This window comes from Adiantum capillus-veneris, chromosome 5 (assembly GCF_014529385.1).
Source record: "Adiantum capillus-veneris isolate H3 chromosome 5, ASM1452938v2, whole genome shotgun sequence".
Taxonomy (NCBI): Eukaryota; Viridiplantae; Streptophyta; class Polypodiopsida; order Polypodiales; family Pteridaceae; genus Adiantum; species Adiantum capillus-veneris.
Window position 1 is genome coordinate 39758433 of NC_140935.1, and position 144179 is coordinate 39902611.

Genomic DNA, 144179 nt, shown 5'->3' on the forward strand with positions numbered 1-144179 from the left:
TGTGTGCATGAAGCTAGTGTGTGTGCGCGCGCCAAAAGGGTGTGTGTGTGTGTGTGTGTGTGTGAACACACTTTTACACACACTTCTTCAAGAAAGAAAATTGGCCCTTCTCTATCAAAACCTACAGATCCCCTTCTCTATTGCATGCTCGATGCCTTCTCTGCTCACTGTCGAATTTCAGACCTTGAGTCTCTTGGTCAAGACTTATAGAAAGCATTCAATTGCTACTTTGTTAGAATGCCAACGCTGCCTATGAGCTCTCCTACACACACTTGCCTTGCTCGATTCTGTGTGAGTGTGTGTGTGCACACTCACCACCACATAGTTGCTCCAATTTACATTGTTTGACCGATTCCTTGTTCATGAGTGCTCTTGATTCCACTTGGAATGTGTGTGTGTCTGCATGTATGTACACAAGCACACACACAATCAATTTGCTTCTCGTTAAAAACAGCCACATCTCCTGTTCGATGCCCTGCTTCTTGATTCTAATTGAAAGTTTCACTTGCAAAGGGCTTTAATTTCCTCACTTTCGTTGCTTTTGATGTCGATTTTCCTCCCGTGTCAACCTGCAGATTTGCGGAGTGCATAGTTCTCCAAGGTTGATCGCGAAAGCATCAGGCTTCTAGCTATAGACGGATAAGAAATGGAGATGTAAACCTAGTGAAACGAGTGCAAATAGGGTCAATTTTAGGTTCATAAGAAGAAATAATGATGCTTAGAGAGCTAACGTGGAAGAAAACCATGACTGGGAACACAAATAAAGGCTAAACACAAATTGAAATGAGATATTAACACTTAATTGATGTTGGCAACCACTTCCCTTAAACCTCATTTAAAAATGTATGTTTTCGGATGCTTTGAGGTTGAGCTAGACTCAGCCTGCCAGTTAGGGCGAGTTTTGCTCCCAATGTTTTGTGAAACAGAGTGCGGATGCACGCTCCTAGCATCTACCTATAGTCTAGCCTATCAAAAGATGCAACCCTTTCTTTGTTTTGGAGTTTTTAGGTGCCACCACATCATTGAGAGGCTTAAGTCTTTGAAACCATGAGGACTTGCTTGCCTTAAATTTTTTATTTGATCTCTCTACCTGAAGAGTCACAAGTGGTGACTAGAACATGACCATGTGTTGAACTAGCTTTGAAGCATAGTGTAAGATGAGAAGTTGAAGGATCTAATACATTTGCCATGTCTGTAGAAGTCTCCTCTTGACACAATGCATCTCAAATCCAACTTTGCACTTCACTTGTGCGCTCTTGACTTTGGCCCTTTGATGTGCATACAAATTGTTACACACATTCTACTACCTCTGCAATGTGTCAAACTAAAGCCAATATCCAAGAATAAAAGCCAGATGACTCTGAACAAAGTTGTGTTGTTCTTGCTTGCAAGCAAAACCCTGCAATTAGCTAGTATTGATTTGATCACCTTGTGGTAGTGATAAAGAGCAGAGGGGGATTTGCAAATAAAGGTGTCTCCTACAATGGCTCTTGAAATGTAAACATTTACATTCAAGAGAGCTCTATTGAACTCCTTGCGAGATTAAGTTGTCACAACTTGCAAATGATCATGGCAAGGCTTGCTGTAGTCAAAGTGATTAGATCTCCTTCAACAGAAATGGAAACGGGGTAGAGACTCTCCAACTAGCTAATGTGTGTGTGTGTGTGTGTGTGTGTGTGTGTGTGTGTAAGTGCTTGAGTGTGTGTGAGAGAGAGAGAGAGAGAGAATTTGGTTTACAACAAAAAAAAGTGTGTGAATTTGGAGGTCACGTGGCATGAAAACTCAAAGACGCTAGTGGCACGACAATGGCATAAAAGGTCATAGCTGGCTCACATATGACACATAAAATGAGACGCAAATGCGCATGTGGGAAGTGTGAAAGGCTAGTTGTGGCCTTTGCTTTGCCCATGAGTTAATCCAGATCTACCAGCATGCACTTTATGGCAACTCATATCAGTTTTCTAAGTTGAACTTAGAGACGCACATGAAGGCTAAGAAAATTCACAGTACCTTGCTAACACTAGGTGAAGCCGTTCGTGAAACAAGGGCACGTCCATTAGGAAGAGGATGGGGTGTAGGAGGGCCTCTTTATTTTTCATGAGCTTATTATGTAGGTAATTAACATTTTGACGAATAGTGTACACCATGTGTGCAAGAATGGTGGGTGTGTAGAAGATGTGTAAGAGTGGTCAAAGGATGCACTTTTCCCCCCAAAAAGGAGGTGGAAAATCTTAAGATTTTTTACCTTCCATAACTCCCACATATGATCTTCGATTTGAGCAGATATCATAGATCTGCAATCTACGCATCGAGCTCTTTCCATAAATATGCCACATTATATGGTTTTACCCACTAGATTTTAAATTCCATTTTGGGGGGAAACTTTGAATTCACATAAACTAACCGTTTTGTCTGTTTGAATTCAAAAGCTATCTTTTGATTATTTTCTTAATACTAAAAGTCTAACTTCCTCAAATTGCCAAATAAAGAGGCCCTCTTACACCCCATTCTTTTCCTAATGCTCGGTTTTTCAGTTTAACCATCATCAAAAAATTTCCCATGGGTTCGGACAAAGAAGGCATCACAACTAGGTTGAAACAAGATTCAAAGAAACGAAAGAAAAAGGTGCAATTTCAGCAACCATGGTTGCTCATGTGCGCAAGGTATGAGTGCATGTGTGAATCCAAGGAGAGGAGGGTCACGAGTGGATGAGTGAATATGCCCTTTTTGTAGGACCCTCTTTTATACACTTAAAAAATTCCATTAGCCCTAGCTGAGTCATGCAAGCTCTCTCTGTGACGGTGCACCACTGCACCTACATCCTCTTCTGCTTGCCAGCTCTAGCCATCTCCACCTTAATGATGTATGTATGGAGAGTCCTTATACACTTGGCCTTGCTCAAAAAACCTTGCCAATAAATTTCTACACAGGCAATATAGTCTTGTGGTTGCCAATGTTGCCCCTTCTAGGCATGACTTGCTTGCAAACGATGATGATGGCCTCGATAGCAACACTCATATTTGCATTGTTGTCGTCGGTGTCCTTGTGAGCTTTGCTGAATGAAAAACTTCAAAAGTTGTCCAAACCCTCAATAAACGTTTCCTTAGCGTTGAAGACCAAGACTATTAGATTTGGTAGGTTGCCAAGCGTAAACCCTTTCAAGAAATATTCTTCCTCTAGGAGTTCTTGTAACTGCGGCAAGTAGTTGGTCTATCCTCAACATGCGCGATGCCCATCTTTTGCAAGCACATATACTGCAATTGCTTCATGTATTTGCCATTCCCAATGTGATCGTGTCCTTCATAATGAAAGATGAGACACGCTTATTCACCTTCTGCATGAAAAAATCATGGTTGATGATGGAGCCGCCCAACTTCTCCACATGAACAAAGCACCCTCTACTAGACCCATGCAACTTTGATACTAAAATTATGGAAGAACTTAATGAGTGTTAGAGAAAGACGAAGAGGCATATTTCAAGTGTACCATGCGGAGGGAAATGCAAGAGAAAGGGAGAGACAAGTCAAGTAGAAGATCAGGTTTTTCAACCATTATCTTCTGTAATTTGTCCATGCTTATGAAGCTGGTAGAAACACAATAAGTTTCGTATTCTAGCTAAGTACATTGCATTTTGCTACAACCTTAAGATGCCCATTCACCTAGATGTTTTCTAATTATTAGTGAGAGAGCTAGTGTGTTGCTGCTGTTTGCTTCAACTTATAGGGTAAAGGGTCTGGTTGCGAGACGATCACCAGAAGAAGGATGGACCCCACCCACATTCAGAGGCAAATATTTGGAATATGCTTGGAATATTATTGATGTGTTAGCCTACAATTTACTAAAAAAAGTGCCACCACTGGGGGCTTCATCCTCTCTCCTCGTTTTGCATTAAAATTTTTTATCGGCCATCGTCAACAAATTTTGTGCAGATTTCTTCAATAGTCCTCGCATCTTATGGGCCTTCTAGAGTTGTACTCAAATAAAGAGTCAACAAGGAATGGCCAACACAAGTTAATCGTCTCTGTATTGTCCCCTTTACCTGAGTTATCAATTCCATTTCCTGTCGAGAGAAGTGTTGAAAAGAGTTTCTTGAATTAAATAGTTTGTGCTTGTGAAAGGAGTGTTACCTTTTTAAATATAAGGCCAAATTTTTAAGGTAGATACCATAACAAAACTTCTACATCCCCAAACTTTCGTAAGTTTGTAAATTTTATCACTTGTTTTTTTTCTTTCCCCTTTTTTCTCTTTTCTTTTCCCCTCGACCTGCATGCGCATGCCACTTTCCCCCTTCTTCAGTTTTATTTTTGGCCTTTCCCAAAGGGCCAAGGCCATAGTGATGTCTTCCTTTTTGTTCATTAGGGAAAAGGACAATTTTTTTATTGGTTGCTTGGAAGACCATACACCCATTATAAAGATTTATAAAGATAGAGAATTGCAGACACTCATTACAAGGATGTTTTGGTTAAAGATATTTTTCTTATTGGTTTTTGGGACTAAACGCCACTCATTACGAAGACTAGTAAATCTACTCACATCCCACAGATTAAGTCCCTAGAATTTTGGATTGAATTGTATTAGGGAGAATCACGGGAGATGTTGTTATGCCTTTTTTTTGGGGTCGGGAGGGGGGAGGGAAGAGGTAACTTGTGGAGGAGAGAGGTGTGCAAAGAAAGGCACTGGAAAAAGGGGAGATTTCTTTTGTGCCAGAGCAGCATCACAATCGTGTCTACTCTCTCTCTCTATTGCACGTGGATGGGGATTGTGTTGAAGCTGGATTGGAGCAGTCTCTCTCTCTCTCTCTCTCTCTCTCTCTCTCTCTCTCTCTCTCTCTCTCGTGCTGAGAAGCATGACCATGGTGCAGAGCAAGGCACGTAGCCCAAGGGTCGGACACCCGTGTTGTTTCGCAGTGGGGTAGGCCAGATGCATGTCATGTGCATAGGATGGCAGGAGGCATTGCGTACATGGCATCCCTCTTTGCCTTCCCATTCGGACAGGAAGGGTGCAGAAGGCGCTCTGCCATGGAAGCCTGCAAAGGGTGGGGCTTGGGGTTGAGCCTTCAATGTTTGTTGAAGATGATGTCGATGACATGGCAGATCTTTTGCTTCGAAATTGGTGGATTCCGAAGAACGAAATTGATTAAGCAGTGAGGGAAGGGGAAAGCAGAGTGGACGGCCTATAGGCAAGGAGCTTCGTTTGTGGTGCGGGTAGGAAAGGTGCAATTGGGAGTGAAGGCAGGGTTGTGCAATGATGGGAGGGAAAGGGGATGTGGTGGCCATGGAGCTAGTGAGTAGTAGGTCTATGGGCGGTAGCTCTCTGTGTATTTATTTGTATCCAAGGAGCGAAGGGGGGGGGGGACTTGCTGACTAATTGCACATTCTCTCTTCCCCCCCCCCCCCCCCCCCCCCCCCCCCCCCCCCCCCCCCCCCCCCCTCTCTCTCTCTCTCTCTCTCTCTCTCTCTCTCTCTCTCTCCTTTGCAGCCTACCAGGCGAAGGCAATGGCGATGAGAACAGGAGGGGGTAAGGAGGGTGCCGATACTAGAGTGGAACATGGCCCTTACTGGAACAAGGAAGCAACGGACGCCCTCTCTGAGCACAAACTGATAAAGAGGTTCCGAGTGCAGGAACTGTTTGGTAGCCGATGGAGCTGGTCAGGAGACAAGCGAGGGTAGGAGCTGTAGGTTTGTTGCATGCTGGTGCTGAACCGAGGTGGGGGGCCTTCATCGTGATCACCAGCGGGGCTTTGGTAAAAGGAGGGGCGTGTGCATCCGAAGGGGCTATGTGTATGCGTAGGAACTAGGGCACAGGAACATACGACAAAGGACAGGCTATGCTTTTCGAAGTTATTGGGAGGGAATCTTCAAGGCAAATTAATGGGTAAGAGTAGAATGGACCGAGTATGTTGCTACGATCTTTTTCCCATTTCTTCTTAAGGGAATCAAACGAGATGTTGTTGGGTGAAAGCATGGAATGGTGGCTCAAATAGCTGTGTCCATGGACACCTACTATCAAAAACTTTGGCCTAAAATTAGACATGAATTCACATAAAATTTCTATCATGATATATGTCAATGGATAGCTCTTAAAGAATAAAATGTAGAAGTGCCATCACTTATAAATTTTATTTAGTTTGTATTCTTTTTTCCACAAGATTGTTTTTGTGACATGTTATCTAATCGCTTAAATATCATTCCACCTATTCATGCTTTCACCCTGTTTAAAGTTAATGAAGCAATTAGTATCATCTGGGTTATCATCTGTGAAATATCAGAAGACTTTGGGAATTTCAAATTTTTACATCTGTCACGATCGCGAAGGAAATGAGAGAGATAGAGCGAGAGAGACAGACGACGATACTAACAAAATGTTATATAGAGAGAGAGCCATCCTGTCGGCACGAAGGCGGAGGGGGACTGCCTCCAGCTGCAGAGGTCCAGTGGGAGCAATGGCTGATGCAGGCGCAAGAAGTGCGATCTATCTCTCTCTCTCTCTCTCTCTCTCTCTCTCTCTCTCTCTCTCTCTCTCTCTCTCTCTCTCTCTCTCTCTCTCTCGTCTACAGGGTTCTGAACGTGAGCGCCATTCATGTGGTAAATGGGAAGCAGGCGCAGACGATGGCGGAGCGCAACAACCACGGGCAAGGGTGGTTGTTTCTCTGCACTCTGAGATTGGGGTCCAGTGTTTGGACAGGTCGGAAGACTACACATCCGAGCAGAGCGAGGCGGGGCGAGAGGAGAGCGGGGGAGAGGGAGAGATGCAGTGTGTGAATCGGCTCTAGTTGAGCGATACTTTTAAAACTTACGTATAATGTGGAATCTTGCTCGGAAATTAATTAACGGATACGTGAATAGGTCCTCCAAATTTTGCAAGTGGGGTTTATTAGATGATATTGAGGCGAAAAAGGAGAGCATAGAGGCACGTGTCTATAACGTGGAGTAGGGAAAATGGAAGGACACAACACAGATATTTTGCTCTCTCTCTCTCTCTCTCTCTCTCTCTCTCTCTCTCTCTCTCGTTGCATAGACTATAGGCTATAGGTCACACTTTGTTCGTCTGTCTCTCACTGGTTGTGCGTAGGCAGGAGGAGAGACATTCTCTCTCTCAGAGTTGCTAGTGTACAACTGCCTCATGCAGCAAGGTTACTTGCATGGGGGTTTGCAGATAGTAGACAATTTTTTGATGGTGCCTGATGGCAAGTGGCAAGAGGAGCAACGGGGTCCTAAAGGATGCGAGGCGAGGCGGAGGTGCTTTGAACGCTAAACAGCAGCGATGGCTGAACGGAGTGGTTGAGTGTAATGATTTGCGCTCTGACGATGGCGTCGCAAGACCGGTCCTTTGGGCTAGTTGAGCCTTGTCCATAAGCGACACGGGTGAGACTCAAGGGATCGACGACGGAGAATGAATCCACTGTTGATCCCATCTCCGCCATGCAAAAGGGATTTCCCTCAAATTTTCCCCATGCTGCTCGCGCTGCGCCTCGAACTCACCACCTCTCCCACCGGATTCACGCAACCTATCCAGTCTACCTACCCAGTCCACCTATCGCGACACGTTGCAAGCAATGCGAAACGTGTGCATAATATTCTTGCCCCCCCCCCCCCTGCTGCATTGATCCTACGGCCCAAAGCACCCCGCCCTGCCGAAAATTCGCCTACGTCGTCGATCCCGTGAGTGACAACCCGTGTCACTTATAAACGAAGCTAGTCAAGGAGTAAGGTGGTTCGATTTTGAACACATTTGTCATCTCTATAGCTGTTGGCCTTGCATAAGAGCTGTGTCAATCTGTGCATTGCACTTCCCCCCCCCACCACCACACCCCCCCCCCCCCCCCCAACAACACACACAAACAGATGCAGTTTGTTAACAAGTGATAAAATCACAAGACCTGCCTAAACATGAAACAAAGGAAGAATTTGAAAGTGAAACAGAAAACTTTAAGCTTGTGTAATAGCACTGTCATTACACATTAGAGTATTGGCTATATAGGAGAAGAGAAGATAGTTAGAGGTTGAGTGTTTCTATGATTATAAGAAGAGTAAATGTGTCATTACACGTTAGAGTATTGACCATACAGGAAAAGGAGAGAAGATAGTTAGAGGTTGAATCTTTCTATGATTATAAGAAGAGTAAATGTCTCACTTTCAGCAAGGGTAAGCTGAGTAAAGACAAGTGATTATAAGTGAGAGGTGTAAATTACCATGTAATGGTATACGGAGAGATAAAAGAAGAAAGCACTCCATTTTTTCCTTTCAAGATTTTACTTTTTTCAAGATATTTGAGTTGTGTTATTATAAATAAGTTAGTAGGAATAATAATCATTCATGGATATATCATATCCAAAATAATTAAATTTTAATCATAAAAAAGGTGGAAAATATCATCTGAAAAATAGTGGAAAAAAAAATAAAAAAGCATTTTAAAATTTTAGGAATATTATATGCCTTCTACTTTTCAACACCACCTTGTTTAAAAAGTAAAACTTACACTAATAAACTCCACCATTAAAGTAAAATGACAAGCCCGGGTTTTGTTTTTACGACTAATCTACAAATAACCAACCACGTGACACAAAGCAAGAGGATGATGAATAAAATTAAGTTTCACATCATGTGAACTCATCCATAATAGCTCCCGCAAAGTTTCAAACATTAGTAGAATTCGCCATAGGATTAACACAAAAAAAACGGTCTTTTGATTATGGGCAAAAGGATTTAAATTCCACTCCCATTAAAATTCGGATTTTTCGATCACATAAGCTCAGAAAACAAAACCAAAAAATGGACATGAATCCATAATAGGTATGTATTACTCATCACAGCTTACACTGAATTCTATATCGTCCAATATCTAAAGCTTTTTCAATCTTCTCTTTTCATCTAAGGCATCTAAAGAAGTTTAGAAACAAATGAGACATCATCGCAATTCTCCCTCAGACACAAGAAACCAAAGCATAGCAAAAAGTTTTATTTGTTTTATTGCCTTGACTAGCAAAAAAAATACCGTTATAGGCACACAACCAATCACTTATATCTAACCCGACCCTATTCCACATCAACAGAATATGCAACAAAAAGTCCTTTTGCTACTCATTCTCAGCATATGCGACAAGTCCTAGAACGAAAGCAACAATTTATATGAGGCGTGGGAGCAAGAAAGATCTTGGAGTCACTACTGCCAAAGGTACTCCTCACCATCACGGGGACAAATGTACCACAGGATCCCGCCTGAGTTGAGCACATACCAACATCGAATGGTTGTCTACAATCTCCAAACTAGACTACAAACATCAACCTACAAATTAGTACCAATAACCTAATGCGCATTCCAATAATCTGCATATGTCATTCAAGCAAATGAAGCGGAGAAGTGTTCTTCACTTACATTGCGAGACAATGCACCACCGGGATCACAATAATACTTAGTTAACATGCCAAAGCACAAGAGATGAGCAAGAACAAAAATAGCGTCGTATACAACCTTCACATCATCCACACTGATCTAAATATATGGAAATAATCACAATGTCTCCAAGATAACATTCTCATGCTGCATAAACAAAAAATATTGCCAACTTGACCCTCAATGAGAAGGTATAATGCCACATCCCACTGTACGCACCAATAATAAAGACAAATGGGACGAAGGACCAATACCCTGCTATACGTAACTGCTCCATGAGTTTGCAGTGTAAGGTTTGCTATACAATAATAATGATGTATAAGGAAACGGGTGTGAAAGACATGGGAGAGCTTCTTCTTCTTTCCACTTAAGAGTACCTGGTAGTGAAAGGATTGCCATCAGAATCAACATCCTTTTCCTCCATTTCCAACGATGAGCAAACTGACAGCGACTCAAAAGCATTATGAGTATTTCACCGACCTTGAGACCCTAGGAATGGAAAGCTTTTCAACTTAGCACACAAAACATGTCCCACAAACAACCGGCTCACAGCTAAGACCACACCACCTGAGAGGCCAGCACTCAACAGAGCAAAGCACATGGCCAAAAAGTTCCACCATGCAATCTCCAAACAAGGCTGCACAGATTGTGAGAAATTACACTAATTAGCCTGATCTGAGTTCAAACGAGCTGCATAATCATGAAACTTCAACTGGGTAGTATGAAGGAAATACCAAACCTGCAGGATGTGGAGCCCTATCGCAATGCTTCATGACTTAAGCCTCACTGTGTCGAGGCCAGGTGCAGATGACGAGATCACCTTGAGCAAGCTGATGATAGAGCAGGGGGTAGGAGGGGGAGGTGTTTTCTTCAAGCTGGTAATGTACTGCCTTGACATCGAGGGGAGGTCTCTCCTGCAAGAGATGCAACGCTCCTCCTTCCAGCAAGTTGGCCTCCCTCGGCCCTGCACACAACCACCCTGCACATAGACGAGATCTCTCTCTCTCTCTCTCACTCACTCACACACACACACACACACAGCCCCGCCATGGGTGACTCACGGGCTCCCTCAACAGCTCCTCTGTAGTCCCCAAGGGCAGCGCCCTTCCTGTCCAGCCGCGGCCTCCAGTCGACCACCTCATAGAACATCAGCTCGCAACCGTCCCCTTCATGGTGGAGATGAAGAAGCATCAACTCAATCAATAGGTCTGGGTGAATGAGCTTCTCTCCTTCCGCAAGGAGTTCCTTCAGAGTGGCGACTATCGATCCAGCATTGGTGGCTTTCTCATTGCGCAGGCCTTGAAAGATAGCCCTTCCGCTTTTCACCTACAGTTCCATCATCAGAGCAGCAAAGCACAAAAATAACCTAAGCACACATATTATTACATACACCAAGTGCGTCTTCGACAGGAAAACCCCATCCGCCTACAAGTTCACCGATTTAGGGTTACGCTACGTAGGGGGCAGAAAAACCATTACACAGTCACAAGCCTCTCTCTCTCTCTCTCTCTCTCTCTCAGCCCCGCCATGGGTGACTCACGCATAGAGAAAGCAAGAGCTTGCAAACTTAAAAGTCGTAAAGAAGTGGAATGATGAGACTTTGCAACCCTAGACATGTGTTATCACTCCCTCCACAAATGATAAGCCCAACACATGGCCAATCCTTATCCCTACTTCTACCAACCTCCTAGGATACCCATCTTATCTTGTGCGGAGAGTGGCCACATTCCCAACCACTTTAATCATACCAAATAGTGGTTCTTCATATAAACCCACAAAATAAACAAACCCAAGTTCTTTTCATTAGAGTCAGCCCAAAATCTTTCATATTTCAAAACTCAAGACATGTCATCATTAGAGTTACACACTCTTCATTTAAATGAGTACCCACTATCTTACTTCAACCAATCAACATTTTTGGCTTAGCAAAAAATGCTTAAAAATACAACTCAATTATTTTTTCTATTTTAGTCAACAAAAAGACATTGCATCGCTATAGCCTTTGCCCTTTGGGCAGGCCAACAAAACGGGGGGAGAGAGAGAAAGAGAAGAAGTAGGGATGCAGAGGGAGAGAAGGATGAAGCCACGGGGGAAGGGGGGTGGTCTTTGTGCGCAGGCCCTGATGGTGACAATGCCTTCTCTTTTGCTTTAGAATTCCAAGATTCCTAGGAATCTTGAGAACAAATGAATTGCGTTTTTCAAAACGGGTTTATTAGCGAGAATGTGATGAGATTATCTTGCTCTAGAGAAAGGAAATGCTAATGGGAGGAGGAAGGGGAGTCAGCACCTAGCTCACCTATCAGCAAGTGGTCGTGCATGGGGAGGAAAGCATGGCTGACGCAAGTAGGGGGTTTGGGGAGTGTGTCTCTCCTTCTCCCTCTATGTCCGAGTTGAGTGGCATGCGTCAGCACTCTCTCTCTCTCTCTCTCTCTCTCTCTCTCTCTCTCGTGCTACGCACATGCTACGTTCACGTAGCTCGTTCGGCGAAAAAGAGAGCTCCACATCAGCAAGGCCCACCACACCCCTGCAGGAAATGAAACGGCTCGCCACCGCTCGTACCGCAATCACCCCCCCCCCCCCTTCATCACGTTCAACAGCCAGCCACTGCGTTCGTATGGCGGGAACTAATGTGAAGATGTTGCAGGTCTGTAAAAGCTGCAGCACAGCATACGTGGGGATCATTGATTCGTTTTATGCTTTGCACCTTGGAGGTCAGCATGACGTCAGCTCCAAGTTTGCTTGAACGGCCATTGTCATGTGCGCAAAGCAGCAGTTGAACTGAGGACGTTCATGGTACCAATGACCGTGCCACGAACGTCTCATGTGTGAGTTACACCTCTCTCTCTCTCTCTCTCTCTCTCTGCACATACAAAGCTTAGGCAAGGAACTTGGCTCTCTCTCTCTCTCTCTCTCTCTCTCTCTCTCATTTTGTTGCTTCTATGCCGAGGCCTCCCATGGCCATGCTATTGTGCACTTGCATTATCAGAGCTTAATGGTTGATATGGAAGTGCCTCTGGTGTCTCTCTTCATTACTAGAATCCTCTGAGACGCCTTGTGTGCCCTCGCTTGCCCATAGCCATTATCACATAGACCATGACATGCACTTGAGCTTTTGCCCTACTGCCCTCACCAATTGCAATACATGCTGCCCCCCCCCCCCCGTGTTGTATACTCCCCTTAGTCCCTAATTTGCATCTGAATCCCCCACAGGTATCCCCCTTCCTCCCTATATTCGTGAGTGGAGAGGTTGCCTCTCTGCAAACCTGTAATGCAAAGAGAGGAGAGAGGGTGCCTCCGTGACCCCTACAGATCTTCACAAGCGGGATTCCTCAGTCAAGAGCCTCTGGTGGTCTCGAACCTGCAACAAAGAGCGACAGAGTAAGAGCGCCTTTGGCGCCCCTGCAAATGTGCAGTAGCCAGGCGCGCGCGCGCGCACGCGCACACACACACACAGAGAGAGAGAGAGAGAGAGAGAGAGAGAGAGATGAAAATTAACTAGACATTTTTCCTGTTGATCAGTACAAACTATCAACGGTTACTAATAATATAGAACTCTCTAGTAACTACCTTGAAATTGCAGGCCTCGTGATTTTATTACTTGTTTTATTTCATGCTCACGACGTCATGACTGTTCCTTGAAGCAAAAAAAAAACATGTTCTCAACAAATTAAAAAACCTTCATCTTTTGGGCCGGCTAAGTCCCTTGGGATGTTAACTCAATCATGGGGCCTACCAAAATGGCTAGTTGCCACCACTTTGGACACTCTTCGCACATTATTTGGACGCAGTCCTTAAGTAACCACCCCTCCCCCCCCCCAAACCCGCCCAACATACATACCTCCCATAGCATTGAGAGGCACACATACATCTCCAATAGCTATTGGCTGACTTACTCAATCAAAACACTGCCAAGCACGGCATTTTTCATATCATGAATTCCATCACCTATATCAACCTCTTGTATAAGGCCAAATGCCTTTAAGGTGTGAGCATAAGTGATTGCATGTGGAAAGAGGCCTTCCCTTTACATTTAGTGAAAATGCCACAGTGCCTGCTTGACACATCCATACCAGACATACTTGCAATCACCGCAATCCAACTAATCTCATTCTAGATAAGAAAGTATTCAAGAACCCTTTAAGCTTTGTAAAAGCATCATATTTAGCATACATATTGACCCCAACACCGTCAATCATAACATTCGGCTTATATTTCAACCCAGTCACTGCCAAGTATAACTTTGACTGACATATCAATCAAAGCATTGCAAGTCACCCGATTTGCACTACGGACTCCAATTTTCCATGCTCATAATTGTTCAAAACTGCACAAAAAATCTGATCCAGTCATAAGGTGAGCACTAACATGATATCTTATCTTGCAAATGTCATGCTGCGCCAAAGTGTTCAAAAAAATTTGTTAAAGGACCTCCAAGACATTATTAGACCTATTGATATGCTTATGGTTTGTGACTCAGCAAGTGTCAGTGACAAGGGATACAGGGCATTGTATACTTGCATCACATGACACCTATGTAGCGAGGTAATCACACAATCCATACTTCCAACACCGTACAATATGGTTATGGCAAGAAAATCGGCAAGCAATGATGTTGCCACATTGGTAGGTGGCTAAAAGTTGGTTGATGATAGCATGCCAATGTCTCCATCAATTTTTTTGTCTACAACAGGTTTAACAATGTCTACATTGACGTAGAAGCAGTACAACGAGCTATGACTCAATATTATGATCTCAAGATAGAGGAGACCAATGGAAAGGATATTTTGTGCTCAAAGTATATGAATATCAAGTTGTGATAGGCCAAATATTCGAGTGTACAAGTCTCACCCTCATGAGTAGGGCATTGATGGGAAAGGGCACTGGCCAAGGCATACAAGCAACGGCAAGAGAAAATTCCATGTGATGCAAGGATACTCCCCACTCAAAGCAAAATCAACAAAATCTTTGACAAAGTGTGTGCAAAGGTAACACAAAAGGACAAGGAAGCGGTTTCTATTACTACACAGAAGAAGAGATGGGAGGCAAACTGAGCACAGAAAATTGAAGAAGCTAGAAGACTAGCGAAAGAAAGGGAAGATGCCAAAAATCGTGCTACTCCAAGTAGCAAGAAAATAAGAGAAGGTAGTGGCCATAGTGGGGCAAAGAGGAAGACAGTTCCTAAGCGCAAATACCCCCCCAACATGCTGATGAAACAAGGCAAGCATTTGAAGCGGCGGAAAAAGTACCGCCACGATATTCTTGCATGGACATGTAGAGAGTAGCCTTCACCACCCCCACCAATCCAAAAGAAGCGTAGGTGGAGGCTTGGAACTTCTACTCTCTGTAAGATACGGAAATTCCAAAAGAGCACAAAGCCAATAATTCCCAAGGCACCATTTACAAGGCTAGTAATAGAAATTATGTTTCAATACTCTAGCAACGTCAACACCCCATGAATAGAGTGCAATTGACTCCCTTAGGACCACTACCAGCAAGGGGTGGAAGACATTTTGGTTTCTCTTTTTCAAGATTGAAAGCCCAATTTGAGCACTTTAAAGCACATATTGTAGCTCTTTTCGAGCATTAGCAATCAGAACCCCATAAAACTTGATTTAACTTCAACGGCATGCATTCTAAGGCAGGTCCAAACACTAGCAGAATTGGCCCACAAAAATACTTCTACTGTGCATATCTCCCTCGTTTGGATGCCGATTGACGAGCCATAAAGACAGTCATGTATAGCATATGAAGCACTGCAATTTTGGCCTATTAAATTGCATTTTGATAGCATCACTATTTCTTGACATACAGGCATCAAACCCCATTTAATGGCCCCAAAACCCACAACTAGCATACATTTGAGTCAACCTAATGTCATGACAGATCCCGACATAAATCATCAGTTTGGAAAAACTTAAAAATACATGTAGTTTCTCATCTTTCATCTCGTGCCTGCAAAGTGGTATGACACCGTTTTCCTACAGCTCCACGAACACACACAAATAGCATTGTTCCCAAAAGCTCAATTTCCTTGCTTGATTTACTACAAAATCTCCAATTCATATTTCTCATGGTGCCAAAATGTGTGTGTGTGTGTGCAACCACACACACGAATCCCCTCTGAGCTCAATTTTCTCTGCAGACGACCTTCGATTTTGCTCCTATCCGTGAGCTGCAATTTATCAGTTTTTCCAAGTACATGCTCTATTGCTCTGCTTGATCTTGATGCCCTGCTTCAACTACCTGATTCTCTTCACTATAAGATGCCCAATGTCCGCAGATCTTTGACTTCCCTGCAGCGAGCTAGAAGGTTATATAAAGCTATGTGCCTCTTATCTTAATTTGTTTGCTACGGGATACTGCTCAAAGAGGGATACAAACCAAGAGCATAGAAGCTTCAAAGGTTGGGGGGAATTAAAAAAGAAGCTTTATGGCAGGAGATCAACAAGCTACTTGAGATAGGTATTATCTACCCCATGCAAGAGTCTGAGTGGGTTTCTCTAGTTGTCATTACACAAAAAAAGAATGGAAAGTAGAGAGTGTGTGTCAATTATAAACCCTTGAATGTTTCTACAAAGCAAAATCACTACCCTTTACCGTTCTAAGATGAAATTTTGCACCAAGTAGCACGTCATGAGAGGTATTCAATCATGGATGGCTTCTCCGAGTATATTCAAATTGGTATTGCTTTTGAAGACAAGCTAAAAACCACCTTTATTTCTCCATGGGGATGTTTTGCCTAATGTAGGATGCCTTTTGGTTTGGTGAATGCTTGTGCAACTCTCTAGGATCGCTGAACAAGGTGTTTGACCCATATTTGGGTAAGTTTATCAAGGTCTTTATGGATGATATAGGTTGCTAAAGTTCTAGGGTTGATCATTTGTCAAAGTTAAAGTTGTGTTTTCAAAGGCTCGATGAGGAAGGTGGCCGGTTGAATCCCACGAAGTAAAAGTTGGCTCAATCAGGAGCTCATTTATTAGGTCACGTGGTCTCACATAATAATATAGATTCTAATCCTGAGAAGGTGAAGGCCCTTGTATTTATGGAACCTCCAACAAATGCTACAAGTTTGACTTCATTTGTGCAAAATTGAAGTATCTATCCTGGATTTTTCAGTGCTTTCACAGTATGTGCATCCTCTTGAAAAGATGAGGCAGCAGGTTCATAGTTTTCAATGGATTGAAGATGCACATGAAGCTTTTGATAGGATAAAAGAAAACCTTTGCCAGTTGTCTACTATTGTCTGCCCTCCCAACCATGAGGATGATTTCTATGTTGCTATGCTAGTAGGTACAATTTCCATTGAGGTTGTTTTGTTGCAAAGTATGTAGATGCGACAAGCCCATCTACTTTGATAGCCAGGTGATAGGTCTAGGAGATATTACTTATATGGAATAAAATGGGTGATGACACTGGTGTTTTCTTGTAGGAATTTTAAGGTGTATTTGATTATTCACAAATTTTATGTGCTCACATCTAACAATTTGCTACCTAAAGTGGTGCTTCATCTAAATCCAAGGAGGTGTATCATGAAGTGAGTATTGGAGTTGCATGAGTTCAAACTCGAGTTCAAGGTTGGGCACACTAGTAAGTCTCATCTGGAAGACATTTTGGTTAACAAGAGTGCCGATTTTCTAGTGTATCTAAGGGTGGTTCGCAGAAGCGGGTGAAGAGCGTGATTTGGAAGGGGCTTTTTGATGTGGGCCGATGGAGCATATAGGAGAGTGGTACAGAAAGAAACAAAAAGAAAGAGGAGGAGGTGATACATGATCCACAAGGTAAAGTCATCTTTTCCAAAGCTTATGATCTTGAAGATGTTCATGAGGCCAAATACTTGGCTCTCCATCTGGGTCTAAAGCAGTGTGTAGAGTTTGCCATTTCCAAGCTCATAATGAAAGATGACGCACTATTGGTCATCAAACAACTCCGGGACAAGGGAGGGTAAAGAGAGACACTCTTAAGAATTGGCTTTTTCCATAAGCGATTTTTGAAGTAGTGCAATTCAAGCATGTCAAGAGGGAGTAGAATCAAGTGGTAGATCAATTAGCTAGTAGTCAAGTGCAAGTGGATGTAGCAGGGCTATATGTAGCACCCACCACTTATGCAAGTAGAGCTAATTCAAAGGAGATTGATGATTTTTTTAATACAGTCAGTGTTCATCATATATGTTCAAGCTACAGAAGAGGAGGATTGCTCAAAAGGCTCATAGGTTCACTTGAGTGGGTAAAGATCTGGCGTATGGTCGTTATGGGATACAAAGGAGAGTCCCTTACAAAGAGGAGATCGGTATGATTATGGAACAATGACATGAGGAAAGCAGGCATCAACGCAAAGAACAAGTACTTTTTTGTGTTTTTGGAACAGGTTTTTGGTGGCCTTCTATGGTGTGAGAAGTTCAAGACCTGCCACCATGAGTGTAAAACCAGGGGGGAGCGGAGGTTGATAGTAGAATAACAAGGGGCTATCATAGCTCAAAATGCATTTGAAAAGTGGGGTTTAGATGCCATTATTCCACTTCTTAAATCATCAAGAGATAGGAAGTATATTGTGGTGGCTATTGATTATCTCACCAGGTGGGTTGAGGCAAAAGTATAATGCTCACACATTAGCTCAGTTTGTTTCTTATTGTGCTTGTTTCTATTTTGGAGTGCCTTGGGTGTTAATTTCTACTAGAGGTCAAGGGTGTTAATTTCTACTAGAGGTCAAGGGTTTTAAAGAAAATTGGTACATGCACTAGTGGAGAAGTTGAGCATCCAAAACACTTTTTCTTCACCCTAACATCCCCAATGCAATGGTTTGGTTGAGAGTGGAAATATGCAGATTCTCAAGATGCTTACAAAGTTTGTGTACAAGTAGATAGAGAGTTGAAAACCTAACCTTGAAAAGTGGTTGTAGGCTTAAGGAACATCCTATAAGGTGGCTACCAACTTTACCCCGTATGAATTGGTTTATAGAAAAGAGGCGGTGTTGCCTGTACATGTCCAATTGGGTGCATTGAAGGGTATGTGGCATGGTAATACAACTCACCAAAATGTTTTGCAGGAGGAATTCACTTAGACTGAAGCACTGAAGATGGACAGGGAGGCTACAACAGATTTTTATGTGAATTAAAGAGAGAAGCGGATTACAAAATTCAACCAAAGATTTCCAGAGAAGAAGATAGAGGAGGGAGATATAGTGATGAAGTATGAGAACTGTCATAATAATCAATATCTAATTCTCCTAAATGATTTTCTCATATTAAACTGATCATTTAATGTGGGGAAGTGCCAGGGGAGAAAAGGCTAGAATATTGGGTAAGCTAGCAGACCGGCCTCAGTAGGGATCCAAAGGAGGGAAAATAGGGATCCAAAGGGGGGGCCATCTGCAAAAGAGCCATGTGCAAAAATGGGCTAAAAAGACCCTAAGGTTCAGCCCATTAAGACTTCCAAAATGCTAAGGTTCCAAAAATTCAAAGGTTGTGTCCAAAGGGTTAAAGCTTAGGGGGAATTGGATGCTTTGTGTGCTCTCCAAAGTCAACACATATCCCGAAATGGGAGGGGGCGAGCCCTTCTTCTAGGGGATGAGAGAGAAATCCACACACACACACACACACACACACACACACACACACACACACACACACACACACACACACAGGCTCCCTTTACACAAAGGGAATGAGGGACACATGTCAGCTCCCTAGGCCAGATGCCCACAAGGTGTGCCCAGTTTCTATTGGATGACCCTTGAAGTGGACCGATGAGAATTAAGCTAGAGTAAATCTAGTTTAATTAATTTAAAAACATTTATTAAAAGAAACCAATGAGACTTAAGTCTCCTAGAAGACTATTGGGCAGTCTCAAAGGGGTCCAATGAGCATTCAGGAGCCCAATGGCTTGCCTGATTCCTATTGGCCAGGAGGCAAAGGGCTCCAATGAGAGTTTAGTTTAATTATTTAATTACCTAAATCTCTCACAAAAGGGAAAAGGGGGACACATGTCAGAAGGCTATCACTTATTCTGCTTAATAGTCATTGGCTTGACTTGGGGAGAGCCAATGAGGGCTCAGCAAGAGCACATAGCAAGAGGGCTCGCCCAAGAGAGAGAGAGGGATGATTTTTGCAAGGCATTATCACACACACACTCACACAATCTCATGTGTGAAGAAAGAGAAGACTATCTCTTCCCAAGCTTTAATGGAGAGCTCATCACCTACTCCAAGCTTGTGAGATAGAAGCCTACATCAACACACTCTTGGCATGTGGATGCAAATCCAACCAAGAGCCAAGCTTCAATGCATGCTCATCTCCTCTACCAAGATAATTACTAAGCTAAGCTATGCTAATATGAGTGATTATGTGAGGAGATGTACATCTTTCTCGTAAGATACTCCTTCTTCCTCTCAATCTATTGTCATACCCTGCTAGCTCTCACCATCTTCGAAGGTGTGTGAGGTCTTGGGTCTGAGAACGGGGATAATTCAAGTTGTGTTTGCTAAGTGTTTTGCTTAGTGCATGAAGCTTTCATCTTCATTGCACTAGCTAGTCTTGAAGGAACACAAAGAATTGTATTGTACAATGTCTCTCTTGATGGGAGAAACCATAATACAAAGCCTTTTGGAGGGGGGACCGGCTCCATGCAAATCCGGTCCTCAACTGTTGTCATTAGCTTAATTTCTCTCTCTTTTGAAAGTATTGTCGATGCTATCTAACTAGGAGTTATGCTTTTTGTTGCTCTCTCCACCCAAGCACTCTTGTAATTCTCATTAGGAATCTATTCTAATGAAATGCCCACTATGTTCATGCTCATTTCCGCTACACACAAGTTATTAGGCCATTAAATGTTACATTGGTATCAGAGCACAAGGTTTCTCTTTTCTTGCTCAAGAAGGGAGGTCCTCAAGCTAGCTACAAATGGTTGGTATTATTAATTGCCTGTGAGTAAGTAGAATAGGGATTTTCAGCCTTGCAGTGCGCCTGCCTTTGTGCAGTTAACGTGGCATCACCGTCGAGAGCTATGGTCTTAATAGTGGAGTCCTACGGGGATTGCCTACGGCTTAACCACTATTGAGCTATTAGAAGCTTGATAGGAGCCGGTGCTGTTTTGGTGTCGAAAGACTTCTATTCCTTGCAATTAATGGTTTCGAGTCGCGGGTACAATAGCTTGAGTGCTTTTTCTAAAGGGGTAAAGAGGAGTAGCAACTAGGGTTGGAAGTGCCAAAGTACACCTAAAAAGTTTACACCTAAAAGTTGTTAGAATGGTTGGAAATAGTAAAGAGAGTGAAATTAATGTTGATAACTTTGATTTTGCTCATGAGCAAGCTATTAATGATGCTTTAATGCTTGTTAACTATCTTGTTTCTAGGCTTCAACAAGCCATGGGCAATCCATCCCTCCAAAGTGAAGTGCAACGGCAGCTCCATGCTCACGGAATTCTCCAAGCTCATCACCATGATGAGAGAACACCTAGGAAGCCTCCTTGTGAGACTACCAAAAGAGGTCTCTCTCCGATTCGGGAAGAAGAAGAGAATCCATATGAAGGGCTCAAGAATTTACTTCTTGATGATGCATCTCCTTCCCAAAGGAGAACTCAAATATCCCTACATGGGAGGGGGCGAGCCCTTCTTCTAGGGGATGAGAGAGAAATCCACACACACACACACACACACACACAGGCTCCCTTTACACAAAGGGAATGAGGGACACATGTCAGCTCCCTAGGCCAGATGCCCACAAGGTGTGCCCAGTTTCTATGGGATGACCCTTGAAGTGGACCAATGAGAATTAAGCTAGAGTAAATCTAGTTTAATTAATTTAAAAACATTTAATAAAAGAAACCAATGAGAATTAAGTCTCCTAGAAGACTATTGGGCAGTCTCACAAGGGGTCCAATGAGCATCCAGGAGCCCAATGGCTTGCCTGATTCTTATTGGCCAAGAGGCAAAGGGCTCCAATGAGAGTTTAGTTTAAATATTTAATTACCTAAAGCTCTCACAAAAGGGAAAAGGGGGACACATGTCAGAAGGCTATCACTTATGCTGCTTAATAGTCATTGGCTTGACTTGGGGAGAGCCAATGAGGGCTCAGCAAGAGCAAATAGCAAGAGGGCTCGCCCAAGAGAGAGAGAGGGGGTTGATTTTTGCAAGGCATTATCACACACACACACTCACACAATATCATGTGTGCTGAGAAAGAGAAGACTATCTCTTCCCAAGCTTTAATGGACTGCTCATCACCTACTCCAAGCTTGTGAGGTAGAAGCCTACATCAACACACTCTTGGCATGTGGATGCAAATCCAACCAAGAGCCAAGCTTCAATGCATGCTCATCTCCTCTACCAAGCTAATTATTAAGCTAAGCTATGCTAATATGAGTGATTATGTGAGGAGATGTACATCTTTCTCGTAAGATACTCCTTCTTCCTCTCAATCCAGTGTCATACCCTGCTAGCTCTCACCATCTTCGAAGGTGTGTGAGGTCTTGGGTCTGAGAACGGGGATAATTCAAGTTGTGTTTGCTAAGTGTTTTGCTTAGTGCATGAAGCTTTCATCTTCATTGCACTAGCTAGTCTTGAAGGAACACAAAGAATTGTATTGTACAATGTCTCTCTTGATGGGAGAAACCATAATACAAAGCCTTTTGGAGGGGGGACCAGATCCATGCAAATCCGGTCCTCAACTGTTGTCATTAGCTTAATTTCTCTCTCTTTTGAAAGTATTGTCGATGCTATCTAACTAGGAGTTATGCTTTTTGTTGCTCTCTCCACCCAAGCACTCTTGTAATTCTCATTAGGAATCTATTCTAATGAAATGCCCACTATGTTCATGCTCATTTCCGCTACACACAAGTTATTAGGCCATTAAATGTTACAAGAACTATCTTGACTTCACATCTACAAGAAGTTCAAGGAGAAGTGGATGGGGCCATACAAAGTTTACAAATCTTTTAAGACCTATTTAGGAATTTTGGGAATTATTCAAGTCCCATTTCTTATAACGCTATTAAAAAACTTATTATTTTTGTGTAGTTTGAGCTATCATCTATTTACGGTTACACTCTATGTTTCATATACCCCTTAAAACATATCTATAGGGATATGTGTATTTATATACATACTTATATGCATCAACTACAATGACATCAAAAGATGAGGGAAGCATGGCACTAAACTCAATTTGCATTATACAACATTATTCATGTAGAAAAAGTTCTTTGAATCAGTAGCTCAGATTTGAGACATTAACGTTAAAGAATTGGCTATATCAACACTCATAAAAAGAATCTACAATAATCAAAAACAAATTTTAGAATTGAAGGGACCTCAAAATAGTGTGGTGTTTAGAAACACCAAGATAAAAAATAAAATCCAATTCACATATTTACATGGATCCAAGTATTGTACAATTCATCCGAGGAAATGATACTATGTCAAGAGGCTCAATGACTATAAATACATCATTAAACTTTGCGTTTTCTCATGTATTGCTCCAATACGTACAAGGTTTCTCTATCACAAGATGCTTCATTTACCAACATATTGCAAGTATACTCTCGTTTATCCCTTGCATAGATCCAACCAAGTAACCATGCAGTGATTGTTCTCTCCAAAAAACTTTCAAGCGCTTCTTTTGATTGATTCCACATTTTGGGAAAAATCAAGTAGGTTCCGGGCATATTCCACATTACACTGTAAAGGGCCTCGTAAAAAATTAAGATATTATTTCCATCCAAATCATGAAAAATTCTCCATGCTACATCCAAGTTCTTGTGGTATACAAATCGATATCCAATTAGAAGATATGTCTTTTGGCATGCTGCATGTCCTGCTACATTAAATTTTTGATGGTGTTGTGGAAAGCATAACTCAAGAATACGACGAGTCCTTTGCAATCTATTAGTGCTCCAAATCCACACCTCAAACCATTGCATGCAAAAATCAAGGAAAGTGAATGCATCTTTGCGAATAAAATGCCACACATTTCTACTCTCTTCAACAAGATGCATATGTTTTCCCCAATCTGGGCATACATCACCATGTTGCATTTCAATGGTCTTAAGTAAAACACCATTGAGTTCAAGGATCAACACTCTTCTTTATTTTCGTATAGTATCTGAGGGTGGTGGAATCAATTTCCTTCTAGGCCTATGAGGCCTCAATGACATGTGCCACCTCAATAGTAAATGCTTTGTACATTTGAAATCAAATTTATATGCTTCAGAATCTCCTGTTCCAAAAAAAAGGCATGATGGTCAATGGAAGAGATATTATTTTCAGTTAACACATTGTGCACCAACATTATTTATTTTATCCATGATATATATAGACTTAAACCTTGAGAAGACAACAAAAGAAAATATTTTTCTTCAATACACAGAAGAAATCTTGTACAAAGAGCTCCAACCACAAAGATAAAAGAGAGACTTATTTTCCAAGGTTGAATAACATCTAGTTAATGAAATATAAAAGTGTACATATTTGGTTCATGTTCAAATAATTGGACCCAACACATTGTTTTGGCCGGAATACTAGAGCCCAACACATTGTTTTGGTCAAAATCTTCTTAACACATTTCCATCACTCTAGATGTATGTGAACAAATTTCCAGGTGATTGATTCAACACGCACGCCAAGCCCTTACTGGTTGTTTTCTTCCACCTGCAATAACAAATATGCAAGATTAGATAAAAATTTGATTTTATTTTTTATATTTTTTGATAAATCTAAAGTGAGTCCTACCCATAAGATTAAGTAGGCCTTTTGTAGCTTTGATATGTATGCTTTTGCTGCAACTCCGCTAATGAAATGACCACGACCATACCCCAAGCTAGTAGCATAAGCAATAACATGTTGATCACTCAAATTTTTTGTTTTGTGAGACAATTTTAACAAGTTCAGCTGGTTTGAAGATAATAGTGGCACACCAAACTTGGATGCCAACAAAGCTGGATCCTTGCTTAAGGAGTTTACTACTTTCTTGCCTCTACTTTCTTGAGCATAACTTAACTTGTTATTGCACAATGGTAGCTGTGAAGATGCACAAGATGAGCTTTCCACTTCGATTGAATTGTTGTCAAGTTCTTCCCTTAGAACTTGGACATTGAACATGCCCCATTCTTCCATAATGTCTTGAAACTTTGTAAATAGGTCATGAACCTCTGTGATTGGAGATTGTCCTAGCCGATTGAGTAAAACAACAGATCGAATGTCATCTGTATTATTTAGGTTTAAAAGGTATGGTAGAAGCTCATTGCAAAGAAGATAGTCAGGCCTCCCTTGAAAACTTTCAGGATATAAGCAATTATCGTTTGGGTTAATACATCCCTTGAAAGGGCTATCATCAATGAGCAATGTATTCTTTGTACTGCATAAATTCCTGCACTGATACCAAACCCTCACCAAAGGCTTAAACATAGCCCCAACATTAGGCTTATCCGGTCTATACACTTTTCGAAGATTATGGATGTAGCAATCTTCTTGTCCCCATACCATAAAGAAATGATATTTTTTATGTGCATGCTTTTCAAGAGTGTTCACATAAGTGCAAACATTCGTTTGTAGCATGGTGGACCAAATACCAACATGAAAGTACTGACATATCTCATCAAAAAATTCAAAACAACCCGGGCGAACAACAATTGTGGTGTGACCAAGGTCAATTTTGACACAATCTGTACATGGATGCCTCTTGTCTTCTTTGCTGAGTAAAACTCCATTAAGATCAAGAATGAGTGCATGTTTCTTCATGCTGATTGCATAAGCAATATTTTATGCATATGATACAAAAGAATGATAACAATTTAAGTTTTTGCACTTATAAATCTTAAAACAAGGGACCATATATTTGCAACACACAATTGTAAATTGCACATGTTTATTTATGTCTCATACTCCCATACTCATCTATAATGATGTCTCCTAAAAGTGATTGCATTTCTCTATTGATGTGGGAAGATTGAAAGATTAGTTTATCTCCATCTCTCTCGAAAGAATATAAGCTTTTAAGTGGCCTATGTTTTCATGCATCAGGACGTAGCTCCTCAACATTGATGTCTACTTGTGGCACACTGGATCCTTGATTTTGAATGTCAATTTCACCTGCAAAGACAACATAATAGAATTTTGTATTATCTTCCAAAAAGGTCCATATCTATACTAATCACATTGGACAAATAAGTACCTTTGTTTTTCTCACCAACTTCAATCCCTTGCTCCCTTTCTTGAATGCTTTGGACTTTGTTTGTATTTGGTGTCGCTTTTCTTGTCTCTTTGTCGGTTTTTTCTTGTATGTCCTTGGTTGCAAGAGTTGCTTGGAGCTCTTCATTGGCTTCACCCTTCTTCTCACTACCCTCTGCATCCTCATCTCTTTGAGGCATGTTGTTAGTGTCGTGTGAAGGTTTTGGAGAATTTTGCACAACAAAATCACTTTGATGCTCTACCACCACCATCTCCTCTTCGCTATTCCTAATGTCACTTTCATGAATTTGGGTCTCTCCAATTGTAGGTAGCATGTTCTCGCTCTCTTTAGTCATGTCATTTGAAGTTTTTTGAGAGGTTTTTTCTACAAGATCACTTTTGTGCTCTACAAGATCACCTTTATGAAACTGGGTCTCTCCAACAATGGTGGGTAGCACTTGTGCTGCTTGAGATATTTTATCTCCGTCTTCTATTTTGTTGTCTTCATCTGAAAGACGAAAAAAGCCAAAAACCCCTTATCTATGAATTTTTCAAGGTATCATCCAATTTTCTTCATAATCTATAAGTATTTTGTTATTTGTAACATTTTTTTGCTACAAGTCTCACTTAGAACAACTCAGCCAAGACTTTTTTGATTGAAGTTCATACACAAGTGCTTCACTATCTCTCCTTGTTAGCCTTGAACTTAAGTTTGAGCCTCATTAGTGTTTGGTAATGCTTCATTATTGTCTCACCAAAACCAAAATTTCTTACTCTTAATACACATTTGTATGTTAGCTATGCTTTGTGAATTGACACTTTAAATAAAGACATGTGCTTTGTGATGGCTCAAACTCAAGTTTGATCCCCCCCCCCATCATTTTTTAAAACAACAACAATTAAATCTAATTAAAATGACATACTTTTAGATAAAGACACAAGATAGTATTAAGAAAATAGTGTTTGAAGGACCTAAAGTATCACAATTGATCAATTCAATACACTATCCTGCCTTTTTATACTTTAGGAGTCTGTTGGTACATGATAATGGCATGCATCATTAAACCTAGTATAAAAAATACTCTAAGAAGCATTTGCACCTTTTTCATCAGCTAATACAATGTCTTGAGGGGCTCTATCATCCTCTTGTGCATCCTCATTGCCTACATCATCATCCTCATTATCTTCATCATTTTCTTTTGCACACTCAACATCCACAACTGTACTCATTTCTCCAACATTGTCTCCCCCCCCTTGATGATCAAAATTCGTAGCTTCTTGAACTTCACTATCATCCGTGTTGTCTACGTTATTGTTGTCTTCATTTTCATCAACATCCTCTCCACTGCTTTGTTGCTCATCGATGTCAAGATTGTTAAGGTCTTCTTTTTCTTTATCATCCAGCTCCACTGTTTGTCTCGCAAGTGATGCTTGACTTGCACGACACCACTCCTACAAGGATGGATTGCTCTCCAAAAGACTAGAGCATTGAGATTCTAACTCCATTGCTTCAAAATCATCTTCACATAGAGCAATTGCCCTTCTCTTCTTCGACAAGCTTTGCTCCAACACAACTCCACCGCAAAAAAATTCCAAAACATAGCTTTGCTCAGGACAAAACTGTGTGATAAGACTTTTTTTATGAGCCTGTAGCTTGAGAGCGGCTCTACGCTTTTCTGAACAAACCTTGTTCAAAACAGTTTTCAAAAAAACGACGTTTAAGGGGTCAAAAAATTCGACGAAGTTAGGGGTGGCTAGAACTAGGTTTTTGAGAGTTTTGGGAAAATAATACTCACAAGTTGGACATAGTTTTGACTTCCCTTGGCTAAAACCTCTTAGGATCAATGAGTGAGGGACCTGCCTCCACCAACCCTCTTGCTTAACCAATTTCATGGCACCTTCTTGCATGCAAAATTGTCCTGCTACAACACGTAAAACAACAGGACTATAATCACTAAGAATCGATTTACACATAAACAACTGAGAAAAAAACCTCATTGTATTTTGAATGTCCATCAAGGCTCAATTTGTCATGGCATAATCTCCAAGGCCACCTATACTCGAATTAATGTTCTATCCTAAAAGAAAACGGTATGACTAACTAGGCTCGAACTTAAGTTTGAGCCATTCATGCAACTACTTTGAAGCCTCACCTTCTTGTAAGCTCCGACTCTTTTGATAGGTCATTCAAGGAAACTTAGGTTTGATGTAAAGCTCATCATTACCTTGGCTCCACCTTACAACTCTTTAAATGTATAATGTAGCTCAAACTTCAATTTGAGTCTCCTTCCAAATTCAAGGCTACTTCAACATAGCTTGGGTTTTTTCTCACACCTTTTGTTGCTCGTAGATTTCTAACACTTGAATGTGCATCTATGCTCAAACTTGAGTTTGAGCCTTCTACCAAATTCCATGGGTGCCTCCATGTAACTTGGGCTACATCTTGCAACCCGTGTGACAAGTATAGATTTCTAACACTTGGATGTACATTTAGGCTCAAACTTGAGATCGAGCCACCTACAAAATTCCATGCTTGCCTCTATGAAACTTTGGCTTTGTGAAACTCTTTTTATCTAGGTATTTATAGCACTTAGATGTACATCTAGGATCAAACTTGAGCTTGAGCCTCCTACCGTCGTGCGTGGGTTGACTCAATATAGCTTGAGATCCATCTTGCAACTATTTTAAGCTAAAGATTTCTAGCACTTAGACCTACATTTAGGCTCCATCTATGCTCCGGCATTGTAACTTAGACACCATCTTGGACCTATTTTCAGCTTTAGATTTCTAGCACTTAGATGTACATTTAGGCTCAAACTTGAGCTCGAGCCTCCTACCATCCCCAATGGGTTGATTCAATATAACTCGAGATCCATCTTGTAACTGTTGTGAGCTATATATTTCTAGCACTTGGATATGCATAAAGGCTCCATTATCCTATCAAATTCCATGGGTGCCTCTGCAATGTAACATAGTCCCTATCTTGCAACTCTTGTCAACTTTAGATTTCTAGCACTTGGATATACATACAGGCTCAAACTTGAGCTCGAGCCTCCTACCATTCTGCATGGATTGACTTAGTGTAGATTTTCTTAATTGAATGGGATGCAAGATTTTGCCAAAATTGTGAGTGTATCTTGGGAATGCATTAAATTTTTAGTTGTATGTTCAGACGTACAATTTTACTGATATCTCTTTATTTTCTCAACGTGGTGGTTTTGAATTGATTGCACAACATGTGTGGCCATACATGTACTAGAAAGTTTTGATGACACCTTCTTGATTCCATTCGTCACAATGGATGCAAGAACCATGTCTCAAGCAGTTGGAAGCATCATCAAATGGCCATTGCATAATATTGTTATGGACAAAGGAAAATCTCACACAATAGATGAGGATTTTCTTGTTGGTCAAGAAGATGGCTTGATAGATAGAGCGAGTTGGAAAGAGAAAAGAGTCATCCTTTGGGCTGACAATAGATCTAAAAAACTTGGTAATGGAGTGGTATTGCTGGTCCACCCATATGAGGCTATAAACTGTACTGAACTAGGTGAGAGTAGTTTGGGTGTCATTGTGGAAGGGTCGATGCATCCACATCAAAGTGATATTTCAAGTTTGAATTCGGTAAGCTGGCCTATTAGGCAGCTCACACTTGAGAATGGTGAGCCCTTGATCAAAGACACTGGATCTTCTTCTGCAATTGAGGGTATTCAAGATCTCCTCATGGAAGAAACGGGAGATTCCCTTGACAGCTTATATGCTTCCAGTGATGACTATGAGGATGATGGCATAGATAACAACACTGAAACTAGTTTTGAAGAAGGTACCACCAGTACAGAACTAGGTCTTCTTCTTCATACTCAAAATGATAGAGAGCAGGATGCCATTGCCGGTGACTATGATATAAGAGATGGGACAGGTAAGAAAATGAGTTATGTACATAGAGTTAGGCCTAGAAAAAAAAAAGGTAATGCTCATGCTTTCAACAAACAATGTGATGCTGCAAACATTCACAAAGTTGCAACAATTGATTGTTGTGAGATGCGATGCTGCCAGATTGGAAACAGATCCAAAATCATGCAGGAAAGGGTAGACTTTTGGGGACAAAGCTACACTAGCTGATGCACATTTGTATTGGATTGTATGAGCATGGCTCATAGAAAAGAGGAATGCTTTGAGTTTACTTTTGATGGAAAGAAGGTATGTAGTAAAGCATGGTATGTAATGCATGGAATAGGAAAGTCAACATTTTAAAAGCTGCATAAAAAATTCTTGGATGGAGCATGCAATGGCAATCATGGAAACACTGGAATAATAAGGAAGATCTTGACACATGTTGAGATGGCAAAAGCACTCATACAAGGCTTCATAGATAATAATGTAGATCAAATGCCACATAAGTCAAGGACAACCATGCATGGCACTCGGGAAACTCAACGTGTTCTACCAACGATGTACAAACAAGTGGACATTTTGCGGGAAGTAAATGACACACTTGTCACAATGGAATACAAAACGTTGTCATAGACAACATTCTCAAGGTTGTGGAACACAGTCACTTTATCAAAATCAAGTACATTCTCTAAATGTGACATTTGCACATCCATAAAGGTCAAGCTGGAGTCTACCAAAAATCAAGTGGAGCGTGCTAGATACATGGCACAGAGGAGAGCACACATGTTGCAACAAATGAGTTGTAGAAATCTGTACTATGCTTGGAGGAACTCTTCAGAAATGAATCCAACCACGTTCTTGTACATTATACATGGCAAGATGGACCAGAGTAAGATTGCTATACCACAAATTAAACCAGTTCCAAAATCTCTCAATGGAGTTGAGAGGCTTCCAGTATCCTTGACAGGAATGCTCACTCATGGACATGGACAAACAATTTATGGTCATTTTGCATTGGGATTATTGCCGAGTGATCCCAACTTCACAATTGCATCTCTCTCAAAATGTCTAAGAAACTTAGAAAGAAGAGATAAACATATGTTTGGTGACTTGAGCTTAGAAAACTCAAGTGTAGAACCACGAACAAATCTTTTTGATTGTGTTTTGTCTACAGCTTCTCTCTATCACCATATGAAAGTGCTTAAGGAGAAAAACCAGTACTACAAGGAACAGAGTGCTCAGAATGAAGAGGTAGAGACTAATCTAATCACAAATGTGAATGTGGACATTGAGAATTTTGCTTCTAGACAGGGAAATGATTGTCCAAGGATGCAATCAATCTTTGCTACTAATGCACATGTACAGGAGGATGGCAATGTATTTGGGTTCAAGAGGTTGCCAAGAACATTGTTGTTGCAACTTGACAATTGTGGTTCAGAAAATAAGAATCGATATGTGTTTGCATACCTATCATTGTTGGTTGCACGAGGAGTATTTGACACTGTGCAACTTGGATTTCTTATGGTTGGTCACACTCATGAAGACATTGATGCATTGTTCAGTCGCTTTTCTGAGAAGCTTAGAAAACAAACCATTTTTACAGCTCCACATTTGATGAAGATCTTCAGTGAGTGTGTTAGCATGCATCCAGCACCTTTTCTCCTACAAAAGGTGGCAGACTTTAAAGGATTTGTAAAGGGGTTCTTACATGATGGAGCATATAGCTTAGTGGGTCATTCAAAGCCATTGCAATTTAGGTTCTATATGAGTGATGGAATACCTTTGATGCAGTACAAAGTACACCCTAAAAATGTGGATTGGTTACCCGAAAATGGTATAGATTTATGTAAGAAAAATGACCAAGGAGGAGCCAAGCTTCCTGAAGGTGTTCCAAAAGTATTACCACCCTTTGAGTATGTTAAAGATAGTGAGAAAGTTATGGAAGGAATAAAGAAGTATGTTAGTTCGTGGAAAGATCACTTGCAAGAGAAAGGAGATGAAAGTGAGTATGCTAGGTGGATCAACCTAGTTCTTATGTACTGGGAGAATCTCATGCAAGCTATGCAAAACCCTGGACAAAGTGAAAACACTTTATTTGATGACTTTTGGCCAAGGAGTAAGCGTGAACAAGATCATCCTCTTGAAGTTCCATTAGAAGATGGTCTAGATGAAGCACTTGACATAATCGAGGCCCACTATTGTGGTCCAATGCGCAACAAACCTGCTGAGGAGTTCAACCCAACTCTTGATGTGGCAAAGGGAGACTTTCAAGATTCCAAAGGCAATAATCCCCAAGGCCAAAGAGAGTCAGTTGAAACTTGATGAACATGAGGCACCATCAAATGTCAATGCAAATGAAGAGGAATGATCGCTTAGCATTCGCCTTTCAACTTTGTAATCTTCTAGCAATGGTTCCAATTAGTCCACCCATAGCTAGGGTCATTATCAACATTGATAATGGCATCCCACCTTTGTAATCTTCAAGAAATCTTATTCAATATGAATGGTGTTTTTTTTCACTTTAGTCACCCAAGTTTTTCTTACAACTTACATTTTAATTGTTTTATCAAATGAAGCATGTGTGGGAAGAAATTTTGGGTGCATGAGCATGTGTGTGTGTGTGTGTGTACATGTGTGTGTGTGTGTGTCTGTGTGTGTGTGTATTTGTAAACTAACATGTGCAAAAACACTCTAGTGTATAGTATGGTTGTTGAAAACGGACCATATTGGATCTTCCAGACTTATATGCATCCACTAAACATTGTATCTCAGTTTTCATATGTGCAACAACCTAGTACAATACAACCTTACCTCAAGTCCATGAGACACAAAGAATCGTCCCAAATGTGTGAATTTTTTCCTATTTTCCTAAATAGGCATTTTTTCCCAATGGTGCCTGTTGAGCCAGCAGAGGATCACACCCACATTTTTGCTCACACCCATCATTTTGTAACCATTGATTGTAATAAATGTCTTTCCGACATTAATTTTGATTTGAGCCATTCATTAAGTAACAGGACTCAATTGAGTTTCCAGCTTGTAATCCCGAAGTAATTTCACCTGTTGATGTAAATAATTAGAGATGTTCTCACCTCCAAGGCTGAGGTATATAAGCCAAAGTTTTGTAACCTAAAAGAGATTCAATTATTAATCAAAGTGAGTTTTGAGCGCCGTGACTGTGTCTGAGAGAGAGAGAGAGAGAGAGAGAGAGAGAGAGAGAGAGAGAGAGAGAGAGAGAGAGAGAGAGAGAGAGAGAGAGAGAGAGAGAGAGAGAGTCTTATCTTCTTGCTACGCGAGCTACGGGGCCGCCATTGGAGAAGCGACACCGCCATTGTGTTAGCAACGGTGAGAGCTACGCACAGATACCAAGAGTGCGCGCTATCGGCTTCTACGTGTGGTAAGTTCCTACGAGCTTCGGTGTGAGTTTTCTTCTAACTCGTGTGTTGGAATAGAGCGTGCAGCATATCTATAGAACCACAACGAGTAGAGCTACACATTAGTACCATCAGGGTCAAGTTTCGGTCACCTGTATTTTTCGGCCTGTCTTCATACGCGTTTGCCGCACGGAGTGGTTATAGGTTGATTTTGCAGTTCAAGTCTTTAGGGTGTTGTTCTTACCTAGTGTATAGACTTCCCCTTGAGTTTGAGATCGATTCAATGATTCTAGATCCTGTTTCGTATAGCATTCGTTCGTAGTACGGATTTCAGTCACTTGCGTATTTTAGAACTTAGATTTGATTTCCTTAGTAGTGATTGTCATTAGAAGGTCGAGTAGGTGATTTGAGACCCACCTAGTTGTTTCCATGCGCCTGCGGGTCAAGCTTCGTCCTCGTCTGACAAATTCTGTTGTTGGTTGAGTTCTCGCTATTTAGCTTCCGCTAGCGGCGTAACCGCCTTAACATTTGGCGCCGCTGCCGGGGACGAGAGCCCTAAGTAGGTGACCTTAGACTAATCCTACGAGGTGAGTCGTATAAACTACTTTGTATACTTTAGTTAGAAAAGATCTAGGAGTGGTGGACTCCGAAGGTCTCGAGAGATACTAGGAAGTGGGGTATTCCTGGGTCTTCCGTGTTGACATTATTTTTAGTTTAGCTTAGATTAGATTGTTTTTGATGGTGTTTAAGTGGTTGTTGACATAAAAAGCATTTGCTACTCCTTGTGTGGTAGTAAATCTCTTTATATTTTCAATTGCAAAAAATCCATTTTATGATTAGAAGTAGCTTAGGTAGGGCATGATTTGATCCTGATCTAGAGCTATCAATTGGTGTTCTATTTGCTTGATGTGTTTGATTGCATGTTAGATCACTGAAAAAGTTGCTTTGGTAGTGAAATATGCAATAAACAAAGTTCAGAAAAATTTTCTGTGTAACTGATTGTTGCTGAGCACTTAAAAGAGCTATTGGAAGAGTTCTGTGCTGAAAAACTGGAAATCTGCAACTTTAGACATCATACGCGTATGATGTCTTAGGACCTAAACAGAGACTAAAATTGAAAATTTGACATTGCCAGAGTGTTTAGAAGGGGGGTTTTACCCTAAGATCAACTTAAAACAAGAACATTAACACTCAAAGAAACCCAAAAAGACAAGTCGGAGTCCAAGAAACGCAAAGAATAGGAAATTTTGGATTCAAATCTTGTTTTTACATTCAAACCTGACAAAAACACTTGAAACTCAATTATAAACATTGGAGAAGGCTTAAAACCAAAAATAGTCAAAATCTGGGATAAAAGACATCATACGCGTATAATGTCTTTTGGCACTTCCACTGCTTATTTTTGAAATCTGACCTGACAAGATTGTTACAGGCACTGTTGGAAGCATAAATATCAAGTTTGGACCCAAATTGATGAAAAAGACATCATACGCGTATGATGTCTTTGACCTAATTTTGGACATATTTTGATACTTTGCTAACACAGATCCATTGTAATAGCTGTTTAGAGGTTATATTTCAAGTTTCATCCCATTTGGATAACAATTGACCCAAAAACAAGTCAAAAGCAGAAAATTGCCAAGAAAAGCCTGAACTAGCCATAACTTGCTCAAACAGAGTTCAAACTAAATTTTGTGAGTGAACAGAGCATAAAGGGGCCATTGAGAGTGAGCATAACCAAAATAGTCAAAATCTGTGAAAAAAGACATCATACGCGTATAATGTCTTTTTCAGCATAACTGCGACAAAATTCTCACTTGATGAAACAGAAGTTGTGCAACTGACAAGATTAAACAATTGACCAAGTATCAGTCAGTTTGGATCAATTCTGACCACAAAAACTTGGAGAAAACAAATTGCCGAGACGGAAAAGTTACAGTCCTTTAGGGGAATTGATGAATTTGAGATCGGGCAGGAATCTCCGGAATAATCAACCAAAACAAGGGGAACCAGCTCAGCCAGGTTACATGTTGATCAATATGATCAATATATTAGAGCTTATGAGGAGTCGGAGGCCATACTGGAGCAGCAACCTGTCGAGCCTTATACTGAAGAGGAAGTACAACTTTTAAAAGCTGAGCTGAAAAAGGACGACAAGGAGAAGAAGGAAGTAGATGAGTCTACTGAACTTCGAGAGAAAGACGGGCAAGCAAACAAAGGGAAAGCCAAGATGACTGAGGACAATCAGCCCTCCTTTACTGATGTACCAAGCCCGAAGAAGACGGAAATTATTGTGGAGGAGACCACAATAGAAATAGAAACAGAAGTTATGGAAAAGCCGGAGGCCGGGACCAAGGGAAAGGAGATAGATCCAGTTCAGCAAAAGAAAGATGATTATGAGGATCTGGTAGCGATCGGATACAGTGAAGAAGAGGCCCTGGAAGCAGTTTATGGGATATCCCTACGAAAACAAGATGATCGGAAAGGGACGAAGGAAAAGACAAAAGGTACAATGGAGAGTGAAGAGAAAATGGACGAACGGAACATACTAGAAGAGCCAAAGCCATTGGAGGTGGTGGCAGAAAGAGCTGTCAAGTTGACAGATGAAGATGAAAAAGACATGCACATGGTGCATGAACTGCTCAGCAAGATTAAAGAAAGATCCAGAGCAAAGGAAGTAGCAATTGAGACAGCAAAACAAAAGGAAGCAGAGTTGCAGAAGAAGTTAGAGAATGCTATGACTGAATCTGAAAGTCATAAAGCATCACTCTACGACGCAGAAAACGAGAGAGACGGCTTGATACTCCAACTAGCCGAAGCTTCAAGAGAGGTAACAAGTTCACAGGAAGCAAAGGAGCGAATAGAAGATGAGCTGGAGGCAGCCAAGAGGCAGCCAAGGATGAGCTCATTGAGCTAAGGGAAAGAGTCGAACTTCAAGAAAGGACAATCACGAGACTCAGGACCACCCCTAGAGCTAGCAGAGCAGGAACAGAACAAGAGGGAGCCCTCGTACCAGCTCTGGAAGATCAGGTCAGAAGTTTGCAAAGAGAGCTAAGGTTAGAGCAAGTGCAAAGATTGCACATGGCGGAGGGATCATTGGCTGCAGAGGAGAGGCTCACATCAGAAAACCAAACACTAAGGACAGAAAATGAGGCCCTCCGCAAACAGCTCCAAGACCTCCAAGAGCAACAAAGAAGAGAAACAGAGACACCACAAGAAGAAGCAGGGGGAGCAGCCATAGAGCTACCAGAAACTGGAGAGGCAACCACAATTGAAGATCCAGCCCCAGTTCAAGAAGTGGCCTCAACTTCAGGAATCTCTGAAGAAGAAGAACAAAGGCTCCAGGACCAAATAGAAAAGTCAACAGAGGAAAGTGCCAAGGCGGAAATGGAATGGGAAAGGAGACTCCTCATCTCCATTAGACTTCAAGGTTTAGACACAAAAGTGCTCCATGAAGAGTGGATGCAACCCAGCCTGCCTTTCCCTCTGATGAAATTTGAAGTGATAAAGACAAAAAAGAGAATAGAGGAGGAGCAGTATGTCGCTCTTTACGAAGGCGACATCACAAAAGATGAACAATCAAAGAAGATTGTAGATTCTCAACCTAGATGGAGGAAAGGTTGGCTGAACAAATACCCAGCCTACCTCATCTACTTGGTAGAGGCTCCAAAGGAGATTCAGGAGGATGCAACCTTCTGCCCGGTGCCAAGAGTCAGAAGCTAGAAAGAGCATGGCAGGATTGCAGAAAGGAAGCCAAATTGGCTTAATTACCCAAGGATGCCAGGACCAAAGGCAGGAGAGAGAATAGGTAAAGCCTACATGGTGAAAACCCTAACGGGCACCATCAAACTCTTTACTGGCTCTCCTGACCTTTCGTGTCAGATGCTAAAGAAAATCTGCAGGACTCTCTTAGCATGCATTGAAGTGTTCGCGCCAGATAAAGCCACGACCTCGAGTCTACTATCGACGGCCGACACAGTGACGGATATGATGTATGATCTTTCATTGCAGCCATCACCAAAGGTGTTACATCTCTTATACCAAAGAATTATGTTTTTGCCTAGCTTCCACATGCAAACATTCGAAGAAGCTTTCTACACCGGCTTTTTCACTCACGAAAGCAAAATATTCGGCCCAACCTTGACCATCGGCAACCTACGCTACGAATCACATTTGCAGATGCTCAAGACGACAGGACTCTATTGACCAAGCCTAAAAGTCATGTCAGGGACGACATGAACGCGGAGGGGGGGAGTGTTGAGCCAGCAGAGGATCACACCCACATTTTTGCTCACACCCATCATTTTGTAACCATTGATTGTAATAAATGTCTTTCCGACATTAATTTTGATTTGAGCCATTCATTAAGTAACGGGACTCAATTGAGTTTCCAGCTTGTAATCCTGAAGTAATTTCACCTGTTGATGTAAATAATTAGAGATGTTCTCACCTCCAAGGCTGAGGTATATAAGCCAAAGTTTTGTAACCTAAAAGAGATTCAATTATTAATCAAAGTGAGTTTTGAGCGCCGTGACCGTGTCTGAGAGAGAGAGAGAGAGAGAGAGAGAGAGAGAGAGAGAGAGAGAGAGAGAGAGAGAGAGAGAGAGAGAGAGAGAGAGAGAGAGAGAGAGTCTTATCTTCTTGCTACGCGAGCTACGGGGCCGCCATTGGAGAAGCGACACCGCCATTGTGTTAGCAACGGTGAGAGCTACGCACAGATACCAAGAGTGCGCGCTATTGGCTTCTACGTGTGGTAAGTTCCTACGAGCTTCGGTGTGAGTTTTCTTCCAACTCGTGTGTCGGAATAGAGCGTGCAGCATATCTATAGAACCACAACCAGTAGAGCTACACATTAGTACCATCGGGGTCAAGTTTCGATCACCTGTATTTTTCGGCCTGTCTTCATACGCGTTTGCCGCACGGAGTGGTTATAGGTTGATTTTGCAGTTCAAGTCTTTAGGGTGTTGTTCTTACCTAGTGTATAGACTTCCCCTTGAGTTTGAGATCGATTCAATGATTCTAGATCCTGTTTCGTATAGCATTCGTTCGTAGTACGGATTTCAGTCACTTGCGTATTTTAGAACTTAGATTTGATTTCCTTAGTAGTGATTGTCATTAGAAGGTCGAGTAGGTGATTTGACACCCACCTAGTTGTTTCCATGCACCTGCGGGTCAAGCTTCGTCCTCGTCTGACAAATTCTGTTGTTGGTTGAGTTCTCGCTATTTAGCTTCCGCTAGCGGCGTAACCGCCTTAACAGTGCCATTGAGCTAGTGCATTTAAATGGTAAACATCTCAAACACAGAGTGAATGGTGTGCGTCTCCACGTACACTTTGATAGGGAATTGGTGCAAAATTTGCATCAAGTTGTGGCTGAAGGGAATTGGGCAACCCACCTAGAGAAAAGTTGTAGGAAGCGAGAATAAAACTTTGTACATATGGTTGCAAAATCTTTTGTGTTTGCACAGGTTTTCACTAGCTTTGCAATTTCAAGGTCAATAAACACTTTTTTGGTTGAACATAAATGTTCAACAAATGGGTTGGGAAATGATGGTACATCCAAAGTATGTCAGAGCTAGAAGTGGGCACAAACCTGGCTATGGGTGTCTACATGTGCATACTCAAGTGCAAAAGCAGGCATGAAGGTTGAGGGCCGACAAATGTATCCAAATGTGTATGTCTTTGGTGGTTTTTTGGCCAAGAAGCTTTGTATTGGGGCTAATCTAGATGGATTCTTGAGGTGTCCAAAGTGCAGAGATTGTGGCCCAAAAAATGGTCTTCAAAGTTCTCTTTAGTTCGGTCTAGACTGCTCATCAACTAGAGTTGAAAGGGTCAAGATATGGCAGCTTTAAGGGAAAGATGGTTTGTAGATCCCCGTCGGAATGGACAAGTGTTACTATGGCTTGAAGTGTATGAGAGCTAATAGGGCTGAAGTGCTTGATTTATGGATCACAATGATCTTTTCAAATCTGCAATTGGAGTCCGAATGATCAAGTGATGAGAGCAAAAGAATTTTTGAAGGGGGCCAGTTCTGCACTAGCTTGACCACTTTGGAAAACGTGCCACTAAGAATTTTCTCTGGCTTGCCAGAGATCTCAAAGATAGGGTATAGCATATGGAGTATGTAAGAAGTTATATTTTGTCAATCGGAGATTCAAACACCGAGATATGGCTAGTCGAAGCTGGCAAACTGTAGCGGTGGAAGAGGAGGTCCATATGATTTTTCCTGATATTGGAGCCCTTAGTTCAAGGCACGGGAAAAATCAAGATTAATCTAGCCCTTATGAACGAGAAGCTCTATGGACAACCATGCCTATCCAAAATCCCTGTAAACCTATGAATTTGTGATCTACTATAACTAGCTCACTCGGTATTCGCATACACATACATAGAAAAAACCGTGCAAAACCATGTTGGAAATACTCTCTAAAGTAACCCATGTTGTCATACATGAGTACAATGGTTGTGCCGCATAATTTGAATTGAAAAGAATGCAACATGTGAGAAAAATGTATGGAATCTGGCACACTACTTCATCAGTTGGAAAGCTCGTCCAGAACAAAAATCAAACACATAGAACATCTAACCGCTTGTAGCCACAAAAGGCATATCATTCCATCGAGTTTTGTGCAGAAGAACAATACAATCTGGTGCACAAATCACTGTGATGTCCAAGATGTACTTGTGGTTATAAAATGTCTAGAAGTTAAAGCCGCTCACCGGGAAGATCTCTCTCAAAAATTTGTTGAAGCCATGTGTGCTGGATACACATTTTGAAACATACTCTTGTATGTCAACTTTCATGGTAGGCCAATAGAAGTATGTCTCTACTCTACTACTTGATGGACGCTAAGATTCCCAGAGAAAATACCGACATCCCAGGCAAATGTTGGAGGAGGGAAACACACAAGAGAGAGTTATGTATTTCTCACCCTCCTACTCTAGAGTCTGTATGTATACATCCAAGAAGTCCAAAATCCAACCAACACTAATTTAAAAGGAGCTACCACAGTGCTTTGTGTGCTTTCAATCGCTAGTTTGAGAGAACCTAGGAGTGCTCATGCTACTGGATGATTTTGCCAAAGTGCTTGCCTGAGACACCAAGAGCTCCAACACTGATTTTCTATGATCTTGCAATGGGCTTCTCTCCCCCTAGCTCACTCCCATGCTAACCTTTAACTTTAGCGTTGCTCAATGTCTAGTGCTACAACCTGCCAGCGTGACTATTTTGCTACCTTGCACTGCCTTTTTTTCCTATAGTAGGCACTACTGCCAAGAAATCCTGAATTGATGGCTTTTTTGGGTGTTTTGAATTTGTTGTGCTAATGGCATTGAGTTCTACCCAACAATTGGCATGCAACTTCTCTTGTCACCTCAAACTCTGCCCAAGAGCCGATAAAGATCTACACTTTCGTGCTAAAGCTCCCTAGTGCCATGCCCTATGGACATAATAATCCACAAAGGGAAACAAGCCCAAATCTTTGCAAAAAGCTTCAAACTTCTCAAGAGGCAATGCCTTTGTGAATATATTTGCAAGGTTGTTCTTGTTCAACACATAAGCCAACTTGACCTCTCTAGTTGAGACTCTCTCCCTCACATAACGATAAAGTACATCAATGTTCTTTGTGCAAGCATGAAAGACTGGGTTCCTTGCAACTGCCAATGCACCCTAAATGTCATTGTAGATGAGAATTACAAACTCTTGTCCACTTCTCTCCAGCTCCAAAATTAGAGCATTTGAGCCACACGCACTCAACCATAGCTGTGAAAGCTTCCCTGTACTTGGCCTCACAACTAGAGGTAGCCACAATAGGTAGCTTCTTGCTCAACCAAGATATACATGAACTACTAAGCATAAAATAAAAACCACTTGTGGACACTCGCGTGCCATAGCAACCAGCCCAATCCGAGTAAAAAAAAGCATGCAAATTTGGCGCCAATGATCCCCCTTGCTTGGGATAAAATAGCCCAAAATGTATAGTGTCATTCAAGTAGTGAAAGATACTTTGAATTGACTACCAATGCTTAAAGTTGGGCTATGCATAAAACTTCTCACTTGTGAGACTGCATAGTGAATATCTGGCCTTGTAATGGATACATAAATGAGGCAACCAACAACTTCTCAAGCATCATGCCGACTTGACTTCAAACCTTCGAGTCCACAAGAGTGGCAATTGGCTTGCAATCATCAAGTACAAATTTGGTTAGCATTTTGCACATACTTTGTTTGAGATAATGCAATACTTGCATCAAATTGCTTAAATTGAATGTCCAAATGATGATGCAAAAGCCCCAAATCTGAAGTATTAAATGTGGCATTCAAATCACCATTAGATTCATCAATAGGTATCTCATGACCAATGAGAAATAACTTATCTAGATACACAACAACTATAAGATATATTGTTGGGTTGTCGATCGTGTAGATTGGGCACCCGCCGCTTATCACTAATGCTTCTATGAAGAAAAGAACTGGCTCTCCCTTACCATATATGTGTTTCTTGTGCTCTCTCTCTCTCTATAATATATATATATATATATATACGACTCCGCTCTTTCTCTTCTCTTCATTGTGAGTTACTCTCTCTCTCTCTCTCTCACACACACACACACTCATTGTGTGAAGTGCAAAGTGCAAGAGCTCCATCTCCTTCTCCAAGCTTGTTAAGAAGTTGAGAGCCTACACCAACACTCTTGGCTATGGAATGCAAATCCAACCAACATCCATGCTTCAATGCTTAAGCTTGCCATCTTCTTCATCTTCATTACTATGCTATTATGCTATGCTAAGCAAGAAGAGTGATGATAAGTGAGGAACTATTTCTTTCTCCTATGAATGATATTCTTCCTCTCCCCTACCCTCATTCCCTGCTAGCTCTCTCCACCTTCGAAGGTGTTTGAGGCCTTGGGACTGAGGCTTGGGATAGTTAATGCTTTTTGCAAAATTTATGTTATGCTAGTGATGCATGAAGCTTTGCATCTTCATTGCATCACCTAGGTCACAAGGAACACAAAGATTGTATTGTACCAAGTCTCTCTTGATGGGAGAATCTATAATACAAACGCCTTTTGGAGGGGGGACCGGCTCCAAGTAAATCTGGTCCTCAACTATTGTCATGTTTTCTAATACTCTCTCTTGAAAAAGTATTGTTCATGCCAAGTTATTTAAGTACTATGTTTATGTTGCTACCATCAATTAAGTTCACCCTCTATGTTCTCAGAGTAATCTCCCAAAAATGATCACTCTAATTCTCTTAATTCCGCTATTCTTAAAGTTCATAGGCCATTTTCATTACAGGTTTTGAGGGGAGAAAGCTGGTGTTGAGGGAGCACCTTGCAGCTTTTGAAGGGGAAGTTGAAGTTCAACAGGCTTGCTTCCATCCCTTCTCCGATCCTTCATTACCACATTGCTCCTTGTGTTTCTTCGAGTCCCTTCATCTTCTTCTTCTGCATTTGTAGGCTTAGGGTTAGTGCCAACGATGGCTTCATATAGTTTGATAATGCAAGTAATTTGAATTACTCTGCAACCATTGATCCTATCAACTTCCATCGGCTACAGAAAATGCATGTCGTGACTGTAGAAGCACATGTCTAGATTTCCATCCAAAGGCGTGAGTGGCCATGAGGGCTTATTATTCGATCATCCAGGGTGGGGTAGGGCTCAGGGGTCTCTCTCTCTCTCTCTCTCTCTCTCTCTCTCTCTCTCTCTCTCTCCATCCACAGTCTGGATTTGTAACGGTTTTGCTCAAAGGGACGATGGGAAGGCCAAGATATAGTGCTACTAAACAACTTTATGCCATTTGTCATCGTTTGTTGCTGAGGTCCGTGACGAAGGCAAGCGAGTCGATGTGTAATGGAAATGACCTATGAACTTTGAGAATAACGGAATTAAAAGAATTAGAGTGATCATTTTTGTGAGGTTACTTTGAAAACATAGATGGTGAAATTAATTGATGGTAGCAACATAAACATAGTACTTAATTAACTTGGCATGAACAATAATTTTGCAACAGAGAGTATTAGAGAACATGACAATAGTTGAGGACCGGATTTACTTAGAGTCATTCCCCCCTTCAAAAGGCATTTGTATTATAGATTCTCCCATCAAGAGAGACTTGGTACAATACAATCTTTGTGTTCCTTGTGACCTAGGTGATGCAATGAAGATGCAAAATTCATGCATCACGAGCATAACATAAACTTTTAAAAAAGCATTAACTATCCCAAGCCTCAGTCCCAAGGAATCAAACACCTTTGAAGGTGGAGAGAGCTAGCAGGGAATGAGGGTAGGGAAGAGGAAGAAGAATAATTCATAGGAGAAAGAAATAGTTCTTCACTTATCATCACTCTTCTTGCTTAACATAGCATAATAGCATAGTAATGAAGATGAAGAAGATGGCAAGCTTAAGCATCGAAGCATGGATGTTGGTTGGATTTGCATTCCATAGCCAAGAGTGTTGGTGTAGGCTCTCAACTTCTCAACAAGCTTGGAGAAGGAGATGGAGCTCGTGCACTTTGCACTTCACACAATGAGAGTGTGTGTGTGTGGGAGAGTATACACTCTCTCTCTCTTGTATTATTTAATTATATCAATTGGACATGTGTCCTCTTTTTTCTCTTTGAGAGAAAGAACTTAATTATTATTTTTGTGCATCTAAATTCTCATTGGACCCCTTTAAAAACTATCCAATAGGATTCAAACACATCATGAGGGCCACATGGGGAGGATCTTAACACGTGTCTTTTATGCTTCTTAAGTTATCATGTTTGACTTGAACACTTCAAGCACCTAGTCATTTAAGCATGAAAATCGTTAATGCCTCTTGAGAGGTCATCTTTAAATTGAACACTTCAAGAACCTTAGTCATTTAAGCATCAGAAGCACCTCATGCTACAGACGGAGGCGTGGAGTTCCCTGCAAAATAGCAAAATAACACGTTGCAATCATAAAACTCACAAATCCGCATACCTGATGAGACTCGTAGCACAAAACCGAATCCATAAGCGAAACAGAGAGAGAGAGAGAGAGAGAGAGAGAGAGAGAGAGAGAGAGAGAGAGAGAGAGAGAGAGAGAGAGAGAGAGAGAGAGAGAGAGAGAGAGAGAGAGAGAGACAGCACACGTGCAGGCGCACCTCCTAGAGCGTAGTGCTATGCTAGTACGGCGAGAGAGAGAGAGAAGAAAGGTGAGGAGAAGAATAACGCAGATAGTGGGTGCAATCTCCCCCCGTGCAAGAGTGACCATTTTCCTCTTGCACGTATTTGTTTTATAGCTTTCTTGAATGGTCAAATTGGTTACAAACTGGCCGGCCGGTCATAAATGGCCAAAGCTCATAAAAGAGCACTTGAATAATAAAAATGTACAATGTATATATTTTCATTCGCATATGCCTAGCTCAATCCAATCTTTTCCACCATGGAGTTCTCTGCAAAATACCCGAAATAGCACACTACAAACTGTAAAATAAACTAATCGACATACCTGGCAACACATAGACGCATAATCACGAGATACACGAACAGAGAGGGACAGAGTGCGAGAGAGAGCAAGAGAGCGCGTGCAGGCGCACCTCCTAGAGCGGAGTGCTATGCCTAGCACGATGAGAGAGAAGAGAGGAGAGAAGAGAAGAAAACACAGACACTAGGTGCAATCTCCCCCCGTGCAAGAGTGACCATTTCCCTCTTGCATGTATTTGTTTTATAGATTTCTTAAATGGCCAATTGTGAGTACAAACTAGCCGGTCAGTCATAAATGGCCGAAGCTCATAAAGAGCACTTGAATAATACATGAAATATATTTCCGTATGTAGAGGCCTAGCTCGGTCAAGCCTTTTCCACCTGTCAGGTGCAATAATTAATAGAAATATCAATTCCATTACATACCTCTCCGTTGGAAAGCAACTGTCCTCAGTTGCGAAGATAAAATCTGCAAACAATACTTGTCAAAAACAATGATTAGAAATCTGTATCAAATAGTAAAAAATCCATAAAATTAAACAATGTTGCTTATGCATGCCGTCATCCACATACTACCTATTCTAGTGTCCTATATTGAAGGAGTACGAGCGGAAGTGCGACGCGAGAGAGAGTGCGAGAAGAAGAGCACGACAATATGGTGAACTCGCTCTACTGTAATGTGTAGAGCATAGTGAGTTCTTATTAGGTTTTTACAAAAGAATATGTGTACATACCTGGTGGCCCGCCCACTTACCTGGGCGACCACATTGGGCTTTATACCCCAACAACCTCCCACTTAAAGTCCAATGTGGTACTTTAAGTGTGAGAGAAGCTACTATACAAGCTAATATACAAGAGATGTACAGAAGTGATGTACTACCCTACACCTAACTGCTTGCGAAAATGCGCAAAGCTCTGTGAGGGAAGTCCTTTTGTAAGTAGATCAGCAGGATTTTCTGTGGTGTGAACTTTGACAAGCTGAAGTTGCTTATCCTCGAGCATTTCCCTGATGAAATGATACTTCACATCCACATGCTTTGTCTTTGAGTGATAAACTGGATTGCGAGCCAATTGTATAGCACTTTGACTATCACAATATAACACAGGCATCTCTTCTTTGATTCCCAAATCTGTTACTAGTCGATTAAGCCAAATTGATTCTTTGCAAGCCTCTGATGCTGCAACATATTCAGCCTCTGTAGTAGACTGAGTAACACAATCTTGTAATCTAGAACGCCATGATACTGCTCCACCAGCCAATGTAAAGACATACCCTGACGTAGACCTTCGGTTGTCTAAGTCACCTGCATAATCTGAGTCTGTAAAACCCTTTACACTTAGCTCCTGACTCCCATAGCATATACGCATACTCTTTGTAGCTTTCAGGTATCTCAATATTCCTTTCACTGCCTCCCAATGTTTCTTGCCTGGGTTTGACATGTATCGACTTACTACTCCCACTGCAAATGCAATGTCTGGGCGAGTAGCAATCATTGCATACATCAAACTACCCACTGCAGACGCATATGGAATCTTATCCATTTCAGTTTGTTCTTCCTTAGACACAGGACAATCTTGTTTGCTAAGTTTCACATATGGTGGAAATGGAACACTCAATGCCTTTCCTTTCTCCATATTGAAACGTTGCAAAACCTTGTCAATATACTCTGTTTGAGATAACCAAATCAACTTCTTTGATCTGTCTCTCTCAATGCGCATACCAAGTATATGACTGGCCTCACCCATGTCTTTCATGTCAAACGATTTTGCCATCTTTGACTTCAAAGCTGAAATTTGTTCCAAGTGCTTGCCAGCAATCAACATGTCATCCAGATACAAAATAAGGATCAGCCAACTGCCATCCTTAGCCTTCTTTGTATATAGACAGTGATCGAACTCACTACGTTTGTAGCCTTGAGAAAGCATAAACTTGTGGGATTTATGGTACCATGTCCTCGGTGATTGTTTTAAGCCATAAAGACTCTTTAACAACTGGCATACCCAATCTTCCTTGCCTTTCTCAACAAACCCTTCTGGCTGCTGCATGTAAATTTCCACATCTAAATCACCATGCAAGAACGTTGTCTTGACATCCATTTGGTGCAACACCAAATCTAATATGGCAACCAATGCAAGAAAGCATCTCAATGTAGTCATCTTGACCACCGGAGAGAATACTTCATCAAAGTCAATGCCTTGTTCTTGCTTAAAGCCCTTGGCAACAAGCCTTGCTTTGTACTTTGGCTGACTATCATGAGCGGTGATCTTATACCTGTAAACCCATTTACAAGGTAGAGCCTTTTTGCCTTGTGGTAATTTAACTAGCTTCCATGTCTTTTTTTTATGCAGAGCTGTCATCTCTGACTGCATGGCCAATTGCCAATTCCCGGAGTCCTTCATTTGCACTGCTTCCTTGTAACATGAAGGCTCATTGCAATCAGTCAACATGACATAGTTCATAGATGGAACAAACCTATCAGGAGGTCGCGTAACATGTCCAGATCTACGCACAATAGGTGGCTCAGGCTCAGCCACAACCTGTGGTTCCACTCTATCTTGTCCTTGCTCCTCTTGAGCCCTGACATTTTGTCTTACACGTGCAGGTCCATCTTCTTGGAAGACAAATCTTCTAATCTCCTCAACCCTCTCTGGTTTAGAATGATATTTGGATTCATTAAAGTGAACATCATTGCTGCGGACAACCTTGTTGGATTCGGGATCCCAAAGTCTGTACCCCATCTCACCAGAATTACCATAGCCTAGAAAGATGCACTTTCTACTCTTTGGCTCAAGTTTGTTCCTAAATTCCTTTGGAACGTGAGTATATGCCTCACAGCCAAAGACTCTGAGATGCTTGTATGAGGGCATTTTGCCTGACCATACCATCTCTGGCACTGAATCCTTCTGCAAAACCTTGCTAGGAGATCTATTTACAAGATGAACAGCTGTTGATACAGCTTCAGCCCAAAACCCATTTGGCAGCTCTGCATTAGACAACATACTTCTGACCTTCTCTTGTATGGTCCTATTCATCCTCTCAGCAACACCATTTTGAGGAGGATTGTAAGGAGCAGTAAGTTCACGTTTTATACCTTTTGACTCATAGAACTCCTGAAAGGCCTTTGAAACACTCTCCACCATTGTCAGTGCGTAAGCATTTAAGCTTCTTTCCACTCTGATTCTCCACAAGTGTCACAAACGTTTTGAAAGCACTAAACGCTTCATCCTTGTGCTTGAGAAAGTAAACCCATACTTTCCTCGAGTAATCATCTATAAATGTCATAAAGTAAGAAGCTCCTCCTAGAGATAGGTTAGGCATAGGTCCACACAAATCACTATGAACAAGTGCCAACTGTGTATCTCTTCTACTGCTTCTATGCTTATGTGGCTGCTGTATTTGCTTACCATACAGACAATGTTCACAGAATTCAAAATCATTAAATGAAAAGCCAGGCAAATAACCAGAACGAGACAAGATTTCCATTCCCTTCTTGGACATATGTCCTAACCGGCTATGCCACAAAGAAACGTTTGGTTGCTCGGTTACATTGATTACATTTTTAGAGACATTTGATACATAAATCATGTAAATTCCTCCAGACTTTACTCCATGTGCTACTGTCATAGAACCCTTGGATATCTTCCACATGTTCTGTCCAAAAGTGGTGACGTAGCCAGCATCATCAAGTAAACCTGTGCTGATCAAGCTCTTTGTAATTGCGGGAACATGTCTCACATTCTTCAGCGTGAAAGAAGAGCCATTCTGAAACTTCAATTGAACATCTCCAACACCTAAGATCTCACATGTCTGCCCATTGCCTAGCCGAACATGATCTTTAGTGGTCACATAAGAAGTAAACCACTCCTTGTTTGGAGACACATGAAGTGATGCCCCTGAGTCTATAATCCAGTCACTCAGTGCATTTCCATCAAATGCTGTAAGAAGAGCTGAGTCCATTGTATTCTTCAAGAAGTAGATGTCTCCTGACACTAGATTGTCATCCTCTGCAATAGTGTTTGTCACATTTATTTCTTAAATCTTCACTGAGGACTTGTTCTTCTCACCATGGTCTTCAGCTTTCTCTTTGCCTTTTTCTGCTTTCCATTCTCTGCAGTCTCTTTTCATGTGACCCTTCTTGCCACAATGGTAGCATTCTATGTCACTCTTGCCTTTAGCACTACGGGACTTGCTACGAGACTGATTCCTCTTTCCACCTTTGTACTTTTCTTTGGTCCTTCCCCTGACAACTAAGGCTGTTCCTTTGCCTTTGTCCATTGTCTTTCTATTGGTTTCTTCAGTAAGCAGACTTCCTTCTACACCTGCTATGTTCAAACCATCTAGAGGTGCAGAATTACTCAAAGCTGTGCGAAAAGTGTCCCAACTTTCCGGCAATGTGATCAACAGGAACATAGCTCTAATAGGTTCATCAAACTTGACACCTTGAGCTGACAACTTACTATAGATTGTGTTGTATTAATTCAGATGATTGGACATAGGTGTCCCTTCTTTCATCTTCAAGTCAACAAGCTTCTTAAGCCAATATACCTGTGAAGCTGCACTCTGCTTCTCATAAAGATCACTCATCTTTAACCATGCTTGATAAGCCGACATCTCGTCTGCTACATTGAAGTAAACGCTTTCTGCCAAAGTCAGCATAATGGTAGAAAGTGCCAATTCATCCATTTCGCTCCATTCATCTTCGTCCATATCTTCTAGTTTTATCCCCTTGAGCTTTATAGGTTTTATCTGCTTCTTTTGTACCAACAGGTGCCAAATTTGCTTCTTCCACAATGGGAAATTGGCTCCATCCAGCTTCTTGATATTGTAAAGAGCAGTGTCCTGTGATCCAGCCATAGCTACGCTTCACAGTAGTTTACTTTCCTGGGAAAAATTCGACAGAGTTTCCCTTGTAAACTGACCTCTGAACCAATATCAACCTGTCAAATGAACCAAGAAAGCTTCAGATTTTGCAGAAATTTTGGCAGAGTCTCCTTTGTAAAATGGCTCTGGTGTACTAAAAACAGACCAAAAAACAGCTCAAAAAACCACTGTCTCTCTAACACTGTAAGTTGTGGGTAAACGTGTCTTGCACCTGTACTGTCTCTGACTGTCCTGTCACTATCCTGTAAGCATAGACTGCGACAATGCCTCAACGGCAGTAAAGCAAAGATGCAATCCCAACTGTCTAACTCACAGTCAATACATCCTAGCTGCCTATCTAAGGGTGCTCGAGGGATCGCTCCAAGACCTGTATCACCGAAAGGATCTCAACATTCGAGAATCCCCCAGCTCAATAAAACCTCACTCGACCCTTAACAAAGGCTGCAGTAAATCTGACAGTACATAGACTTCCCACAAAGTCATACATCCACAAATTTCCCACTGTATGCTGTAACCGCTGCGGCGGTTGTTTGCTGCGTGACTCACAGCCAGCAAACCCTCAACAGACATACATCATCTCTGACAATACATCCCATGTGGAAGTACCTGCAATGTCAGGATGAAATCTGGAATATCAAGCAGCAAACACAAGCTACCTGATGAACTAGTGGATGTCGCCTACAGTCTGTGTGTAGATGCGCCCGTGTCATATGTGGCACGCCTCCAAGAACTGTGAGCCGTCCTTCGATGTGTAGACAGCCACAAATCAACACTCTGGGAGTGTCGATATCCTCAGCACCTGCAGTCGTAGGCCGAAAACCCCAAATTTGCAGAGTCGGATCTGCACCCGTCGAGACCACGTAGTTGAAAATGGCTTGCGCAGACCTTTGTCGAAGCCGAACGGTAACCAAGATGACCTCAGAATGAAATTCTGAGCACACCGCCTCTTGCAGTGCTGCCCTGAGCCTCGATCTGGGCTTTGATACCAGTTGAAGGAGTACGAGCGGAAGTGCGACGCGAGAGAGAGTGCGAGAAGAAGAGCACGACGATATGGTGAACTCGCTCTACTGTAATGTGTAGAGCATAGTGAGTTCTTATTAGTTTTTTACAAAATAATATGTGTACATACGTGGCGGCCCGCCCACTTACCTGGGCGACCACATTGGGCTTTATACCCCAACACATACCACTAGAATAAGCAGTACATGTCATACCCTGATGAATCAGGATATCATTGGTCACACTCATCGTTTAATAATCAATTCTCATCAATATCAAGTCCAATTCCATAAATACTATCGCGACAGAAAAGCATCATATACCGATTCTAAATCCACAAATTTTCTATACCCGGGTAACAAAATCATACCAGTTTTTACAGTGGTGGCCAGCCACCACTGCAACATGATTTCGTGATTGGTGTTGCCTAAATCAGCGAATCTACACCAATAAGACGTGCTACCTAAATCGACGAATCTGCATTTGATATAAGTTCAAAAAGCGTGAATCTGTAGTTTGTTGTTGTGTTGCCTAAATCGGCGAATCTGCACTAGATGAGCATTGACACACTGCCTAAATCGGCAAATCTGTGTGCATGTGACCAATGGACTAGGCTAGGCATAAAAGGTGAAAAATAAATGACCTATTTGATATGAAATTGGAATAGACTGGAATGTGAAAGCATGTATCAAATCTTAGCGATCATTGCACATCAACTGAGCTCATGTAAGTAGTGATATGACAAGTCATCTCAGTAAGAGTCCAATCAAAGAAAGTAGAACCCATGACATTAGAAACAAAGGATTTTGCAACATAATGTAAACAAGTAAGGAAGTTTTGTCGTCTTAAAGCATCTGGAAAAAAATTCTTGCCTGCTGCAAAGGTGCTTGGATATTTGTCGGGGTGTGAGAATATCTGCAAAAGACGCACTTAAAAGAAATCAAATATAATAAACATTAATTTATCAAACCACTATTAACTAGAGGATTCGCCCATAAGGATATGTGGTGAAGAGTGGGGAAATTTGGAAGGGCCAAGAGAAGAGATGGGATAAGCACTTGTGGTGAATTAGTTAATCTTACTTTAAGGTCTAAAGATACATAGAGAAATTTTACTTATCAGGGATAATTGTAATGATGTTTCAAGAGGGGTATTATCAGAATGCATTAAGCAATGTCATACCTAGGGCTTGATATGAGAACATTGTATGTAGATTTATCTGCAAAACTTTCCTCAAAAAACAAAGCACTAAAAACAACTTTGTGTTAAATTTAACAACAATCTAATCATACACTGAATTTACGTGGCCAAAAGCCGCAATACCTGGAGTCGATTGATTGTAAAACTGATAATTTGGGAGAGAATTTGTACAAAATGGGAACAATCATAGTGATAGAAATACAGAGGACATGCCATGTTAACAGTGAGAAGTCAACATGAATGTGTGATATATCTGCTTACCATTGGCATGAAGAGTGGAAATATAATGCACAAAGTGTGTGTGTGTGTGTGTGTGTGTGTGTGTGTGTGTGTGTAATTAAAATTCAGGTAGATTCATTTGAAAAGAATGCTAAATAAACATAGAACACAATTATGAACATTTTAACACCAATTTCAAGAACTTGTCGAGTGTATGAGTAGTGGCAGGGCAGCTTGTGCTCAAATAGTTTTGAAGCACTTAATTTTGGTTGAAAGTTTCATCGAACACTGTTCTCAACTCAGTGACCATGTTCAACTAGAATGAGCAAAGCTGCTCGGGAGAAGCTGCAATTCTAAGGGTGGTTAGTATATGACACTTGCCTTTTGCATTGTTTACGTACCAGGTAGATGCGTGTTCTCCAATGTATTTATTATTATTATATATATATATGTTTTAAATGCAATTAGTGGATTAGTATATATTGTATAATTGTTAAAAATATAACATGATTGGCCTCAATTATCATAACAATAGGGGGGCGGGGGTTTGTGAAAAGAGAGAGAGAAATGAAATGTTATATTATCCGTCTTAAAAATGCAAAAATTACCTACGAAAACAAAGTGAGATAGTCCTTGTGGCTCTAATACAATGTTTGGGTACAAAAATAGACTAAAATCATCGTCGTCAAGCCTCGTGGATGCCCGACCTTGGGCGTTGTCGCAAAGAGTATTGCACTAGTCATGGAAGAGCTTCATCAATTTCCACCACTGTAAGTAGTTACATTGGGAGGAGAAAGAGAGAGAGCGACATGAAATGCTATATTTCGCATCTTGCAAAGGTCTATGGGACCAAATTGATATATTCCATATGGTTCTAATACAATGTCTGGGGACAAAAAATAAAATGAGTTGCAGTGAAACACTAAAACTAAAAGTCTAAAAGGCGTGATTACAATCATCATCATGATCATGGTATGTCGAAGGATACGGAGCAAAGGGCGTCTGGCAAGAAAGTGTTGCACTAGGAGCGGAAAAGCTACGTGAGCGTCCGCCTCTGTAGGGAGTCGTAATGGAAGCGGGGAAGGGAGAGAGAGAAAGGAAAAATGAAATGTTATATTAACAGTGCACATGATTTCAAATTTATACAATCCGTGTTAGTCTGATCCAATGCTTAGGTACAAATTAAAATGAAGCAAATGAAAATAAATAAATAAATAAAAATTCAGCAATAGCAGTGTTGTCATCGTCGTCAAGGTTGGAGGATGTTCTGTAGTGGTGTTGTCTGAGAGCTAGCGGCACCGGTGGCTGAAGAGCTTCGCCCTTCCCATCTTTACAGGTACAGACCTCTGGCTGACCCCTTTGTCCTGTAAGCATGTGTGTTGTTGTTGCCACTCCTACTATTGGCCGATTGTGCAACCATGGGCCAATAGTTTCAAAGCTGAATGGCTTCCCATGATCTCCATGGGTATGTGTGTCTGCAGGTGTCCCAAGTCGGTTTGGGGGGGGGGGGGGGGGGGGGGGGGGGGGTCCCAAGTTTGTACCTTGAGCAGCAGCACTATCTTGCTATAGCACTTTGGACAAATTGTAAGCAATCTACTTGCCTTGTATCTTTACAGTACGCGACTGCATGAAAACATTGGCCATAAACACTCCCACTCACATGATCATATAGAGACACCCTTTGTTTTTTGACTCGCTGTCATCCACAGAACACCCACCTTTTCTACCCTTGCTGCGTGCCTACTTTTTTTTTTTTGCCTACCATGCAAGGCTCTGGGTGCTCATGCGGCATCCCCACTGTCCATGCATCAAATGAGAACTACCCCAGCTTTTTGGTTGATGACCATGAGGGTGGTTGGCAAGACTTTCAGTGAAGTTGCGGCCACGATGGTTTGTAGGTTGCATGCCAATGTCTGGAGTGGGAGGGGTGGCTGATGAAATCTTGGTTCTCTCTACATCCGTGTGCAATGTACCTTGCTTACTAACGGCGGGTGCGCTTTCTGGCGCCCTCACTGGTGTATTTGCTGTAGTTGGCGCGGTCACAGGGGCAGTGACTGGTGCGTTGGCAGGCCGTCAATAGATAGTGGGCTGCTGAGGGGTGCAGGCATAGGGACATTAGCTAGTGATGTGTTGTAAGTGAAAGTGTTAGAAGTCTCCAGGGCCTACTCGTACTCAGAGTGCGCCATCTCACCGCATGTGTGCAGGAAGGAGTAGGGTAGGAACTATGCAACTCATAGTTATTCTTGAGATCAAGGCTAAGTTCTGTGGCAGCGGATGGAGCCAAGCCCGAGAAAGGTTGGGAGGACAAAGGTTGGTAGGGCACGCATGCATGCAATGGTGGTGGGTGGCTCACTCCAGTAAAGGGTGGCACGGAAAAATAGGAACCAGAAGCGGAGTTGGGTCGGATGGGGGGTGGAGAAATGGACTAGGAGGGGGGTGGGGAAAGTAGGTAAGCTATATAAAAAAAAGATCGATACCGCAGGAGTAGCGGGGCAATGGTTGCAGGCTAAAGAGCCGAACGACAAGAGGAGAGCCGACGGAGGCTAGTCCCCAGGTCGCGTACGGTCAGCAAGGCTTGCTGAGCCCTCTGCAGGTGTAATGGCGCCCCCAACACAGAGTCTAACTTGCCAGGATTTGGACTTATATTGTGGAATTGGAATTGGATTGGGATTTGGTATCTGGTGATTATTTAGCAGTGTTTATGTGATGAGCCTTGACATCATGAGATTGATGATGAGTGTGACCAATGATATCCTGATTCATCAGGGTATGACATATACTGCTTATTCTAGTGGTATGGGACACTAGAATAGGTAGTATGTGGATGACGGCAGGCATAAGCAATATTGTCTAATTTTATGATTTTTTTACTATTTGATACAGATTTCTAGTCATTGTTTTTGACAAGTATTGTTTGCAGATTTTTATCTTCGCAACTGAGGACAGTTGCTTTCCAACGGAGAGGTATGTTATGGAATTGATATTTTATTATATATTGCAGCTGTGATAGGTGGAAAAGATTGGACCGAGCTAGGCATATGCGAATGAAAATATATACATTGTACATTTTTATTATTCAAGTTCTCTTTTATGAGCTTTGGCCATTTATGACCGGCTGGCCAGTTTGTAACCAATTTGACCATTCAAGAAAGCTATAAAACAAATACGTGCAAGAGGAAAATGGTCACTCTTGCACGGGGGGAGATTGCACCCACTGTCTGCGTTATTCTTCTGCTACTTCTCCTTCTCTATGGGGCGTTAACTAGGTCTTAATGATCTTGGACGTGATGCACTCATCTTCTCTTCGCACTGTCAAAGATTTACCCCTATTATAGCAAACTAAAGCGTTAAATTAATTTATCACGCCATCACAATAGATCCTTCTGTATAATATATCAATTTCATGAGGGATGATACTTAATTACCTTGAGATTTTAAACATTTACAGGAATCATGCTCATCAAGTAGTAATGAAACAATAAAATGAGATGAAGCAAAATAAAAGTGCATAATTGCACTTAGCTTTTGATTATAGAAATCTTCAGTTGTTTGAGCGTAGCCCACGCTCTGATACCACTGCTACAGACGGAGGCGTGGAGTTCCATGCAAAATAGCAAAATAACACGTTGCAACCATAAAACTCACAAATCCGTATACCTGATGAGACTCGTAGCACAGAATCAAACCCATAAGCGAGAGAGAGAGAGAGAGAGAGAGAGAGAGAGAGAGAGAGAGAGAGAGAGAGAGAGAGAGAGAGAGAGAGAGAGAGAGAGCGCATGTGCAGGCGCACCTCCTAGAGCGGAGTGCTACGCCAGCACGGCGAGAGAGAGAGAGAGAAGAAAGGTGAGAAGAAGAATAACGCACAAAGTGGGTGCAATCTCCCCCCCTGCAAGAGTAACCATTTTCCTCTTGCACGTATTTGTTTTATAGCTTTCTTGAATGGTCAAATTGGTTACAAACTGGCCGGCCGGTCATAAATGGCCAAAGCTCATAAAAGAGCACTTGAATAATAAAAATGTACAATGTATATATTTTCATTCGCATATGCCTAGCTCGGTCCAATCTTTTCCACCTGCACAGCTACAATAAATAATAAAATATCAATTCCATAACACCTCAAGCTCGGGCAAGGTTCCCACAAACACTTTAAGCACTTTAGTTAGCAAGCACAAAAAGCACCTCATGCTTGGGTAGGATTCCCACCTCAAGGTCAGCCCTAGCTTGCCTAAGGTCAAAGAACTTTTTAACACTAACTTTTGGAGGTCTTTAATGAAGCTAACCCTAAGGTCTTTAAGCTCCATTAGGTAGCATTTCTCTTTAATATACCATCTCTCATTTGGACCCCTTTAACCTTGGCCTCGTGTTGAGACAGATCCATAAGCACATGTTTATATTCTAACCCTTGCTCCCATTTATTCTCCCACATTATATGATCAGTATAATATGAGAAAATCATTTGGGTTGGTTAGATATTAGATTTTATGACATCACCTCTCTCTTGAAATCATAGTTGTCCTCAACTATGAGGTAGAAGAGATAAAGTCTTAGTCATTAGTCTACGTTTCTGAGCGGGTAGAGGATCCCTTTTCACCCTACGATATCATTCCAGAGTGGATGACTAGTCCATTTGGTGCTTGGGAGACGTAGCTACCACAAACATGTCTACTCTTTAGTCCATATCATACTTCCAAAGTTAAGTGATAGTTTCTACTTGGTGTTTGAGTGAAGTCATCATCACAACATGATTCTAAGCATGCATACTATTTAAATTTGTGCAAAAAAGAGGATTAGTCTTATAAGACAAAAACATTGTTCATTTAGAAAGCATTTACATTTGCTACTCTAGTGTAGCATGGTAAGCATTAACAAGGTTCATACTATCCTTAAGTTGTATTCCTTGCATCCATCTAGTATATTCAAAAGGATAATTTTTGAACTTAATAAGATACCGTCGGTTAATCTTACCATGTCATAGTACCTTGTTTTCATGCCGAAGGATAGCTTCGGTTTGTAGCACCTCTTCTTGGTCTTCAATTTCTGGAGGGTCTTCAATACTTGGTTCTCTTTCTGACTCTCCTTTGTAGGGCTTAAGTAGGCTCACATGAAAATCATTGTGTATGAGCCAATGGTTGGGCAACTTGACTTTATAAGCCATGTCATTGATTGGCTTCAAGATTTGAAAAGGACCATAGTATCTTTTTACTAGTTTAGCATAATACTATTGATGGCCCGTAGGATTTTTGCCCGTTGTTTGCCTCAATCGAGCCTTGGGAAACTTAAGTAAGACGGTTAAGGCTCTTCTGTGCTTGTCAACAACAACAGCTTTTTGCCTTTGTTGAGAGATGGATATAGCCTCCTTAACCTTTTGAAAATTTTTTTGTAAGTCACGGTTATACTCATTAGTAGAGGAAGATCTTTCCATGTACTTTAAGTAGCAAGGGACTTTTAGGTCTTCTCTCTATGATCTCAAAACGTGCTTTTCTTGTAGTAGTATGGACAATATTATTGTACACATACTCTATAAGGGGTAAGTACTTCTTCCATTGTGAGTGTTGATCTACTTCTGTAACATATGCCCTTAGTAGATCGAGAATCATAAGATTGGCTATCTCACTTTGGCTATCCGTTGTGGGTGATAGGCCAAAAAGAAATTCAATCTTGTACCTAGATTTCCAAAGAGACCTTTCCAGAAATTACTGGTCATTCTAAGATCTCTATCTGACACGATGGATGTTGGTAATCTTTGGTGTTTGAAAATTTGAGATATGAAGAGGGTTGCCATTTGGTGTGCCTTTATAGTCTTTTTGATAGGAATAAAGTGTGCTCTTGCTAAACCCGTTGATTATTGTCCATATTCCCGTATTCCCATGGATAGACTTGGGTGATCCAAAGATAATCCATGGATATACTCTCCCATAGTGAATTAGGGATTGACAATGGGTGGACTAATCCAGGTTTCTTTCCTCTTATCATACTTAGTCTTTTGGCATACCACACATTTTGAAACATACTCTTGGTAGGCCAATAGAAGTACGTCTCTACTCCTCGAAGAGTAGGTTGAATGCCTCTATGCCCTACATAGGGAGGAGCATGGGAATCATACATAACTTTCTCACGAAGGGAGTGGGTAACACATAGCCTATTGCCATGGAGAAGATAACCATCTTGCAAGGTGAATAGTTCCTCTTTTTTCCCCAAAGCAAGGGCTGACATTATGTCTCTAAAGTTAGGGTCAATAGCATACTCATCTATCCTAGAAGATAATCATTGCGTGTTGCTATAGACACCGCATTAACTTTTGGTCATCGTGAAAGTGCATAGGCCACTTGATTGTGCTTACCAACAACGTGAGCAATATGAAAATAAAATTGCGAAAGAAAATTTGTCCACCTCATTTTTTTGTTGGAAAACTTGGTTTGCGTCTTGAAGTACTTGAGACTTTGGTGGTCTGTTTGTAAATGAATGGAGTCCCCAATAAATAGTGCTTCCATGTGTCTAGGACATGTAGAATGGTTAAAAGCTCTTTCTCATAAATGCCCAAGACCCGTTCATCCGTATTGAGCCTTCGGCTCTCATATGCTATGGCATGCCCTTCTTGAAGCAAGAGGGCTCCAAGGCAATTACCACAAGCATCACATTGGACCTCAAATGGCTATGAGAGATCCGGAAGTATGAAGACTGGTTGAGAGGTAAGCTTCTCTTTGAGCTTGTCAAAAGCATTTTGCCCCTTAGCAGTCCATGAATACTTAACGTTCTTCTTTGTTAAGCCATGTAATGGTCCTGCTATTTGAGAAAATTTTGCTATGAAGCGTCTATACATACTAATAAAGCTTCTTAGCTCATGTGGATTCCTTGGATTAGGCCATGCTTTTATTACCTCTAACTTTGATGGATCCATACGGATACCATCTTGAGAGATAATATGACCTAAGTATTGAAACTCTTGAAGGAAAGATTCGCTTTTCTTTTGGTTGAGAAAAAGCTTGTTCTCCCTTAATGCTTGAAAAATCACTTGGAGATGTTGTTTGTGTTCCTCCAAGGACTTGGAGTAGATGATGGTATCATCAAAGAACACTCCAGTGAACTTGTGGTAGGGCCTAAATATTTTCTCCATCAAACGATTGAATGTGGTTGGTGCATTGGTCAAGCCAAAAGGCATGACTAGATATTCATAAAGACCAAACATTGTACGAAACGCGGTCTTTAGGATATCTTCATCCACTATCCTTATTTGATGATAGCCACTTTTAAGGTCAATTCTACTGAAGTAGGTAGAGCCTTGTAGCTTATCAAACAGATCTTCTACCCGAGGCATGGGAAATTTGTTTTTGATAGTGATATGGTTTAGTGCTCGATAGTCCACACACATATGGTATGTACCATCTTTCTTTTGCACTAAAAGGACTGGAAAAAAAAGGGAGATGAGCTAGGTCTCACCATCCCTTTGTCAACCAATTCTTGTACTTGCCTCATGATCTCCTTTTGTTGAGCTTGGGAAACTCGATAAGGAGGCTTGTTAGACAGTGAGCTTCCTGGTAGGAGCTCAATTCGATGGTCATCATCCCCTCGTTTTGGAGGTAAGTTCATAAGGATATCATCGATAAAAATATCTTGGAATCAATTTAGAAAAGTAGACAAGTCTAACTCTTCTTGATTCCTACCATTTTCATTTGATAAATCATTAGCGTCATAAGTGGATTTTTTGACAAAAATCATGTACGTAGAAACCAAGCTTTTCATTGACTTATCAAAAGCCGATGAATTTACAAGTGATATAGTACGACCAGACTCATTATCATCTATATACATGCTCTTTCCCCTGTAGGTGAAGTAGATTTTCCTTTCATGGAACTTCATGTTGGCAGCCATGCGGTTGAACCATGGTGCCCCTAGGATAGCATCCTCATGTTGGAGAGAAGAGATGAAGAAGTCTTCTTTGTCAACATAGCTTTGAACATGAAGTCTAAACTTCCCAATCAAGGGAGTAACAAAGGCTTGTTATCCCTTCAAAGCTGTGTCAGCAGTTACAGTATCTCCCATCTCAAAAGCTTGAATGCCCAACTTGGTGGACAACTCCGTTGATATGAAATTGTGAGTAGAGCCATGGTCAAACAAGATGAAGGCATCATTTTTCCTTACCTTTTCCCAAGCATAGAAGAGAGGCGATCCTTTGCAATGAGCATCCTCTTTTGGAGCTTCAATAGTGGAAGCTCTAAGAGTCTCACTGCGGGCATTTCTCTTGGGACAAGAACGATAGCCATGTCCTTGCTCCCCATACTTAAAACACTTATGGTCCTTGCAAAAAACTTCAAGCTCTTCAGGAGAGATTTTGTTTTTACCTTTGTAAACTCCCTTCTCCTTGGACCGATTGTTGTTGTTGTTGTTATTGGAATTGCCTTGGCAAGAATTTTGGGCATTGGTTTTTCCCTTTGCATCACTTTTGTCTTTGTTTTCCATGGGCTTGACATTCCGTCTAGCCCCTTGTTGGAAATCGACGCGAGAAGCAGCCATGGTGTGGTGGATTACTTTGGTGATAACCAATCCGTTAGGAGTTGACATACTCGGCCATTTCTTTAGGTAATCCCGCACAATATTTTCCAAATGAAACTACGTTGCCAAAAGATACTTCCCTTTTCTCGGTGAAGTATCTTTTGGCAGACAGTAGCCTTGAGTTGTAAATCCCAAAACTTGTCCACATATTTGTGAATAGACTCATGGGAGAGAAGCTTCAAACTACGCCATTCGGTAAGTACTTTGTCCTTTGCATCGCTTGCAAGGAATTGCTTTCTCACCTTCATGTGCAAAATCAAGGTTATCAATGTTCATTCTACTCTCTTGGTTATTGTCAGCCATGCTAATTATACTTATCTGTTTACTTAGTGTATTCTTTGGCAATTCAAAACCTTAGTTGCTACTCCTTGGTGACTTGAGGTGTGGATCCTTTACTTATCGTCTGCCAGTAACACTAGATATCCCAAAGAATCTTTGATCGAAGGTCAATTCTTGGAGCAAGTTAGTAAGGAAGCTCTTCATGCAAGAGCAATTGGAATGCATGACCTTCAACCTGGAATATTTTATGGCATGCCTCAAGAACTAAAGAGGTTAATGCGTGAACAATTTTTTATTTTTTTTTGGTGGTGGCAGTGGTCTAGGGGATTTCTTGGAAATACATGTTGTACTACACCAAGCACGATTTATGTGTGGAAGCACCAAAAATTTTTAATGATCTTTCTATTGAATATTCGATAACTTCTCTTCTTTTGCTTCCAGAGGAAGCAAGCAGCGGCGGCAGGAGTCTCATTCTTATGTCTTTATTTTACTAAGGCAAAACCAAAGAAAACTAAAAAAAAATGGGTGGGAACTTTGGGAGATAGCTCTTAAAGTCAAGAGCCCACCCTTCCAAAAATGAAATGTTTCTTTCTATTTTCAATACTTCCACTTAAGGGACACATGTCTAACACTAAGAGATGAACTGCCTTTCACGTTTCCCCCGGCTTGTTGACAAGCCAAAAACATCATCAAACTCACCACTAGGCCTCTAAAAATACTTGTTTGGTATTCTCAAAATCTTCTCTCCATCCAATCCAAGCTCCCGTATGATGCCTCATACCACGTGATTTTCCAATGCAACCCACCATAATCAACCACTCAGTGCAATTAATTAATGTATGGGGACATTATGTATATGATTAAAGGTGAGTTGATGAGCATCTCCCCCAAATAGGACGTGTGCATGGCATTGGCATCAAATAATTGCACACACCGATAGATCATAGAAGAAGACATGCCGCACAAGTCCCAAGAAACATGGATTTCTCATATGTAGGTCTGCAAAGTTTTTTGGGAAAAAGTTGCATTGATTCTCTCTCATTCAAAGCAAGTGTTGAAAATTGCTTAGCCCAGTTCCTGGAGTTGAAAGGTTCAAACTCAACACTATCTCACACGAGCATACAAAAACGGGGGGCCCGTCAATCATGGACCGTCGGATTAGACAGTGTGTGGGCGACCCGAATTTACAAATCCCCTATATGACATACTCAAATCCCCTATACTTCAGTGAACTCAAACGGGCCTAGTGGTTAGTACACATGGCTTAATTGTGGGTTCAAGACATGGGGTGCAATCTGGCACAAAATCACTTTTCTCCCCGAATTTAGCGAATGTCTCGAATTCACAAATGGGCATTGGACGGCCCGAATCACTTCAGCCGTTGATGCCCTCCTGCCGGCGCGTGTAGGTGGAGTCCAAGAGGAGACTTGAGGTCTCTTGGGATCAAGGGTGAGTTGCGACCATTGCAGTGCAGTCTCGGCACCTTTTTGGTACAAATCGGTGCATATCTCTCTCTCTCTCTCGTTTTTCCTCCATCATATTGTCTGCAAAAATCACTAAGGCAAAAGAAATTTATTTGCTCGAAGGTGGAGTGCGAGGCCGCCAACGTTAGGATTTGACGGCCATCCACCATGCCAAAGGCTTTCAAATTGTCATAGGAACGGCAAAGAAGGAACCAAGATGTCCACAACACGGTGGAATGAAAAATCGCCCATCCACGTGGATTGGGAGGATTTTGAGTATATTGTCTACGGAATGGCATCCACAAAAATCGCTTGTCCAAAACAAATTTTGATAAATATATTTATATATATGTTAAATAGTTATAAAAGACACTACAGACTTCAAATTTTAAGGTTAAAGCTCACTTCTCCAGTGCTCAGATGTCCAACCTTGGTCCGTGGTCACATGTGGACTACTTGACCAATGACGCCATATCTAATCAAGTCATGTCAAATTTTAAAAAATTTTGCTAGTTTGATCTTTTGCAATTAATCCGAATTGAATGTGGCAGGATGATACACTGCTACCGTTGAAGTTTCCAGCTCCGACAAAGAAGTTTTAGACATCATTTGAATGGGGTGGTTCTCTGTATCAAGGATTGTGGGCCCTTGCAATGCACGCTGGTGTTGGAAGGGAATCCTTGACAGACGTGTCCTCTCTCTGGTGGTGCAATGTTTTTGGGTTGTTCAATGCCTGTAACATTGGAGGGCCTTGTCAGCGGCTCATTGGCAGAAACACTACTCTTCTTGCATCCTGACTACCAGATACACGTGAAAGTGTAGAGGAGAAGAAAGATTGGAGCAGGTAGCAATAAATGACATATCTTTCAGCCTGGTCTAGCAGCATCTTTATGCCATTGGTTGGAGGCTTCCTTGGTTGTGCAGAGGTCATTGGAGCTATCTATGGGATCCGCTGAGGGGTTGCTGCACGCATGCGAGAGATTGATGCCGCTATTCCTGCAAAGTGGCATGTCCTCATTGGGGGACAAATTATTTTACCTTCTCATCAAGGCTGGTGGGCGTTCTTTGGCTGTGACTGTGGACGCTTGATTGTTGTGCAGTATAGGACACAAGTGTTTCACAATTTAGAGATTAGAGGAGGCACCGCTTTGGAGGTTATTTGTCAGGGACAACCACTGGTTGAGTTGGACTGGCATCCTAGTGAGAGTGGTAGTGGCTTCTTTAGTGGCTGAGGGGGCCCCTCTTTCCTTTTTTGAGTGCATTGTATCCCTTGGAAGGAGGATCATCTTGAGGACATACACCCAACTCACCATCCACGTCAGTTAGAGGTATGGCGAGATTACGGAATCTCTCAAGCCTTTTAGTGACACTTTTGGTCATGCATTTGGAGCATCAAAATTAACTGTTAAATATGCTTTTTCATGTGGATGATTGCGCATCTAGGATTGCCTATTGGCACTTGGGTTGAGATTACTGGTGACAATCCGAATTGCCGAAGATTTATTTTGTAGTTTGAGTCCTTGAGGCACTGTTTTCGGGTTTGTTCCTACACTTAGTGTGGAGGGCGATTTGTTGTTTGTTGTTCGAAGTGGGAGTTCATTATGGATTAGTGATGGGGGAGAGTTGCATGACTTTTGCAATATTCGAGGTCACACACTCTTTTTCAGGACTCTCTGACATATCCTGACCCTCATGCTTACATCAGTGGAATAGATTGAACAGTCTACAGATGGTTCCAAATACTGTCCATCAATTGGACTTCTCTTAGAGGTTTACAATTTTTACTACGATCTGTAGCTTCAATTTATGGATCATGTGGAAGGCTCTTTGTGTTCACATTTTGGGCTTGCAGTTGTTCGCAAAGTTGACCCCTTTGACAGCTATTTTGCAGCCAATGGGATACTTTGCCAGGCACCTCCAGGGCAGCAAAAAGGTGTAGATACTATTTCCTCAGAACATGGGCGAGATCTTCAGTCCTTTTCAATTTGGACCATGGACACATCACGTGGCACTAGGTATCTTTCGAGTGGTCCATTTTGCATTCTTCATACGTGCCACCTTCATGTACACATAGCACTCACTTTGTACTCCTCGTCTTGTACATCTTGTGGGTGATATGCCTTTGAGTATTCCCGGTGGTCTCTTTCTACAAAGTATACAGCCACCTTTTGTGCCATAGAGACAAAAAAAGAGCAGGTTTCATTTGCAACGCGTGGTGGTGTCTGGTCGTCTGGTCGTCCGGATCAGTGCCTTAGGTGCCATGCTTTTGGGCACTTTTCTCTACCCACCCGGCGGCACGACTCTTAGCACTTCTCAGCTCAGGGAGTCATGGAAGGTTGGCGAAGAGCTACTCGCCGTCATACTTTTTGTCGACAGCAGCCCCGTATGGCACCACCGTCGCCACCTCCGGAGAACAGTGTTTCCTAGTGTCTCTTAGGTCTGAACTACTCTGTCAGACCAGCCATTACAACATATACTTTCTACCGCTAGAAACTCGACAACTCATAAATACAGGGCTAAATGCTAGTAAATGTGAAAAGTCACTAAAGTGACATATTGCACACATTTTTAGCAAGGAAAAATGCAGAACACTAAGTTTGTGACTTAGAGAAACCCTAAGCCTATTGGGTGGGCAACACCTCATTGTCAAGAAGGTATGTCTGGCATAAGTATGGCCAAGCACAGCCACAAAACAACCCCCACTCCCTAATCTGCTCCTGACAGATACTAGAGCCACCATCGAACAGGGATTTGAACTCTGTAACACGCTCTCTTAGCTCTTGGACGGGAATCAAGTCCAAGGGACCTGGCATGAGAGGATAATGTCGCGTGTGGAAGAGGTTGGGTAAAGATAGCAACAGAGTTATTTGACGTCAAAACATACTCTAGTCAAATAGAGTCATCCTTGGTCTTCTTACGAACAAAATGGTACTGTATCTAGAGTTACCCGGAACGCGGAATGGGAACTGTGGCGGGATCCATACGGAATGGGGGAACGGCAGGGTCCCCCAGAATGGTAACGGCGCGAAATGTGAGGCATTAAAAACACCCAAATAATGCAATTTTTAGCTTTGCGTGATTGAAAACAAGTAGTATTAGAGTCCCTTGACTCTAATACTCACAAAAACCTCGATTTGAAGACCATTCAACATTACTATGGCAAACATGAAACGTGTGTCATGTAGACTTGATAGCTTGAGAGGGAGAGAGCGAGAGAGGGAGAGGGGGAGAGAGATGTCAAAGTTGACGATACGGAAGCGTAGAGACCAAGGGGAGTGAGCACGAGAGAGAGAGAGAGAGAGAGAGAGAGAGAGAGAGAGAGAGAGTCTCCTGAACCAATCAACCTTGGTATGAATAAATGAATGTATATACAACGGAGGCAAGGGGTTGCTTATGAATGTATATACAACGGAGGCAAGGGGTTGCTTATATAGCAACCTCAGTAAATTGCCCTACCCAGACTTTGACAAATAAGTAAAATAAATACCTAAAAGCCAAACTAAATAATGGGATCACATTGGGCAGTTCACTTGAGATACCAAAACTCTAACACCCTCTCTGTAGCTCATAGTGGACATCAATAGCGAGACCAAGTTGATGAAGAAGCTACCATGGACACCCCAGAAGTGGCCACCAACTGGATACACCTCGATGTTGCTCCTCTCAGCTTTGTATCTGAAAATAATGCCATCTTGAGCATCGGTTGCCTTTTTAGTAAGGTTCTTGGTATAGAGTTACTCGCGCTTTTGTTCTAGGATAGTGTAACAGACTTGGACACTCCAAGTCAAGAATCAATCGCGACAGCACCAAATAACCACTTCAAAACAATTCACAGATCACAATAGATTTGCACTAGCCCAACGCAGTTCCGTGCCTAGAGATATTGGCCCCAAAGACTGGCGTCCCTTTCGGTATTTCTTTATGTATTAAAATCAATGTCAGAGGACAAAGAGCGGTTAGGGTTTCACTCTCAGACTGCGTCCAGATGCTCTACAAAGTGAGCCGTAATCTGCGTATTTAAAGATTACAAGAGATGCCAAAAAGAAGAGCCCCAAAAGCTTTCAAAACAAAAGCAAAAAGTATCTCTCTCTCTCTCTATCTCAAGAGAGTAAAAATAAAGGAGTTAATTCTTCTCTCTCTCTCTTGGCCAATTTGCGTCGCCCATGGGGCTGCTTTTCAATTCCTTAAAATCCAAAAATCCGTACGTTGGCCACGTGGCATTTTCAGCCGCCTGTTTAGGGTTTCCAGCCACATTAGGGTTTCAGCCAGCAGTTAGGGTTAGGGTTTCCAGAAATTAGGGTTTTTGCAAATTAGGATTTCTGGCAGAAATTAGGGTTTGTAGGAATTTTAGGGTTTCTGACAGAAATTAGGGTTTTTGTTATCGGTAGCCACGTCATCACTTTGTGACATACCCCCCTCTTGAAAGCATTGTAATCGACCACGATTATGCCTGCAAAACCAACAGAAGCCATAAACCGTCTTAGCAGACATTGATTGTTAGTACCTACGTACTAGGAACACACATCTAGCACATGTACCAAATCGACAGTCACATCACAGGACATCACATGACATTCAACATTCATTCGGATCTTAGACCATGATTTATCGGCAATGTAGCTAGCAATCGCATCTAGGTCCAATCGGGACCTCATCGATGTCCGATTGACTAACCCCCTATTGCAACCATGTCTATTCGAGATCAATGAGACCAAAATGCTGCAGTCATTTCGTCTATCAGTTCCTGCACTTAAAAGAAGTCAAGAACAAATCAGTATCATAATCAGGAATTCCATTTCATAAAGTCATCCAGCAGAATACTGTCAACTCTCAGTATCCCTGAAGCTCAAAGAGACATCAATGATTTTAGTATCAAAATCAAGGCATCTGTTGACAAAGGAGCGGAGTGACTCCCCTAATCCCACTGCACCAAATCTCCGGCCAAGCTGAATTCTGGGTTCCGTTTGGAGTAGACTATGCTAAACCAAAAGCATTGAGGTAAAGTTTCACAATCTGAGGAGTATCTGCTAGGTCCTCCTCCTCCATCCACTTCGCATCCAATGAAGGATAGTTCTTGAACTTAACCAAGAACCGCCTTCGGACTTTACCTTTAGTCTTCGTATCCTTATGTACCAAAATCTGTTCAAGAACAAGGATCTCCTCGTTTTCTTCCACTTCGGGTTGCTCATCAGGCTCCCCATCATCAGGCACATCAGCCTTAAAAGGTTTCAAGAGACTCACATGAAATGCATTGTGAATCCTCCAAGTATCTGGCAATTTCAAGCGGAAGGAGATATCATTTATCTTTTCAGTGAACTGGAAAGGTCCGTAGTATCGCATACTAAGTCTTTGGAAAAAGCCTCTCCTTTCCCTTTTTCTTTCTCAGGCATGCCTTCTCAAAACGTAAGAGAACCCAATCATCCTCCTTCAATTTCAAGTCGCGACGATGGCGATCCGCTGCCTTTTTCTGTCGTTCTTGAGACTTCTGCAAAGTCTCGCGAACCTTGGCAAAATCCGTATCCAAATCTCGCGTATATTCATCCGCTTCAAAGATCTTATCTTTCGTGCTTAAGAAGGGTGGAACCTTCGTAGCACCTTCAACAATCTCAAATGGCGCCTTTCCCGTCGAAGAGTGTATCGTGTTGTTGTAAGCAAATTCCACCAAAGGTAAGTTGAGTCTTCTGATCAGAGATATAAGACTTCAATAAATCTAGAACCACTGAATTTGCAATCTTAGATTGCCCATCAGTCTGCGAGTGGAACGATGACGAGAACTTCAACCGCGTGCGAATGTTCTCCCAAATTGCCTTCCAAAACAAACTCGTAAATCTGGGGTCTCTGTCGGAGACAATCGTCTCAGGCATGCCATGTAATCTGAAGATCTGGGCCACAAACAGTCTCGCTAAGTGTTCCGGCTTGACTGTTTTCTTCACTGGAATGAAATGAGCCTGTTTGCTAAATCTGTCAATAACAATCCAGATACCATCGTGACCACTCTGTGTTCTTGGGAGATCAAAAATGAAATCCATTGCATTACTTTCCCAGGGGTGGGTGGTTATGGATAAAGCCTGTAACAATCCCTGTGCCTTATGCCTGTCAAACTTGACCTTCTAGCATACTAAGCAACCGCGCACAAACTCTTCCACATCCTTTTTGAGTCTCGGCCAAAAGAAGTATCTCTCTACCCCTTTCATGGTGGTAGCAATGCCGCGGTGACCCATAAAAGGTGGACAGTGGAATTCAGTCATAACCTTTTCCCTCAACGGTTGTGTAACGCACCTTTTCTCATCAAGTAGCCTTCCCGAATGGAGTATCCTGCTACTGTCTCCCCATCCCGTATCCGTGTGAAAATATCTGCAAAATCTGTATCTGTGGCATACTGGTCGACCATATCCTCGAAGCTCCTATGATGTATCGTGGAAATAGCCAGAACCAACGGCTTCCGAGACAAAGCATCTGCTGCCACATTCTTCTGTCCCTGCACATGGACAATCTGGAAGTGAAACTGTGACAAGATGTTGGCCCACCCCATTTGCTTTTGTGAAAGCTGCTTCTGTGACAAGAAGTAGCGCAAACTCTGATGGTCTGTAAAGACAGTAAAATCTGCTCCGAGTAGGTAATGCCGCCACTGAGTAAGAGCATGGATAACCGCCAAAAGCTCTTTCTCATAAATCTGTGCTCTCATCTCCGTCCTAGAGAACAATCGGCTCTCGTAAGCAATGACATGGCCTTCTTGACTATGGCCACAAGCATTACAATATACTTCAAATGACTTCTGCAAGTCCGGCAAAGTCAAAACTGGTCCCGTAGTCAATTTCTCTTTCAATGTTTGAAAGGCAGTCCCCTCTGTGGATCCCCACGAGATAGGGACTCCTTTCTGTGTCAAGATATGCAAAGGGGAAGCAACCTCTGCAAACTTTCGTATGAACCGCCTGTAGTACCAACACAGTCCCAAGAAGCTTCTAACTTCATGGACATTCTTCAAATCGGGCCAATCACGTATAGTCTCTATCTTGGCCGGATCCATTTGCACTTCTGCTGCTGAGACAATGTGTCCCAAAAAGTGTATCTGGTAGGAAAAATTCAATTTTCTTTGCATTAATCACTAACTTGTGATCTTGTAATGCCTGAAAGACCTGAAGCAGATGAACTCTGCGTTCTGCCTCATTCTTGGAGAAAACAATGATGTCGTCAAAGAAAGTGCCAACAAATAGCTTGTACTCTCGAAAAATCCTGTCCATCATCCGGTTAAATGTCGCAGGAGCATTGGTTAAGCCAAAAGGGATCACCAAAAACTCAAATAACCCAAAAGTAGTCCGAAAGGCTGTCTTGTAGACGTCTCCCGGTGCGATTCGGATCTTATGATATCCACTCTTCAGGTCAATCCTGCTAAAGCATGAGGATCCATGTAACCTGTCGAGTATATCATCTATCCTAGGAATCGGAAATATGTTCTTGATGGTGATTTTGTTGAGAGCTCTATAATCGATGCACATTCTCCAAGATCCGTCTTTCTTCAAATCCAACAACAGTGGAGAGCAATACGGTGAAGTAGTAGGCTGGACAAGACCCTTTTCCAAGAGGTCTTTCACTTGGTTCATAATCTTTTCATTATGTACTCGGCTCACACGGTAAGGTGGCCGGTTCGGTGGCGTGCTTCCAGGTACCAAATCAACGGTCTGATCTTCAGGTCCTCTAAAAAGCAATCGGCATGAGTGTGGAGAAAAATCTTGGCGTTCTTTTGTTCAGGTCAGAACATATTCAACCTTTGTCCATCGTTTAGTTCTCTCCCAAAAGAATGAGTAAAGAAACTGAAGTTCATCGAGTACAATCTCTGAGCCCTTCATTTGTCAAAGTCGCTTTCTTGGCTCGATAGTCAACCACGGCGTAGTTCTTGTGGTACCAAGGGATTCCGAGTAGAACGTCACTCGTGTGACCTGAATACCCCTGTCATTGCAAACCGGTGTAATGTTGCATCCGGGTGCCAGTCGAACTACCTTCGCCTGTGGCGTCAGTCTGTCGGGCGTAATTCCAAATCGAGCCGCCAATTCCAAGTGAAAAGAAGTTGGCCTTGGCTCCTTCAAAAGAGCTTCCTGATCCTTCACTTTGCCCCAAAAAGCGGCAAAGTTTGTACTTTCATTCATTTGAGTCGGTGCAGGTCCCACGCCATGTGGTACCAGTTCTGCTTTTCTATCTGCCTTTTCTGCCACGTTCATCAGCTGCTCTCGAACTCTCAGGCCTGTCGTCGTCCTTATCATTCTGTTCTTTCGGTGCCTTTTTAGGGCACTTCGCGGAGATATGTCCATGTTCCCCGCATCCAAAGCACTCCCCCTCTCTGATGAAGCGAGCTCTCTCCTCAGGAGTAAGCTTGGGTCATGCATCTTTTTTCTCTGGGTTGCTCTTTTTCTTTCTACTTCCTTTCCCAAAAGTCTGTTCGGCTCGTTGTGTCATGACCTCATCTGTGGGGTAGGTCAGACTGCCAGAGTGAATGGCAAAGCCCCGCTTCGCATGACTCATCAACTCTTGAATAGAAGCTGACTTCTGTTCCAAGCAGTGATCTCGGATCTCTGTAGGTATACCCAAGATAAACTGCTCAATCTGTTCTCTGAACGAGGTCTTCTTGAATGAAGAGGCGGGTAGAAAAGAGCTCCAGAATCTCTCACAGTAAGCATTTATCATATCTTTCTTGGTCATCCGAAGATGGTTCCAAGCAACTCGTATATCTCGTTCATACTCTTGCGTCTTTTTTCTCTGGGTTGCTCTTTTTCTTTCTACTTGCTTTCCCAAAAGTCTGTTCGGCTCGTTGTGTCATGGCCTCATCTGTGGGGTAGGTCAGACTGCCAGAGTGAATGGCAAAGCCCCGCTTCGCATGACTCATCAACTCCTGAATAGAAGCTGACTTCTGTTCCAAGCAGTGATCTCGGATCTCTGTAGGTATACCCAAGATAAACTGCTCAATCTGTTCTATGAACGAGGTCTTCTTGAATGAAGAGGCGGGTAGAAAAGAGCTCCAGAATCTCTCACAGTAAGCATTTATCATATCTTTCTTGGTCATCCGAAGATGGTTCCAAGCAACTCGTATATCTCGTTCATATTCTTACGTCAACTAAGAAGAAATAAAAAGCTTCTTAAATTTCAGCCATTTAACTGGCGCAGTCTTGTTTAAAAGAAGAGTGGACCACCAAGTGTGAGCATTCCCCTTAAAGTAAGAGGAAGCTCTCCGAATCTTGGAGTGCGTCCTCCCGCAAAAGCGATGTTAAACTGTTGTATAAAAGACAAAGCCTTCGAAGCATCTGAGTATCCTGAAAAACTATCAAATTTGATCGAGTGTCCACCTTCTTTAAACTCTCGCACTTTCTTGCTTTTATCTTCCAGAAAGTCATATTGGTTGGCTTTATAATAATTCTTCTTGTTCGCATAAAAGTTTCCGTCATCGGAATTTGAGCTGTTTGTAGACGAGTCCTGAGTAGAACTGTCAGTCTCTGGGCGAGGTTTAGCCTTATTTGCCTTTTTTCTTGCCCTTTCCGAAGTGTTGTTTCTTGCTTCTCTTTTTTCCTTTTTTGTCTTCTTCGCTCGAATCTGAAGAGCTAGAAGAACTGTCAGAAGAAGAAGAAGAAGAAGAACTAGGTACTCCTTCAAAGTGAACACGCTTCTTCTGTTTCTTTGCTTTTCAAATGTCGAATGACAACCCAAATAACCCGAAAAGTCAGTGTCTTTCTTCTGCTTTTTTCCGTGCTTTTTAGCTTTCTTTTGCGCGTCAAAAAGCTGAGCAATGTGCATCAATCACCTCTTCTAATTCCTTCTCTGAGTATTTCTTGTGAGCAGAAGGTTTCTTGAGAACGGGTTTCGGGGGTGGTGTAGTGGTTTTTTGCCACTGCTCGTGCACTTCCTGAAAAGAAGTCTCGCTGATATATTTTGCAAATTTTGGGTCCTTCGCAAAATTGAGCATCATCTTTGTTGCATCGCCGATCAATTGACGACGCTCCATCTCTCGTCTCTCCGCCTAAGTAGACCGAGGCGGGCCATATTCTCTGCCGGAATCTTCGTTGTGATCCCTGCCCGCATCTTCGGATGCAGAGGGAGTCGACTGATCCTTGCGTGAAGCCATAGGTGCCGCAGAAAAAAAAATTAGGGATCCGATTTCCCATAGAAGAGAAATCGGCCGTGCTCTGATACCACTGTAACAGACTTGGACACTCCAAGTCAAGAATCAATCGCGACAACACCAAATAACCACTTCAAAACAATTCACAGATCACAATAGATTTTCACTGGCCCGGCGGAGTTCCGTGCCTAGAGATATTGGCCCCAAAGACTGGAGCCCCTTTCAGTATTTCTTTATGTATTAAAATCAATGTCAGAGTACAAAGAGCGGTTAGGGTTTCACTCTCAGACTCTGCGTCCAGATGCTCTGTAGAGTGAGCCCTAATCCGCGTATTTAAAGATTACAAGGGATGCCCAAGAGCAAAGCCCCAAAAGCTTTCAAAACAAAAGCAAAAAGCATCTCTCTCTCTATCTCAAGAGAGTAAAAATAAAGCAGTTAATTCTTCTCTCTCTCTTGGCCAATTTGCGTCGCCCATGGGGCTGCTTTTCAATTTCGTAAGATCCGGAAATCCGTACGCTGGCCACGTGGCATTTTCAGCCGCCTGTTTAGGGTTTCCAACCACATTAGGGTTTCAGCCAGCAGTTAGGGTTAGGGTTAGGGTTTCCAAAAATTATGGCTTCTGGTAGAAATTAGGGTTTGCAAGAAGGGTTTCTGGCAAAAATTAGGGTTTCTGCTGTCGGTAGCCACGTCATCACTTTGTGACAGATAGCTCCTCGGATCTTTATCGCATAATGAGGATGCTCTTTCTTTAGCTCGAGTACAGCTGGGCACAGCCACAAAACAGCTCCCACTTCTTATTCTACTCCTGGGAGATACTGGATCCGCCATTGGACAAGAATCTGAACTCTAACATGGCAATGGTATTGTTTGTGGAGAGTACATCATGAATCCCTCGCAACATGCGAGTATGGTCAGAGTCTGCTAACAACCGCCGATGGTATTGTCTGTGGAGCATATATCATGAATCCCTCGCAACATGCGAGTATGGTCAAATTCTGTAGTTGTTAGCGCATGACAACGCTCTCTAGGCCAGTAAGGTTCTTGGTATAGGGTTACTTGCTCTTTTGTTCCAGGATAGCTCCTCGGATCTCTATTGCATGATGAAGATGCTCCTCCTTTAGCTCGAGTACGGCCGGGCACGGCCACAAAACAACCTCCTCTTCTTATTCTCCTCCTCGGAGATACTGGAGCCACCATCTGAACTCTAACATGGAAATGGTATTGTTTGTGGAGCATACATCATGAATCCCTCGCAACATGCGAGTATGGTTAGAGTCTGCTAACAACCACCTATGGTATTTTCTGTGGAGCATACATCACGAATCCCTCGCAACATGCGAGTATGGTCAAAGTCTGCAGCTGTTAGCGCATTACAATGCTCTCTAGGCCACTAAGGTTCTTGGTATATAGTTACTTGCTCTTTTGTTCCAGGATAGCTCCTCGGATCTCTATCGCATGATGAGGATGCTCTTCCTTTGTGGGATCATGTTGACGACATCTTGTGCATGGCCATGGTATATTTGTAAACGGCAGAGCGATGTGGATTCCTCTTGCAATTGATGATTCCTTGGTAGGAGTGATGTGTATATATGCCTCTACTTCAGCTTGTGAGAGCGTGGAGTTTTGGCAACATTTCCCATCGAGGACTATGATTCAATCGTCCTCCTAAATCCAAAATTCCAAGAACTCCACAACTTCTCTTAGTAGAAGTCTACAAATTCCCTCTCTGAATTTGTGTCAACTCAAGTAGCGCACTACCTGAATCATCTTTCACTTGCATGTGTCGCTCACGTTCACAGGTGTCTTGTATCCACTATTTGATTTGTACCTTTTTGAAAAGTTATTGCGAGTTGCAGCTTTTTTACTTGCACAAACTAACAAGACTCCTTCTTTACAATTGTGAAGTCAATGCTTTTGGTCTTGCTTTGACCATGGAAGTAGACCTTGCTAAGTCTGGAACTGCTTTCTCCCAGCATCCCCCCCTCCCATGTCTTCAACTTCTTAACTTCATCAAAGTCTTCGATCTCCCCAATCTCCTTGTCCACATATTGGTAACCTTCTTTCTCTTCTTCTTCTTCTCGAAGATGAGAAGATGCTTCTTTCACGGTTGTTTGTTGTTGTAACAGACTTGGACACTCCAAGTCAAGAATCAATCACGACAACACCAAATAACCACTTCAAAACAGTTCACAGTTCAGAATAGATTTGCACTGGCCCGGCGGAGTTCCGTGCCTAAAGATATTGGCCCCAAAGACTGGCGCCCCTTTCGGTATTTCTTTATGTATTAATCAGTTCAAAGTACAAGAGTGGGTCGGGTCTCACTCTCAGACTCTGCGTTCAGATGCTCTGAGTTGTGAGAGGCCTGCTCACATATTTAAAGTTACAAGGGATGCCAAAAGCAGAGCTCCAAAAGCTGAAAATCAAAAGCCCATAAATAAAGCAAAGGCTCTTTCTCTCTCTTGCTTATAAAATAAAGCAAGTTCCAAAAAGCTGTCCAATCAAAAGCTTTTAAAATAAAGCAAAAGCTTTTTTCTCTCTCATTCTTCTATGCTTTTATAAAATAAAAGCAAAAGCTTCTCTCTCTCTCTCTCTCTCTCTCTCTCTCTCTCTCTCTCTCTCTCTCTCTCTCTCTCTCTCTCTCTCTAGCGTTGAGTAAAAGCAAAAGCCAAAATCTGCCTAGCTTTTCGTAAATCACGTTGGTGTCCGTACAGTAGGCCATGTATCAGCCCGCCACGTCAGCAAAGTAGGGTTAGGGTTAGGGTTAAGGTTAGGGGATAATAAAGAGTTTCTGATTTTAGGGTTAGGGTTTCAGCAGCATTAGGGTTTCGGGCAATATTAGGAATTTCAGCAAAATTAATGTTTCGGGCCGAATTAGGGTTTTTGATTTTAGGGTTAGGGTTTTAGTAAAATTAGGGTTTCAGATATAATTAGGGTTTTTGATTTTAGGGTTAGGGTTTCATCAGAATTAGGGTTTTGGGCAACCACGTCATCAGTTTGTGACGTAATTGAGGATGATTACAATGCTTTCAAGAGGGGGGTATGTCACAAAGTGATGACGTGGCTGCTCGAAACCCTAATTCTGTTGAAACCCTAATCCTAAAATCAAAAACTTCTACCCAAAACCCTAATTCTACTGAAACCCTAACCCTAAAATCCAAAACCCCTTATTCTGCCTTAACCCTAACCCTAACCTTGATTTGCTGATGTGGTGGGCTGACACGTGGCCTGCTGTATGGACACCAACGTGATTTACAAAAAGCTGGGCAGATTTTGGCTTTTGCTTTTACTTTTATTTTATAATAGCATAGAGGAATGAGAGAGAAAAAAGCTTTTGCTTTATTTTAAGAGCTTTTGATTGGACAGCTTTTTGGAACTTGCTTTATTTTATAAGCAAGAGAGAGAAAGAGCCTTTGCTTTATTTATGGGCTTTTGATTTTCTGCTTTTGGGGCTCTGCATTTGGCATCCCTTGTAACTTTAAATATGTGAGCAGGCCTCTCACAACTCAGAGCATCTGGACGCAGAGTCTGAGTGTGAGCACATGCTCACACTCTTTTACTTTGAACACAGATTAATATAAAAAGAAATACCGAAAGGGGCGCCAATCTTTGGGGCCAATATCTCTAGGCACGGAACTCCATTGGGCCAGTGTTGAATCAATTGTGAATTGTGAACTATTTTGAAGTGGTTATTCTATCGTGGTAGATTCTTGACTTGGAGTGTCCAAGTCTGTTACAGTTGCAATTCTAGATCGGATTATTTTGCGAAGCACAATCGCCTAAGCTTTGATACCACTATAGTCGGCAAGCCACCTCACAAGGTAGTAAAAACATTGCAACAACACTAATTTGAACCGAAACAACAAACTTGAACTTGAATGAGAACACAATAGACAAGAAAAGTAGAGTGGTGGAGTTTCAGTCCCAAAAGCATTGGCCCCTCAACTAGGCATCCCTTGCCGTATTTCTTATTCCCTAAGACCGAAGTCAAGATTACAACTTGGAGAGCCACGATCTCTCTCTCTGAGTTATCCATAGAGCCGCTCTTGGAGATGTATACAAGACAATGTTGATGACATCCTTCATATTGTAGGAGCTTTTGGTGATGCCGTTTTGGTTCACATATGCTCCTACAACATTGAACAAGATAATTGACCAGATTTTTCGAGAGCACAAGCAGTATGTGCGCACATTCTTTGATGATATCATTGTTTTCTCCAAATCCCAAGCAGAGCATAAAGAGCATCTCACAACGAGTTTTCATAGAGAGCATCACAACGAAGCTGAAAGCACTGTTCGAGAAAAAATATTTTCTTAACCATACACAATTCCTATTTAGCATTTTCCTAAGAGGAAATCTTGAAAGATTCTAGATGGATTTTTTTCCTTATCCTCTTTCTCTCAATCGGCATGAAGCAGCACAATTGTAAGTTGACACACTTTTCCCAAACATTGGAACAAAGTGATGACGTGGCATGTTGACACTGGACTAGAAGAGGAGTAGAGCCGAGTCAAAAACCAAGCTAGGGTGGAGTCAATCCTTCCCGTGAAATGCGGGGTTGTACGGTTGTTGACGTGGAAAGCTGTACGGATACTAACGTGGCAACTGGGAGTGCCAATGATGGTGAGTGTGGACTTCTCAGGGCTTTTGGGGGACATTAGTTTTATGGAAAAAGCACTTGATTTTGGTGCTTTAGCACTTGTAAAACTAACTTTGATTTTTAAAGTTGTCTTTGTGCTTTTGGACCCGTGCCTATAACAGAGAGGCCAAGGGTTCCATTAGAGCATGGCCAAGGATTAGCGATCCTAATACAATGGCACCCAATCTTCAGATTGTACCCACAAAAACAAGCAGAACCCCATACTTGTTGATTACATCGTTGATCTTGGGTATTAAAAACATGTGCTTGATGGTAATTTCATTAAGCGCTCTATACTCTATGCACATACTCCTAGTACGACTATTTACAGAGGCAGACATTGACAAAGCTCTTCAACGACTGATGCAGTACTTTCTCAGACAACACCCGATGCCAGACATCCTTGAGCACTGAGGATGATGATATTAATGATGATGATGATTTTAGTCTTTCACTTTACTTCACTTCATTTTTATTTTTGTACCCAAACATTGGATTAGATCACTAGGATTGTATCCGTTTGATCTCATAGGTCATTTTGGCGTTTTGAAAACGTTTAATATAACATTTCATTTCATCTCTCTCTCTCTCTCTCTCTCTCTCTCTCTCTCTCTCTCTCTCTCTCTCTCTCAAAGTAGAGTGATTTTGCAGTTTCCATTTGTGTGTTGCTAATTATTTCTCGCTTCGAGTGCCCAATCTTGTAAAATAGCAAGGGGTGCTAGATGTTGGGGTACTGCGTCGACGACAACGACGATGAGGGTACTTGTGCTACGGTGGATACCTTGTATTGCGACGACGAGAACGACGACGAGGAGGGGGAGGTTGTGGGCTGATCTGCCATCGTCGAGGATGGCGATGGCTGAAAGGCTAAAACCGTTGAAGAGGCTATGGATTGAAAACTGAAACGTTGAGGGTACTGTTGCAATGGGTCCTCAACGATGACTGAAAAGCTAAAACCGTTGAAGAGGCTATGGACTAAAAACTAAAACGGTGAGGGTACTGCTGCGATGATGAAAGGGTTGAAAACTGACCAAAAGCTTTGATAGGAGGGCTGAAGGAAAACGATGGTTTTGATGGTGCTTCTTGAGAGGCTTTGCTAATGCTCCTTTGTCTTTTACTGGCGCTCGAAGGACTTCTTTTATAGGTCTTTTTAGCCATTTGTCCTACCTACTTTTAATAAATGTCATGTCAAAGTCACTTATTAATAAATGACTTAATTGACTATTCATATGCCTATATGCTTAAGTGACTTAACCACTGCAAGTAAGGGTATGCAACTCTGACCTGCATGATCATGCACGTCCTTCTAGAGGCTCACAAAATGTTAGGCTAGATCCTAAGCTAACTAAGACTGACGCTAAACTATAGCAGTAGCTTGTCCACATGGCGCAAGTACAGTGCGCACGTGACAACAAAAAATACAGAAAATTATATGTCATGTTCTCTCCTTTCTATCTGAGTTCAAATTGAGTGTCAGTTCATGAGTTGCAAGCTTTGGACTACTCCCCCAACTATCATGTGACTGAGCACGTAAGGTCGGAGCCCTTATCTTCATCCATAGGTAAAATGTATGAGCTCACTTTCGTGCAAGCAAGCAACTTTTTTTTTTTAACATCGACGCGAGGAAGGAAGTAGGGAGAAACTATACACATATCACGTATTTACAACTGTACATTGTTGCACATTACACCCTCGAGGGGCAACCATGGGAACCACCCCGCCAATAGGGGAGGAGAATACACCCAAGAGAACGTAACTTGTGAGCTTCAAACCCTCAAAATTGGGGTTACATCTCAAAGGTCTCACCAATTGAGCTACGCTTCTTGGGTAAGCAACTTTTTTTAATAAGGAAATTGATGAGGAGATTTAATGTGGAGAGAGAGAGAGAGAGAGAGAGAGAGAGAGAGAGGTGTAAGGAGTGTAAATTTTTTCCAAAGTTATGGTGAAAGAGGTGAAGAAAGGACCATGCACCAAAGCTTGCCAAAGACTTTTCTTCTAACCAAACACATAAAAGGACATACTTATTTTTTTCCGGTTTTTAGATAAATATTTCACGGATTTGCTAGTTTTTGCAGTAAAACCTATAAAATTTTGTTGATATTCTTCATGGCAAGCTTGAAATGTAGCTAAGATTTTGCAAAATTGTGTTGCATGCAATTTTGAATCCTGATAACTTTGACTAGCATCTACATATTGTACTTGATCGACTAGTGTAAACGACAATTGGATGGTTTTCGCATTGATTTCAATCAACACATATTTCCTCATTGAGATTTGCATTTTGCTTTCAAGGGAACTCTGTCTGAATGGTCTTCCTTTGCGTGGTTTTAGAAAAACTAAGATTAGATTGAAGGACTTCATTTCAACAAAAAAAAAAAGCAACAATTTTGTGACTTTTGAAGATTTTATCTTCCACAAATTATAATAAAAGCTTTAGATAATGGAATTGGGTAATTTCGCACTTAAAATTTATTTTATGCTAACTAAAAATAGAAGTTTTAGTTTTTGGAGATCATATTTGATATGCCAAATTTTGCTATTGGTTGCTAAATAAGGTTGTTCTCATATTGTTTTATTTTTCAAAGAAATTTTTTTAATTGCTACTAATGGCTCTATACATTCCTATTGAGGTTCTTTGAATTAAGAAACAATTGCTGTCTCTCACCTCCACTTGCATAAGTGATCTCTAGCATGCAACAACCCTCTCAACATCCTTGATGACAATCAATCTCATGATGAATTCTCCCACCTCGCCACATAGAGAGAGAGAGAGAGAGAGAGAGAGAGAGAGAGACTCTTGTTAATCATGCAAACATGTTTTCTACCTCAAATTAATTCATTATGATTATCATTTACAAATTCCTTTCAAATTGAGGGTATTAAGAAAAATAATTTTCTAAAATTAGTGACCCCTACATTCTTTGAATCAAATGGCGAACATAATTTTTTCTTGTAAATAAAAAAATTTAGTGTGGAAAGAAGTCATATTCAATGAGAACTCCACCAAACTTGGGTTAAGCACAATTTAATCTACATAACCACTTTAAAACATAATATAGCTACAAAAACTTTTGCCATCATTTTAACATAACCTTATTCAAAAAAAAAAAGACATGAACCACAACGACTTTCACCATAAAGTCACAACCATAATCCATGAAAAAATATCAATCCTTAACCATAAACCATAATCGCGATGGACCAATTGCGACACTTAGTTTGAGATGTCCTTTAAAATCAATTGCGACACTTAGTTTGAGATGTCTTTTAAAATCAATCGAATGCCACTTACGTGAGACTTTAAATCACTCAAATTATGATGATAGATAAGTATTGGACTACCAATGTATTTGATGAATTCTATCAAGGCCTTCCATGTTTATTAGGACAAATTATGGGACATCTCATATACCACCATCCCATCGATACTATCCAAACAACAAAGCTTCCATTGATGAAATTTAAAGCTCTAGGTCATGCTGTAAAGTTTTATTCCTGCTTTGATGATTTGTGAGAAGTATTCAACGCAAGGGTGCTCTAGTCTTAGCATTCGTAGTAGTACAGGTATGGTTTAACTTTTAAGGTATTTTGTTTCTTTCTCTATATGTTGCCTAGACTGTTTTCTTTACTTGAGCATAAAGGGCCAATAATAAGACACTCTCCAAATATAACCTTGACCCCCACAAATCGCATAGGCAGCACCAATAAGTGGAGAGCACAATCCTACTGGGGTATCATTTGACTAGCAATTTACGAATTTGATACCGAATGGAATCGTACTTATGTTGAAGCAAGATAGTTCCAATTGATTTTATCCACTATTTTTGCATCAATTCTCATGGACGTCTATCAAACTCTATCTACAATGCATCACAAGTAACAAGGTGGCTATAAACTGTCCTTGATTTGAGCAATTTGAGTATCTTTGAGTTGGTTGCTTAACATGCCATGGTCCGTCAAGGTCGCTGGTCAGGGGGCGCACAATCTGGGCCGTCCATCCTGCTGCCATTACTGGACAGAATTAGAGTGGAGGATAGTTGGATGCACGACATCTCAGCGTTCATAATCTCAAAGGCACAGCTGACCAATATTCGATGTCCACCTTAGCATGCGGAATCATCGCATGTTTCCACCAATCATCATTGCCAATGATTGCATGGCAGCTCAGCGCTTGGAACAATTAATCGCTGTGTGCTCCAATGAATGCACACCAAGTCAGCACAGGTAATGTGACTAGCAATTGATGCGCTTTAACCATTGGACGATGAGCAGATGAATGACGTAGACTTGTTGACTGAGTAATCTCTACAGCTAAACACTGCATCTGAGCATCAGCACCTGCTGACTGCGCAATCTTCACAACTAAGCCACTGACGTAGACCTGCTCATTGCACAATCTCTGCAATAAACAACTGTATCGCAAAATCTGTACCTGGCCCCCCTCCCACCGACCTTGACGGTCGGGAATGGTCGTTTAATGACCATTCCCATAATATTGACACCCACCATGGCTCCAAGCCTCCGCCAGTCGCCATGTGGTCGTCAATATTATGGGGAATGGTCATTAAACGACCATTCCCCTACCCCTTAACATGCCTCTTAACTTTCAAATTGCGTCCCAAAAATGGCTTGCAATGAATATGGTTAATCAATGCTCAACCTCTACCGAATATAAAAAATGTCTTGAAGAATATTAACAACCTTTCAAGCAATGTGTGTGCAAACATGTGCTAGCTCTCTTTAAGCCATGTCCTTTTTGATGCAGTCTTTCACCAAATCTGTGAAATCCCTGAAGCTGATGATTATGAACCCTCAAGCCACAGACAACCTCAGAGGAAGGCACAACGCGGGATCAGATAGGAGCGAAAGACATTTTGTGATATTGTAATCAGAGACCATGATATGGATCTCATCTGAACTATGCACCTTTCTCATCATCTGCCCGCCATCTACTTCGTGTTCACCGGCAGCTCTAAGTTTCAAGGTCGCCCACTCAGCATCAATCCTAGGTTTGCCGACCCCACGGCCACATGTGAAGTAGAAAGAGACAAATTGTGTGAACTACTACAGTCTGCCCAACCAATAGAGCCATGACGCCACACAAATGTGTCTTGTCATCAACGCCACAACGTGCAAATCGTAAATGAACCTTTGAGTCAAGTTTTGCAACTATGCCAAAATCGGCATAGTTGCAAAGTTGCTTGGCGTAGATGTGACGAGCTCAGTATTATGCCTCATTGGACCATGATGACGCTCAGTTGTCTGCACAAATAACTGATAGTTGAGTCCCGTGTGATCATTGCCTAAGCGTGTTAGTCATGCTTGATGCGCACCGAAGTGTAATAACATCTATCAAAACGTGTGAACAAACCATTTATACAAGAGGGTGGATCCAAAACTGGAAAACCTAACCTAATAGACTCGTCCAGGCATGCATGTCCTGCAAACAGGCTCACAAAATTGCTAGTACTAATCCTCCTAGGATTCTAGACACTCTTGTCTAGGGATAGATGGAAAATTGGCTCTTGAAGTCAATGAAGCATGTCCATGTGGCACATAGAACCATGTGTTAGCGGGTCGCCGCGACGGACGTCTGTAGCATAGCTATTTGGCACTAATATAATATCAATACTCAGGGAAGCGACTTGGATGGGGCACGAAGACTCTTTGAGGGTGTCAACCTCAATAAATTCAATAGAACTATCCAAAAAGGTTGGCCTATAGTCTATGAACACTCTCATAAGGTCGAAATGACAAAAAACAACCATTAACACACTCAAAACAGCAGATTTATCTCGTAGACAGGTCGTCTCACGAACCACAACAAAATTGAGAATGATTACACTTAAATTAAAGAGCAGTAGACAAAGAACACAATGCAATTGTCAGAAACAAATTTTGGATTACCATAGCTCAAGAAAAATGGATTACAATGTGCAAGAGAGTAGCCGCCTTCAGTCGTACACTTCAAACTCCAAAATCTTTGATAATGATCACTCTTGTCAAACTTACAAAATTGGGTATTATACCTAGGGATTCTTTTGGCGAGTGGCCGGCTTGTAAGGCTCAAACTCAAAATTAGACTTTACAACTCAAATTTTAAAGAAATTCGCTCAGAGATCTCTCGGTTAAAATCAAAATTCCTCATATTTACAAAGCTTTCTTGGAAAAATAATAATGGGCTACAAAACTAAAGACTTTAAGAAGGGGTGGCCGACTAGGAGGGTGCCCTTCTGGTCCAACTATTAGCATTCCCCCCTTCCTAGTCGTTGCATGTCCTCATGCAAGCTTTGTCTTTGGCTAGATCAAAACTTGTTCTGCAGGTTGAGCTCCTTGGGTCTTCAGTAGTCAAATGTCCTCTTTTCTAGTGTCTTTGTTATTTTTCTGAACTTTTTTGCTCGTGCCACAATGTCTGCTTGGACTACCAAATCCTTGAAAGGGTTGTTCATTATTGCGCTCTGGTAGGCAATGTGGCGGGCTTGTAGATCCTTTGTCATGGGGTTGAAGATGATTGAGTCCATCTCAAAAAATCCTTTCATGAATGCCTCCTCAAATGTTTTCAGATACTGCGAGGGCAAAAACATGACTCTTGCGTACATCCCCATGATGACATTGTGGCTTGGGACCTCTGTTTCCATATTCCAACAAATGCCCTTTGTTCATTCAAGGAATACATGCCATGGGTGCTCTGATGCTCCGATGTCCTCAAATGCAGTGATCCAGGTGATTATCATCTTTGCAATCTTCACCAGAATTTCGCATGTAAGGTCAGGGACATCACGCATCTGTGTGATTATTGTTTGTAAGGTATGCACCATGTAGGATTTCGTCAGTCCGTAGTTGTTGATGGACTTTGAGAGAACTATCTAATTGAGCACGAATAGTCTTTTGCTCTGCTAGTTGAAGTAGCTATCCTAGGATCACCGTCTTGGAATTGGATAGTAAGTGGGGTCAATCCTGACGTGGTGTGGCGTATTTTTGTACATGGTCTCATCATGTTGTCGCTTCTCAAACCACTTCTTGTGCCAGAGGGGTTAACTTTCCAAAGTGGTCAGCACTTGATCTATTGACACTGGCGCATCTTTGTAATCCATTATCCCCCTTCTTGTTTGGTGCAAAGGCTAGTAAGGGATTCTTCTTCCACAAGAGTGCCTCTTGCTTCATGAGTGGTAGAGGAATCATTTCGTGGCTGAAATTCTGCAACACTTTATCAGGTTTGATCATAAGCAAGGCTTCTGATTCCAATACCTTTAACTCATATTGCATGTATTCTTTGTGAGAGGGATCTGTATTTTTGATATCCATCTCCTAATCTTGTATCTTGCATCAGGAAGATCCTTTATGTCAGCCAACTCATGTAGTCCACCCTCAGTAGATGCACTTGTTAGATCTATTGGGGGCAGGTCTACCCATGTAGTCACTACCTTTGGTGTTGGTGTCTATTGTGAACTGGAGAAATTGCTGTTGCTTGTATGGCAGTGATTGCCAAATCTTTACTTTTGAGCTCTTCAACATTCCTCTCGGCTTGGGCAGCTAGGTCGGCCTATGTCTTTGCCAACTATTCTTTCAAATGCAGGATCTCCTGATCCTTTTGAGCTTGATTAGCCATATTCACAGCCGTCATAATCTATCTATCATACTTGGCTTGGGCTAGCTCAGCTTTCATTGCATTCAACTCTTTCAGGACCGCCCTTTGGAGCTTGTGAGGTAGAAGTCGGAGCCGTGGTATCTTGGATTGCCAAGATCTTGGAGAAGGTGTGCTTCACAACATCGTAAGAGTCACTTAGCTTTGCATTTTGTTGCTGATATCTCTCTAGCTCGTCTTCCAATCTTTGTTGTTTCACTTGTATTTCTATGTTGGCGGCTATGTGCTCTTCAAGTGCCTTGAAGTAGTCAATAGCTTCTCTCTCGCTTCTCTCTTTTCTTTTTTCTAGTTGTTCTTCCAGCTTGCTTTGACTTTATTTTAAATCTTCAATCTGCTGCTGCAACCTTCTTTTTTCTTCTTGTGCAGCTTGGACCTTTGCTTTAGCATCCCAGGCATCCAAATCTCGAAGGGTGAATATTGCTTTTATGAGCCGGTCTAGTATCCAGAGATACTGGGCCTTGTTCTTGAGTATTTCATTATTGCAAAGTCCCAGCCTCCAGCTCTTTCTTTTCTCGTTGCTCTTTGGCTTTTTGTTGCTCTCTTTCCTTTGGTGGATTTTTGTCAGCCTTTTCAAATTCTTTGTTCTCTTGATCACCTTGTTGCTTTCTAGAATCCTTTTACTCCAAAGGAATCTGCTCTTGATCGATCTCTTTCTTTTGAGACTCCTCTTTCTCTTTGTCAATTGGCGGCGGGGTTGAGGGATTTGGAGAAAACCATTGTTCAGTGTAAGTATCTAGCACGTGATCCACCGTCTCATCCCCTTGGTGCTGCTTTTGTGTTGTATGGGGCCTCTTTGGAGAGGTCTCTAGTGACTCTAGATCTTTTGTTCTTTGTTTCTTGGAGGCCTCCACTCTTTGCTCTGCCTTTCTCTTGAGGACATTGTGGATTTTCAGGTGCATGGACTAAGCGAGCTTAGCTTCTTCGGCTGCTTTTCTCCTCTTGTACTGCGGATCTTCTCCATTTGTTTCACTTTTCTTTGTTCCAACTTTTTGTCTAGATCTATGGTGTCTTCATCATCGGCATCAGAGCCTTTGTCCTCCCCCTTTTTTTCCTCCTCTTCCAACTTTGTGTGTCGTTCCTCTCTTAGTCTTTGGGCTTCTTCCATATATCTTTGCATTAATGGGAATCTATTATGTCGTCCTGCGCTTGACTCACACTAGAGGAATAGTAATGTCTTCTTCTTCATCTTTTGGCCAAGGATTGGAATTAAGATGGTGTATCTTGATTGTGTGACTTGATCTCGCGGCTGAATTCCCAGTTCAATTCCATTTCTTTGCTATTTGTTACCTTGGCCTTTGAGATTTGGCCTCTTGTTGTCTGAATGTGAAGATGATGTTTGATTTCAATCTTGATAACAACCAACACTAGTACCGTATTGTACAAAAATGAATGTGATACTGAGTAATTTTGCATAAACCATTGTCTGATTGTCTAAATCCAGTTATCTTTTGAACTTTAAGTTCTTTTGTGTATAAGTATTAAGTTTGATACAACAATACACATCCTAAACACAAGGCTTTTCTTAAAAATTGGGTTGGTCGGGATGTTGGCTTTGGACTAATGAAGTATCTATGGTCTCTGAAAGGCCCACTACCAATAATTCCTCTTTAGCTGGCAGATGTTAGGTGTCATTAGAAGGGTAATGGAATCTTTCTTCCTGAGGGTTGCTAGATTTTCCCTCCCCATTCCTATAGGAAAGACTCACTCATAGAATAGTCAATTGTGGCTCCTTCAAGGTAGGTATTAAGGCGACCATCTTGCACCATAGTGTAGTCAATTGTGGCTCCTTCAAGGAAGGTGTTAAGGGGAGAATGTCTTGCACCATAGCAAAGCCACAAATCCTTGGAAAAAAATATCATTTTAAGAATTGTGTAACCCAACTTGGGAATGATGTTATCTTATAGGGTAGAGAAGTATATCAGAGAAGAATGGGATGGAGGACTCAATGAGGTAGTAAAGTCAATAAGAGAGGAGAGAAGCCATTGACAATGTGTAACCCTTCTCTTCTTCTCTTTAATCTACTACTCTCCACCCACCAAACACATACATAGACCAAGCAACCCATCCTTACTTCTCTTCAATTTTCTATTCTCTACCTAGCATGCAAACACACAAAACAAATAGATGCAATAGCAAGCTTCTCTCAACCACACACACATCCTATGTAGTAAAGATGAATCCTTTACAAAGTTTAAAGAATGGCATGTCTTGGTAGAGAAGGAACCTAGAAAGAATCTAAAGAAACTTAGATCAAATAGAGGTGGAGAATTCACTTCTAGTTAGTTTGCAAATTACTACAAGGGGCAAGGGATGAAGAGACAACTTACCACTGCAAATACACTTTAGCAAAATGGCATAGATAAATGTAAGAATTTCTTTATCCTCGAGATGGCAAGGAGTATGCTCCAAGGAGAAGGTTTTTTGACACTTTTTGGGTCAAATAAGTAAGCATTGCAGTGTACATCCTAAATCAAAGGAGCTATTCAAAAGCAATGCAAGGGATGAATTCTCTACAAGCCTTTTCTAGTAATAAACCTTTAGTGACTTGCTTCAAAATTTTGAAAAGTGATTGTTTTGTGTAGATGCCAGATTCTTCTAGAACCAAGCGGGATGTAAAGATTCAAAAATGTATTTTTCTTGGGTATAGTGAAGAGTTATTGACTCTATAACTCTACAATAAGGAAGGTCATTATAAGCTGAGATGTGGTGTTTGTCGAGCAACCACATCGAAGTAAGGAGGGTCCTTCTTCAATTAATCAAGAAATCCGTGCCTAGCAGCCACAACCACCAAACACTAACCACCACAGTGATCAAGAGGCAAGAAGGAGTTCGATAAGAAAATGAAGAAGAAGCAAATGGGACTAAGGAGCCCAACAGGAAGAAGCCATTGTGGGTGACTTCACTCTTGTATGGAAAGGAGCCGCCAACCATGATCCCCTAGGTGAACCACGTCATTCCATGAGGATAGATGAGCAAAAGACAAGCTCAAGAGCATATAGTAAACTATGCACCTATGGAAGATTTACAAAAAGTGCAATATCCTAGCATCCTTGAAGAGGAAAAAGAGGATTTAAAGTGGATGGAGGCCATGCAGATAGAGTATGACTCCATCATGAGTAGCCACACTTGGGACCTTGTGGATTGTCCAAAGAAGCGCAAGGTTATTGGTACCAAATGGGTCTACAAAGCCAAGTACAAGAAGTTGTATCTTCAAAAGGCAAAAGCTTATAGACTTCAAAAGAAATTGCATGGGTTAAAGCAATCCCCACATGAGTGTAAGCAATGAATTGATAGGTACTTGAGTATTGGTTTTAAAATAAATCTTTCATAGTTTGTGCATCTTTCAAGAGGATGGTAGGTACATGCTTATTGTTGCATATGTGAATGATATCACCCTCTCTAGACATTATGAAGAAAAGATCTCTCAACTAAGAAGCCTTATGTACAAAATTAAAGATGGTAGATCTTGGACTTATGGATTTTTGTCTCAACCCAAGGAAGCCTGACTGCAAGTTAGTTAGCACTCATTTTGAAGTTTTAACTTGAAACTTTTAAAGGAAGATGAAGATAGTTAGCACTCATTTTGAAGTTTTAACTTGAAACTTTCAAAGGAGGATGAAGACAATGAGCGCTACAAGAAGCTTGTGGGAGGTTTGATTTATTTGTGTAATACTTGCCTTGACATTTGTGAAGCTACAAGCAAGTTTTGATCTTTCTTCTACTGAAGCTGAGTACAAAGCATGCTTTACCTAATGTGAGGCCCTATGATTAAGGAGACTTTTGGGATACATGAAGCTGAGTACAAAGCATGCTTTACCTAATGTGAGGCCCTATGATTAAGGAGACTTTTGGGATACATGGGAGAAATTTAAGAGTAGCCGACGGTGTTACTATATGACAACCAAAGCTACATGGGAATTGTAGGAAATCATGTGTTTCATGCTTATAAGAAGTACATTGAGTTGAGTTAGGTTTTTGAGCGAGCTCAACGGAACGAGTTTTTTTTTTTTTGGAGGGCCGACCTCCCTTCCTCCCCTTCCTCCTCTCTCCGCCCATGTGCTTCCTCCTCCTCCTTCAACATCCTCCATCTCCTCCACCCCCTCTCTCCACCTACTCCTTTAACCGCCCTCCCTTTCTCCATCTCCTCCTCTAGCAACCGCCATCCCTTCCCCAAAGTCCTCTTCTCCTACTCCCTTCTTCCTCTCTCTTTTCTTGTCACTCTATAATCACTATCCCTCTCCCTCCCTCTCTCTCTCTCTCTCTCTCTCTCTCCCCCCCCCCCCCCCTAGAGTGAGCTCCATCCCTCTTCCCCCCCCCCCCCTTCTCTCTCTCTCTCTCTCTCCCCCTTCCCTTCCCTCCCATCCTAGAGCTCCACCCCTCGTTGCCTCTCTCTCTCTCTCTCTCTCTCTCTCTCTCTCTCTCTCTCTCTCTCTCTCTACCCTTGCCACCATGCCCTTCCACTAGTAATTTTAATAGGTTTCTTTTAAAGAAAAAAATCTCCCCTCCACTAGCTCTCTTTCCCTCTGGTTTGTTTTAAAAGAAATTAAGGCACTCTCCCTCTCACAATTTTTGATGCCCCCTTTTCTCTCTCCTGTTGGCCCCTCCCTTTCCTCTCTCTCTCTCTCTCTCTCTCTCTCTCTCTCTCTCTCTCTCGCACACACACACACACACACACACGTGCCCACACACACACACCGTATTGATCTCTCTCTCTCTCTCTCTCTCTCTCTCTCTCTCTCTCTCTCTCTCTCTCTCTCTGCACGCCCTCCGCCCCCCCCCCCTCTCTCTCTCTCCTCCTCACTCTTCCCTTCCCTCCCATCCCAGAGTGAGTTCCACCCCTCATCTCTCTCTCTCTCTCTCTCTCTCTCTCTCTCTCTCTCTCTCTTTGCCACTGCCCTTCCTTCCCTCCCGTCCCACAATTAGAGAGAGGGGGGGGGGGGGGGGGGGCGATAGCGGGAGGGAGAGAAAAGGGGGGTGGAATTGGGACCCTCTCTGCTTCCCGTCACACTGCCACTTCAGTCCCTTCAATCCCAAAGAGAAATGAAATGAAATGGAATAAAAATGTTATATTAAATGTCTTCAAAAGACCAAAATGACCCATGAGACCAAACTTATACAATATTCATGGATCTAATACAATGTCTGCGTACAAATATAAAATGTGTGTGTGTGTGTGTGTGTGAGAGAGAGAGAGAGAGAGAGAGAGAGAGGGAAGGGAAGGGAAGGGTTGGTTGTAGGGTGGGGGGAGGGAGGGCGGGACAAATATTGTGAGAGGGGGAGAGTGAAGGGTGATGTTTTTTTTTTCTAAGAGGAAAAGACAGGGAGTGCAAGGAAGCTTAATTAAAAAAAGAAAGAAAAAAAAGTCCTCAAACCAATAGCGATATCGCTAGTGCTTTGAGGACTTTTTAATTTTTATTTATGCTTCATTGCACTCCCTCATTTTTCCTCTTTTTTTAAAAAAAATATCACACCTGTCTCCCTCTCACAATTTTTGTTCCCCCCCCACCCCCCAGTTCTCGGCATGATATGAAGACGTGGTTTGGAATATGGGATGCATTACACTTGTCACATGATGCCTCAATAGACTTCCTATTGAATGAAGCTTTTATACAACGCCAATGTATTATGGCCTAGGAGAAATTTGGGGGTCACGCTTCATGCATTACACCACCCATATTGTCCCCAACTACAAAACCATGCTCTTTGCCCAAAGAGGAAATTATACTCACCCTTACATGCTTAAAATGATCCCCTTCCCTTGTGACCGATACACACTATCGCATCCATTTCAATTAGCTCCCACTCCCTTCAATGCAAGAAAGGGTGTTGGGACAATGGAGAAGAGTCGAATCGAGTCTGCACAAACTTTCCTCTCCCAGCCATAGTGTGGGCTCTCCATTGCGGCTCTCATCACCACAATTTTGGAGCACCGAGAATCATTGATCAATCACACACATACTACATCACATGTAACTTTGGTGTCATAGGTCATATTTGACGTTCAAAGACAATAATAAAATCTATCTCTCTATCTCTACGTGAACGGCAAGGACAGGAGGATATCGCCGTCAACGTTTGCATTGGTGGGCTTCCAAGCGATTGGAAAGGGGAGGGGGATCCCAAGTTTGGCGAGTCATTTGCTCGCATCCAATCCGCAATCCCTATGGTACAATGTGATCCAGCAACAATCACTTCTCTTGCACACGAGAATCGCACTAATCATGCAATCTACACTTTCAAAACCAAGAGGGACCGAATCAAATTTCTTGAGCAATCAAGACTTCTAAAGGACACCAAAGTGTGGTTTGCAGAAGATCTTACACCCGCTCAACTCAAGCAAAAGAAGGCAGAACTACAGAAGATGCGAGAAGAGCGCATAGCAGGAAAATGGGCAGTCTACCGAGGAGGTAAATCCATTATTCAACAGTTTCGAACTCCCAAACCGGTTCCCTCCTCACCTCCTTCTGCATAGATTTTGTTCATCTTATCTTATCTTAACTTTCTTTTTGGACCCTCAGTCCTTAACTGAGATGTATCCCACAATCCCCTCATGTTTGTAATGTTTCGTTTTTGGTCCCATAGGTCATATCTGACCTCCGTGGACGATAATACAATCTCTCTCTCTCTCTCTCTCTCTCTCTCTCTCTCTCTCTCTCTCTCTCTCTCTCTCTCCCCCCTTTCTCTCTTTCTCTCTCATTTTATTTTATACCCATGCATTGTATTAGATCCACCAAGACTGTATTAGCTTGGTCTCATATGTCATTTTGGCCTTATGAAAACGCTTAATATAACATTTTATTTCATTTTGGTTAATATAATATTTCATTCCATCTCATTTCATTTCTCTCTAGGATCGGGCACTGTGGTGGAGAGAGAGAGAGAGAGAGAGAGAGAGAGAGAGAGAGAGAGAGAGAGAAAATACGGGGTGGAGAGAGGGGTGGCAAGGGGAGAGAAAGAGAGAGGGAGGGAGGGAGGGAGGGAGGGAGGGGGAGCCAATTAAAAAAATTGAGGCACTAGTGATATCGTTGGGGCCTCTTTTTTTTAGAGAGAAGAAGAAAAAGAAGAAGAGAATTTAACGTCATAGGAAACTATCCCAAGAGACCTTAAAGATCTATCCGACGAGGAGAGTTGAACTCAAGATCTGTTATTCAAGAGGGAAATGGCATAACCAATCTACCACACTTGGGTGATAGAAAGGTTATAGAGAGAGGGGGGGAGAGGAAGGGGAAGGGCCAGAGAGAGGGAAGATGGAGGGGTGGACGTAGAGAAAGAGGTGGGGGGCAGAGAGAGAGAGAGAGAGAGAGAGAGAGAGAGAAGAGGGGGCAAGAGAGGGAATGGGTTGGAGGAATCATGAGAGGGAGAGATGGGGAGGGGTAAGTGGGTTTGATTTAAAAAACCCGAAGGCATTAGCAAAATCGTTAATACCTTGGGCTTTTGTGTGTGTGTGTGTGTGTGTGTGTGTGAGAGAGAGAGAGAGAGAGAGAGAGAGAGAGAGAGAGAGAGAAGAGGTCCTTGGCTACTCCACTGGAGGGAGGGACGGCAATGGGTGGTGGTGGTAGGAGTAGGGGCAGCACATGGTGGTAGTAAGTTAGAACCACTAACCACCAATGGTGGGCTAGGGTGGTGGTGGTGATGGTTGCTAAGGGGGGGCAATGGGAGGTAGTAGTGGTGGGATGAAAAAAAAAATATCGCTCCGTAACTGTTTCCCTAAACCTTTGATGAAGGAACAAGGGATTACAAGAAGAATTGAACAGAGTCAAAGCTTCAACGATAGACAACCACAAAGGGTTTATGCCGCTAATGCACAAGATTCTCGACGCTTGAATGTTCGATGCTTTGAATGTGGAGAGTTAAGACATTATCGGAACACTTGTTCATGACTCACTAACGGAGTAGCAGTAGCAAGTGAAGTAGACTAAGGACACCACTCTTTTAGATATAATGATGGTCGAAATAGTAATTAGAGTAGGAGTATCCTCACTTTTCTCGAAATGAGGACATCTCGAATCCCTAAGTTGGGGAGTTTATAATGTACCCAACATTTTTCAATAAAAGTATTTTATTCACCTTGCAAAATATTTAAGGTTTGCATTTTGTTAAGTCATAATGCGTTCAAATGGAACGATTGGATCAAAAAACGGACTCTAGAATCACTAATTATGACCCTTATTAACTTGAAAACAATAGGTTGATAGGAAACTTAAGCTTCAAGAATGTACCTAATGATAAGAGTTGACCCTTTAGGAAAGAGAGAGTAATTTTAGGAAAGGAGGAGTAATTTTAGAAGAGAACTAGTACTTTGAGAAAAGAAAGAGAGGAAGAGTTTAGTTAAGAGCTCTTTTCTTGGAAGCCAAGCTTCTTCTAAACTTAAAGAGTCAAAATCGCACATTGAAATCCGTGTCCTAAAAAAAAACTGTAAACATGCATGAACTTATCTCTCCTTGCGTCCCTTTATTCTTAGCTGGCCTTTAGAGCCTATATAAAGACCTCTCTCCTTTCACTTTGAAGACACACACTCTCAGAAGCGGAATCTCTCTTACCTTGACGTCGGAGTTACCTTCTTTCCCTCAACCTCTCCCCCTCAAGCTCTTACCTTCAAGCCATCTCCATCTCCATCTCCATCTCTACCATCGTCGTGTTCAAGCCATCTCTATCTCCATCTCCCTCTCTACCATCGTCGTGTTGCTCTAAAGATTCTTGAGTTCTCTTTCTCTCTTTCCCTTTTCTCTACCTCGTTTACGATGGCCCCGAAGAGAGTGACCCGAAGCTCAAAGAATGCTCATGTCGTTCCACTTCACGGAAGGTGCAAAAAAGAAGACATTGTCTACTCCAGTCATAACTCAAGCGGAGATATCGACTCCGAAAGAAGGTGAAATCATCCAACCTCAAACACGGGAGGTAATCGAATATGTCGCTAATCTGGTAGAACAAATTATAATTTTGCATTGCTATTCATATTGACTTGGAAAGCTAAGCATAGGTATTTCCTTAAACTGTCCAAGGAATGTGATTCTATCACAAGAAACAAGCATATGCTTTCATAGATTAGTGAAACAACTATTTGATGAATTGTTATTGTTTGATAAGTTGTTACTGGTTGATATAAAGAGTTGGTTGATCATGTTTGAAGAACCATTTAAAGAGAAGAATTAATGAAAAGAATATCTCTTGTTTCTTGCGGGTAGGGAGATGATTCTGTGGTTAGCGGAGATTAAGCTGAGGTTATCGCTCTCTTTTTGTTCCTTGTGGTTAGTGGGATGCCTCGCGGTTATCAAGATGCCTCGCGGTTAGCGAGATGGGAAGGTTGCACAATTCGTGGTTAGCAAATAAATCCTTTACAAAAGCTTTGTTGGCTAGACAGAGAAAGTCCGCGGGTAGCGGCAACTCATGAGAAATTGGAAAAGTTATTTTTGTTGAGTTATAGGGCTGTCTTCATTAGGCCTCGTTTGAATTATTCTGGTATTGTTTAAAGGGCTGTAGAAAAGAACCTGTGTCTGAAATTAATTAAAGAACAATGTTTGTATGTGTAAAACAGTGTGGTAGTAATTAGAAAACAAGCAAAAAGTGTGAGTGTGGGGTGGAAAGTGGGGGCTGGCTTAGCTTACCAGTCAAGGATGGGTAGTTTCGATTAGTTGAGAAACTCTCCACTCTCTCTTATTATTAAGAGAAGTGAAAATTAGAGACTCATTGTGCCGAAAGTCGAGAAGTCCTAAATATACGTGCCCTTGAAAGCTATGGACCCGATTAGTGAGGTACTTTTCACAAGATTACTAGTTAGTTCAAACTAAGTCTCATATTATATTTATGGTTTATGGATGGCGACCGTGCCTCTTAAATGTGGGGGGAAAGGCGTTGTTTATGGATTCTAAATATGTCAATGTAATTTCATCTTTATGTTAGAAAACAACTTTCATTAGAATCTAGATTTATTGACCTGACTTGCGGTGTATGATCCTTATAACCACGTAAACAATGGATAGAGGACTTTCTCTCTTGTATTTCTCGTATCTCTACTTTGTGGAAATGGAGTAGAGTGTTGTCAATGGAAAATGAGAATAAAGGAAGGCCATCTATCAAGTCAGCCCAATCTTCTCGGAGTTGGGGACCTCACAGAGTTCAAAAGCTCCACACCTTGATTTCTACATAAAGAGCTATTTACAGAAAAATACATAGTTTCGTAAATTCTTAAAGAGTATATCGTAAATGAAGTATTATTTGCATAGTTATGTAAATAGTCTGTTAATAGTGCAACTTTGGGAAATAACATTTGAAATGACAAGATGTCTTTATTTTCAAGACTTTTAAGGCTTTCTTGAGGGACACTTGTCAAACAACTAGAAATGAAGTACCTTCACCCATATGGATACTAAGGCCTTTAGCAGGCCAATAATTGAGTGCTATGATGAAAAGTCATAAACCTTGGAATTCATTATATAGGAAACGTGCAACATTTACAATCAATTGATCAAAGTGGTCAAGAAAAAGCTACATCGTGGAAGAAAGGACGTGAGTGGTGTGAAAAGAAGAAGGTTTTCTTTTTGCACTCCCCCTTAAGCATAACAGAGGATGTAGACTTGGCTACATCCTCTGTGATACTAAAACGCCATCATTGACTACCCTTAATGATGGCGTTTTAGGGTTTTTAGGAAAGAGTTTCATTGCAGTGGTTAGTCTGTCCATGTGTGCAAGAGTGAGAGGTGAAGTAGTTTTGTTGGCATAGAGCGTCAATTGTGTTACCAACCTTGTCGTACAAAGCTACACAACACGAGCTGATTTTTCTCCCTGCGTTGGTCCTGCTAGTCACGAGTTCCTCTGAAACTTCCACCTCTACTGCTACTAGTAGAGACTTGGCTTAGCTTCACATGGCCGGCTATTAATCGTTTTTTTTTCAACGCTACTCTTTGCTTTATCTTATCCCTCAACAACAACAACGATTAATAGCTTTGGTGTATAAAATCTGTCTTGCAATTAAGCGTTTGTCGTAAGCTTTACCTTGGGTGCTTGTTGCCCCCCCCCCCCCCCCCCCCAACTTCCTCTTGGCATCTTTTTGTCTTGCAGTGATTATTAATGGAACTCGACGACCTGGCCATGGATGAAGATTTAGTCCAATTCTCACATATATTAGCGTCAAAAAACACATCAGAGATGTAGGTAGCCGTGCCGATGGAAGAAGAAGTTGGCTCGGTATTGAGACCCTCATCTAATGCAGAAATGTCGAGTCCCGATTTGCCAAGGGCTCTAACCACTAAATTAGGAACTTTAGAGTACGTCATTTGCATTGAATATGAGAATGCTAGGGATAAGGGTTATGTGACAACTTTCATGTCTATCACATATAATTAATTGCCTCTAACGGCTGCACAAAGTAAGGGTTGAACATCCACACACTCTGCACCTATGCTACCTAGTTTGACAAGTGCAAGGAGAGTTTCATTATGCAGCAGTGGTGCAGTCCGGAAGACGGTTCTTCTTATCTTGTGGACTTGTTGGGCAGGCCACCCACAGTAGAGAAGACACAAATATCCGACGCCTTGCATTAATTGGGGGCTACCTGCTCCGATGAGTCCCTAAGTCACCCTAGCCTACGTCTAACACCCATCCTCCTTGCTCTACTACGTCACACGCTTTCTTTTAGTATTGCTACATATCACTCTAAGTTTCAAAACTTTTTATAGAGTGGGAAGAGAGCGTACATGTGAAACCTATAATCTATTCAAAATATTCTCAATTTCAAAACTTTGACTTTTCCACCAAACTAATGAGTACATATGGTGGGTTCATAATTTTATTACATGCGAATCTTGACAGATTTTTTTGTCCGATGTCTGGCAGTAGCACACAGAGCAAGCAAAACTCCTATAGTGGATCAGATTTGAACCCGAGATCAGTCGCACGTGAAGTCCTCGCGCTAACCACCTCAACTGTCTGCTTTTGCACTTGCCAGCATCTACCTCTAATTTTAAAAAAAGATGTTGCAATCTCCTCCGAGCATGAGATCCACCTATGGTTGCTACATGTTGCCGCCTTGATTCTCAGGTCCCTGCGTTGAAATCCCCTTCAATTATGAACGCCATCATCGTCCCTCAAGATTGTCGCCCTTTTCTTTATTTCAGCTCCGTCATTGAAATCTGTTCAAGATTTGCCACATACTTTTAAAAAATAAATCGTAGGTACATACTATTTCAACTCTAAAAATATTCAAATTTCACACTGTACTCTACTACGTAGTAAAGGTGTGAAAAGAGAGTTTTTTAAGTGAAAACAAGTGAAATTTTCACGAGGCCTGTTGGATTGATGTTGGGTGCTCCACATAGGCTCATGATGTGCTTAACACACCATATATAATCCCTATGCACAATGTGCAGCTCAATGTTAGGATTTGAAGGACTTCGTATGTGTTGACTCCTCAAGGCACTGAATGTGCTTGGGGCTTTATGTACATTATTATTTTTTAAGTACAACACTTCTACTCACAATTGAATGGCCAAAAAAAAAAAAAAAAAAGGAAGGGTTTAATATTTATCTAAAATGTTGCACTTGTAAGAGTTTTATGGGAGCCTTTGCTCTTGAAGCCTACTTCAAGGACCACCACCACTCTTCGCTTGCCACCAACACACATTATTAATACGTACAAATTTGGTGGAGGCTTAGGTGAAGCTTGTGCTAAAAATAGCCCATTGGCTTTTTCAACAAATTCTCCCTCCCTCTCTCTCTCTCTCTCTGTCTCCCCCCATTAGCGAATCCATTGTAAGCTTATAGGATAGTATTATGATTGGATTTCCACCTGGTACTTTTAGGTGGTGACTTGAGATAACATCAATGCCATGATACATGTAGTCAAAGCGTACGAAAGAGTTTAACCTTGTCTACAGGTTTGCAATCACGTTGAGCTATTCTTGTTTTGTGCTACCTGACTTCTCTCACTCTCTCTCTCTCTCTCCAAACACCACAACCTGAAAACACAGAGTTTTGGCGACATGAGTATTGTCCAACACTTTAGGTTGCTATCGTAGGCAATTGACACACTTTAGGCTTTTGTTAGCATCCATGCGTACACGATGCAATCTGCAAGAATAAGGCATGTAGCCCATGCACAAACATAAGGTGACACCGGGCTAGCAAATGTACAACCATGTGTGCCTACACTCAAGGTCTCATAAAGCCATTGGTACATGAGTTTTTTCTTAGTAAAAATTAGAATGGCAATTCACATCCCCCCCGCGCGCCCTCCTATTCTCTCTCTCTCTCTCTCTCTCTCTCTCTCTCTCTCTCTCTCTCTCTCTCTCTCTCTCTCTCTCTCTCTCTCTCTCTCTCTCTTTGATGGTCGCTGGTGGCACCACAAAGCTCACAATCCGACAATGCTAAAAACAAGGTGAAGAATCATAGTGGCCTGCTAAGGAAATGTAATCCAAAAGTAGATGAGAGTTGTGTTTGTAGGATTTATTTTTTCACAACAAATATTTTGAAAAGTTGTAGAGAAAGTATATTACAAAGGGAATGATAGATATATGGAAAAAGGTGACTAGTAGGTGTAGGTCAAGTTGTTTCAGTGGTGGACATGGAGAAATTACTTGTTAACCAAATTTGGATGAACTTAGAAGTTCCGTTTGTTGTTTTTTGAAAGAGAGTGAGAGATCTTGCCACTTGCAGCGTTGAGAGAGAGAGAGAGAGAGAGAGAGAGAGAGAGAGAGAGAAATGATTTTCCTTGAGTTTTCTCATGACGTCCGTATAGCATGATGTCGCTACATGAGAGAATTGTTAAGACCTTGAAAGCAATGTTGCCAAGACGACCTAAAATAGTGCAAACTCAACGATATCATACACAAAATTAGCAATTGTTCTAGAAAACTTTAAATGTCATCTACAAGGTAGAGGCATTCAATATTGTGACAATTATACATGCATGCATAAGAGACAATGGAAAATATACCTACAACCCAAAAACCTCAAAATACAGAGATCAAAGCCTTCAAGCTACTAAATCGACAACATACAGAGATACCTTGGAGATTTAAGTTGCAATGGATGCTAGACACTATCCGAGGAATTAAAACAGAGAGAAGATGGAAATGATGATGATGACATGATAAAAAAATGACCACCATCCTAGGGCACCTCCCTACCCCATTCCACATGGATATAAGGCAAAAGACCACTCCATGGCTCATTAATCATTAATTGAAAAGAATCATTAGAAATTGCCGTGTAAAGTCTTCATTTATCGGATATATCCTACAAAGAGTTTAAATGCACAACCAAATGACCCAGATCTAAGTAACATGGTAAGGCCTCGACAATTTTGGGCAGCTGCCTTTGCATTCGGCTTTTCTGAATCTTGGTGCATAGGCTTCTAAGATGTCAAGGCAGAGCCATAAGGTAGGGAGACCAGCACTCACTTCCATTGCTTCTTGCTTACAAGAGGCTCATGCCTCCTCTACGACCACCACATCCACCCTACCCTTGACCCCTTTCTTCATATGTCTCTCGTTCCAAGCTTCCCAGGCATGCCTGGTATTCACTTGAAAAGACCCTGCATATGGCCCTAAAGAAAGGGCTTTATCTAGTGCAAATTGACCTCAACCTACCTCTCTTGTTTGCGTGATCAAGGGCATGTGCTACCAAAAAGTGTTGGTGGGTGAGGGAGATGAAGGGATTGTTCAATTTGAGGTTTGGAAAACTGGGTGTGCAATGCGAATTTGCAGATGACAGATGGTAATAGTCGGGGTCAGTGTTGGGGACTCGGGCGCCCCAAAGAGTCTATTGTTTGCAATCCCCAACAAGCATATCATTGTTGCAACACTGTCATAGCATCTAGCATGCAGCCATGTCAATGACCTTAAGAGAGGTGTAGCACAAACAGGTATGTACACAAGTGCACACACACATGTTGTGACATAATTACTCAACCAAGTGAGGGAAATAGGTATAGCCGTAAAGCAAGACATGGTTTGCAGTGATAGGAGCAACAATAGGGTCATCCTCATCTCTAACTCCAGCCATCCACCCTCTATCCTCTTGCTCCTTGGTCAACAACGGTGGCATTGGCATGCAATATATTGCTCAATTAAATCTCTTGCCCTCTTTTGATTTCCAAATCCATTGCTAAACCCTCTGCAAACATTGTAGTCACCTCTAGAGATGAGGATGTTCCAACCTTGTGCAAGCACTGAGCAGTCACTATAATCAATAGTACTAGTGATGATCAGCAAGTACCCCCATCATCAGCAAGTTGTAGTAGTTATGACCCCACATTCTCTTCTATCAAAATCAAGCATGGAACAAATCCATGATTTCATTGTTGTGTACTCAAACTTGACAATGGTTTTCTACATTGTCATCATTCTACATTGTGAACATCTAGATTTCATTATATACTCAGCCTTGACAAGAATATGAGAATATGCCTTGCATACTACCAGGTAGATCATAAAATTCTTGATTCTTGAAATACACCTGATTCTATTATCAATGTTGATGGTAAATTACAATGTTGAGAGTTTTGTTGTGCTAGTAAGCTATTTTAGAGCCAAGGAATGAGACATGTTAGTGGCTGCTTCATGCATAACTCAAAAGATTTTTGATTTTCCATATAGAAACATTTTTAAAAATCTAATAAAATTCTTCCAAAACTTTAACATTAATGATATTCAGGCACTCTAGTATGTAAAATAGAGGCATCCATGCTTAGCACAAAAAAAAGACATGCAAAGATGTTATCAAAATGATGGAGGGAGAATCACAACCTATGCAACAAGGCATTTGATTGTACCAAATTTGGATCACCAAAATTTAGCTAGTGAGGCGGTCCGGGGCGGGCAACAAGAGAGGCGACCTCTAAACACCCCTCAAGGCTCCCGTGCTGCTCAATTGGGGCTGGGGCAACCACAAGCACAACACAACAACAAACCCACAGCCAAACCCAAACAAGATAGGGGCACCACCTAGTTATGGTATGCGAACTAGGACACAAGAGAGATTTTGGCACAACCAAGAAGATGCACCACACAACACACACAAACAACCTCACACCAAGACACACACAAACTGGACCAGAGAGAGCTAGAGCAAAGGGAAGAGAGAGAGAAAAGGATCTCGCGTAATACCTTATTTGTGACTTGCAAATGGAGATGGTTCGTTATGATGCTATTGTAGAACTTGTATAAAACTTACTCAATGCTTAGTGATTGCTAAACATTGCCAAAACACACACACACTGTCTTAGGGTGTGGGAGACCTCTCACCACAATACCCTCTTACAATGGACACAAAACTGGCAATGAAAAAACACACTAAAACACTTTCTAAAATCAAGATCAACTAATAAAAACTCAAAATACACAAGTCACCTTGAATTCACCAAACCGTATTGCACAAATGGAAGGACGAAGATTTGAACGTCGAATCACGCCTTTGATGTACCAAACCTCAATTTATTGATGATAAAGGAGCATATACAATAGTGGTTTTGAGATTTGTGAAACTCACGCTCTCTCACTTGCAATGTGTAGCTTGAAAGCTTCTCTCACACCAAGAGTGAAGCTCACAAGTGGTTGCTACACCTAAGTCTCTCCTCACGCATAGAGTGTTGGGGTGCTATGTGAGATGTTGGAGGTTGTTTTACAAGAAGGAGAGGGGCCTATTTATAGGTTGGAGACCCCTCATTAAGATTATTGGAAATCCTAATTTCTAAGCTAACAAATCAGGATTATGATTTTTTTGAATATCAAAACATTGCGGGCCTTCTTTGTCTGCTTGAGTCATGGGTGTGGGCTCAAAAGAGAGCATTATTGATGGTAGATAAGGTGAAAGTAAGTAAGGGGAGAGGGAGAGAGAGAGAGAGAGAGAGAGAGAGAGAGAGAGTTACTATACACATGTCTTGAGGTGAGGTGTCTTTTATGGTTAGGTCAATGCTATTTTGTGTTAGTATGTTAGTCGTTAGTAATCACTAGAAAGTTAATGATATATTTACAATGGGTAGAATGGGGTGGATGGTTGAAGTAAGATGGTTGAATGAAGAGAGCAAATCCTTGTGATGGTGAAGCTTGAAGAAGTTTTGGACTTACTTGTGTAAGTTCTCAAAATGACTATCGATCTTCTTCTTCGTCTTCTCTTCTTTACGCCACCGCCGCCAAGGTTGATTATCGTGATGAAAATGCTAATTCCGTTGATGAGATCTTTTGATTTGCAGAGGTTAAGCATGGTACACATGCTGAATTTATGTATATATATAAGGAGTAAGATGGAATTGTACTTTGGAGATAATAGAGAGAGGCATAGAGATGGTGTATGTACATGGAGAGCTCATATGAGAGCTATGGGAGTAAGTGGGGAGGTTAATGGTGAAGAAGGTGAGAGAAACCATTGAATGTGCAGGTTTGAGTGAGGGATTGAGAGGAATGTGTGTGTGTGTGTGTGTGTGTGTGTGTGTGTGTGTGTGTGTGTGTAGAAGTGTGGAAAGAGGTGAGAGAAGACTATGGGCTACTTGTGAGAAAAGTGGGCAAACTGGGGTCCACTCAAAAAATCATATCTCACCGCTGGTAGCTCCAAAAATCATGAAAAAATTTGAGGTGATTATTCAAAGAGTGCGCTACATTTTCTCTTTTGACCACTACTCCAAATTCGGAGTGGAGATGGATATTAAAAATCCCACCAAAAGACCTGTTTTTTCTTCACAAAAAGTCTTCAGTGGCCCCCTCCTTTGTTGAATTTGTACAATGCATCCAAGAGTGAGCCCCTCCTTTGTCATATCATAATACAAAGCATCCAAGTTGCCCTTGACACATGCATGGAGGAGGATTATTGGTGAATAAAGAAACATATACATGGTGGGACTAGTGTATGGACTATTCATGGACTTTAGCTCGATGAGCACATGGTGTTAGAATAATGAGTAAAAATAATAATAAAAATATGGAGGAGTTATGGATATGGAAAGATATTGAAATCATATGATATGGTCCCTCTTTGAATTATTTTGGGTGAAAGAGGAAAAGGTATGCAAGTAAATAATATAATAAACGTAACCAATGAGTAGAAATCAATTTTTTGTTTTCACGAGGGTGAGGGTGAAAATGTGGGAGTGATTTGTATAAAGGAAAAATATGAGGTTAGAGTATGTACATATTGGCAAAAATTATAATTATGGTGTAAGAGAATGAAAGAAGGTGTACATAGGTTTAATAAAGCACCCACCTAAGTAAAATATTTAAATAAAATACCAAAATAATTATAAAAAATCCCTATATTTAGGCCATATATACAATGAAATATTTACACACAAAGAGGCCATAATATACTTTTATTTTTTATTTTATTTTTTATTTTTTTTGGCTCAACTAACCCAATGACTAGCTAGCTGAGGGTTTTTAAGAAGATATGGGAAAAGCCCCCTAACTCACACACGCCTATGTACAGTGAAATGGTAGGGATAGCCATAGAGTTTGGGTGAATTTGGTAGGGTGGAGTAATCTAGTATGGCAATTATGGAGAGCCGAAAAACGGCTATCATTAGCCCTCCCCCCAGGATGATGGTATATTCATGTACCATCATAGAGCATCTTTTCCAAAGAGAGTGCTTCAGAGTCCTTGACGAGATTTTCATTGTTTGGCCACTCAGAATTTTGGCTGGAGTTACACTCATGCTTCATGTAACAATACTTACATGAGACAGCGGCCTTTGGACAGATCTTTGGTAGATCCTTTGGTAGAAGGCGACTCAAATAGGGCTTCAAGCGATACCCGTTTACCTTCCTGGAGTGCTCTTTACCATTCAAGTCCATAAGCTGATAGTAACTAGAATTGAAAACCTTGCTTACTATGTATGGCCCTTGCCATCTAGTTTCAAACTTGGCATCAAAATGATTGTCAAGTCGATTGTCATACCTTAGCACAAGCTCTCCTTCCTTGATGCCTTTGTCCTTCAGTTTCTTGTCGTGCGTTTCTTTCGCTTGTGTGGCTTTCCTCTTGTAGCACTCGTATGCTGCTTCTCTTTTCCACTCAAGCTCCACTAAAGTAAGAAGTCGATCCATCCATACCTCCTGATCATCTTGTGCTCCTTTGCCATGACTTCGCATTGTTGGAATGTTTAGCTCAATTGGCTGTAAAGCCTCTTGACCATAGTCCAAGTGAAATGGTGTGAACTCCGTGGCTTCCCTATATGTGGTTCGATATGCCCACAAGGCACCATCCAAGAAGTCATCCCATAATTTTGTCTTGTTTTGCACCATCTTTCTAATGATTCCTGCAATGACACCATTAGCCTTCTCCACCAAACCATTTGACTGTGGGTAGTATGGTGTGCTATGACGATGTAGAATGTGAAGCTCTTCACAAACTTCTGTGAGCAAGCCCTTCCTAAACCCTGGACCATTATCAGAAACAATCTCCAAAGGTGTGCCAAATCTGCAACAAATGTGAGTGTACACAAACTTGCTAACTGTCCTCTCATTCACTCTTGCCACACTTTGAGCTTCCACCCACCTAGTCATATAGTCTACAGCCACTAGAATGTAGAGTTTACCATTTTTTGTCCAACACTGCTTGATCCACAGACAGCTCATCTTGCTCCACCATCATCAATCTAGCATGATACAATTTAAGACGCAACCCATTTACCCTTAACTTATGTAGAACACCATCCAGGTCAGCCAGGTGATATGTGCCATTTGGAAAACACTCCACTACCTTGAAAGGGCCTTCCCACTTAATTTGAAACTTCTTTTGGAAGGTGTTGTCCAGCTTACTATTGTAGCGCAAAACCAAGTCATGTTTCTTGATACCCTTACTTTTAACCTTTTCATTTATCTTTGCCAAAGCCCTATCTTGCATCTGTCCATAATGTTCCAATGCACTCATCCTATCCAACTGAACCTCTTGTAGTTGTAAGAGCCTCTCTTCGAATGCATCACTAGGCGGCCCAAGCAACTTCTCTAACATCTTGACCGCAGGAAACTCTACTTCCACAGGCAATAGTGCTTCTTTTCCATACACCAAATGAAATGGAGTAAACCCTGTACCTGTCTTCACCGAAGTACGGTAAGCCCATAATGCACTAGGCAATTCCAAATCCCAATTCTTTCCTTGGTGCTCTGTCACTTTCGAAAGAATCTGTACCAACTCACCATTGAATCTTTCATTTAAGCCATTACACTGTGGGTAATAAGGAGTGGTATGTTGGTGCCTAATCTTCATCTTTGTGCATAAGAAGTCTAGCAGTTTAGCTCTAAATCCTGGCCCCTTATCTGAAAGTAGCTCTAATGGCACCCCAAACTTGCAACATATTTCATCATACACAAATTTTGCCACATCCTTTGCAGTGATCTGTTTTACTGCTATAGCCTCTGCCCATCTAGAAAGATAGTCCACTGCCGTCAAAATATAGCTTTTGCCCCTGCTTGTGATAGGTAACGGGCCTATTGCATCAATCCCCCACTTTTCAAACACATCAAACGCCATAATGGTTTTTCATAGCTCTGGCTTCAACACTCTCTTCCCAAACGCTTGACACCTATTGCAAGACCTACACCAATGGTGAACATCCTTGTGCAAACTAGGCCATACATACCCCTCTTGCAAAATCTTATGCAAGGTGATCTTTAGAGCAAAATGGCCACCACATGCGCCTTCATGATTCTCTTCCAACACTCTGTAAAGCTCCTCCCGCCAAGGTACACATCTCAACACGAGATCAGCCCCTTTCATGTATAAGACATCACCAATCAATTTGTACCTGTATGCTCTACGCACAAAGCCATACTTCTTAGACTTCTGAATCTCCTTTGGAATGATTCCTGTTAGCAAAAACTCCTCTTCTTGAGCCAAACTTTCCCGGCCATGATAAAGAGGTAAATTGGTCCTCAACACGAATAGCTCCCCAATCATGCCTTGAGCTGCTTCATATGCCTCTCCATTTAGAGCACGTTCAATGTGTCTGATGCTCCATGCTTCGAACTTTTTTAACAGGCCTTTAATTCTGAAGCACATTTCCTTCAATGAGGTGCTCTTGCTCTTCCACACACCCAGCACTTGCTTCACCACTAACAAGGCATCACCTTTTATGCTCAACCTTCGAACCCCATGCTTCAAACAAATGTGTAATCCGGCTTCCAATGTAGCATATTCAGCCTCATTGTTACTATGCGCATCCAATTTGAACCCTCTCTTGCATACTAGCTTCCCCTCTGGATCATAAAGTGCTATACCCCCTGAAGCTGCATCATGGCTCTTTCTGTATGAACCATCAAAGAACAACACATGTGCATTGCTGATCTATGGCACTTCTTCAACTACCTTTCTCACCACCTCTTCCTTAACAATAAGGGGATTCTCCTTGTAGGTCAACAAATCAGCTAGGGTATCCCTTGTACTATCTTCCACTAGAAAAGAGAACTCAAACTCTTGCAGCTCAATTACCCATTTCTTCACCACATTTGACATGTTAGTACCATTAATTAACTGTGGCAAAAAGGCATAACTCGTCAAGAAAACAAAAGGCCGTGGTAGCAAGTAATGACGAAATCGTCGACAAGCAAATATTACACTGGCCATCACTAGCTCTACTTCCGATAACTTTCTCTCCGCTACCAACTTCACTCGACTTGCACAATACACTGGCCTCATATAATGGCTGCCCTTCCCCTTTTGCAATAGCATGGCTCCAATGGCATCATCCCCTACTGATGGATTTACATAAAAAACTTTCTCCCAATCAGGAGCCTGCATGGCTGACAACCCCCCTAACACCTCTTTCACCTCTTGAAACACTTCTTCACACTTGTCATCCCATTGCAATGGATCATGCTTTGCCGCTTGCTGTAATGGATAAAGAAGCTGCGAAGACAATGGAATAAACCGTGCCATGTACTTCACTTTGTGTAAAAAGGTTTCCAATTGCTTCGTACTCATAAGTGATGGAAGAAGAATAATAGACTTCACCTTATCTGGATCAGTCTCAATGCCATTTTCTGACACCATATGGCCCAATAACTTCACCCTTGGCTGTGCTAGATGACATTTCTTTGGATTTAGTTGTCCTCCACATTCATCATATCGAGCCAATACCATCTGCAGCTTCTCATGGTGTTCAGCCCTACTGCTATAGACACAGAAGTCATCCATAAAAGCTTTAACACAACTACCAATGAATGGTTCCAACACCCAATTCGCTCTCTCTTGATAGAAGGAAGGTCCATTTGACAACCCAAATGGCAATACTGTGTAGCAATAGCAGCCCCATGGCGTAATAAAAGTGGTCTTTGTGCGGTCTTTAAGAGCAATCTTCAATTGAAAATAGCCTGAAAAACCATCACACACACTGTACCTCTCATAACCTGCCACTGAATCCAAGATCTGATCGATGAATGGAAGAGGATATGGGTTCTTCTTAGTGGTTGCGTTTAAAGGCTTAAAATCTACACAAATCCTCCACTTCCCATCCTTCTTTGGACTAACTACTACTGGACTCACCCATTCTGTGGTCTCCACAGGGACTATGAACCCTGCCTTCAACAACTTGTCCACCTCTTCTCGCAAGGCTTCCATTTTCTCTTGACCCATCCTTCTTAGCCTTTGCCGCATTGGCTTAGCACCTTCTTTCAGCTCTATATGCATCTCTTCGCCCTTGAACCCTCTGATCTCTTCCTATGAAGTAATGAACAAATCAGGAAAACTAGCCAGCATGTGCAAATATATATCCTTCTCCATAGCTGAGAGGTCTCCACTAATCATTTGTGTCATTAATTCCTGCTTCTTTGACAACTCAACCTTGGTTTGCATCAGCCCTTCAATCACTTCATAAGGCCCTTCACTTTCATCTTCAACTTCATTCGCAAATGCGACTAAACCACACTCCTGGATTTCTTTATCCATCAAAAGAAATGCAACATCAGCATCCTCATCACTGTTGGTAGTGCTATCACTGTCCTCATCTGTCACCGTGGAAGAGTCTTCATCACTAGACTCATCCTCATCTTCATAAAGCTCCTCTAATCGTTTCCTTGTGTCCATATTATAAAGCTTCTTGGTACCTGTCTTTCCATAGAGGCTAATCGTACCATGTCGCCAATCTTGAACAGCTCCCACTGCACGTAACCATGGTCTGCCCAATATAATAGGATATGCTCCCAACCCTGCTGGCATCACATGAAAATCAACCACTGCCTTTGCATCATATGCCTCCACTTCTAAGCTCTTTACAACACCCAAGCATTTTACTTTTTGATGGTTTGCCAATCTGATCCGAAAACCTGACACCCCAGCCACTGTGAGACCCATCTTCTCAACGCATGAGTGTGTTATGATGCATATTTGGGCTCCGCCATCCACATAACCTTGTCCCAAAATTTTCCTTTTATGCCACACATCTACTATTGGACAAATGTCTGGTAGCTCATCCATTGCCAACACCTTTACTGAACCTCTCTCTGGCTCTTTCTCCATTGGGTTAACCATCCTCTTCCACTGTCGCTTTAGCTTAGGCACCATCTCTATAAGCTGTCCAAAAGTAACATCTGCCTTCCTGCTCGTCAGATCCTCCTTCAAGTCATAGCTTAATTGCCCATCCCCTAGTGGAAAATCTGAAGCATGAAACTTTCGATGAGCTCTTCTTTTCCTCTTGGCCTTGACATCCTCGCCTTCATGGCTCTTTCCTTTCTTCTTACTAGGACCTGGGGCACTTCTTCCTTCCTTATCCTCTGTGGTCCTCTTTCCAATAGGCATCACTAATGTATCCTCTAGCTTTGATGCCTTCTCCAAGGTGACTACAATTAGCACTTTTGTCTTTCCCTTTTCCTCCTGGGTCAGTCCACTGGTTCCTTCGTCTCCCTTAATTTCGATGCCATAATCATTTGACCTAGTTAGCACCTGTCTTGGCAATGGATACATGTCTCCCCCCATCCTTGGTGGCTTATCACATTGCGGGCTGATGTGACCCAACTCTCCACAATTATAACATGTGGGCGTCTGCCTCCAAAACCTACCATTGCTTTGTCCAACACCATTCCTAGGCCTTTCTTCACCTCCTGGCTGATTTGCAAACCTCCCTCGACCTCGATTATTTCCCACTTGACCTAGCATGTTTAGGCTGAGATTCTTCATCAAATCTACCATTTGCCTCATGTCTTGCCTTAGCCCATCATCTTGCACTGCTATAGTGACCACTGCTGGCATAACCTGAGTAGTAACAGGAACTACTGGTTCATGATGAACCCCTGACATGCGCCCTTGTAAAGACTCTATAGGTTGAAATTCAGACCTCATTGGCAAAGATTCCACCCCTAACTGGCTCATTTTCCTCAGCTTCCACTCTTTGTTCCTTGCTACCTCTAGTGCATCCTCATATGTCCTAGGCTTCTTTAGCTCCACTCTCCAACGTATATTCTCCCAAAGACCAGCCAAGAACCTGTCCTTCTTCATCATGTCAGGCGGGGGTACCTGTGGTGCTAAAGCCTTGCACATTCGCTCCCATGCCAATGAAAACTTACGTATGTACGCATCTACTGGCTCACCTTCCTTTTGCACCAAAGCCTGTACTTCTTGCCACACCTTGTCAGGATCTTCTATCTTCACAAACTCCACTTCCAACCCATGTCGTAGATTGTCCCAACTCAACCTTACAGGTGGATCAGCCACACGCAACTCCTCTTCAAATGCTTTAGACCAAACTCGTGCATCACTCTTCAAACAAATTTGGAGAAGGCGTAACATTTGCATAGGGTCATGAATCTGGTTGCTAATGCAAGCAACCTCCATCTTTTCCAAAAATTCTTCCACATCTTCATCACTTCTTCCATGAAACTCTGGATAAGAGAAAGCCATGGCTACCCAAATTACGATGCTTTGAGAACCCCTTCGAACACACGTGCAAGAACCCAAAACTTTTCACTACCCAATCCCCAGAAACTTCAATGGAGCTCAGCTTTAGATAAGGACAAACACATGCACATCAAATGAGTTTTCATAGTTAATCATCGGAATGACAACAGGCAAAGGACATTCCAGGATCTCTCTCAATCTTCTTGGCCCAAACATAAAGACTATGCGCTGCTGGAAAAATATCTTCCTGGACACATGAACATTAATCTGAATTCTTTGAGTTAAATGAAAAGGAGTGAACTGAGGGCCATTTTGATCATCCATCAAAGCCAACCATGAAGCTCCCAAGAAGGCACACCTGACTCAACCTCTGATTTTTGCCAAAATTTCAGCAGCATAACAGCATAAATGGCTCAAAAGACCAAGAAACCAGCCATCATAACTTGGAAAAATTTTGACAGAGTTTCCCTAGAAGTAGAGCAGTAGGAACCCAAAATATAGACTGTATATGTATGCATAAACTGCCAACAATAGAACTCAAGCATCAAGTAGGACTCACTAGTACATAGCCTATGGCGAGGTCACAAAAAGGGTGCTCCAGCTACCTGTATCACCGAAAGGATCTCTACATTTGAGAATCCCCCAGCTGAATAAAAACCTCACGCTATCGACCCTCACACGAAGGCTAATGCAAATCGCGTATAGTCAAGTCTCAGAAATGACTATCTTTCATACCAAGTCTCAGAAATGGCTGGGACTGCCAAATACAACCAAGTATGGCTCCACAAATGCGTACAATGGCAGTTTCCACAAGTAACGTACAATCCAGCAGACAATGCGCTCAAATAGGCGCCAAGTGATGCATACCCACAACAACTGCAAGTGACATCACTGCTAGTATATCACTGTACTCCAGCTATCTGTACCTGTGTGAATCACTTGTACCTGTACCTGTCCCTATAACCTGTAACCTGTAATCTGCAACCTGTAACCTGTAATTCCGAATCTCGAAGCTTGAAGCTCGAAGCAGAAGGTACTCGAAGAAGATCCTCAGTGGGGGCACCAAAAGAATGTGAACGGGATGAAAACACACACAGCGCCTCTATAACGACCCGACACACACTCTTGGGAGGATACACACACACACTATGGGGCACCACTCGGCTTAGACAACACACTTGGCCGAGACAGGGAACACACCTCTGGAGTGAGAGGAGAGAGACTATCCACTTGCCCACTCCACACACACACACACCCAAAAAACTCAGCTCAAAAGAGGAGAATTTCTGATGTTTAGATACAATTGAGCTTGGGCCAACACCAATGGGGCAAATAGCTCACACAATATGGGTAAAATAAGTCAGATACAATCACAAACTAGAGCAGAAACTTCGCTCATAGGAGAAATTTACACAGAAAAACAGCAGGAAAAGAGTGAGGAATTTGGCAAAATGGACAGCGCCATCGCATCCGGAACGGCCCAAAACCCCAGTCTACAATGTCAAAGTGCTCAAATCCGACCTCGGATGAGCAGTTTACGGCCAAAACAGGCTCCAAAATGAGCAAAAACACACCTGCGGCTGTTCCTCCTCTCTTCTCCACGTTTTTTCTGGTCTTCTCTCTCTTTTTTCAGTTCCCACACTTAACTTTATTACTTGGGCAGCCTTGGCCTTTTAGATGACCTCAAACGGACCTCGAACAGGCCAAAAACTCACCTCGCAGTGCATAGTTGTCACCTTTTTGCATCATCCGCACACCTGGCACTCAGCTTTTTTCCAATAATGCATCTCGCCACCACGTGAAGTGGCCCCAAAAAGTGGTCCTAATGATGACCTTTCTACGTAACTCTCACAAGAAAACACCCACGTTGTGTCCGTCCTCATCTGCGTGCAAATATTGACCTTGTTCGCCCTCCTGACGCCACTAGATGCCATCTGACGCACCTGCTGACCTCACGTCGTCGGCCCGCGGATAGCTTCCTCGAGAAGTTTTACACGCTATAAACTCCTCATTATTGTAGAAAAACACAGTGGTACTGGTAATAGTGAAAATCGATGCACTATGTACACCCTGTCCTACTTGTACACATGTGGGCCCCACATAACCACCTGGCTAAGGAAAATGGGCAATCCTTTATTTGATGCACCATGCATGTGTATGTACATATGCGCAATCCCTTGCTCCAAAAAACTCCTGACAACGGGTGAATTCTTTAGAGAATTTTGGGATGATCTCAATGTTCAAGTCACACGTTTGGCCAACCAAGCCATTACCGAGGTGTCTTTGGATACAAGTGTGAAGAGTGGGCTTATCAAACCCATCCCCAAACAAGTATGATGTTCTCAACTAAAGCATTGGTGCACTATAACCATGATGCCGATAGCTTACAAAATTATTGCCAAGGCAATAGCCCTCAGACTAGCCCACCTACTGAACAAGATCATCTCTCCCCATCAACATGGGTTCATTAAAGGAATACCCATTTATGACAACATCTTGGCAACAATGGTGGGCATTGAATACATAGCCTACACCAAGCAAGAGTGCATTCTGCTACAACTAGACCTTGATGAGGCTTATGACAGAATAACATAGTCATATATAGAAATTGTCATGGAAGCTCTGGGCTTTGGGCTTCACCTAAGCCGTCTCATACGTACACTAGGGGCTGGTAGCCAATCAGAGCTCCTATTTAATGATATAATTGTGGACTCCTTTGAGGTCAAAAGATCTATTAAGCAAGGATTTCCTCTGGCCCCCTGATTTTTTCCATGGGATCACATCCTCTAATCACGATACTCAAAGCTAGTGCTACGCGAGGGGAGTTGCAAGGCCTGGTTTTACCAAGAAATAACCAACTCCTAGCAAAATTGTTTGCCGATGATTATCTCCTCTTCTTGAAGACATGCCTCAGGTTGTTAGGAAAGCTTTGGAGATTGTGCAAATTTTTTTTGTGGCTTCAAGGTCCAAGTGTAATATTGAGAAGTCAACGTTGATCTCCCTATCGAAACGACTCCTTTGACCCTTTTGATTGGTCGGGGGAGATTGTCTCAAAAGGGAATATCTTCTGGCACATGGGGCCCTGCTTGGGGGTGAATGTAACTCACAAACAAATAATCCAGTGGGTTCTTGAAAAAATTAGAACAAAAATGAGTAGGTGGGAGTATGCTCTTCTCCCATTCAACCCAAATTGGGCGGTCATGAGGTGCGAACAACTTGTAAGAGCCTTTAAAAGGCACAAAACTTAATCTAATATCTCTCTTTTCATTTTTATCATCCGCACATGGACCTCATCTACCTTCACATGTCCTCTTCTCCCTTGTATGCTCCTCACTCTCTACATAGCCATGTCTATGCGCAACGCAATAGACTTCCATAGCGAGCTCTACAACTGGTATCAAAGTGCCAGTGGGTGTTCCGATCCCAAGCCCTGGCTCCTCCCCAACCTCACGTCTCTTGCTTCCCCTGAAGCTCAATCTTGCAATGGAATCTGCAGGAAAATATTGATGTCAAGCAACAAGGTAGCATGTGTAGAGAAAGAACATTGGAGGGGCGGAGGCTAGAGAAACAACACTGTAGGAGCCAACACGTTGAAAAGGGGCCCGGGATGTTCACTAAGTAAAATTTTCTTATATCATGTGCATTCACCAAAACCCCTCTTGTACACATGTTTTCGTAAATTTACAAAAAATTAAAATCCCTTCTATTCAACTCACGTGCTATGTTACATATACTTTAGTGAACTCTCCGGGAAAAGAGGAACACACCCGGAACACAAACGTGACAATGCCTCTCTATAGCCCATGATATACATAACACCCCAATCTATTAGTGTTCAACTTCAAACCAGACACAGTCCATAGCAAACCACTGTTTGCACACATACCAACGCATGCACGCTTAGCATCACCAACAGACAACACACCACACCAAATTTTCAACCTTCACACAACACACCACTCTTTCTTTATCTCTCACACACACAGAGGCCCGGGAAGGCACACACATCTCACACACTGGCACCGGACAATTGGAGCAGAGCAAAGACAAGAAGGGGGCAACACTTCAAACAACTTCACTGGCCATTCCATGTGCCCCATTTTGAATCCCTTTTGGCCTAAAAAACCACATTAGACATACATATCATGTATCACCTTCCTACCCATGCCTTCCATTCCTACTTTTGCACTTTTCCGTGCACCTATCAACATACATACAACTGCTTGTGCCCTCTACTATAGTCGACACACTTTGACTGCACCATCATTGCCCAACCCCCTTGTTGAACATTCATGTTCAACCAATAAACTACTTTATTCGCTTAGGAACTGCAAAACTAAAGAACACTGTGATCAAACAAAAAAAAATTGTACCCTATGTACAAAGCCCTACTCCTGCTTCCCGCCACCAATCCTCAAGTGGGTTTCCCCACCCCCTACATCACAACATGGTTTCCACCTGGATCAAACACCGTGGCTTTGGTCTCTTCCATCCATCTGCATCATCTCTAGTAGTGCTTCACCCAAGCACATAGCCATCCATGTACACTATATGGGGCCATCACACCTTTGCATCTCTTCGAGCATCATGTTGCCTACTTAACATACCCAACTCTACCAGCACATCGATTGATCCAACAAAAGCATCTGACCCTCCCTCCCAACCACATAAAGTAGAGATCCTCTCTAAGGAACCCCGTATCTGGTGGATAACACATTGCACGGCCCACATACCTCCTTTGAAAGCTTGGACACATCCTCAAAATTTCCTTCAGCTGCCATAGAGGACACCTGATGTGTTGTCTCCACCATTGGTTCCACGCCTTCCTCTACATCCACTTCTTCAAACTCAACCCCAACATCATCAAGCCCTTCTTCATTGATCAGCCCTTCAAGGCCAACCGTCACCTCAGCTTTGCCAACTTCATCGCTTCATCTCTAGCCAAAGAAGGTAGAGAATCATCCTCTACTGCACTATCCTGGTCATCTTCCAAAGCCAAGTTTGCTTCCTGTTTCATGGAAACACTACATACCTGTTGCACCACTATAGCACATTCCATAGTAATTTTCACAAGCACAACCATCAAAATGGCACCCCATATCATCTTTTCTAACAGGTCCACTTATGTAGGTATGTTGGGATGAAGGCCAAGTGGCCGTGGGAACCCACCCTTACTATTTTTCTCCCTAATCAATACCTCTCCACTAACTCAAACTCTCTCTGCTCTATCTCCTTCCCCAATTCTCTTCTCCCCTCTCTTGTATGCTTACCACTCTTGCACACTCCACATCAGCACCATCAATTGGTATCAAAGCTTTGGTTCGATAGTGGTGGTGATCTCTCGGCGGCATCGAAGCTCGGTGCTTCACGGCACCGGATTGGGCTGATTGGATTGGAGAGATCGAGAGAGATAGGCGGTTCCCGGCTACCTGGCGCGTGCAGCCCCTCTAGGCTTGGAGGGCACCTTGAAAGATTTGGAAGGAATCTCTGTAGGAAAATAGTCGGGCATGTGCACGTCTGTCGCACGTGTTAATGCAAGAAGCTTGCTGATACACTATGTGCGAGCCACAAATGGCTCTAAGCACGCAACTAGCCTAAACTAGTAAGCTCAAAGATGATGATGGTGTGTCACTCACCGCTCTACGCTTGCTGTCGTGGAGGATTCCTCGCCCCGAAGAAGAAGGAGCTGATGCTACGCCACGCTCAACCGCTTCGCCGCCGCCATGTCGTCGTTGCAATGCTCGATCGCACACACCCTCTCTCTCTCTCTCTCTCTCTCTCTCTCTCTCTCTCACTCATACACACACACACACAAGGAGATGAAGAAGAAGAAGATGGAGATGGAGCAAGAGCACTCTTCAATTGCACAAATGAGAGAATGAGTGAATTTTAGGTTTAGTTGACTTTTATATGAGCTCGCCCCATTCACACTTGGGCACCCATGCTTAGCCAACTAATCCCTTGAATGTTCCAGTTAGAGTGCACCTCTCACATCGACGATCACTCTTACCCTTTTCCTATTGGACCGACAAGCCCGGTACCTGACCCTACCAAATAAATAATACAACGCCCTTTGTAGGTGATGTTAGGTAAAGGCGGTGTGCCTCACCGTGCTTTGCCCGTGTCTGCCGGCCAGTGTCTGGCTACCCACATTTATCTCCTTATTCTTTATACATACAAAGAATAAGGAGCTCTCACGTACATTCTCACAAGGTGCTCACATAGTGAGATTTGGGAGCTCCACTTACATTTCGTGTCATTCTCTCTCTCTTCCTCTCTTCCCTTCGCACTCTTTGCACATGCGCACCGCATTCGCGCACTCACAATTGGCATCAGAGCTTTGGCTTCGCGACAGATGGAGTGCTATAGAGAAGTGATCTTTTGGCTACGGTGAGCTTGTTTTCGGTGGAAGCTTGAGATCGGTGAGCAACCACCAAATCTGTGCTCATGGAAGCTTGAGGGACATTCTCAAGCTTGAGGGAAAAGTGTATTGCAAGTGTGTATGCTTTTTGCAATCATATTTGCAGAAAGAATGCAAATTTTCATTTTCGCAGGTCATTTTTAAAGCCCAAAAAACAGTGTTTTTTGTATAACTTTTGCATACGAAATGCGATTTATGTAAGGTCAGGGTGTAACCTGGGGTTTTGGCACGCTCCGGACGCAATGTTAATGTCCATTTGAGCTGATTTTGACCTCTGAAATTTCTGCAGTAGCAACAAGTTTTTGCTGCTTTTTGGGTCGAAAATAGTGTTTTTGACATATCTTGTACACTCTGACTCAGATCTATATGATCTAGGGGTCTACCCCAGGGTTTGTCAACGTTCTGGACGCAATGGTGATATCAAAATTTTGAAATTCTGAACTCTGATTTTTTGACAGCAACCTGTGTTTTTTTTGACACACAAAAGATTTGACACTTAAGGGCTTGTATACTACAAATCATTGTGTAGATTGCATCTGGGGTTATGTACGTCACATTGTGGAGTCCATTGGGTGCTGATTTAACTTGCAATTGTGTATACAACTGTTGATTTGGGATGTGGTTCTTGGACTAAGGCACATCCGTATGCAGTTTCTCGGCACATGGTTTTGTGTTGATGTATACTCTATGTGGGAACAAATGTGGAGATGTGGAGCCATCATGGCTAAGTATTTTGGATGCATGGTTGATGCTCGTAGTTGAGCACTTGTTTATGCGCATCCATTGAAGCTTGTTTATGCAAACAAGTTGACAGGTTTTGTCAATATTTCGTTGAGTGGTACTCCGACTAGAGCGTGCTTGCTCTTTGTATGACTTTGTGAGGTGATTCCGGATGACTACATTCCCGGATTTGGCCATTTGGACATTTTGTGTTATCTCCATTTGCGGTTTACTATTGAGTTTTTGCTCCAATTACAAGGGAGAATGTGCCAAAATTTTATCAAATTTGTTTGCCTATTGTAGAGGCTTGTGAGCTTAATAGTTTGCTTACTTTGTCTGCTTGAGATAGTGGTCTGCTCTCAGGTGGGAGAGTTTTGTGATCTCGAGCATTGTTTGCCATTGTTTGGCACGGCCATGAGAGACAATTTTTTTTGTTCACGACGACTGACAGGTTGGTATTGTGGCCACAAGGGGCATATTAGGCGTCGTTGCTTCAGGTATATGAAGCAGCGGAAGAGGCAGATGCATGGTGCTACTATGAGGATAGATGCTAGAGAGTATGCATGTGACGGGCATGTCACTTTTGAATCTAGCTTGCCTTTAGACTACTTTGTGTCTTGGGATAGCACATTGTCTACACGTTTTCTACTAGACAAGCATGCAATTTTTCACGTGATGCCACGTCGTGATTTGTTTTGCTATTTCTCTAATGGGAGACTTGGTTGTGTACAGTTTGCTGATGGTTCAACATATGACATAGAGGGTGCTGGAGATGTATGCATGTCTTTACCTAGCGGTGCATTGTTTACACTACGAGATGTAGGTTATGTACCAGGACTCAGTCAGAGTCTCATTTCAGTGCGTCAGTTTTGCAGAGTAGTGGACATTGTGTATTGCTTGAAGAGCGGTCATTTTAGCTACATAGGGGATCACTGGTGATAGCCAGAGGTGCTAGGAGTGGTCTGGTATACCCTTTGCATATTTTTGACACACAAGGCGGTGTAATCTTTGTGTATTTGCAGCCATGTTTGGAGCGAGAGACGAGGCGTGTCTCTTTTGTGGATGTGCTGCATGGAGAGCACGTTGTGCATTTGTCTTGTGGTGACGTTCACACAGACAGTGGTATCTCTGGGAATGCACAGCTTTGTCAGTCATCAGTTGAGGTGACATCAGTTAGCCAGAGACCGATGCATTGTTCTATGATGCATCTGATATGTTTGAGGGCGACAGTGTCCTTCAGAAAATTGTATGTGATTGCAGTGGTGCTGATTTTTTGGTTTTGCAATCATTCTCAGCAGATATGCCCTTGCCAGAGGATGCTGACATGGTGATGCATAGTCAGGTGGTTCCTGATGAGGATGCATATGGCACTGAGGTTGCTGACAGGGATAGGTTGGCACACATAGTGCATGTTTTGTCGGCTTTCCGGTGTCTCATGTCTAACCTTTTGGTCTCTAGACCTGATCTTTCTTATGCGGTTAGTGCATTTGTAGTGGGAGTTGTCAGCCGTGCGATGACTGACACTGGCATTGTGCATTGTGGAGCCATGCAGGTCGTCACTCGATACCTTCATCATGAGTGTCATCGTAGATCTAGCCCTAGTGGTATGCATGTTGCATCTACATTAGAGCATGTTTGGAGTGAGCCAATGGGCATAGGTTGAGAGTCCTCTTGTCTCACCTCTTGTATATACTAGTAGTAGGCTAGTCTTCTTGCCACTTATTGGCACGCAGTCTTTAGTGGGAGAATGTTAGGTAAAGGCGGTGTGCCTCACCATGCTTTACCCGTGTCCGCCGGCTAGTGTCTGGCTGCCCACATTTATCTCCTTATTCTTTATACATACAAAGAATAAGGAGCTCTCACTTACATTCTCACATGGTGCTCACACAGTGAGATTTAGGATCTCCACTCACATCTCGTGTCGTTCTCTCTCTCTTCCTCTCTCCCCTTCGCACTCTCTACGCATGCACACCGCATCCGCGCACTCACAGGTGATAGGAATGTTCGTGAGGGTTAACATGCCCCCCTTCCTGATGTAGATTCCGTCCTCGGAAGCTATTGAGTTGAAGCTTGTTTGTCGAGGTGGAAGAGCATTTGAGATGAATGTCCTTAGCCTTCTTCAGTCACTGCAAAATCAAACAACATTGGCACAGTAATTGCATTCTCATATATAATTAAAAAGCATATGCAGTTGTAGGCAGACAATTTAACAGAATTTTAAAACCATTTGTCAGCAATAAACATTAAATTGCAATATAATCAAACGCATAAACAGTTGTAAAGGTAAAAAATTAAACAAGTTTGGTGTCTCTAATTTAACGGTCGAAAGGCACTAAAGATCGACTATTAATACCATAGGCAAGCTTCTGAGTTTTCTCTAGTCAATTAAGTTGTTTAATCGCAAGAGCCAAGTATTTCATGTCCGAGGGCTGACTAGAGGCTATACCTAGAAGACCTTGTAGTTAAGCTACAATAAAAGGAATTTCTCATGAAATCATCGGCTGACTGATTACCTTTTCTTTGACCCCCAAAGTCTTTTCACAGTGATTCAATTTTGATGTGTGTGCTTATTTGTATGCCTTGGGTTTTTTGTTTTTCAAGGAAAAGCGCCCACACTGGGAACCTCTAGGGCTCTAGTACCATAGGCAATACATGTGAGTGGAGTACAAAATCAAGCTGAGGTTTCTCTTCTAGCTTAAGATTTTACATTGTGGCACTTTGATTTTTTGTTTGTTCATTTTCAACATTTTAATTTTGTAATTTTGGGGGGTCATATAACACTGTTACCCTCCCCAGGCTCATCACACTAGTAAGCTCCCTTTATAATACTTAAGCTAAAGGTCAATAGGGACTAAGCCCACTAGAAAGCCCTAGTACATTTACACAATGCTGCCGGATTAAGAACCTAAGTAGCCATTGATTATTAGGAAGGCATTCCCCATGATATTAAGAGAAGATCTCTAACGCCTACCTTGGTCAAACTAGCTCAGTCGGACTGCTTGATTTTTAAACCTAGACAAGTAATTATGACAAAAGATTACATTGAATTTAATGTTTGATACTAAGCAAATGTGCTGGATATTATGCTATCAATCACAATTAAAGCAGACAAACATGGATGCAAAAAGATAAGGGGCAACACTAATGGACAAGAAACACCTGTTTGTGTTGATGGTCGCGCTTGATTTGAAGTGTGAATGAGAGAAAGATCCCATGAAGATCCAAATCCTAACAACAGCAACACGTTCATGTACACACTAAGAAACACAAAAAATATGTCTAGGAGGCACATCAGGGGGAAAAGGTACCAACACTTATTGAACCCTAACCTAATTATTTTCATTCCCCCTAGAGAGTCAAGGGAATAGGATATTGTAGAGATTGGGGCGAAACCCTAGGGCTAAACCCTATCCTCATCGTCGAGAAAAACAAAGTCATCATCCCTGAGACCATATGTGCCATTCGTATAATCATATAAATCTTCTTCATCATCAGAGGCACTAATGTTTACTAAGAAGGTCACTAGACGCCTATAGACATCTTGGTCAAAAGGATAGGCTTTTGCAATGGGAGATACACTCTCTACTAAGTATGGATCAATCGTGGTCAACAAGAGATGTATCAGCCATTCTAACTCCTTGAAATTCCTCTCACATGCTAGCGTACCTACCAAATCCCATTCACAGGCAAGCATCGGAAAGACCATGTGAAACATTCGTAAAAAGTAACGAGGGTACCTCTCACCCAAGGCAGGAGTGGATGACTCTAGCGTACTAGCCATATCTGTACACGCAAATAGATGATGGTTAGAGTGCAAATATTACAAGGGTCGTGTTCTTGTGCATAATGTGTTTTGATGATTTTGTGTTATGGCTCTTGCTCTTGCTCTTTTTTATCTTGTTTTTGTGAGTATAAGGCTTTATATATACATTCCCTAAGATTGGGAGATTGAGAGGTCAGGGAGAAAGGTTGAGAGGGGAGTGAGTGAATGATGACTGTCAGCAAACACTCCCCCCTTCCTTGGGTAGATCATACCGTTTGAAATGTGCTCGTCACCCTTTGAAACCAATTGTTCCAATTGGTAATAGGTGAGGATTTCTGCCAGTAGTTTTCTATTGCCTTAGGTGCCTCGTCGAGTTACAAGGGTGATAAGGTACTCTCCCAGGATCGAACTTGAAGTGGTTCACCAGGTGATTCTTGAACACTAGGAGGTGTGGATTCCTTTGTAGCTTTACGGAGGTCCACTATTGTAGGTGGAGGTTGTGTCGAAGCTTCTATTTCCATATAGGAACTACACGAAGAGCAAGAAGCTTCATTTGATTTCCCTGTTTCTGAGCTAGGTGGAACAAATCATTTTTTCTTCGGTACCCAAACTAGCTCTGGAGCAGGTGTGTAGCATTCCGTGATTTTTTCCTTTCCACGATCTTCAATTTGTTTTGGAGCCACAGAATTGAGCTCACATTGGCCCGGTGACAAGTAAGAGCACAATTTACGTTTTGGCACCCAGATTTGATCATTTCCTTTATAGTAGCCTTGGACTTCCAATAGTCGTTTAGGAATCCACCACCACGTTTCCTTACATTTTTTGAGCGAGTGGGACGTTTCTTACAAGGCTTCTATTTTTTAGCACTAGCTAGGGTCGCTAAAGAAGCTTTAGGGACCCACTTGTATGTTTTCTTCGTCATATTAGGATGAGTCTTGTTAGAAGCTATATGCATTGCTTGTAGCATATTTAAGGGTACGGGCATTTCATCCCCCTCAGGTGTTACCCAGGTTGTCCCCCTGTTTCCCCAAGTGTCTATGGTTGCTGCTAGGTGGACCCAATCTACATTGTTCGACTTAGTCATCCTAGGTAGTACATCCAGATAAGGAGAATCTTCCCCAACATCAGTGTCCACTTTACACATGTAATAATACTGCAATGGGGCCGAGTGAACTGTGGTGTCAAATCTATGATCAATTATAAAGCTGTTTCCTAGAGGATGTGCTTGACTAGTTACAATATCCACTCGAATTACAGAATCTTGGAACTGTAAGTAGACATGGTTTTTAGACTATTTATGCACCATTTTTTCTTCCCTCATGAAAGGACTTCCTAAGATCATCTCAGATGCCATAGTGTGCTTGGAGAAATCCATAACAATGAAGATAACTCTTATTTTATGTCCAAACACCTTGATCTTGAGATCTTCTAGCATCCCAATAGGTTTAACAATACACCCATTGGCCATCTTCACTACTATGGTTGTAGTCGCAAGGTGAGGTCTTCCCATAGTTAGCAATTTTTAGTCACAATGCTAACCCCAGTGCCACCATCAAGGATTCCCTTCACAGTTAATCCCTTAGTAGTGATTGGTATCGTCGCATTGGATTCATCACCCTCAAAGTATTGTCCCAACTTGTTAACATGTATTTCTATAACAAGGTTCTCATCTAGGTTGGGTTGTGGATCTAAGTGTTCCTCCTCTATTGGCATCTCCCCAGCTCCATCTATCTGTGCAAATTGTGGTAGCCCAAACTTCAGTTCTCCATTGAGGAAGGCTCGAAGAGCTGAGACTAGCTCAGGGTCTATATATAGTTTGGACATGATGGTGGTTCTAACTTCTGAAGACATGAAATCCATCAATTTGCCAATGTTTAACGGCACCTTTTGGGCTTCAGTCCCTTGACGTGGGGAAGATGGGATCTCCATTTCTTCGATAGGATCATATAGTCCCTCTGTAAACATTCTTTCCATCAAGAAGTGAGTACGCCCATATTCCCATGACTTTCAGTCACTTTCTTCTTGGATGACACTAGGTATAGCTAAGGGTCTATGGACTTGGTGAGGTTGTTGTTGCGTAGGGAACACGGTGTCTGTAACCTGTAATCTGGATCTGCCTAGGTGCTCGTTCTAGATCCCTTTGGGTATCTTCTACCAAACTCCTTAATTGCTTGACTTGCTCAATCTCATCTGTAGGGTTTGGATAAGTTCTTATCTTCTTCTTGGATACTGGCCATTGTGACTCATGACGATCTTCCTTGTTGGTTTCTATCTTAGTGGTCGTTTTGGTCTCCATGGTTTCACATGAATCAGAATCCTCTTCAGCGTCGTTCATATATACGGGGTCGTCACCAATCCCTATGTTGGTCTTTGAACTAGGGTCTGACTTTGCTGCTTTTTGTGATCTCTTCCTTCGTGTTTTTTTCTTTTTCTAAGATTGGGCAATTGATACCGTGTCTCTTTCCTCAAGAATATAATTTTGTTTTTGGAGCATTGATCGTGTGAGTACATTTACTGGTACCACAGGTGTACTTTGTGATGGCTCCTCGGTAACCTCAATCAAGTTTAATAGCGTGATCTTCGATGCATTTAAATTATTTGGGCATTGGGCAATCAAATGATCTATGCCACATCGATTACACATGAGTATCGGCATTGTAGACATGCTCGCTTGATTGGTTTGCATTAGTGTGGCATTATTTTGTAGCCTAATAGGACACTCGGCTACACGATGTGGAACTCCATACTCATAGCATTGAAGAGGTGGTCTCTTAGCAGTGTAATTGATATTTTGGCCTCTTGCCGCAAGAGCAACTACTTGATAAACAGGTTTGACTTGTCTCCAATAGTCCTCCATATAGTATTGTGGACACATCCATCCCATAGGCAATATTAGGATCTATATCTTCCTTAGAGCCTTCCAAACAAGCAATAGATGACTCACAACCCACTTGATTCACATAAGTGATTCTCGGATGTGGTGGTTGCGGTCCTAGCACTGGAGGTGGTAAGGGTGTTGTTTGAACAACATTTTGGGCCCTAGGGATCATGTACTGTGACGTTTGTTCAAGAGGTGGGGCCGACATCAATGCAGGCACTAGAGGTGTGTCTGTCCATGCTAAGGTTGGTGTATTGGCCATCGCACGCTTAAATACTATGCAATCCTTAGCTTGATGACTGTTACCATATACATGTGGTAGTGATGTGTGTGAACACACTAGGACCGCCGGGGCATTTTTTTCCTCTTTAGGAGGTTTTTTTCCCCCGTGCATTGTATATACGCCCATCACTCTAGGGCTATCTATCTTTCCATTGCATACTAAGAAACACACTCTCTATTGTGTGCCTTGGGCTTCCTTCGTCTTCTCCAAGCTGTGTGTGTTTCTCTGCAACCCTAACTCCAACAATTGGTATCAGAGCAGGTCACGTCCTCCCGAGCTTAGTCTGCTCAGAATTTTGATTTGGGCTCATTTCGGCCTCCGTTTCCACTACAAGCAATACTGCACAGGCTATTTCGTCATTTTGTGCAGAATTTCTATCAGTGCCGTTTTCTGCATAACAGGTGCCTTACAGTCTTCTACGGTTTGTGCTATATAGCACAGGTTGTTCCCACTCCGTTTCTCCTATTTTCGGGTAGTTCTCACATCAGGTGCAGCATTTACCATGGCTGACAACAACAACACAGATGTGTTCAAGATGTTTGCTGCTGAGGACAGGTTGGATGGGGACAACTACCCTATGTGGGCTTATGTGATGCAACATGTTCTTGTGTCAAAGGGTGTCTGGAACATTGTGCAAGGCATTGATGTACGTCCTAGTTCTGAGGATGTAGGCGATGTTGAGGATGTTGCAGGTCTTGCTGCAAGGATTGCATCTATTAGAGTTGTTTTGCCTACGGCAGAAGAAGCTCGTTGGGATGTTAAGGATGCGCTGGCTCATGCATTGATCGCGTTGTCTGTGAAGCACACCATTGTTCCTCACATCCGTTCAACAAAATCTGCAAAACAGGCTTGGGATATTCTAGCAGGTCTTTATGCAAGCCGCAATGAGGCTAAAATTGCTTTGCTGCGTAAAGAGCTGGAGTCGAAGATTATGCATGAGGAAGATGATATGGACTCTTTCCTTGCTAGTGTCAAGGATATCAATGAGAAACTTATTTCTGCAGGTGAAGTTATTTCAGACAGTTCCCTTGTGTAGACTGTTCTTGATGCCTTACCAGATTCTTACCAGACTTTTGCCAGTACCTGCAGACTTATGACCCAAGGAAATCCAGAAGTTGTCAAGTTTGATGCATTATGCACATTGTTGTTGCAAGAGTCACTTTCCAGAAAAAATAGGACTAGACAACGTGCAGTTGAACAGGCTTTTATTGCTTCTCAAAGAAAAGGGTGGTAATAGCAATGCAGCCACTTCTTATGGTTCTGCTGCGAGTGGCAAAAATTATGTTCCTAATGCTTCTGCTGCTGGCAGCAATTCGTCTGGAAATTCTGGTGATAAGGGCAAAAAGAAGATGCGTTGCCATTATTGTAAAGCCAATGATCACTTGATCAAGTCGCGTCCTAAGTTGAAGGCCAAAGAGGCTAAGAAGAAAGAGGGTGGTTCCACTGCAAATGCTGGTTCCACTACAAATGGAGCCATTGTTGAGTCTTCTGTGAAAGGAGACTGTGTTGCTGATGTTGATGCAGAATGGGCTTTTAGCGTAGAGTGCACTTACAATCCTGCTATCCATGATGCATGCTTGTCAGTTGCTGCAGATTCACATGTGTGGTATTTCGACAGTGGTGCTACAAAGCACATTACCTCACATCGTAAATTGTTTACCTCTCTCGAGTCTGTCCCTCATGGGAATTCAGTCACTTGTGCCAACAACGCCTCTTATCCAGTTCAGGGAGTTGGAAAGATTGTGCTTACTGTTGCTAATGGCAGTTCTTTCACACTTGTTGATGCACTTTATGTACCTGGGATCAAGAAGAATCTCTTGTCTGTATCCGCACTTGCTAGACTTGGACTTGTAGTCAAATTTGTGGATGACAGATGTACAGTTCATGATCTCAGTTTTGGTGATGAAATTGTTGCATCTGGGCTTTTGTGTCATGGGCTGTATAATCTCACTTTGTATGACAAGTGTGGACAAAATTTTGCAAATGTTGTTGCAGATTCAAGGGGTATTTTAGATGCAAAACTTTGGCATGCACGTTTTGGTCATCTGAATTTTGCCAATTTGTTGCGTTTGCAGAAATTTGATATGGTTGCATCTTTGCCGCCTCTTTAAGCACCTATCAAACATGTTTGTGAAGGCTGTATTTTGGGCAAGATGCAGCGTTCTAAATTTCCACAGGATGGTTCAGTTCGGGCCACATGCAGGTTGGAGCTTGTGCACAGTGATGTTTGTGGGCCCATGAAAACTCCGTCCTTGGGAGATTACCTGTACTTCGTGACTTTCATTGATGATTACTCTAGGCATGCATGGGTATTTCCGCTTAAAGCGAAGTCCGAAGTTTTTATGTGCTTCAAACAATTTCTGGCTATGGCTGAAAATGTCTCATGAATTTAATGCATTTCTGGCTAATCGTGGGATAAAACACCAATGTACAGTGCCTTATATGCCTCAACAAAATGGTGTTGCTGAGAGGAAAAACAGGTCACTGACAGAAATGGCACGACGTATGGTCAAAAGTCAAGCTTTACCGCATTCTTTTTGGCTTGAGGCCATCATGTGTGCCACTTATGTACTTAACACTTGTCCTACGAAAGCTTTGCAGTCTATTACTCCATATGAATCATGGCATGATAGAAAGCCTTCTATTGAGCACATGCGTGTTTTTGGTTGTTTGGCATATGCTTTGGTGCCACAAGTGCAGCGCAGAAAATTGGATGATAAGGCTGTCAAATGTATTTTTGTTGGTTATAGTGCTGAAAGCAAAGGTTACAGGTTGTATCATCCGCAAACAAAACGTATTCTGGTTTCTCGGGATGTAGTGTTTGTGGAAGATTCTGTTCAGCCCTTGCTGTCATGTACTAGAGACAGTAATGTAAGCTCACAGGACATTTATGACACTTTGTTGTCTCTTTTCAGTGGTGGAAATACGAATGTAAGTTCCAATGAGGCAAATGTACAGCCTATGGGGGTTTCTGAAAATGTTATAGATCAGCGTATTACTGATACAGATGTACATGATGTACTTGATGAGGAAAGGGCTGAAAATGAGCAAGCTAGAGGTATGCCAAAATGGCTGGTGCACACTTTGCGTGACAGTAAATTGGATGCACCTTTGTCTAGTCGTACTTGTTCGGGATCTCGCCATGCATCTTATGCATCAGGTTGTTATACTTTGGCTGTGTCTAGCTTACATGATGTTGAGGAGCCTCTGACTTTTGATGAAGCACAGAATTCAGAAAATTGGATGGATGACATGCAATCAGAATATGATGCACTTATAGAAAATGACACATGGACTTTATGTTATTTGCCTCCTGGCAAAAAGGCCATTGGTACGAAGTGGGTTTACAAGTTGAAACGCAAGCCAGATGGTGAGATTGATCGTCATAAGGCTCGGTTTGTTGCAAAGGGTTATGCACAACAAAAAGGCATAGATTATGAAGAGACTTTTGCTCCCACTTGTCATATGACTACTGTGCATTTTCTATGTGCATTGGCAGCTCATTTTGGTTGGGATGTACATCAATCAGACAGTGTTACTGCTTTCTTGAATGGTGACATATTTGAGGAAGTTTATGTAACGCAGCCTCGCGGTTTTGTCATAAAAGGACAAGAGGACAAAGTGTGCAGATGTAAGAAGTCTTTGTATGGGTTGAAGCAATCTCCTCGTGCTTGGTATGAGAAAGCTGACACTCATTTGGTTAAACGAGGCTTTTGTAACAGTCCAACAGAAAGCACATTGTATGTAAAGCGTGAGGATGATGTATTTCTCATTGTGGTTCTTTATGTTGATGATTTGTTGATCACTGGACCAAATGAGAGACATATTGCTGAATTTAAGGCTAATTTGAATGCTACTTTCAAGTTGAAAGATTTGGGGCTGTTGCATCATTATTTGGGTATACAGTTTAAGCAGTGTGATGGTGGTATTGCCTTGTGTCAGAAAAGTTACATAGAGACATTGCTATGTAAGTTTGGACTTGAGGATTGCAAACCTATTGCCACTCCCATGGAAACAGGTTTGAAGTTGAGTCTACATGATGCTGGCAATCCTACTGATGTCACTCTTTACCAAACTGTTGTTGGCTGCCTCATTTATGTATGCAACACGAGGCCAGATATTCAGTTTGCAGTCTCACAGGTCACCAGATTTATGCATAGCCCAGGGTCTAAGCAGTCAAGAGGATTTTCCGCTACCTTAGTGGCACTTTACATCTTGGCTTGTTTTATCCCAAGGGGGGATCATTTCCGCCAGACCTACATGCTTTTTCGGACTCAGATTGGGCTGGTTGTTTTGACACGTGAGTGTCCACAAGTGCTTTTTGTTTCATGCTTGGCAGTTCATGTATATCATGGTTGAGCAAGAAGCAACTTACTGTGGCCACTTCGAGTTGTGAGGCTGAGTACAGGGCAGTCTTCACAGCTACGGTTGAGTGTGTATGGCTCAGACGCCTTATGGTTGATTTGGGTGTTGGACAGGACACTGCCAACACTATCTACACTGACAGTCAGAGCGCATTGGTAGTTGCGAGGAACCCAGTTTTTCATGCTCGCACAAAGCACATTGAGGTGCATTACCACTATGTCAGGGAGAGGCTCTCAGCAGGAGAGATCAGCTTGGCTTATGTGCCAACACAGGACAACCTTGCAGATCTTTTCACAAAGGCATTGTCTCGTGAGAAGCTTGAAGCTTTCCGCAAAGCTTTGGGCTTACTCTCCTTTGTGGACTGATCATGTCCTCAGGGCATGGCACTTCCCTTTACTCATGTGCCAGCTCTCGTTCACCGCATCACTCCAGGGGGGATTTGTTACCATATACATGTGGTAGTGATGTGTGTGAACACACTAGGACCACCGGGGCATTTTTTCCCTCTTTAGGACGTTTTTTCCCCGTGCATTGTATATACGCCCATCACTCTAGGGCTATCTATCTTTCCATTGCATACTAAGAAACACACTCTCTATTGTGTGCCTTGGGCTTCCTTCGTCTTCTCCAAGCTGTGTGTGTTTCTCTGCAACCCTAATTCCAACAATGACCGTACCTTCCACATGCATTGCAAATCCCATTGAATTTTACTCTAAAAGTAGGGCATTCATTGGTACTATGCGGTCCATAGCATACTGAGCACCATTGTTGCTCCCTTCTTGGATACATATGATTCTTTTGCGTAGCACAATTATCTCTAAGACTCTCTTGAATAGCCTTGGTGAGATCTGCTAAAGTCATCTCAGATATCTTTGGCTCCTTAGCAATAGGCATTAGGGTCATTAGCTGATGCCCCGATGCTTGCGAGCTAATAGATTTAGGCTCAACAGACACTCTTTCTCCTTGAATCATTAAATTATTCTCCAATTGGATGGCATTGGTGGTGACTGCTTCGCTTATGTTCAGCATGGGAGAGCAAAAGTGCATCCAACAAAGTTTTTCTCATGAAAAAGCTTATGAAGCTCAACATGAAAGAAGGTAGCACAGTTTCTGGTCACTTAAATGAGTTCAACTCCTTGTTCAGTCAGCTGACATCTCAGGGCTTTAAGGAGTTTGACGATGAACTCAAGTCTATATTCTTGTTATGCTCTCTACCCAGTTCATGGGATATCTTTTGCACAACCATTAGCAATTCGGCTCCGAATGGCAAGTTAGAGTTCAATGCTATCACAGATGCGTTGCTCACTGAAGAGATTCGTCGTAAATCTCTCGATGGTGCTAGTCATGGAGATGCATATATGGTTGGCAGTTCAACAAAGGCAAGAGGCCGTGAGACAGGAACAAATACAAAAGCAAAAGTAGAGAGCGAAATCCTCGTAGTCCTAGTAGACACAGGAACCAAAGTAGAGACCGCAATGCCAGAAATGTCGAGTGTTACTATTGCCACAAGAAGGGTCATTACAAAAAGGATTGTCGTAGTTTCCTAAGAGATCAGAAAAACATGAAAAAGGATAATTCTGGCAAAGGCAAAAGTACAGTAAAGATTGAGGAGCTCAATATTGTTGAGTCTCCCATACCTACCACTGCAGTAGAGGATGCTCCTCCTCCAGTGATGCTCATTATGCCCACAGAGATTCATGCCTAGGTGACAACAGATGCCTCATATGTTCTCATTTTCACTTCAGATCTCACTCCAGATGCTTTGGTTGCACAGGATGAGGGTTATGCACAGAATTGGATTCTTGATTCTGGTGCAAGTTTTCATGTCACACCGCATAGAGAGTGGTTTTCCTCTTATGCATCCATGCATGGAATACTCAAGCTTGGTGATTCCTATGAGCTTGACATTATTGACATTGGTGATGTGAAACTTCATATGCATAGTGGCACTACTTTTGTGCTGCAGAATGTCAGACATGTGCCCAAGCTTACGAAAAGCTTGCTTTCTATAGGGCAATTGGATGATCTTGGCTACACTACAGTTTTTGGTAATCGTTCTTGGATGATCCGCAAGAACAACCTTATCATGATGAAAGGTAATAAAAATGGATCCTTATACTCTTTGTTTGTTTTGAGTGTCGACGAACACTCTATCTATGTTGCCGAGTTGCCGTCTCCTGAGTTGTGGCATAGCCGGCTAGGCCAAATTAGCCAAAAGGGAATGAAAACACTTCAGCGTTTTGGCTACTTACCTGTGTTAGATTACACGGACTTTCCATTGTGTGAGCATTGTCTATATGGAAAACATACTAGATTGACATCTTCGCCATTGAATAAGAAACTAGGTGAACCTCTAGACTTGGTGCATAGTGATTTGTGTGGTCCAATGCCACATAAAACTCTAGGAGGGGCGAACTACTTTCTCACGTTCATAGATGATTCTACCAGAAAGGTGTGGGTGTATCTCCTTAAGCGTAAGGAAGAAGTCTTTTCGACATTCCAAAAATTCCTTGCCATGGTTGAGAACCAATCAGGAACAAAGCTCAAAGCTTTTCTCACGGACAATGGTGGAGAATACGTCTCCACAAAGTTCAAGGATTTTTGCAATAGAAAAGGCATTCGGCGGGGGGGGGGGGGGGGGGGAAGTCATTGATGTTAAGTATGGAGCCTGATTTACCCTTGTAATTTTCTGTGGTAAAAGCGCACATTTGTAAGGCCCCCATTATGAGGAGAAGCCATCGTGCGTGAAGGTAAATCACTCACCGGAAACCAAAATTTTTACAGTCAAAGGGGCAACTTTAGGGGCCTCAGGGACGGAAGCCCCCGAGACTTTTTTTTTCCCTCGCCGGAATATTATGGCCGGACGGCGGCCGGAAAACAACCGTCTCTTGGCCGGTGGCCAGTGGTTGGAAGTCAATGGCCGCTGGCCGGTGGCCGAATTCAAAAGCGGACTTGTCTTCTCAAGGGCGGCCACACATGGGCGGATTGAAGGGTCCGATTTGGACTTGTCTACACAAGGGCGGCTACACATGGCTGCCTCTCATGAGAGAGGGCAGCCCTTTTGGCCTATAAAAGGAGGCCATTTCTACACACATTTTATAGTGTGAAGTTGATGCAACAAGGTGAGTGTGAGGTGGTGAGAGTGAAGCAATGCGGGAGCTCCATTAAGGGTATAATCCCTTTGTAAACTACTTCTTGTTTTGAAGTACTAAAGCCATTGAGTGGCTGCTTTCCCGTGGACGTAGCCCACAGTGGGTGAACTACGTATATCGTGTGTACTCTCTCTCTCTCTCTCTCTCTACTCTATAATCTCGTGTATGTAAATCTGTCTCTCTCCATTAAGTATTCTACTCAATTATCTATTTAGCTACGTTTTATTTCCTAACAATTGGTATCAGAGCAAGGTTTGCGCATAGCTAAATTATCTCAAGGAAAGGATTCCTTGAATTGAGTGGGAGTTATGGCGGAGGAAGGGAAGCTCAAGATTGAGAAGTTCAACGGCAAAAACTACCAACATTGGAAGATGCAGATTGAAGACTATCTCTACCAGAAGGACCTCTATTTGCCACTAGGCGGTCTTGCGAAGAAGCCCGCAACAATGGCAGATGAAGCATGGATTGTCCTTGATCGAAAGACACTAGGAACAATCCGGTTAAGCTTGGCGTCAACGGTGGCCTTCAATGTTTCAGAGATGAAGATCACGGAGGACTTGATGAAGTCACTTGATGACTTCTACGAGAAACCATCGGCATCCAATAAGGTATTTCTTATGAAGCGCTTGTTCAATCTAAAGATGGCAGAGAACGGTTCAGTTTTGCAGAACACCTAAATGACTTTAACACAAACATAAGTCAACTTCGATCAGTGAAATTCAATTCGATGACGAAGTGGGAGCTCTCCTTATACTATCATCTCTACCGGATAGTTGGGACAGCCTTGTGATGGCTGTAAGTAATTCTATCTCTGGTACAAATACTCTTAAGTTTGATGATGTTGTGGGTGTTCTCTTAAGTGAGGAAATACGAAGGAGAAGCATAGGAGAATCATCAAGTGCTACATTGTCAGTGGAAACAAGAGGAAGGCCTAAGGAGAGGTTCAAAAGCCAAAAGGGTCGTGATCGCTCAAGACGAAGCAAGTCACGCACAAAGTCAGTTCTTGAATGTTGGAACTGCGGCAAGAAGGGCCACATCAAGAAGGACTGCTGGTCTAAGAAGAAGAAGGAGACCGAGTCTCAAGACAACAAGCCAAATCGGAGGCCAATGTGGCAGGTAAAGTAGAGCAAGATGCTCTAATTCTCTCATTAGACAATGTGTCTAATTCTTGGATAGTCGATTCCGGGGCTTCATTCCATGCGACACCACACAAGCAACATTTCCAAGACTATACCAAAGGTAATTTTGGGTATGTATACTTGGGAGATGATGAAGCTTGTGAGATTGTCGGCAAAGGTACAGTTTCTGTCAAAACTGCTAACGGAAATGAATGGAAGCTTAAAGATGTTAGGCATGTTCCTTCTCTTCGCAAAAATTTGATCTCTACAGGACAATTGGACGATGAAGGTCACAACATTGCATTCGGAAACAAACGGTGGAAGATCTCAAAGGGATCTTTGGTGGTTGCCAAGGGAGAAAAAGTCGGTACACTTTACTTGTGTACTGTTAGCACGCAACCTTCAGCTTGTGCAGCAACTACAGAAGTTGACAGTGCGATGTGGCACTACCGACTTGGGCATATGAGTGCCAAAGGAATGCAAATCCTTCAAACAAAGAAGCTTCTACCAAGTTTGAAAGAAGTGGACTTAGAGTTCTGTGAAGATTGTGTTTATGGTAAACAAAAGAGGGTAAAATTTCAAAAATCAGGAAATGAAAGAAAAAATAAAAAACTTGAGTTGGTTCATTCTGATGTTTGGGGTCCTGCAAGTACACCATCACTTGGTGGCTCATTGTACTATGTAACATTCATAGACGATGCGACTAGTAAAACATGGGTTTATGTCATGAAGAATAAATCCGATGTATTTTCCATATTTCAAAGGTGGAAATCCTTTGTGGAGAATGAAACAGGTACCAAGGTTAAATGCCTCAGATCCGACAATGGAGACAAATATTGCGGCCAAGCTTTTGAAAGCTTTTGTGCTAGCAATGGCATTCGGAGGCAAAGGACAACCCCAAGGACACCTCAACAAAATGGTATTTCAGAAAGGATGAACATGACAATCATGGAGCGAGCACGAAGCATGCGGCTACATGCAGGCCTACCGCATGAGCTTTGGGCGGAAGCTGTAAGTACGTCTGTGTACTTAATCAATCGGTCACCCTCAACAGCATTGGATGGGGGAGTTCCAGAAGAGGCATGGACAGGTAAACCGGTGAATTATGCATTTCTCAAAGTGTTTGGGTATGAGGCTTTCATGCACATAGATAGAAGCCTAAGATCAAAGCTAGATGCAAAGTCCAAAAAGTGTTTCTTCATTGGCTATGGAGAAGGTGACTTTGGGTATCACCTATGGAATCCTGAAGATGGTAAAATCTTAAGGAGTAGGGATGTAATTTTTAACGAACAAAATATGTGCAAAAATTACTTGGAAAGAAAACAAACAAAAGAAACAGATGATGAGTACATGGAGCTTGAGGACGGTGAAGACTCAAGGACTGCAAACGGTGACAATGTGCAACAACGTCAACCAAATGACGAGCCTCAACCTATTCCCCGAAGATCTACAAGAGCAAGTAGACCTCCAGAAAGGTTTGTTCCTTCCTTCAACCATCTCTTGATCTCAGATTCTGGAGAGCCGGAATCATATGAAGAAGCTATGCAACATGAATCCAAAGAAGAATGGACGAAGAGCATGCAAGTGGAGATGGACTCACTACATCGCAACCAAACATGGAAATTGGTTGAGTTGCCTAAAGGTAAGCGGGCACTTCAAAACAAATGGGTGTACAAGGTGAAGGAAGAAGAAGGTGGGAAGAAAAGGTACAAGTCTAGGCTTGTGGTAAAATGTTTTTCTCAAAATAAAGGTATTGACTTCAATGAAATATTTTCTCCTGTTGTAAAAATGAACTCAATTAGGCTTGTCTTAAGCCTTGTGGCTACTCATGATCTAAATCTCGAGCAAATGGATGTAAATACGGCATTCCCTCACGGTGACTTAGAGGAGGAAATCTACATGCTTCAACCAAAGGGGTATGAAGTAAAAGGTAAGGAGAAAATGGTTTGTAGATTAAAGAAGAGCTTGTATGGTTTAAAGCAAGCATCAAGACAATGGTACTTGAAGTTTGATCGATGGATGTTGGATCATGGATTCACAAGATGCAACTCGGATCACTGCGTCTACACGAAGAATTTGGGAGATGGGAAATTCATCATCCTAATGTTGTATGTTGATGACATGTTGATTGCAAGTGCTAACATGCAGGACATCAAAGACCTAAAAGAGGAGTTGTCTAAATCTTTTTCAATGAAAGATTTAGGTGCTGCAAAGAGGATACTTGGTATGAAAATATCAAGGGACAGGACGAAGAAGACAATAAAGCTATCTCAAGAAGGTACTAGAAAGGTTTACAATGCAAAATGCAAAACCAGTTTCTACACCTTTGGCTGGTCATTTTAAACTAACGAAGGATATGTGTCCAAAGACACAAGAGGAGATAGCCTATATTTCTAAAGTTCCATATGCTGCAACGGTAGGTTCTCTAATGTATGCTATGGTCTGGACAAGGCCAGACATTGCACATGCAGTGGGAGTTGTGAGTAGGTTCATGGACAACCCAGGTAAAGAGCATTGGCAAGCTGTGAAGTGGATACTTAGGTATCTAAAAGGGACAACAACAAATGATTTGTATTTTGGAGGAACTGATATTTTTCTAGAAGGATATGTTGATGCAGATATGGCAGGTGACAAAGATACTCGAAGGAGCACTACTGGCTATGTGTTCACGGTTGGAGGTACAACAGTAAGTTGGGCTTCAAAGCTGCAGAAAGTGGTTTCACTTTCTACCACGGAAGCAGAGTATGTAGCAATGACGGAGGCAAGCAAAGAAATTCTGTGGCTTCACAGATTCTTAGAAGAGCTTGGATTCAAACAAGGCAATTGTGTCTTGTACAGTGATAGCCAAAGCTCTATCCATCTTACGAAGAACTCAGCCTTTCATTCAAGGACAAAGCACATTGAGGTGAGATATCACTTCATACGCACTCTTTTGGAAGAGGGACATCTAAAGCTAGGAAAGGTACATACAAGTGAAAATCCTGCAGACATGTTTACAAAGGTGGTCAACAAGGAGAAGTTGAGCTTTTGCTCATCTTCAATCGGCATTCAAGGATAAGAAGCCAGAATGGAAAGCAGTCCACAGGTTTGGTTTGGAGATCAGTCTCCAAGTGGGAGATTGTTAAGTATGGAGCCTGATTACCCTTGTAATTTTCTGTGGTAAAAGCGCACATTTGTAAGGCCCCCATTATGAGGAGAAGCCATCGTGCGTGAAGGTAAATCACTCACCGGAAACCAAAATTTTCACAGTCAAAAATCAGGGGCAACTTTAGGGGCCTCTAGGGCGGAAGCCCTCGAGACTTTTTTTCCCTTGCCGGAATATTCCTTTTCGCCAGAATATTATGGCCGGATGGCGGCCGAAAAGTGGTCGGAAAACAATTCGCGGTTGGCCGGTGGCCGATACTTTTGCTGGAGTAGCTATCTCTTGGAGATTGTGTCTCCAAGATTGCACATCTTCATCTACCACTGAGGAAAAATATGTTGCTGCGTCTGACGCCAGCAAGGAAGCCATATGGTTGGCTCGTCTAGTGGGAGAGTTGGGCATTCACAAGCTTCCAATACTACATTGTGATAGTCAGAGTGCCATTGATTTGGCAAAGAATCCGGTGTTTCACTCAAAGTCAAAACACATAGAGGTCAGATACGGCATGTCATACGAGATGCATTGGTTGGCAAGAGTATCGAGCTTGTCAAGGTTCACACTGACGACAACCCCACAGATGCTCTCACAAAGAGCCTAGCCTCGGAGCGATTTACACATTGTATAGAACTTATGGGTGTAGGATGAAGCCTCGGCAATGCTTCATCAACTTTGTATAGACTAACTATACTAATGCCACTATTGGCCACCGTGACCCTCAAGTGGGAGGTTGTTGGGGTGTAGGCCAAGTGGCTGTGGGAAACCGCCCCTGTTTATACTTTCACCGAAATGAATATAGGGAGAGAAAGGTATACTTTCACCTAAATGAATATAGGGAGAGAAAGGGAGAGAGTTGACCTCTCTCTCTCACTTTCCTCTCCACCCACTAACCCAAACTCCCAGCTGTGTACTGTGCTTCATCCCCTTCCCCTTCTCCTTCCCTCTCTTGCACACACCACGTACACGCTCTATGCGCATACAACATTCTATATACTAAATTCAGAGCCGATGCAAAAATGGCTTGAAAGGTACGAAGAAGAGAAAGAGAGACGCAATAGGGAGCGACACGATTTTAGGCGAAGCCGAACGACTAGAGGCTTACCCTTACCAGACTATCTCGCTCCTCTACCTGAATTCCCTACAATGGCATGGTTGAACAAGACAGTCAGAGCAGATCGACAGATCGGAGAACCCATATCTCTAGAAGAGGAAGAGTTGGCTATTGGATGCGACTGGAAGTATCATACATACATGGCACTGTGGTCGCATGAAAAGAATTTCAGAACACAACAAATTGACAGCAGAAGAAACATGTTTGATAGTGGGGTAATGGTTAGTTTCATGCAAAAGAGCAGGGCCAGTGCCAGAGACACGACTGAGAGCACTAGCAACCTGGATTACTGTGGTCTGGTGTCAGATATCCTAAAAGTCAACTTCAGGCGGTTTGAGATGTTTTTGTTGGATGTGAAGTGGTTCAAGGTGATTACTTCTGGTCGCAATGCAACGGTACGTAGAGATGGAAACAAGCTTGTGCAAATAGATTCTACAAAGGTTTGGACAAATGCGAGCGACACATTTGCTCTCCCCGAACATTGCGAGCAAGTGGTCTTTGTACCGGACCCTCGAGAGCGACAATGGTGGTTTGTGGTTCTGATTGCTCCAAGAAATAAACAAATATTTGAAGGGCAAGAGCTCCTGGAGGAAAGTCGGTCAGACGACGCAGATACTACTATGACATTAGATAAGATGGACGAAGGTATGGCAGAGGAAGCTGACAGATATACGAGGGATGAAGATGACGAGGCAGAATTGACACTTGTAGATGAAGATGCAATGGATGAAGACAATTTTCCAGGAGGAGTTGGGGCAGAGTTATGTCTGCAATTAGAGATAGACGATGATACGGTGCAAGATCTTATCGATGATGCCTCGCTCGTCAAGGCTTAGGCCTGTAAGTGTTTGTGTTAAGACGTTGATTTAAAATTAAGCTTAAAGTTAATTTAAACAAAGGTGTTATGACGCTTTATTTTACTTTCTTTGTGCAGGACTTTAGTATGGCATACTAGTTTCCAGATCCCCCTTCTATGAGTGCAGATGCATTTATGGGCTTCATCACACGGATGATGCCCAGTCAGATGGTAGAGGCTTCTCAGTACTGTGTAGCCAGAGGCACGGGTACTACGCCTCCGGGCTTCACACCCGAGGGTCCGATGCCTATGGGAGGGACACCTATGAGGGGGACGCCTATGGGGGGGAGGGGGGGGGGGGGGGGGGGGGGATGCCTACGGGTATGATGCCTGCGAGATCTCCCATCACGGTCGCTTCGACACCTAGGGGTGCGGCAGAGGCGGGTACGTCCTCATCTCCGCAGCACAAGCGCACTCGCCAATCTCTCCAATTCATGAGGTGGAGGTGGTGGTTACTGTGGAGGAGGGTCCACAGATGCTTCGATCCCTCCTCACTCATGACCCCCATCCTACCTAGGCACACCTCTCGACACACCTCTTGGCACACCTCGGACACCTTGGGGGGCACACGATCCTAGTGCCTCCAAGCTCTATACTAAACGAACAGATGGTTCTGTTGACATGGTAGAGTCGGGACTGAGATGAGACAACGGATTCGCCAGCTCGCGGAGCTGCAATTTTTGACCAGCATTCTGACGCCTTGGCCTGACCAGGATGAGGACAAAGTCAGTTATATAGTGGAGACCATCATGAGAGAGTACCAGCCTGCTCCGGGTTCAAAGACTGTTCCGAGGAGGTGGATCAAGGGTGTTGCACGGGACATCGTGAAACATCGACGAGATGCAGCTCAGTAGGCTTTTAGGACCGGCTCGCCAAAGCCTTCGAGCATCCCACACGAGACGTGGCAGCAGATCAGGGAGGATGAGCGAACAGCGGACACACGGTTCAGACAGCAGCGTCAGGCCGCGCAGATACGACAGATGACTAGGGGGACATCTCATCTTGGCAGCGGAGGCTTCGACACATTTCGCTATGAGTTTGTGAGTTACCAATCCAATCCTAGCTATGGCGTTTTTTAAACGTGATGAATCATGTATTCTTATTACTTTGATTTTTGTATAAACGCAGAATCTTGCAATGCATAGAGCCCCGACACGCCAGGAGGAGACAGATGGATATCGCAGAGGTATCTATGAAGTATTGAATGATCTTGATGCTTCACGAGAGCCTGTAGACTGGGAGGCCTTAGAGTCTCGCTGATCGATTGAGGTGAGACGTTAATATGTGTGAGTTGATTTAATTAAATAAGTATATGTGAAGTAATATCAATACTAATTTTGTGACTTGTCCTATGTGCAGGTTGTGACGCCTAGTCATCAGTGAATTTCATATATATGCTTTGTGAGACACAGACACGCTTCTGTGTCTCTTTTTTGTATAGACATATATGGTTATGGTTACAGTTCATACAGTTATTGTTTTCCTTATGGTTATGGTTATTGTCATTGTCATTGTATAGACATGGTTATGGTTATGGTTATTGTTTTGTTTATGGTTATGTTTAACTTTCTGGTTATGCTTATGGTTATTGCTTTGTTTATGGTTATGGTTATCTCCATTATGGTTTTGATCAATATGGTTATGGCCGGTTATGGTTTTAATTTGGTTATGGTTTTGCACAAATTAAGTTCGTTCTGGTTATGGTTTTGCACAAAGTTCATTTCATTTCTTTTATTGGCCTTAAATCTCATGTGAGATCCTACATGGATAGCATGTAGGAGTCGTATACATGATATGGTTTTTTTGAAAAGTTTATGTAAAAACGAAGGAAACTCTGCCGAAATTTCTGCGGGAGCACGGTTGATTTTGGTGTTGCTCGCTTTCTTGGACAGAGGACAGGCAGTTTGGTTGTGGCTGTGTCCATCTTTTCACTGGGCACATGCCAGGCTGCCTGTCCTCTGCCCAAGAATTTTTTTTTCTATTATGGTCGCGTATATCGACGTTTTTGTAGGGACGCATATATCGACGGTTTTTTCGACGGGCTGCATCGAAACCTATGTCGAAGGCCCCCTTTTTTGTTGTAGTGTAAGCATTGAATAGAGGTAGAAAAAAATCCATAGGTGGTTTTGAAACATGTGGTATTTGCTTTGGATTGTGTAAATAGAATGTACACACATGAAATACCTCAAGTGCAACTCAGCCCCAAAGGTGCTTCATCTTGAAGAGTTAGCAAAGGTGACATTCACCATTCGAGTCAGTAGAGGCACCTTTATATCTGTCTCGATCTAGGATTGCGACCCATTGCGAATGGCCACCAAGGGTTAGATCTACGGCTAATTTGCACTTCCGCTGTGAGAGGAATGGAGGCCTAAAAGTAGATTGCAAAAATGCAAATGTGGCATGCAAAACACAATAGATCTATCACGTAAAGCAGGGCTAAAAGTGCAGATCTTGATGATGCCGATGATGCACAACAATGGGAGCACTCAGTGCCGGCGAGGGAATGGCAGAGGAGAGGCTCAATATGGACTGGCAAACGGGATGACTGGCGAGGTCAGATCCAAGCTGTTTTTGACGAGGGAATGGGGCTGAAATCTGAAAATGGTGGTTGATTTGTTGAAATCTGCAAGCGGTAGGCTGATCTGCAACTGTAGACTCTAGAGCAAAAATGCTATGATGGCAGATCTAAAAATGTTGGTGCTGATGTGGAGAAAAATGCAAGGGCACTACTGCCAAAGATTGGGTTGATTTGTAGCGCTCCCAAAACTTATGTGAAAACTCTGGCCTAGCTGATCCTTTTATATGACTTTTGACGAGGTTGGGAAATTTGTGCAAATGAGCGCACATGGGCGACAACTCACTGCTTGGTGAACCATTTGACGAACCGATTAGACCAACATGTTCCTTTAACCTAGACCTACATGCTTATCATGCTTGATACCCACTGAAGTGTAATAACATCTATCAAAACGTGTGTACAAACTATTTATTCAAGAGGGTGGGTCCAAAATTGGAAAACTTAATCTAATGGACTTGTCCGGATGTGCAGGTCCTGCAAATAGGTCACAAAATTGATGGTACTAATTCTCCTAGGATTCTAGACACTCTTGTCTAGGGATAGGTGGAAGACTAGCTCTTGAAATTTGATGAAGCATATCCACGTGACACATAGAGCCATGTGTTAGCAGATCGCCACGACGGACGTCTGTAGCATAACTATCTGGCACTAACATAATGTCAATACTCAAAGAAGCGACTCAGATGGGGCACAGAGACTCTTGAGGGTATCAACCTCAAGAAATGCAATAGAACTATTCAAAAGGGTCGCCCTATAGTCTAGGAACACTCTCATAAGGTCGAAACATCAAAAAACAACCATTAACACACTCAAAACATCAGAATTAGCTCGTAGACATGTCGTCACAAACCACAACAAAATTGATAATGATTACACTTAAATTAAAGAGCAGTAGACAAAGAACACAATGTAATTGTCGGAAACAAATTTGGATTACCGTAGGTCAACAAAAATGAAGTACAATGTGCGAGAGAGTAGCCGCTCTCAGTCGTACTCCAAAACCTTTGATAATGATCATTGTTGTCAAACTTACAAAAGTGGGTTTTATACCTAGGGATTCTTTTGGTGAGTTGCCGGCTTATAAGGATCAAACTTAGAATTAGTTACAACTCAAATTTTAACAAAATTGGCTCAGAGATCTCTTGATTAAAATCAGAACTCCTCATATTTACAGAGTATTTACAAAGCTTTCTCGGAAAAATAATAATGGGCTACAAAACTGGCGACTTTTGTTAGGAAATAAGACGTAGCTAAATAGATAATTGAGTAGATTACTTAATGGAGAAAGACAAATTTACATACACGAGATTATAGAGGAGAGAGAGAGAGAGAGAGAGAGAGAGAGAGAGAGAGAGAGAGAGAGAGAGAGAGAGAGAGAGAGAGAGAGAGAGAGTACACACGATATACGTGGTTCACCCAATGTGGGCTACGTCCACGGGAAAGTAGCCACTCAATGGCTTTAGTACTTCAAAACAAGAAGTAGTTTACAAAGGGTTTATACCCTTAATAGAGCTCCCGCCTTGCTTCACTCTCACCACCTCACACCCACCTTGTTGCATCAACTTCACACTCTGAAATGTGTGTAGAAATGGCCTCCTTTTATAGGCCAAAAGGGCTACCCTCTCTCATGAGAGACAGCCATGTGTATCCGTCCTTGTGTGAATAAGTCCAAATCGGACCCTCCAATCTGCCCATGTGTGGCCGCCCTTGTGTAGACAAATCCGCTTTTGAATTCGGCCACTGACCATTGACTACCGGCCACCGGCCAACCGATCGGTCGATTTCCGACCACTTTCCGGCCGCCGTCCGGCCATAATATTTTGGCGAGGGAAAAAAAATCTCGGAGGTATCCACTCCCGAGGCCCCTAAAGTTACCCCTGATTCTTGGCCGTGAAAATTTTGGTTTCTGGTGAGTGATTTTCCTTCACGCACGATGGCTTCTCCTCATAATGGGGGCCTTACAAATGTGCGCTTTTACCACAGAAGATTACAAGGTAAATCAGGCTCCATACTTAACAACTTTAAGAAGGGTGGCCAACTAGGAGGGTGCCTGTATGGTCGAGCTGCTAACATCCTCCCCTTCCTAGTCGTTGCATGTGCTCATGCAAGCTTTGTCTTTGGCTGGATCAGAACTTGTTCTGCAGGTTGAGCTGCTTGGGTCTTCAGTGGTCAAATGTCCTCTTTTCTAGTGTCTTTGTGACGTTTCTGAACTTTTTTGCTCGTGCCACAATGTCTGCTTGGACTACAAATTCCTTGAAAGGGTTGTTCATTATCGCGCTCTGGTAGGCAATGTGGCGGGTTGGTAGATCCTTTGTCATGGGGTTGAAGATGATTGAGTCCATCTCAAAAAATCCTATCATGATGCCTCCTCAAATGTTTGCAGATACTGCGAGGGTAGAAACAACGACTCTTGCGTACATCCCCATGATGACATTGTGTCCTGGGACCTCTATTTCCATATTCCAACAAATACCCTTTGTTCGTTCAAGGAATACCTACCATGGGTGCTTTGATGCTTCGATGTCCTCAAATGTGGTGATGGAGGTGATTATCATTTTTGCAATCTTCACCAGCATTTGGCATGTAAGGTCAAGGACATCGCATATCCGTGTGATTACTGCCTGTAAGGTATGCACCATGTAGGATTTCTTTGATTTGTAGTTGTTGATGGGCTTTGAAAGAACTAGGTAATTGAGCACGAATGGTCTTTTCCTCTTCTAGTTGAAGTAGCTATCCTAGGATCACTGCCTTGGAATTGGACAGTAAGTGGGGTCAATCTTGAGGTGATGTGGCATATTTTTGTACATAGTCTCATCCTATGGTCGCTTCTCAAACCACTCCTTGCACTAGAGGGGTTCATTTTTCAAAATGGTAAGCACTTGATCTACCTGACACTGGCACGTCTTTGTAATCCATTATCCCCCTTCTTGTTTGGTTCTAAGGTTGGCAGGAGATTCTTCTTCCACAAGAGTTCCTCTTGCTTCATGAGTGGTAGAGGAATCATTTCATGGCTGAAATTCTGCACCACTTCATCATGTTTGATCATAAGCAAGGCCACTAATTCCAATACCTTTAACTCATATTGCATGTATTCTTTGTGAAAGGGATCTGTATTTTTGTTATCCATCTTCTAATCTCGTCTCAGTGCATCAAGAAGATCCTCTGTGTTAGCCAATTCATGTAGTCCACCCTCAATAGATGCACTTGGTAGATCTACTGGGGAAAGGTCTACCCATGTGGTCACTACCTCTGGTGCTGGTGTCTGTTGGACTGGAGTTATTACTTTTACTTGTATGGTAGTGATTGCCAAATGTTTACTTTTGAGCTCTTGAGCATGCCTCTCGGCTTGGGCAGCTAGGTCGGCCTATGTCTTTGCCAGCTATTCTTTCAAATGTTGGATCTCCTAATCCTTCTGAGCTTGAATAGCCATATGCCCAACCATCATAATCTGTCTATCATGCTTGGCTTGGGCTAGCTCAGATTTCACTGCATTCAACTCCTTGAGGACCACAATCGGAGCTTGTGAGGTACAAGCCGGAGCCATGGTATCTTGGATTGCCAAGATATGGGAGAGGGTGTGCTTCATGACATCGTAAGAGTTGCTTAACTTTGCATTTTGTGGTCGCTCCCTCTCTAGATCATCTTCCAATCTTTGTTGTTCCACTTGTATTTCTATGTTGGTGGCTATGTGCTCTTCAAGTGCCTTGAAGTAGTCACAACTTCTCTCTTTTCTTTTTTAGCTCTTCTTCCAGCTTGCTTTCACTTTCCTTAAATCTTCAATTTCCTACTGCTGCAGCCTTCTATTTTCTTCTTGTGCCGCTTGGACCTTTGCTTTAGCATCCCAAGCATTCAAATCCCGAAGGGTGAATATTGCTCTTTGGTAGTGAAATTGCAACTTTATGGTTTCTAGATGTTGCTTTAAATTAAATTCTCTTTATGAGCCGGGCGGTCTAGTATCTAGAGATACTAGGCCTCATTCTTGTGTATTTCATTGTTGCAAAATCCTAGCCTCCAGCTCTTTCTTTTCTCGTTGCTCTTTGGATTTGTCTTGATCTCTTTCCTTTGGTGGATTCTGGTCAGTCTTTTCAAATTCTTTGTTCTCTTGATCACCTTGTTGCTTTTTAGAATCCTTTTACTCCAAAGGAATCTTCTATTGATCGGTCTCTTTCTTTTGAGACTCCTCTTTCTCTTTGTCAATCGGCGGTGGGGTTGAGGGATTTGAAGAAAACCATTGTTTAGTGTAAGTATCTAGCACATCATCCATCGTCTCATCCCCTTGTTGCTACTCTTGTGTTGTATGGGCCTCTTTGGAGAGATCCTCTACAAGCCTTTTTTAGTAATAAACCTTTAGTGACTCGCTTCAAAATTTTGAGAAGTGATTGTTTTGTGTAGATGCCACATTCTTCTAGAACCAAGCGGGATGTAAATATTTAAAAATGTATCTTTGTTGGGTATAGTGAAGGGTTATTGACTTTATAACTCTACAATAAGGAAGGTCATTATGAGCTGAGATGTGGTGTTTGTGGAGAAACCACATCAAAGGAAGGAGGGTCCTTCTTCAATTAAACAAGAAATCCCTGCCTAGTAGTAGCCACAACCCACCACAGTGATTAGGAGGCAAGAAGGAGTTCAACAAGAAAATGAAGAAGACGCAAATGGGACTAAGGAGCCCAACGGGAAGAAGCCATTATCTAATTGGGTGACTTCACTCTCGTATGGAAAGGATCCGCCAACCATG

General features: G+C 42.3%; 1 protein-coding gene and 1 non-coding gene across 2 annotated transcripts; both read right to left on the reverse strand.

The window, feature by feature from the left end:
* Positions 1-9598: 9598 nt before the first annotated feature.
* On the reverse strand, positions 9599-114156 carry LOC147457174 (uncharacterized). Its single transcript, XM_086513286.1, has 8 exons — positions 114090-114156; positions 113791-113978; positions 113624-113713; positions 10455-10719; positions 10214-10357; positions 10133-10149; positions 9874-10030; positions 9599-9770 (listed from the first exon to the last, which is right to left on the reverse strand). The coding sequence occupies exons 1-8, from the start codon at positions 114154-114156 to the stop codon at positions 9652-9654; spliced, it is 1047 nt and encodes a 348-aa protein (XP_086369412.1). The 3' UTR covers positions 9599-9651.
* Positions 81447-81550, reverse strand: LOC147457175 (small nucleolar RNA snR60/Z15/Z230/Z193/J17). Its single transcript, XR_015188289.1, has one exon. It is a non-coding gene; the product is annotated as a small nucleolar RNA snR60/Z15/Z230/Z193/J17 (small nucleolar RNA).
* Positions 114157-144179: the final 30023 nt, after the last annotated feature.

Bases quoted from the DNA above. Each gene is read 5' to 3' on its own strand.
- LOC147457174 (XM_086513286.1), bottom strand. From the start codon at position 114,156: ATGGGGTGCCATTTTGATGGTTGTGCTTGTGAAAATTACTATGGAATG. The intron at 113,714-113,790 runs GTATGTGGGCCG...TGTGGTTGGGAG, and splicing joins TGTCCAAGCTTTCAAAGGAG to GGAGGGTCAGATGCTTTTGT. The intron at 9,771-9,873 runs GTCGGTGAAATA...TTTCACTACCAG, and splicing joins TCCATTCCTAGGGTCTCAAG to GTACTCTTAAGTGGAAAGAA.